Source organism: Nuphar pumila, chromosome 1 (genome assembly GCF_984573655.1).
Source record: "Nuphar pumila chromosome 1, dmNupPumi1.hap1.1, whole genome shotgun sequence".
Classification (NCBI taxonomy): domain Eukaryota; kingdom Viridiplantae; phylum Streptophyta; class Magnoliopsida; order Nymphaeales; family Nymphaeaceae; genus Nuphar; species Nuphar pumila.
Window position 1 is genome coordinate 47,707,722 of NC_143249.1, and position 144,179 is coordinate 47,851,900.

A 144,179-nucleotide genomic window follows, 5' to 3' on the forward strand; every position below is an offset into this window, starting at 1 on the left:
ATACCCAGAATCTCATATTTAGGTTATGTGTGCATATTTTTAATTTTATTTATTCTTATGTGAAAGTCATTGCACCATAGGGGATTTTCAAAACCCAAACTCATACTAAGGTTGATCTTAGTATATGCACATTACCCATCGAATGCCTCAAAGGCACCAACCACAATTTCTCATAATTCTGGTTCAACTTTGTGTCGAGTACTTAAACATTCAGCATTTTCAGTTTTGTTTATGAGCTCGAGTGTACGTTCCGTACCCCCACTGGTTATGCCGCAACATGGCATTATCCAACTTTATCATGTGTGTTCTATGTATTGGACATAATCCTAAAGTCCATATGTGAATCACATATTTAGTTTACCATCGAAACTATTTCCTTCATAAATATTTCAATTGCATTTCACCTAAAAAGTCTTTAGAAAACTTTTCTAAAAGAACCCTTCATGAAAATCATTTTAGAAAACTCTTTACTCAATTTTTCATGTTTATTAGTCGACAAATAGGCTCACCGGTCGACCAACCTTTTGCTTCAAATCTTTTAAGCAAAACGTTATATTTTTTTTATAAAATTAGTCCACCGAAAGTTTTATCAGTCGACCGGACAAAATGTCTGTTTTTTGGAAAATTTAGCAGCAGTCGACTGAAGGTTTTATCAGTCGACTGAACAGAATATCAATTTTCTGGAAAATTGTGCAGCAATCGACTGAAGGTTTTATCAGTCGACTGATCAGAATGTCTGTTTTCTGGAAAAAATTTAGCACCAGTTGACTGAAGGTTTTATCAGTCAACTGATCAGAATATCTGTTTTCTGGAAAAAAATTAGCATCAGTCGACTGAAGGTTTTATCAGTCGACTGATCAGAATGTCTGTTTTCTGGAAAAAATTTAGCATCAGTCGACTAAAGGTTTTATCAGTCGACTGATCAGAAAGTCTGTTTTCTGGAAAAAATTTAGCATCAGTCGACTAAAGGTTTTATCAGTCGACTGAATAGAATGTCTGTTTCCTGGAAATTTTTGCAGCAGTCGACTGAAGGTTTTATCAGTCGACTGAACATATTATCAGTCGACTAACTATTGTCCCAGTCGACTAATTTTGTCGTTTTTCTGTAACTTTTAAAAGGGTGTATCTTTTTATTTTTCAAACATTTTGATCATTCTAAATAGACTGTTTTGCCACCCCTTTCATCCTCAATGTATGGAATCTTTCAACTATAAATATGAGTGCATTCCACACTTAAAAACATCGAATCCAATCGAATTACCCAATATGAATGATATATCTTTATTTTACCATGATGTGACATAGCAATCACGTATACATAACTTCAGACTTAATTAAAATCATTCAATCTACAAAGTATGAAAGGTGTATTGAACAAGAAAATACAACCAAACAATAATTTCATGAATAATAATCCAAGATACTTAAGGTTCCACGCCATTTGCCTACTTTATTTTTGTTTCGATCTTGAATCCGTCATGGCTAACACCCACACCAAAAATATATGCATTTTCCTACATAGATTCGAACTGTAGGTTTTGATATGAGTACTACATATCACCAGGCATACACATAGGAACAAAATGCCCTTACAAAGAACACCACAATGCCCCAACGTTGGCCAAGGGTGAGAACCATTGGCTGAACCACTACATATTGACCTATTGACGAGTAGGTGTTTCAGCTCATGCCACCTGGGTCTCGAGGCCCTAAACATACCTACATATAGGTGGTGCTTGTCGCATAACTCCATGATATTGCAACATAGATGTGCAACAAGGCATCGACCACTTACATACAAATAGCAATGCTCCTTACCTCTTTGAAGTCTCACGACGGCAAGGCTGCAACCTCCTCTCTTCGTTAGAGTGGCACCTCACGTCGATAACAGATGTTCACGCATTCAGCAAGGGAGGTCCACACCGTCCACCAATGGAGGTCGACCACCACCGAGAGAGAGAGAGAGAGAGAGATACGTCTAATGTAACTCCTTACCAAAAATCTCTCATTTAACTCCTCTATCTAGGGGAAAGTTACTAAATTTTTAAAGCATTAAATCTTCACCCAAATCTCACGTTTTTTGTGGGTGATGTCTATTTCCAACAATGCCCCCCCCCCTCTCTATGGCATGATTTCCTCTAACTTCCCTCACTATTTGCTTTATGGGTATCGCTCTTCCATGTCACCTGGGATCCTCAATCCTTGGTAGAGCTAGATGGAAAAGCCAAAAATTTAGGCTTAACATAATCCCACGTTTTTACCCTTTTCACCAAGGTAGAAAACATCACTTTCTTGTGACAAAAAAAATAATTTGTGCACAGGGGGTTTTGAATTGAGGTTGCAACTCTACAACCCTATGTGTCCTACCATAACTCCACTTCACCACTTGTTGTTTACTTTTGCGAAAATATTCTTTTTATGTCATATTTGGACATTTTTCCTTGTCGATGGTTTTCTTCCATTTTCAAGTAGATTTTTCACCCGTTGGTTTTAAACTTGCACTCGCTTACTTTAAATGTGCTTTGAATCTCATGCTATCATCCCGAAACCATCGGGTTTCCTTACTTGGACTCATGAACCGAGTCGGATCATCGGATCTCGCCAAGATCCGGATCCAAAACCACTTGTGAGAGTTTGTTATCGGTTTCATTCTAGAAACCACAAGTCATAAAAATTGTACTGCCTAACTTAAAATCTTACTATTTCACATAACGGATCCCATTTATTCATTTAGAATTTCATAAATTTCACGGGTTTTACAGAAGCACCGTGATGTCTAGTATTTACAATTATTAGGATACAAATTAGGCCATTCGGCGTTAATGACCGTTCATCTGTGCATTTTGATGCTCGCTGCGAGCATCTTTTAGCATAAAGAGTAAGCCACGGCGTTTACCTGGTTAACAAAAAAAGAAAGAAAGAAATTGTGGCTGCATCATGCCAGGGGCGGGGCCGTCGACTCCCCGGACGGTACCGGCGAGCCCGGGCTGGGCTTGGATGAGGGCGCGGTCGGGATGCCGCAGCCGACGGCACGGCCGATGCCGGGGTCGGCGTTATCGTCGTGAGTTTCATCCTTGCCGGAAGAGACACCACTTCGTCGGACCTCACCTGGTTCTTCTGGCTGCTCTCTCGCCTGCCAGACGTCGAGCACAAGATCCTCGAAGAACTCGCTGGAATCCGCCGGAATCAACGACTCTCCAGTGAAGAAGAATATGAAATCTTTGGTTTCCAGGAGCTTTGGGAGATGCACTACCTGCATCCGGTGGAAGACGGCCAGGGCGTAGTCCAGCGAGGAGGAGCGAGCAGGCGACGACCATCGGGCCGGCCAGTCATTCAGTGGCACCTGTCTAGTGACAATGTTTGTAGATATCTTAAAGTCTTGTAATTTACAAAATAATTTCATTACATTATTTTAGCATCTTTTTTTTTCGATTTTCAATCTTTCAGTCATCCCAACATATAAAGATGTCTGTGACCTTCCTTGGATGATGGTCACAGATCTTTCAACTAATCACACCTCACTTATGGTAATTGTGAATGCTGAATTGAAGGCTCGTTAGAAGATTCGTTCTCTCATGAATCGCTTTACCAAAACCAATGGACCAGTCGACTTTGTACAGAATTAAGACTTTCAATGACAGAAAAAGCAGCAGTTTGTGGCATCAAACAATACCGATTTGATTGAAGAAATGCTGATCAATCTTCATCATCAAATGATGTCGGATGGGTCATCTTCCTGGTGGCGGTTTGGAAGATTGTTTAGAGTGGAGCATTACTCTCTTGTATATGTTCATACAAAATATATTAAGCATATCCCAGCATGTGAATTTATTAGCAGCGTATTCGTATCATGATCTGTCTGTCTTGTACTTATGAAGCATGCCCCTTGAGTTGTACTCTGTATTTTTTAAGTTAGTTTTTCACCTCTTCTGTTTGTGTATGAAGCATGACCATTAAGCTTTGTAATTAAGTATCTTCATTTTGTGTCGCTGCTCTCTCTCTCTCTCTCTCTTAGCTGATACTACTTTCCGTGTTTTAGTACTGATTCCAGTTCTTTTTCTGTATAGCTTTTTAGATGATTATGTACAATCAGTTTGCAAGCGAGGCATACAAGAACTTGCGGCATAGGTTTATGTTTCTCTACGTTTCCTTTCTGAATACCATAGATCGCTGGGAGAGATCCGTGGTCACGTGGTGATCCGGCCTCCATCGAAGAGGGATCTTAGATCCTCTGTTCTGAGATCCCCCCCCATCCGTGGAGGTCGGACTAGAAATCCCCAGACCTGAGATCCTTGGATTTCAGCCAGAAATCCTAAGGAACTTAGATCTGGGTGCATCAAACGCAGCCTTATATTCCTCAGTAGAATGGTGAACATCCGCCCTTATTGCTTGACTGCGAGACAATAAATTTGTACAGCATCCACATATTATTCCCTTGCGGCAGTTGCATCTTGTGGCAGCAAGTGCCCCTCAGATCAACATAGCAGCGGTTCTCTAAACTGACCGTCAAATATCTGTAACCTGAATTTCATGATTCACAAAATCTAGCAAGGCCTTGAAACCCCTATTGCTACTGCTACAAATAGAGGCGCATAATATGTTATTTCTTTATGGTTATATGTCTCAGTACCAGATTGGATATCAAGTATGAAATGATCCTAGGAACATGAGAAACAGAAAAATAATAAAACCAATCATGCAAGTAACATGGTTTTCCGAAAAAAATCATCCGAGAGTCTATTTTTGGCAAGTGCAAGCTCCCATTCCTAGTGTTATTCGTGTCCAGGTCGAAAAACTAATACAATAACCAGTGCCACCAAAAATATTACATACGAAACAAGAGAGAGAGACCAATCCCCAAAAGGCTAGTGCTTCTTGAGGAAACCTTGAGCCAACTTCATGTAGTCCCCATAACCCGATCCCTCCTCTGCTTGACCTTCGTGTCCAGCTGCCCACAACAAACATCACACATCAGAAAACACATCTCAGAGAGAGAGAGAGAGAGAGCTTCCAAAGGGACTAACGTTTTTTGAGGAGACCCTGAGCCAATTTCATGTAGTCCCCGAATCCCGACCCTCCTTCCTCCTGATGAGTGCTCGTCGGATGCCCTCCCGACGGATGGTGAGAGCCACCGCCGGAGGCAGCAGGATTCTCGGCGGAGCCACCGCTGGGGGCATGGGCGACACCACCGCCGGCGCCGGTGCGGGAAGAGTGGTACTCGTGGAGGTAGTTCTCGGCCTTCTGGACGTACTTGCCGAAGCTCTTCTCCTCCAACTTGGCGTAGTGCCTGGCCGCGACGAGCACGTCCTCGGCTGCGCTCGCCACCTTCGCCTTGTCCACCTTGTCCGTATTGCGCCCGGCCGCCGCCTTCGTAGCCTCGGCGATCACCTTGGCGCTTGAGAGAAGGTCCTTCGGCGACGGCCGCGGGTGGTTGCCTTGGTGGTCAGGTTTCCGGTCGGAATGCTCGCCGTCCATAGCCGAATTCGCCGGATTCCGGTCGCTACTCCTCGTTCCTCTTTCTTGGCTTTGCAGATCTAGACGTGTTTCTTTTGCAAATACTCGGTACACCGTGGGATGTCTCCTTTAAAGATCATGTGTAGGGGTTCTTGGTAAAGATGATGAGACTTCAAAAGTCAATTCCCTTTCACGTGGGAGTGGGACCTTTTTGTTGTCTGGATGTGTGGTTCGGTTGGCAACTCCGTGTGTGTGCACGATCTTTTTCCTTTTGTGCCCTCTTCCAAAGCGCGTTTGCGTCTCGCGCAGACAGCCAAGGGTTTTTCCAAGGAAGCAACCAAACACGGTGAAGCTTTCGTAGGCCCCCACCACGCGAAGCATCGGGTAGGGCTGTCAATGAGTCTGGTTTGTATCGACTACCCAACTCGACTCGAACCCAAATACCCAGTATGGGCATAAAAGAAACTGATCTGAGAATTATTTGGCTTGATCCAAACCCGACCAGACTGGATCCCAATTCCCAAGCTACCACCAACCCGTCCAACTTGGTTTTAGGAGAAAATATCCCCACAATGATTTCCGCACATGGTGTTCTTCCATGGGACACACAAACGCCCGTGTCTCCTGCTGGCTTCCACTCTGCCCCCCCCCCCAACCACCACACACACACACACACAAAAAAAAAAAAAAAAAGGGGGGCTAAACAATCAAACGCCCCAAATGGAATGATCAAAGCGGCCCTTGTAAGATTTTTCTATTACATGATTTATGTGATACCACTTTTCTGTTTTAAATGGCTCTTTTCCCCCTTTGGCTATTCCCAGTTTCATGTGTAGGAAGTTTGAGAGTTGACACTTTTCACTCTATTTCAGAAAACCCAGCATGGGCCAAAGAACAGAAGAAGAGGTGCAAAAAATAAGATCATAACCTGGAATAGGAAAAATCATCAATAGATAACTAAAACAATCCGTTTTCTTCTTTCAGGGAAGATTGGCTCAACTTTTTAAACTTAACCCCTATCCAGATGCAGTAAAATTCTCTTCATCCCAATCATTCTCTACAAATCTTATAAAGGTATGCTGATGATGGTCGCCATCATCCTAAAAGCACATAATGTTTTAAGCAAACAAACTCTTCAACACCTTTGCTGTTTTCCGGCCCTTCTACTGTATTCAAAACTGCTTCTGTCACCAATAATTTCTACAAGAACAGACGCCCCCACCGAAATCGTGAAACCTGTTTCTGTCCCTAACAGTTATGTCCCTCTTGTATGTCTGACTGAAAAGCTTTATACTAGATTGACAATCATTGCACACCCTCAGATTCTTTACCATCCTAATAACTGTTCCAGGTGGGGTTCTCAAAAGCCCAAAAGCAATAGCAACCTTCTCGCTGTGGTAAATCAATGAGCTTTCCTTCCCTTCTTCAATATCATAAGACACCATTTCTGTGTCTTCAACATGCCCAGCCAAGCTCAATTCTCTGATCATTTCACCCAATACGGAGTAGATTTTCTCCAACTCAACCCCATCAAGTTTGTCTCCGACAGCAAACTCATATACCACATCATCAATCTTGATCAAACTATAACCCGGAACCTTTTTAATCCTTCATTCTGCCATCATCTTCCTCACCTCTGCAACTTTATCCCACCTGCGAGAATGCACATATAGATTGGCGAGGAGAATTTAAATATCACCCTTGTTGGGTTCTAATTCAAGAAGATTACCAATCACCAAATCACTCAATTCCATGTTCCCATGTACTCTACAAGCAGCAAGCAATGGCCGCCAGATAGCCGCATCGGGCTTAATGGGCATGGTCTTGATCACTTGCATGGCTTCATCTAAAGCACTTGCCCTTCCAAGAAGATAAATCTTAATAAATAATGTTCAATGTATTCCGGATCATCATGTTTTCACCTTTTGTTTCTTTTGTATATACCTCTTCGATCCGATATGACATTTTGGCTTAAGAACCCCATGTAGCGGGCTCCTCTCTTCCCCTCTTTATGTAATCATATTACAAGTTATAAAAAAAGTTTTATGCATCTTTGCCTCATTGCTCTCTTTGTGTTTGTCCATGCGTGTACTCATGCTTTCGCTCTTGCGCATGTGGTGTGAGTTGCTTGTGTGCTTAAAAGGCTTGCTTTCGGTGTTTGTAATTGCCCGAATCTACATCGTGGGAGCCTTCGCTTCTAAGCACATGACAAGTTGGTACAAGAGCCTTGTCGACATTGTGATCGACAATGGCACCAAAGAGAAATATCATGACTCCTTCAAGCAGTATGGTTTCTCCTAAAGAAGAATTCATGGTCGATGATTGTGTGTCAGGTATTGTGCATAATGTTGTCGAGCTGATTGGGATAGTGACCAATGTGAAAAAGTTGGACAATAAGACTTGTGCTGCTTTTACGGATCTCAACAGGGAAATCAAGACGACAGTAGAGGGGGTAGAAGACTCTATGGAAAGTCTTGTCACTAGATTTGTTGATTCGGTGAATAACCTTGCTATCAAGTTAGATGATCTGTTGGGTCGGTTCAACATCATGGTTGTGGAAATGGATGTTGTTCAATGAAAAAATGATCAGTTGGAGGGACAATTGAGGATTGTTCTAACTGGTAGGGTTGTGGCGCATGTAGATAAGTCAGATTTCAAGCTACCTGAGCCCACAAAGTATAAGGGCATTCGAAACTCGAGGGACCTCAAGAACTTTATTTATGAGATGAGGCAGTTTCTTAAAGGTACTAGGATAGAAGAAGACACAAATGGGTTGCGCACTGTAATAATGTACTTCGTGGATGAAGCGACTCTTTAGTAGAGACGTTACTTAAATGATGTTCAATGTGGGCTGGTCACGATAGTCTCATAGGAAGACCTTAAAAAAGAGTTACAAGACTACTTTTTGCCTATAAATTAAAAAAAATATCCTGTAATAAGTTACTGGCATTGAAGCAGACATGGTCAGTTCATGACTATATCAAGGCATTCTCTTTGATAATGTTAGACATCGAAAACATTGATGATACAGATTAGTTTTTCTACCTCAGTAATGGATTGCAAGGGTGGGCACCCACATAACTCATTTGGCATGATCATCCAACTCTCGTTGCAGCGCTTGTTGTTATGGAGTTTACCCAGCTTGATAGGAACAATACGACATTTCAAGGTAGACAACATAAAAATAATTGTAACAATAATAATCGAAAGGACAATCAAAGAAATGACAATGCATAAAATGTTGGTTGTGAGAACCAGCAAAATTAGAGCCGACAGGATGGACAAAATAATAACTATCAAAATAGGAATAACTTTCAGAGCGACAACTATCGTCATCGTGATTGTCGTATCTGCCATGATGATTATTAGGTTGATACATATCCCAACAAAAATGGAGATAATTGCGCCCGCCCTGAGCTGTGAATGTCATCCAGGGTGAGGAAATTCATCAACCTGTAGAAGTGCCAATTGTTGGGGCAATGTAGATGATGAATGCAGTGAAGGTGACAGTTACTGCAGAATCGATCGTATGTAAAGAACTGATGTGTTTGAAACTTCTACTCAACAGAAGACTCACCAAAGCATTGGTAGACACAAGTGCCATGCATAATTTCATCTCGTGTGGAGAGGCGGAGCAGTTGGGATTGCAGTGAGAAAAGAAAGAAAGCCACATGAAAGTGGTTAACTCTGAAACAAAGGTCATCTACGGTGTTGTTTGTGATGTGCCAGTGCAGATTCATAACTGGTCAGAAAGGACCACACTTTCAGTCACATCTATGGATGATTTCAAAGTCATTCCTGAGATGCAATTTTTGAAAAGTAATAAGGCAGTGTCGATGCCTCACCTTAACAATATCAACTTTGAGGGTGAGAATCAACCCTGCATGATTATCATGATACCAGTGAAGCCTTGTGAGTGCTTGGTGTTTGTGCTCCAGTTAAAGATAGGCATAAAAAGTAGTGACGAGACTTTTCTAATCATAATTCGTGCAGCAGATGAAGCGGAAGAAGTCGTTGACATCCCAAGGGCCTTTGTGCCTGTATTGAAGGAGTTTGGTGATGTTATGCCTACTGAACTACCAAAAAAACTACCTCTTAGGCGTGAGGTAAACCACCATATTGAGTTAGTGTCAGGTGCACGGCCACCCGCAATGGCTCTCTATCGTATGACAATTTCTGAGCTGAAAAAATTATACAAGCAAATGAATAACATGCTCAAAGTAGGAATCACACAATCATCTAAAGCTTCTTTTGAAGCGCCTGTGCTATTTTAGGTAAAGCACGATGAGTCAAAGTGTCTGTGCATCGATTATAGGGCAATGAATAAAATGACTATGAAGAACAAATATCTATTTCTTTTGATTGCGGACTTGTTTGATCATCTTGGAAAGACTAAAGTCTTTTTTAAGTTGGACTTAAAATCAGGCTATTAGCAAGTCAGAGAACCTGAAGGGGATGAAAAAAAAATCACATGTGTAACGCGATATGGGGCATTCAAATTTCTTGTTATGACATTCGTCTTGACGAATGTACCTATAACCTTCTCAACTTTGATGAACAAAATTTTTTACCTACACCTTGATAAGTTTGTCGCTATGTACTTAGACAACATAGTGGTGTATAGTAGTTCTATCGAGCAGCATATTCAACACCTTTATATTATGTTTCAGACTTTGAAAGACCACGAGTTGTACGTCAAGCGAGAGAAGTGCCTATTTGGTCAAAAAGAAGTTCACTTCCTTAACCGTATTATGGGAAGAGGTATATTGAAAATAGACCACAAAAAAATTGAAGCTATTCAATCTTCAAAGATACCTGCTAAGGTTTCTGAATTAAGTTGCGCACAAAAGAGCAAGGAAAGTCACCTCATCAGGCTTGACATTCTCTGCCAACATCCTCCAGAAAAGCTGAGCAGAGGCCTCACAGTGTCCGTTTATGGCCAGCCCTGAGATCATCACATTCCACGTGTAGATATTCTTCCTTCCCATTGCTTGAAACACCTCCTGTGATCGGGATATGCTCCCTCATTTCGCATGCATGTCTATCAGAGCGGTACCCACAAACACATTCAATCTTATCCTGTTTTGCTTGATAAAAGAATGAATCCATTTCACTTGGTTCAGAGCACCAAGATGAGCACAAGCCGAGAGCGTGCAAACCACAGTTACTTCGCTCACTCCAATATTCAGAGCACACATCTTGGAGAACAGATCCAGAGCCTCCAAAAACCTTTGATTATGCGTGTAGCCCATGATCATGGCGTTCTAAGAAACAAAGTTTCGTTCAAGCATTTGAACAAATATTTGCTGTGCACAGTCGATGCATTTGCAGCTGGAGAATATGTAGACTAACGCCGGATCTGTGAACACATCAGAATCAAGCCCCAACTGAAGTATTACGCCATGGATGGACTTCCTAAGATCCAAGAGTGATAATTGAGCACAACACTTGAGTAATGATCAGGAAGTACAGACCTAGATTGCATCTGGGTATAGGCAAGAACAACTTGTTCATGCAAATTGAGATGGCCATAGACAGGGGTGTAGCTAGGATTCATGTGAGGGGGGGGGGGGGGGGGGGGGACAAACAGGGGTGTAGCAAAAAAAAATTATTTGTGCGATAGTCGGGGGTTCGGGGGCAGCGGCCCCAAAATTTTTTTTTTGAGATAAAATAAAAAATGGCTATAATTATTAATAAAAATCTATTTCATATGGACAAATCAAACTATTTGCTGCAGTCAGAGCTGGGCTAGGACTGGACTGGGCTACAAAAATGGATAAAAATATATTTCATATGGAATCAGGGCTAGGAGTGGACTGGGCTACAAAAATGGATAAAAATCTATTTCATATGGAATCAGGGCTGGGCTAGGACTGGGCTTTTAAAAAAAAAACAAAAAAAATTAACTGTTTCGGGAGGCAGAACTAGGCCCCTAGCTACGCCCTTGCCTGAATGCATCACGCCTTCTCTCTTTTTTTTCAGATTGCTTGTAAGTTGTGGTGGTGGGGGAAGAACGAATCAGGCCGTCTGCGTGGGTGATTTGGAATCTCATTGCCCATCCTGGTGATGAACGGCCACCAATCTGAACCGCTGCCGATGAAGACATTCTGCACACCCTTACGGTGGGCCCCACTGCTCAAGCACTGCTGCTAACGGGTTTGGATCGGCTACTCGGCCCAAACCCGAATTCCCGAATATGGCCGAGCAATATGCCGGCTTTGGTTTATAATTTTTGTCGGATACCTGACCCGCTCCGAGTGTTTTATATATATTTTAAGTAAAAGTAATCTTTTAAAACTATACGAATCTGAGTTTGAGATTTCATTTTGGTGACCGAACCTAAGCCCGAAACTGGAGTCTTTGTTATTTGGGCGAGTTCGAGTACACCTGATGGGTCGGGTACCTGACCCGTTGATAGCTTTTACACTATACGAAGGTGATGGAAGTAAGTGGAAACATGGCGATGACACTGGTAAGCGAGCCAAAAGATGCAAAGAGGGTGTTCAAGCTCAGCTTGTTTTCACGGCGAGCCAAGCAGAGCTCCAATTCATGAAGAGCCTAAGTTAAATGAGCCGAGTTTGAGTTTGGCTCCATTATAAAAAATAAACTTTTTGAAATTAAAATTAATACAATTTGGACTGTTAACCTTGGACTAGGCTCAAACTAGCTCATTTATAACGTAAGTGCTCCAACACTTCAACCATTTGCACTATGATTCGTTCCGAACAGAATAAAGTGATTATAAAATCCGTGAAATCTCAAGAACAGCCGAACATGAGATTTCAGTCAGGCGCCTATGAGATTTCGATTCTCACGGTTTGCCTTGTAATTTCGAATCATTCTAACTGGAAATTACACCCGTGAAACACGGGTCTGCAACTGAGTCTACAACAGCTAGTAGATGAACTTCATGTTGGAACATTTACAATTACATTGGATCATTTATCCAATATTGGACTTATATGTATAATAATTATGTGTTATAAACTGTCTATTTGTAAGCTTTCTTAAAAGTGATTAATTTCTGTTTAAGTTATTTAAGCTTTAATGTATCCATAGGGTGTGGTGCTCTAATGTGTAGAGACTAAGATGTAATTACACTTTAATGATGGGCTAAAGTGTAATTACCCAAATGGTGATTATCATCTTTGATAAAGGGGTCATGGTCCCTGGATCATATACTTGAACATTCCTCTATATCCCATTAAGAGAGAGAAGAAGCTACAGGAAACAAGAGCACAAAACATCAAGTATATTGATCTAGAAGATCATACCTTCAGAGATTGTTGCTATGGATTCAGGTACGCTTCCGTTTATAGAATTCTATCAAAGTTTCTATATGATTCAACATGTTGATCTAAAGGGATTGAATATTTGTTCTAACAAGTGGTATCAGAGCCATACATGAACGGATCATTTAGAAACATTAAAATGTTATACATTTTGAGATTAAGCATATTTTTTTTTTGGATTCTGCAACTTCATACAGAATATTTTTTTTTTTTGGAAACTGCAATAGTAGAAGGATTCAGATTGAAATCAACAAAGAACAGCAACATTGTATAAATTTTTTGATTTGGGCATTCTTTTTTTTGTTTTCTATGCCCTTTCTGTCGACAAAGAACAGCAACATTTTTTTTTTTTGGATTCAGTCGATGACAGACGGAATTTTTTTTTGATTTTCTGAAACCCTTTCTATTGAAATCCTATTCATTCGATTACAGATGACGAAAGATTCAATGATTAAAAAAAAAAAAAATTTAATCTTACCTTTCATCGACCAGAATTTTTTTTTTATCGTCGGCAAGATGGAGAAAGGGATTCCGGCGACGGACTGCGAGGGGTTCTATTATTACCCGGTGGCCTCCTCAGGGATGGCGGAGCCCTTCTTGGACTTGCAGAGGGCGGCGGCGGGGGAGGTGATGGCCTTCGACACCTCCAAGGCCGACATGCTCCACGACCTCGCCAGGAACTCCATGGGCTCCGTCGGTTCTCCGGTGGCTCATAGACCGTCGACCTTGAGCTCTTCTGCGAGTAGTGACCGGCGACCGGCGGCGGCGCCTCACAGACGAGCTGTGTCCTGCCGTTTCCGCCTCACGGTGACCGGTGATCGGCGACCGGTGACCGGATTTCTCTTTTTCAGTTTCCTGCTGATTTTCCGCTGGAAAGGAGTCGTGCACAGCAAAAATCGGGAATCGGTTTAACCCCCTTTCCGCATTCTTGTGGAATTACATTTTACAAAATTGCCCCATATATATTTTTTTTTATTTCCAGAACAGGGGTTATTTTTTGGGAACAATTATAAACAGAATATATATATTGATTTTTTAAGTCAATTTTATTGCAATCTTAAGGCTAATTTTTTTTTGGGATCTGTTAAATTTTATTATGCCAAATAATTTTGAATTCAAATATTGGAAAAGTTATATGTATTTTGAGATTAATTGATTGAAACATCATGTCACCAAAGTGACCTCTCTTGTGGAAATCGATTAATTTCAAAATATAAAAGGATTTTATGCAAGTGTAATAATGTAAATAATGATCGGCCCAAAGGAAGATCAATATTTAACAGAATTACACGAGCACCTGTGGTAATAAACATGTGATAGTTATTCAGATTACATGTAAGCAATAGATCAGCCCAAAGGAAGGTCATTGTTCGACATGTTCTTACTGTTAATGTTTGATTACTACACCAAGATGTCAATTACAAGTTAATATCCTATCCAAAGATGGGATATTAATGGAGTGTCGATATCTTGAAATGCCATTTACCATTATTTGAATTCATTATTATTACTATGTTAATTATGTGAGCATGACTAGTTTATTTTATTTTGAATCCAGCTATTTCCGCTCCTGCTAATATTACTGCCAGTATAAATTCTATTCCCATGCTTAATGGCACAAACTTCAAGTCATGGCAAGAGAATCTCTTGATAGTTCTCGGAGTCATGGATCTAGACCTTGCAATAAGGACCGATTCTCCCTCACCTATTACAGACAATAGTACCTCTGATGAAAAGAGGAAAATGGACAGGTGGGATAGATCAAATCGCATGTGTATGATGATCATGAAGAAGGCCATTCCAGAATCATTCAGGGGCACTACGTCTGAAAATATTACTACAGCCAAAGATTTCCTTACTGACATTGAGAAAAGATTTGCCAAGAACGAAAAGTCTGAAATTGGTACGCTCTTGACAACTCTAATCTCAATGAGGTATAAGAGTAGAGGCAATATCAGGGAGTACATTATGGAGATGTCTCATTTCGCTTCAAAATTAAGGGCACTTAAGCTTGAACTCTCCGAGGAATTGCTAGTGCATTTGGTTCTTATTTCTCTTCCAACACAATTCAGTCAGTTTAAGGTGAGCTACAATTGCCAGAAAGAGACTTGGTCTCTGAATGAGCTCATCTCCCATTGTGTTCAGGAAGAGGAAAGACTGAAGCAAGATAAGACTGAAAGTGCTCACTTTGCCTCTACATCTAAGTACTCAAAGGGCAAAGGCAAGGGAATTAAAAGGAAAAAGGAAGCTGCAGATACAACACCCAACAAGAAACAAGAAAAGAAACCGGGTAACCCGGGAGGTACTGGATGTTTCTTTTGTGGTGCTGAAGGACATGTAAAGAAGCAGTGTACCAACTATCATTCTTGGCGTGCTAAGAAAGGTACATTACTTAATTTGGTTTGTTCTGAGGTTAATTTAACTTCGATGTCTAGACACACTTGGTGGATAGACTCTGGTGCAACCACTCATATCAGTGTGTCTATGCAGGGTTGCCTCCATTGCCGAAAGCCAAGTGATGCTGAAAGATACATCTATTTGGGCGATGGCAAGAAAGTTGAAGTTGAAGCAATAGGAAAATTTAGATTATTGTTGAAAACTGGATTTTATTTGAATCTTGATGAAACATTTATTGTTCTGTTTTTTAGACGTAACTTATTTCTATTTCTGCTTTGGACAAATTAGGCTTTACTTGTTCATTTGGAAATAGAAAATTCAGTTTGTTTCATGATTCAAAATCAGTTGGATCTGGTTTTTTGTCTTTGCATGATAATCTTTATTCTATTGATATTATTGCTTCATTTAATGAATCCCTGCATTTAAATCATAACATCAAAAGAAGATTAGCCAATGAGAATTCAGCTGCATCATGGCACAAGAGATTAGGACATATTTCAAAACGAAGAATTGAAAGACTTGTGTCTAATGAAATTCTAGATCCCTTAGATTTTACAGATTATGATATTTGTGTTCATTGCATTAAGGGAAAACAAACCAATAAAAGAAAATTTGTAGCCAATAGAACATTAGGCGTCCTTGAACTTATTCATACAGACATTTGTGGGCCATTCCCTACGGCTGCTTGGAATGGTCAACAATACTTTATAACGTTCATTGACGATTATTCTAGATATGGCTACATTTTTCTTATTAATGAAAAGTCACAATCCTTGGATGTGTTCAAATCCTTTAAGGCAGAAGTTGAGAATCAACTCAACAAAAGGATTAAAAGCGTCAGATCTGATCATGGTGGTGAATACTACGGTAGATATGACGGTTCAGGTGAACAACGTCTAGGACCTTTTGCTAGATACCTAGAGAAATGTGGTATCGTCCCATAGTACACCATGCCAGGTTCACCCACGATGAATGGTGTTGCTGAAAGACGAAATAGAACGCTTAAGGATATGGTAAGAAGTATGATTAGTCATTCTATCTTACCAGATTCACTCTGGGGAGATGCACTTAAGACTGCAGCATATATCCTCAACAGAGTTTCAACTAAAGCAACTACTAAAACCCCTTATGAACTTTGGACAGGCAGGAAGCCTAGTCTAAAGCATTTGCACATTTGGGGATGTCCAGCTGAGGCAAGGCCATATAAGCCTAATGAAAAGAAACTGGACACAAGAACAATTAGTTGCTATTTTATTGGATACTCTGAAAGATCTAGAGGATACAAGTTTTATGATCCCACAACCAAGGCAATTTTTGAATCTGGAAATGCCCGATTCTTTGAGGATGTCGAGTTTGCAGGGGGTGATAAAGTAAAGGACTTTGTCTTTGAAGAAGAATATGTTGATATTCCATTAGGTGTTGTTGGTATTGATCAGAATTACTCTGACCCTGTCCAAAACACAACTCAAGACAATGTTGGAGAATCTCTCATTCCAGAAACTATTCCAGATGAACAAACTCTACAACCTCAAGAACCTATACCATTAAGAAGATCCACTAGAGAAAGAAGAAGTGAAATACCAGATGATTATATTGTATTTCTCCAAGAAAATGATGTTGACATTGGAATAGTGGAAGATGATCCTATCAGCTTCCATCAGGCCATGGAAAGTTCCAATTCTCAAAAGTGGATAGATGCCATGAATGAGGAGATTAAGTCCATGAGTGACAATGATGTATGGGAACTTGTCTCATTGCCTGAAGGTGTGAAACCTGTTGGTTGCAAATGGATTTTTAAGACTAAGAGGGATTCAAAAGGCAATGTGGAGAAGTATAAGGCTCGTCTTGTTGCAAAGGGCTTTACACAGAAAGAAGGCATCGACTATAAAGAGACTTTCGCTCCAGTTTCTTCGAAAGACTCTTTCAAGATTATAATGGCATTAGTGGCACATTTTGATCTTGAGTTACATCAGATGGATGTAAAGACAACATTTCTCAATGGTGACATTGATGAAACAATTTATATGGTGCAGCCAGAAAACTTTGTGTCAGATGACTCAAAGAATATGGTCTGCAAACTTAAGAAATCCATCTATGGACTCAAACAAGCATCTAGACAATGGTATTTCAAGTTTCATCAAGTGATCATCTCGTTCGGTTTTGAGGTGAACTTGGTTGATGACTGTGTATACCATAAATTCTGTGGGAGTACACATATATTTCTGGTTTTATATGTTGATGATATTTTGCTTGCCAGTAACGATATAAGTTTATTGCATGACACCAAGAAATTTCTAGCTAAGCATTTTGAGATGAAAGATCTTGGTGATGCATCTTTTGTGTTAGGAATACAAATACATCGAGATCGCTCTCGAGGTACTCTAGGACTATCACAAAAGCGATATATCGAAAGGATTCTGAAAAGATTTGGCATGCAAAATTGTAAACCAGGAGATACCCCTGTAGCTAAAGGAGACAAGTTCTGTCTCAATTAGTGCCCGAAAAATGATTATGAGCAAAAGGAAATCCAGAACATCCCTTATGCTTCGGCAGTAGGGAGTCTCATGTATGCTCAAGTATGTACGCGTCCAGATATCGCGTTCATTGTGGGAATGTTGGGCAGATATTTATGTAATCCAGGAATGGACCATTGGAGAGCAGTCAAACGAGTATTACGATACTTACAGAGGACGAAGGATTACATGCTCACATATCAGAGAACGGATCAGCTAGAGATCATTGGGTATACCGATTCTGATTTTGCTGGATGCCAAGATAGCAAGAAGTCTACGTCGGGCTACATTTTTTTTCTTGCAGGAGGTGCCATTTCATGGAGGAGTGCTAAACAGACTCTTATAGCATCCTCTACCATGGCAGCTGAGTTTGTAGCATGTTTTGAAGCATCCAACCAAGGAATCTGGCTGCGTAATTTTGTCATGGGACTGCGTATAGTGGATAATATTACAAAACCACTAAAGTTATTTTGTGACAATAAATCAGCAGTTATGTATTCCAATAACAACAGAAGTTCAATGAAGTCAAAGCATATAGACATCAAATTTCTGGTTGTTAAAGAAAGAATTCAAAGTGGACAAGTATCTATTGAACATATTGGGACAAACTCCATGATTGCGGATCCGCTTACTAAGGGATTGCCACCCAAACTGTTTATTGAGCATGTTGCTCGTATGGGTGTCAAGTCTCTTGAAGATATTCAGGTTTAGTGGGAGTTTGCATTTGAAATATTTTTATAGACACAATTTTGTTATGTTGTAAAGATGTTTTAAGGTTAATTTTCTGCAGAAATTAAAGTCATACAGTTTATTCACACTTTGAATATGGTATATGATTGATCTCAATAAGGTTCAAGGTGGACCAGTTGGAAATAGACATGTTGTAATCACATTGCATGAAATTTCCATGCTACACATCCACATCATGATCTTTGTCATTCGATTGTGTTGGCACAAGTGACCATTGAAGGTCGAGTTACGACAAATGTAACAAAGGCCGCCTTGATTCTGTGTTAATATAATTGATGGGCATGATTGATTTTTGGATACATTCAGGTATGACAGTAAAGTTGAGCTCATATGGTATTTTAATAATGCATAATTATAAGGTTACACATATAGTCCAAGTGGGAGATTGTTGGAACATTTACAATTACATTGGATCATTTATCCAATATTGGACTTATATGTATAATAATTATGTGTTATAAACTGTCTATTTGTAAGTTTTCTTAAAAGTGATTAATTTTTGTTTAAGTTATTTAAGCTTTAATGTATCCATAGGGTGTGGTGCTCTAATGTGTAGAGACTAAGATGTAATTACACTTTAATGATGGGCTAAAGTGTAATTACCCAAATGGTGATTATCATTTTTGATAAAGGGGTCATGGTCCCTGGATCATATACTTGAACATTCCTCTACATCCCATTAAGAGAGAGAAGAAGCTACAGGAAACAAGAGCACAAAACATCAAGTATATTGATCTAGAAGATCATACCTTCAGAGATTGTTGCTATGGATTCAGGTACGCTTCCGTTTACAGAATTCTATCAAAGTTTCTATATGATTCAACATGTTGATCTAAAGGGATTGAATATTTGTTCTAACACTTCATGGGTCTGTAACGGCTTTACAGAGGAAGACGATGTTTCCTCCTCTCTCCTATATGAAGACCAGTAGAGAAAGACGATGTAGGAAGTAGGGATGGCAGTAGACCCGAGGACAATGGGGCCCCACCCTGCCTCGCCCCCATTTGGACCAGGGATGAAGGGTACCAAACGGGGATGGAGGCGGGAATGAAGGTTAAATTCTATCCCCGTGCGGGGATGGACTTACGCTTTCCCCCACCCCACCTAGGGGTGGCAATCGGGTCGGGTTGGCGGGTTAGCATACCTCAACACGAACCCGACCCGTTTATTAAACGGGTCGGCTGTGGCAAACACGAACCCGACCCATTTATTAAACCGGTAGTCCGACATGACACGGTTAACCTGTTTAATAAACGGGTCGGGTCGGGTAAACGGGTTGGTGGGTTGGCAGGCAGGTCGGGTTCGGGTAAATGTGTTGACGGGCAGGTCGCTACATCGGTCGGAGAAAACCCTAAGTTTGAACAAGCTATGTCTCTAAAAGCAACCTATGAAAGCAATGCAGGTAATTCGTGACGGAAAAAAAGAAAGAAACAGAGTTTTTTTTGAACAAGACTCACAGGAGGCGGGGTCGTCGGCATTCTCTCCACAGCCCTCAGCTCCAGAAACCACCGACCGAAATCCCCCGCCTCCGATTGGAAAGCTCCTACCTCGGGCCAAAACTGATCGATCACCGACCTCAACTCCGACAACGACTGTGGAGCGAGCGAGAAGCAGTTCTCCGCCCTAATTTCTGGGACCGAAGAAGCCATCGCATCGAGCATCCGGCTCTCCCGCCGGAGCACAAGCTCCCGCTCGAACGTGATCTCTCTGCGGACCTCCTCCTCGATCTGGTGCCTTCTCTCGACGTCTGCCGCAATCAACTCCCCGTGGATCTTCTGTTTCTCGATCTCCCACCACAGAGCATCCCTCGAACTTAGGGTTTTCTCGAGCAGATGTCCGGGTTTAATAAACGGGTTGGCGGGCGGGTTAGAGGGTCAGGTTCGGGTAAACGGGTTGACCCGCCCGCTTAACCTGTTTATTAAACGGGTCAGACGGGTTGGCATACCCCTAACACGAACCCGGCCCATTTAATAAACAGGTTAGGCGGGTCAACCTGTTTACATCACGAACCCTTTTAAGTCAAACCCGAACCCGGCTAAGAAGTGGGTTGGCGGGTCGTGTCAGATTTTGCCACCCCTAACCCCACCCCATCCCCGTCACAATCCCCGCCTTGCCCTGCCCCGCCTCGTCACCGATGGAAAATGGGGCCCCGCCCGCCTCACCCCCCGTTTGGACCGGGGATGGAGGACTTCAAACGGGAATGGAGGCGGGGGTGGAGGTTAAAATCCATCCCCGTGCGGGGATGGAGGTTAGAATTTTGAGATGGGGCGGGGGGTGGAGACCTTGTCCCTCGCCCCCGCCCCGGTCTACTGCCATTCCTAGCAGGAAGGAGCCACCAATCCGCTGCACGTTGCCGGAGGAAGGAAGTCGTCGGAGGTCTCGTTCCTGCTCGACCGGAAAAACAGGTAATGTTTTTTTTTAAGTGGCTGAGATAGCAGGGGGAGGGGGTGGAGAGGGAGGAGCTCGCCCGAAAGGATTCTGGCGAGCTCCACTACGAACAATGCAGCTGAAGGGGCGGAGAGGGAGGCGGTGGATGAGCTCGCCGGCGAGCAACCACCACTAGCCTGGATCCCTTTATTAGGGAGTGACCAAAGTTTTGGACAACTTTGATCGATTGCCCTTTATTAGGGAGCACTAGAGCTATCAATGGTCTGGTTTGATCGATTATTCCATCAGACCCAAACCCAAATTTCAAAGTATGAGCATGAAAAATACTCATAAAGAGGTGCCTCCAGCCTTTGGAAGACTCCCTACAGTGATGATTCTAGTCAATCTGCCCTGTTCCTAGTCAATTCCAAAGCCCAGATTGTCGATTAAAATCACCAACACCACTGCCACTAAACTAACCGAATGCAGGCGCAGTTTGTCAATTGCAACTTGGCCATATTCAATACACCTCAAATCTATTGATTGCTCTAGAGTTTTGCAGTAAGAACTCAGGAATTTCTCTGCAATTTACAGCGAATGTTTTGTTAATTTGGGTCTGTTTCAATTTGATTCATGTTACAAGTTTAGAAGGAGGTTCTTTGACAGTAACAACTAACAGTGGACAAAACTGTTGTTTTAAAACATGAGAAAATGAATCTCATTTGTATGAGATTCTTTTCCTCAAGTCAACCAAACATGCGAATCACTTTCTCATGAGACTCCAAATCAAAATGATTTAGAATCTCATGAGATTCTAAATCACATGTAATAAGAACAGCCGAACATACCCAATATATATATATATATATATATATATATATATATATATATATATATATATATATATATATATATATATATATATATATATATATATATATATATATATACTAATTATCGACCCTACATGACTCGGGCTGAACACTTGCAGTTCAAGTTCATATGTTGCTTGCCGAGCCTATTTCATGAGGCTTTTTCCCATTACAAAGCTCGGAGAATTAGCACCCCTCCTTTTCATAAACAGGCTTTAGCCAACACAGATAGACCAGAGGCCTATTCACACTACAAAGAAGTTGTTCAACCACTCATATAACTTGCAATGTCCTATCACATGGTGACTTTGCACAAACTGGATCCAGCCAGATGGTCGGAGCTGCATTTGATGACGAGTTTTATCGTTGGCTATGTTCATTTTAGCCGATGATCAATTGTCGTCGCTATAACAAAAATAGCCGACGAATTTTATGGTCAGTTATATCCATTTTTTTTTTAAACTAACATATCTGACATTTTTTATCATCAGCTATGTTAGTTTCAAAATAAAAAATTGGATGTAGTCGATGATAAAATTCATCGGCTATATTTCTTATACCGATGATAATGAATTGTCAGCTTGCTAGTTTCAAAAAAAAAATGAATATAGTCGACGATAAAAATCGTCGGCTATATTCCTTATATCGACAATCAATTATCGTCAGATGAAAATCATATCACCGATGATATTTATTGTCGGTTTTAAACTAACATAGTCGTTCATAGATTACAAATAATCAGCATATTGACAGCGATAATTATCATCGTCAATAAATTACAAATAATCAACATTATTTTATTTCATTGAGTAAGTAAGAGTTATTTTAAATGAAAAATGATCGTACGACAAATATCACTAAAAATAAAATATGCATGATGTTTTTGTGAAAATCACAAAATTCGCACGATATCTGATGAGAAACTCTCAACAATCCTTGTAAAAATTCCTCACAACTTTCGCAAATATAGTAATAAAATCTCAACAATTCTTATGAAAATCCATTACATGCAAATTTTATCAAGAGTTTTGTGTTGGTAGTTGCAAAAGTGTACTTTCAATGCAGAAATCATGAAAAGTTTACAGAATTGACAAACTTTCGCATGCAATTCACTTTAAGAGATGTGAGAATCCATTTTAGCGTGCGAATTTACCTGTATATATATATATATATATATATATATATATATATATGGTTTGTGTTTATTTTTTTTGTTTTTTCAATTGTATGTGGGAAAAACTACAAGGATTTTACCGGTTGGGAACCACAAGATGAAGTGTAGACAGTTATCGATCAAGTGCCGCCGAAAGTAACCGTTGCCAAAAATAGTCACTAAAAGTTTTGCTAAGGAGGAAGAAGTTAAGAGACCACCATTTGGGGACCACAAGAAGCCCTAAGTTTTGCAAAAAGAGGGTTTGGGGACCACCAGTTTGTGCAGTTTGCTTTTATATATATATATATATATATATATATATATATATATATATATATATATATATATATATATATATATATATATATATATATATATATATATATATACTAAAACAAAATTTTGCATACTATGACGGAATTGCGCATCTCTATAAGTCGACAACATCAAAAAATCTTATCAAATTTCGCAAAAAATGTTTTAAGAAAGGAAACAATGCACTTAATGCTTGTGAAATTCTCACAAAGAAAATGAATTTCTCATCAACTCATATGACATTTAGCGACTTCCATAAACGTTCATTGTTAATAAGGTGGTTATTTTTAATCTATCGACAACGATAATTATTGTGGTCAATATTTTGATTATCTATAATCTATTAACGATGATAATTATCATTGTCAATATGTTAATTATTTTTTAGCCATTGATTTTCAAGCCTTAAACGATCTTTCTTATACATCATAATAAGATGATCCAAAGAGTCTATTTCTATAAAACCATGCATCTAGATCTCATCTGTATGGTAAAATTTTAGAACAAAAACATTTGATTGGTTTACATATTTTAGTTACCCTGGATCAAAGAAAACTAGAATATGTAAACTAGTATGAACCGAGATTTTTATAGTTTTTTTTTTTTGCAAATTTAACCCTGCAGATGCATTCAGCATGGTCCATTTTTTTGAAATCAAATATTGGATCATCATAATAGGATCAAGAAATGTAATTTTTTATGCTTGCATATTTACGAAAATTTTGAGTCATTGATTTTCAACCCTTAAAAGATCCTCCTTATACATTGTAATTGGATGATACAAGAGTTTGTTTCTATAAAACTGTACATCTAGATAGCATCCGTATGGTGTAATTTTAGAAAAAATAAAAAAACCTAACAAAAATCTCGGTGTGTGCCAGTTTACAGATTTTAGTTACCTTGGATCAAGGCAAATTTGAATATGTAAACTGGTATGAACCAAGATTTTTATAGGATTTTTGCAAATCTATGGTCCATTTGCTTGGAATCAAATAGTTGATCATTGTAATCGGATCAAGAAATGTGATTTTTTATGCTTGCATATTTATGAAATTTCTAAGTCATTGATTTGCAAGCCTTAAAATATTCTTCTTATACATCATAATTGGATGATTCAAGAATCTGTTTCTATAAAATCATGCATCTAGATCTCATCTATATGGTGAAATTTTAGAAAAAAAAAACTATGAAAATCTCGGTGCATGTCAGTTTACATATGTGTTACCCTGGATCAAGGGAAACTGAAATATGTAAACTAATACAATATGTAAACTGGCATGAACCAGGATTTTCATAGTTTTTTTTGCAAATCTAACCCAGCAGATGCATTCAGTGTGGTCCACTTGCTTGGAATTGACTATTGGCTCACCATAATCGGATCAAGAAATGTGACTTTTTATGCTTGCATAATGATAAAAATTCTAATCCATTGATTTTCAAGCCTTAAAAGATCATCTTATACGTCATAATCGGATGATTCTGTTCCTATAAAACCATGCATCTAGATCGTATCTGTATGATGAAATTTTAGAAAAAACTAAAAAAAAAACTATGAAAATGCATGATAAATATAAATTTAAAACTGACAATAATTATCAACATGAATATGAATTTACAACCGACGATAATTATCATTGTCATTATGTAGATATATTAGTAATCTATCCATATTACGATGATAATTATCATCATCAATATGTTGAATATGTTGATTATTTGTAATCTATTGACGACACTAATTATCGTCAACAATAAGTTGATTAAATTCGTACAATTAAAAGGAATTTTGCATCCACTCATGCAACATTTTGTGATTTTTGCAAACATTAAGAGCCTTTCACATACATTTTAAGAATTTTGCAAGAATTATCATGATTTTCATATTATAGATGCAAAAATCGGGAGTATTGTCTGAAAGTGTCGAGAGTTTCTCATTGGATGTCATGCAAAATTCATGATTTATGCTCAAAATCATGTGAATGTAGTTTTTAGTGATATTTGGCGAGATTTGGAGAGCATCGCGATGTAACACACGAAACTCTAAAAATTTGCTTGCTTAAAGGGTAAAAAGGTCTTAAAAAATAAGGTAACGCACAATAATTATTGTCGTTAATAAGCTAGACGACGATAATTATTGTTGTCAATATACAATATATAACCGACGATAAATATCTTCGTTGATGTTAAAATTTTATATTTTGGTGAGAGCCCTCCCTCCCTTTTTCTTTTTGTTCCCTTCTGAAAATGTCACATCCCTCTTTTCGCTGCCCTCTCTCTCCTAACCTCCCTTCGTCCACCATTGTTGCCCATGCCAGTGACCTCTCTCTAGCCACCAGCATCGAAGGCCCCTAATCTATCTCTTAACTGAGCTATCTCTCTTAGCGGAGTCCACCGTAGTTGCTCTAGAGGACCTCTTCTCCACCCTCAATCACCACTTTCATAACTTGGAGTTTGAGCAACCCCGCTCTGCCAAAACCCACAAAGGTATTTTCCTTCTCTTCCTTTTTTTTCTTATTTGAGGGTTTTATGATATTATTTTTCTGTAATTCAACAAAACTTCAATTTTTTTGAAGATTTCTAGGGATTTTATTATCTTGTGCTTGCAGAAAACCTAAGGATGTGATTTTTTATTTTACTGTTTGGGGCTCTTGATGGTATATATCTTAAAAGAAGCATGTCTAAAGATTAATTTAGTGTGATCACTTGCATACATTGTGTTGAGCTTGCAGAAAACAACATGAGAGATACTTCAATAAAACCCCTAATTTTACTTAACATTTTTTTTTTGCTATAGTTTTTTCACACTTCAAACCAATTTGTAATTTTTTAAAGCTATTTTGGGTGTTTATTATTGAGGCTTCTAGAAAAACTAGGCATTTTATTGTTTGTAGAAACCAGTTGCAGTTTCATCTAGTTCGTCCATGTGTTTGGGTATTTCACTTCTAATATGAGTGCCTCATTATGTAGATGTTCTCATTTTGGGGTCACTTCTATGCAATTGAAAACAACTTGATGATGAACATGTTTAATCTTAGAGAAGGTATAATCATTTGATTACATAGGTGTATGATATAAATTTGTTCATGTTAGATAGATCGGTTCATTTATATGGCAATAAATCATAACCTAATTTTGCTCTCTCATGTTTAGAGCAATGTTTTAGGAGAAGAAATTAGGTTGATTGAGATGTATAGATCAACCCTGACAAATTCTAATGGCGACTTTATGAGAAATATTGCATCTAACAGTTATGTAAGTAATTGAATCACTTCATGGTCTTGTATATGTAAATATATATTTTGACTATAACTAATTCAAATATGTGTTTGTGTTATAGCATGAGATGGTACAGTTGGCATCGTAGGACTCAAAAAAGTTTTGAGATACTTTAAGAGGTCCTTGGTACATGACCTAGCTATGTTAGAGGCATGGAGAGTTGTGTTATACCTACCCAAGCATCATCTTCTATCAATACATCAAACAACACCCTTAAGCATGCGCTTAATTCAACTTAGGAAGAATTAGTGACCACCAAAGAAGAGTTGGAAACTACCAAAGAAGAGTTGTGTTCCACCAATGAAAAGTTTGGCACTTGAAGGGTACGATGGTTAATATGGAAGCTAGGCTAACGTAGTTTGCAGGAATGGAAGCTAGGCTGGCACATTTTGAGGGAATGGTTGCAATGATTTTAGAGTAATTATGAAGTTCAAACTAAAAGTTGGAAACTACCAAAGAAGAGTTGGGCTCCACCAAAGAAAAGTTTGGCACTTGAAGGGTACGATGGTTAATATGAAAGCTAGGCTAACGTAGTTTGCGGGAATGGAAGCTAGGCTGACACATTTTGAGGGAATGGTTGCAATGATTTTAGAGTAATTATGAAGTTCAAACTAAAAGGTATTATTAAAAAATTCCAGTTTTGAATAATAACATGCTAGTGTTTTACTGTTTTTTTATATTAGCTAAAAGATATTGTAATGCCAATTTAATAACTTTTTCTTCATGCATGTATCTTTACGAAGTTAGCTGCTCAGATTTGTTCACTAAATATATATTATGTTTTCTATGTTCTATGATTGTTCACATTGCACTAAGATCAATGAAAAGAAAGTGAACAAAAAAAGTTCATGATGTATTTTAGTGTTTGATTGATGAGTTGAGGTTTATAACAATTGAAGTTTATTTTCTATTTATGCTATTTAGGTTAAGAAAACATAAAATGTTTTGTTGAGCAAACATAAGATGTTTGTGTTTGAGGATATAGTGCACATTCTTACATTTTACTATTTATCGATGAAACTTTTTATTGTGCATTATTAACATTTCTATAAAAGTTGTTGTTATAGACTTTTTTAATTGTATATGCATGATTATTTGAATTAAACAGTAGTTTCTATAATAATAGGGAAATCTAAAATTTGAATTGAAGTTTTAAGTGTTCTGTAATAGAAGAGTTTGAAGTGTTGTATTTTTCTATAATAATTGAAGTGTTATGTAATAATTGAAGTGTTTTGTAATAATTGAAGAGCAGTTTTTGTAAGCATAGGGAAATTTGCACGATTCCATGCAAATTTATCAAGAATTATGCAAATTTTCTTCAAACTATGCTAAAGTTCTATGAAAATTCACATGATTCCATGCACATTTCCTTCTAATTAGACAAATTTTTATCAAACTATGCGGAAGTTATATGCAAATTTGCATGAATCTATGTGATTTTTCTTCTAATTATGTGAATTTCTATCAAACTATGCAGAAGTTCTATGCATATTTGCATGATTCATGCAATTTTTCTTCTAATTGAGTGAATTTCCATTAATCTGTGGAAGTTCTATACAAATTTGCATGATTCCAAGCAAAAACTATGCCAGTAAAAATATAATTAAAAAAAAGACTTATGCTGATGATATTCATCATCGACTATATCAAAATTACTAGTGACGATATTTATCATCGATTTTCTTAATCTAACCCACAATATTTATCGTCGTCTATTTGAATATATATGACTTTTCAATATATATACAATGATAATTATCGTCGAGTTTAATCTATATTCGGCGATATTTATTATCAGATATTTTTAACATATATATATATATATATATATATTTAATATAAATATGACAATAATTACCACCACCTTTAAGAGAGAACCAATGATAAATATCGTCAGTGTTATTAAATTTACTCATTGATATTTATCATCATTTTTAATTACTATAATTGACGATATTTATCGTCGGCTATTTGAACATATATGATTTTTCAATATCTCTACGATGATAATTATAGTTGACTTTTAAGATATAACTGACGATATTTATCGTTGGCTTTCAATAATATAAGTGATGATATTCATCATCGGTTTTAATTAATATAGCCAACAATAAATAGTGTCGCCTTTAATTCTTATTACTGACAACATTCTAGAGCCGACCATTTTATACCAATTATATCATATCATCAAATTTATTTTTAGATACACGACAATATATAAATATCATCGAAAAGAGTAATATAAATGACCATAAAGGGCCGATGACCCGAGCAATGATATTTATCATCATTAATGTTATTGGCTACTATAAATCATATATTGTCGATGATAAATGTTGTTAGTAATGACTTGTTTTCTTATAGTGTTCGCTTCTCAGGTCGCTTCTGAGACGATTCCTGATTCGCTTGTACGGTGCTTCCGGCTTCTTACTCTTTAAAATTTTAAAGTGTCTTGCTTCTTGCTTCCTCAATTGGTAACTATGGTATTAATCCATTACTTGGCTTTGCAAGCACAAATGCACAAAAAAGTCAACAAGTCAACTTGGGTTACTAGTTTATCACACATTACAACCAACAAATATGGTTTGTTGAAACTCCAAATCTCTCTTCAAAGAACTGAGATGAAGTACTTATTTCTTCACTAATGTGATTACATGTTACCTTGTTCACACAGAGACCTAAAAGATGTCTCTTTATTAAGATAAGAAATCGAGTGCGGAAACATCACAAAGAGGCTTATGAACGAGACAAAGATGTTCCAACTAAAGCGGCCAGTGGTCATTGATGCACATCAGGGGAGCTTGCTTTGACAAAAAGAAAAAAAAAAGCAAGGAGAAAAGGATGCATCAAGTACTTTACTATCCAAATTGCTCACTTTTGTGTAAAGTACTGGGGGATCACTGGACAAGTTAGAAGCATGATAACATGCCAAATAGAGTTGTAAATAGCACAAATTAAACTCGAGCCAAGCCAAAGGGGGTTGGCGTAGTTGGGTGGGGCCTTGGCTGCTAGATAGGCAGGTAAGGTTCCATTCTCATGGGTGTCGCCCCTCTACACAAGTCAATGCGTAGCATAGGCCCCGGAGACAGGGGTCCTAGCCTCAAAGCTTTTTGCTGAGGGCACAAGCACCGTAGTAATGGTAGGTTGAGCCATCACGATCAGATCTTCGTGTCAGATTCAAAAAAAAAAAAAACTCCGGCCAGACTGAAATACAAGAGCAGATCAGAACTAAGGAGTCTTGGACAGAAACCGTCTAAGACACCTAAATGCCCTTAATCATGAAAATGAACGGCATCCAAAACCCATCTGAATGGACAGTCTCTACTCAAATGGGCCCTACACAAATTTGTGATGCCATTCACTTTAGGGATGAACGGCATCAGGGACCGGAAAATCGATGGGCTAAAAATCATCCAAAAGACCATTTGGTAAGTCTTGGGCGTCGTTCATTCATTCTTATGATGAATGGCGTCCATGTGCCTTAGACAAGTTTTTCTGTCCAATCCTTTGGACCTGATCCTCTCTCCTGAAATACGCAACAAGGAGAGATGTTACAGCCTTGTCACCTCCATCCTAAACTTGGATCCACCCTCTTTCCTTTTTTGTTTTTGACACTCTCTCTCTCTCTCTCTCTCTCTGGCGACTGAGAGAAAACAGTTAACCCACTTGTGAGCTCATTGGTATAAAAACTTTCCTGACAAAAAAAAAAAAGTGGGCCTGATAAAAATGATTGGCCAAAATAAAGTATTCAGTCCAATAATAGCATCGTCAGCCCATACAAAATAATGTTCTTGCCTGCTCAGATTACTCTCTTCTTCCAAACCCCCAAATGAAGGATATGGAACACTTGTTTTCTTTGTTCCTGCCACTGTTGCTACCATGCTGCTCCTAACCCTAATCACCAAAGAAGCCTTCATCTCCACATTGGTTCTGCTGTGTCTGTCGTCGCTAATGCCCACTTCATCACCCAATACTTCTCGTCCTCGCCTCTCCCAACCACACCGCCCTCATCCCCCCTTCCCTTCGGCTCCAAGCTCATTGTCACCGGCAACCCCTCCAACGTGGAGCACATCCTCAAGACCCATTTCCATGCCTACCCAAGGGCTCCATCAATTACTTTATGCTCAAGTGTTGGATATAGGAAAGATGGAGAAAACTTGTATACACCCAAACAAGCGAAGATAAGAAAACCTCACTTGATAATATTAAAGAGCAAGCAAAACACTACAGGTAAGAAGGAATACAACCAAAACACAAAAAAGGAAAAACACACACTAACACTAGACTCACGTCTGACGCCTCTTTATATAGGCAACATAAATAGCAGTTACTCAAAAAGAGTCACTCACGTATAGGGGTGGCAATTTCTGACACGACCCGCCAACCCGCCTCTTAGGTGGGTTCGGGTTGGGCTTAAGCCAACCCGTTTAATAAACGGGTCGACCCGTGTAACCCGTTTATTAAACAGGTCGGGTTCGGGTTGGGGGTATGCCAACCCGGCTGACCCGTTTAATAAACGGGTTAGGCGGGTGGGTCAACCCGCCAACCCGACCCGTCAACCCGCGAACCTGAAAACCCGTTTACCCGACCCAACCCATTTATTAAATGGGTTGGCGGGTCGTGTCGGGTTACCCGTTTATTAAACGGGTCGGGTTCGTGTTTGCCACAGCCGACCCGTTTGATAAACGGGTCGGGTTCGGGTTGAGGTATGCTGACACGCCAACCCGACCCGATTGCCACCCCTACTCACGTATACCCCACTAACACCATTAATAGTTTACTGCATAGGTTACAAATTTTAACCCACTAACACATGACTTTTCAACTCACCACTATTCACATTTAACACCCCCATTTAACTATTTCAAAGTTTCAACTTTCAACTATCCATGTATTTGCATCACATTTTATCACTGCGTCCTCCTTCCGGCGACAGCGAGACCTGGAAGACCCAGTGCAAGATTGCAAGCCATGAGTTCAACACAGGCTCCCTCCGTAAGTTCGTCGACACCGCGATTAAGTCGGAGATCTCCAGTTGCCTGATTCTTCTGCTTGACTCCGTGGCAACCAAAAAGGCGGTCTTGGATCTCCAGGATGTGCTGCAACGGTTTGGGTTCGATAACATCTACAAGATTGCCTTCGGGTCAGACCCCGGCTGCCACAACCTCGCATTGCCACCATCCGACTTTGTCATTGCCTTCGACGATGCCAACGGTTTGTCACTGCCCCTCCAATTGTATGGAAGCTCAAACACGCACTTGGGGTCGGGTCTGAGAAGCGGCTCAGAAATGCCCTCAGAGTTGTCAATGACTTGGCCCAAGACTTATTCGTGAACGGAAACAGCAGCAACAGCAGCCAAAAGCCTTGATGGATAATTCTGATCTTCTTGGGAGGTTTATTGGTCCTGGCAATGCCGATTGCCGACTAGGGGTTTGCCAAGGACATGGTGATTAGCTTCATACTCGCCGGCAGGGACACAACCTGGTCGGCACTCACCTGGTTCTTCTGGCTGGTTTATCACCATAAACAAGTAGGAGATGAGATCCTCAAGGAGATACGTGGTATCCAAGGAGAAGTATTTGGCTTTGAGGAGGTGAAAGAGATGAACTATTTGCATGTGGCATCTCATGTTCGGGGGTCCCAAAGAGCACCACGAATGTAAGCATGTGCGTCTCATATCCCCATGTTTGTCAGCATTAATTAGCGTTGGAGTTTGATGCGATTGCAAAGACTTAAGTACCCTCTTCTCCATTGGTGCAAAAAAAAATGACGATTCTTGAAAAGGAGTGGTTGTAAAGACTTAAGTGCCCCGAAGATGATTATTTAAGACTCACTCTCTGCACTGCAGGATTATCTGAGAAATAAATCTCCTCTGGAAGAGGCCATGAACATCAACCCTCTCACTCTCTCTCTCCTTTCTATTTCTGCTTCTATGCACATCCAACAGAAGATCTTACATTGCTCCATCAAGCACCGGCTGACCTACACATTGACTGTTGTGGAGCCTGATTCAGAGTTTTTACCCTTACAGGAGGAGGGTTTGGGGGCTCATCCCAGCGTGGGTAGCATCATTCAACTAAATGAGTTGTAGATCCTGATTCAGAGTTTTTACCCTTACAGGAGAAGGGTCTGGGGGCTCCTCCCAACGTGGGTAGCATCATTTAACTTGAAGAGTTGTGGAGTCTGATTCAAAGTTTTTACCCTTATAGAAAAGGGGGGTCTGAGGGCTCCTCCCAGCGTGGGTAACATCATTCAACTTGAAGAGTTGTGGAGTCTGATTCAGAGTTTTTACCCTTACAAAAGGGGGGTCTGAGGGCTCCTCCCAGCTTGGGTAGCATCATTCAACTTGATGAGTTATGGAGTCTGATTCAGAGTTTTTGCCCTTATAGGAGGAGGGTTTGGGGGCTCCTCCCAATGTGGATAGCATCGTTCAATTTGATTCGTTGTAAAACCTGATTCAGAGTTTTTGCCCTTACATGAGAAGGGTTTGGGGGCTCCTCCCAGCGTGGGTAGCATCGTTCAACTTGATTCGTTGTGGAGCCTGATTTAGAGTTTTTGCCCTTACAAGAGGGGGTCCGGGGGCTCTCCCCCCAACACGAGTCCCGGGTGTCGTGGTCAAAAAATGCACAGGGTGTCGTGGTGAGAAAGACATATGTTTGTTCCAAGCTAGGTTGGAAGAAATCAATGGAAAATCCAACAGGGAGCATGCCAAAATCAAGATGTGGATGTCAAGCGAGAATGGTGTTGTGCAACTCAAATAACACAAAATAATAAGGGTCTGGTTTTTAGTTAAAATGAAGAATAAAATGACAATAGAAATTGCTTAAAATTTACAGGAATAAACTAGACTCAATAACAAAGACACCATTTTTTACGGATTTGGAATATGACCTCCGGTTAAGGAGATATGACCCTGACAAGTTGGTCCTAATTCGGGTAACGATTTACAACGATTTGCTTACTGAATAACACTATAAATCACTATAGCGAATTGTGGAAGACACTACAAATCGCTATAGTGAGATTCAAAAATAGTATAAATCGCTATAGCGATTTGCGGAAGACACTACAAATCGCTATAGTGAGATTCAAAAACACTATAAATCGCTATAGCGATTTGCGGAAGACACTACAAATCGCTATAGTGAGATTCAAGAACACTATAAATCGCTATAGCGATTTGCGGAAGACACTACAAATCGCTATAGTGAGATCCAAAAACACTATAAATCGCTATAGTGATTTGCGGAAGACACTACAAATCGCAGTTGAAAAGACAGATAACACTATAAATCGTTGTGGGGCTCGTTGGAGACCCGAAAATACTACAAATCGTTGTAGGAAAGCCCGATAACACTACAAATCATTGTTGGAAGGCCCAAAAAAAAATTGGTCCAGAAAGCGCTACCCCCCCCCCCCCCCCCCGAGCCCCCCGCCAGGGGCGGCTCCCCCTTGACCCCCGACCGCTGACCGCGCAGCGGGATCCGCGCCGGGGGGGGATCCCCCGGACCCCCCTCCTGTAAGGGCAAAAACTCTAAATCAGGCTCCACAACGAATCAAGTTGAACGATGCTACCCACGCTAGAAGGAGCCCCCAAATCCTTCTCCTGTAAGGGCAAAAACTCTGAATCAGACTCCACAACTCTTCAAGTTGAACGATGCTACAGTCAGTGTGCAGGTCAGTCGGTGTTTGATGAAGCAATGTAGGATCGTCTGTTGGATGTGCACAGAAGTAGAGAGAGAATGGAGAGAGAGTGAGAGGGTTGATGATCATGGCCTTCTCTAGAGAGAACTCTTTGTCTCCCTTGATTTCTTCTCTAGAGAGAGAGAGAGAGAGGGTTTTACAGTGTTTTACGAAGAAAGAAGAAGAAGACTTTGAAGAGTCAACATCATCCTCGACTTTCTGGATGGAGGACATGTTTGTCCTTTTTTTGAACGGAGAAAGAAGAAGAAGACTTTGAAGAGTCAACATCATCCTCGACTTTCTGGATGGAGGACATGTTTGTCCTTTTTTTGAACTGTTTGTTTTTTCTTTTTTGAATGAAGGGCATTTTTGTCATTTTCTCAAACCATCACTTTATGAGAAGAATAGCAAGAAAGGGTACTTAAGTCTTTGCAACAACACCAGAGTTCGATGCAAAGTTATGTCAACATACACAGGAATACGAGCCCCATGTGCTTGTATATGTGGTGCTCATTCAAAGCCCCGAACACAGACGTGGGATTTAGTGAATCATCTGGGGGGAACATACACCACCCTCTCATGTATTTGCATCACATTTTATCACTGCGTCCTCCTTCCGGCGACAGCAAGACCTGGAAGACCCAGTGCAAGATTTCAAGCCATGAGTTCAACACAGGCTCCCTCCGTAAGTTCGTCGACACCGCGATTAAGTCGGAGATCTCCAGTTGCCTGATTCTGCTGCTTGACTCCGTGGCAACCAAAAAGGCGGTCTTGGATCTCCAGGATGTGCTGCAACGGTTTGGGTTCGATAACATCTACAAGATTGCCTTTGGGTCAGACCCCGGCTGCCACAACCTCGGATTGCCACCATCCGACTTTGTCATTGCATTCGACGATGCCAACGGTTTGTCACTACCCCTCCAATTGTATGGAAGCTCAAACACGCACTTGGGGTCGGGTCTGAGAAGCGGCTCAGAAATGCCCTCAGAGTTGTCAATGACTTGGCCCAAGACTTATTCGTGAACGGAAACAGCAGCCAAAAGCCTTGATGGATAATTCTGATCTTCTTGGGAGGTTTATTGGTCCTGGCAATGTCGATTGCCGACTAGGGGTTTGCCAAGGACATGGTGATTAGCTTCATACTCGCCGGCAGGGACACAACCTGGGCGGCACTCACCTGGTTCTTCTGGATGGTTATCACCATAAACAAGTAGGAGATGAGATCCTCAAGGAGATATGTGGTATCCAAGGAGAAGTATTTGGCTTTGAGGAGGTGAAAGAGATGAACTATTTGCATGTGGCCATCTCACAGACCCGCCAGTGCTGGATGATATCTGGTCGGACAGCACCGTGGTGCCAAAGGGAGCAATAGTTTGTTACCATCCATATTCAATGGGGAGGATGGAATCATTGTGGGGAAAATATTGGGAGTTCTGGACGGAGAGGTGGCTACAGAAGGATGATGCAGATGGGAGGTGGAGGTTCATAGCAGAGGAGCCCTACAAGTATCTGGTGTTCCAGGCAGGGCCAAGGGCGTATTTGTGGGGAAGGAGATGGCATTCGTTCTTGGGCGGTTCAAGGTGGCACCGACAGGGATGGATTTTGTGTCGGATCGATTTTAGGATCACACAGTTTCACAATCATCATCATGGTATAAAACATGATATAAATCATAACCCGTTATCATTTCTCATAACCCAAACTTTTAGCAAAAAATACTTTAGTTTTAATTTGATATGGCCCTAAAGGGCCAATTACCCGAGCCCGGCTCAGCACAGCACACGACGGGCGGGCGTGCTTGTGTGTGGTAGACATCCCAACCTCTTGTTCTCAGGAACAAATGTAAGAGTTTATATGGGGGTTATAAAGCCCACAACAAACTCAAACACAATCAATATGGGATTATTCCACGTCATCAAAACCACTTTTTCCAAAAAGAAGGAAAACAACCCACGTTTCATATTTGAATCCCTTCCTTCTTACACCTATAACATTTTGAACCAGATTACCATGTAGACATGACGTCCAAGATGAAGGGTGGTTTCCCAGTGAGGGTCAAAGAGAGGAATGCATATCATTAAATGTATCTCAGTGAAGTAATTGGTCAGGTTACAGAACTATGGTGAAGACATTTAAGTTCATGAACTTTATCACATTTAGGTTGTAAAGCCTTAGCTGTACGCAGGGGATGCTATTACAAGAAACAGAAAGAGAATTGCAGGAGGTGTTTGGCACGGAAAGGTGGAGTTGAGATCTTGAAGACTTGTTATTAAGATGAAATTAGAACCTAAGATTGTGTGATGGCCGTAACGGTGTGTTTACTACCTTCATACCCTTGAATGACCAGCCGAGGATTGTTTCTTCAGTGTGAATGGCCGGGTGGAGAATTCACAGGAAAAAAAATTCACCGGTAAAAAAACCTATCCTGCTTTTACCTAGTGCATGTAAATTTGCCACATCTTGCTCCTTCCAAACCTATTCAACATGTACCACCATACCCTCTTTACTGATCGTTAATTATCCCATTAACTTCTTGATGTTTTCTTTTGCTCATCCACCATTACTTCTGTTCACTGCGTATTCTTTTAATTCCGTGAGCAACCTTGTTTTACGGGTTCTTGTTTCTAGGCTGCTTTAGAATACTGCTTTTGCATGTGCCCTGTTAAATTACAGAACCAGTCATTATCATTCTGATCACTTTTCCATTTTTGCTGTAACTAGTACTTGTAATCACGATTTTTACCACTATACTCTATCCATTTCACTTCCACCAGCAAATCCCTTTTTACCTCATTAGGAATAATAGCATTTTCCATAGAGTGATTCCGACAAAAGCATGACTTTTTCATCCATGGAACTTTGAACGATCCAAAACATGCTTTTGACTAAACAAACCATATAGATCATATCTGTCAGTGGATGCAGATAATGAGAAAATACTCCTAAGGTGGAAGATAGGAAATAGTCTCATCAATTGCAAACATATTTATTCTTGATTAAAAAAGGATACAAGATTGAACTATTTTCCGTAGTCACAAGAGATTAATAAAAAAACTGCACATCTATTTATACACTAGATCGAGAATCAAAGTCAACCTCATACTATTTCACACACTCATTTTGGCACTCCAACAATGTAGGTACAAAAGTTGCATACTGAACCTTTAACATGATCATCATTATCAAGCTAAGCTTCTATTGTTGGTAGGCGAAGAAGATACTGGTAATCCAGGAGACCGGTGATATATATATTTGCTTCTTGGATCCACAATAAGGCCTTTTCCTCCATTCACCTCAAGATCATGCCTGCACAGACCAAAAAGATCGATAAAGAGGGAGACAGACTAGAATCAAAAGAACAGATATAGACAGTCATTTGCACCATGATAAAAGAACTCACTGGAAGACAAAATCTGGGATGGTCAACTGCTCACGTGGGACGTATCTGAATAGCTGCAGTAGTCTATCAACATATACGACCTTTCTCCACACCTGTAGACGAGAGAAAAATGAATTTCCAAAAGTTATTCAACCTGCCTAGGAATGGTTACATTGCCATGCACGTGAAACCATATAAAAATCTTGATAATACAAGTTCAGCATGATTGCATGGGCATGACTAGGCCTTAGAAGGAAACCGTTATGCATGATGAAGCCTACCCAAGATCCTCTCTGAGCCCTGAGAAGTTGACTGCAATTTTAACATCCCTTGGCAAATAGAATGCATTGCGTGCATCTATTACAACAATTATATCAAGTGGACAAGGGCATGACAACATAAGCATAGGTCCTACTTTAAACGTTTCAATACACAAATGCAATGGTATGGGTTGGCAGGCGTGGGAGGAAATAACAAACAGCTACGTACTTCTCCATCAACAAACAATTGCAAGGCCAAGACTGCAGCCTTCAATCCAAATGTTGGATGCAGCATATATACTGCCTGCAATAATGTCATAATGTCAAAAATGGGTTCCAAAATCCGTGCAAATTTCCTCAAAAAAAAAAAAGAAAATCCATGCAAATTTTAGGATAAAGTTCTCACTAAATCACTTACATGCAAATTACGCTGGTGTTTTCGACCAAGTATTTGCTGTAACCGCTTCATCCATCCTAAATCTGGTTGCCTGATCATTTTCATAGTAACCAAATATGTTAATAAAGAAAGGTACTGATAGAGAAGGGCAAACATTAAGTTACATAACATTTTTCTTAAATTTTTACTTCATCTCCAAAGTTCCAGAAGGTTTACATTTGCAACAATGTGGTACTTGATATCGTCCACTAGTTCACTGATAAAACCATTCAGAAGGGGTATTGACGTGAAGTAATGTTTTAGGTCTCGTTTGAATGATACCCAAAACCTGGAACCTTGTTAAAAACCAGGTTTTGGGCATTGGTTTTCACCTCCAAAACCAAGTTTTGGAATGTTCGAATGACACTTCCAAAACTTGGTTTTGGAGCAAACCCACCCCAGAATCAAGCTTTGAAAAAACTTCGGTAGGGTGGTGTTTTTTACCCGCGGACCAAGTTTATCGGGGTGGAGAGCTTCTTATAACACCCACAATGCTACCCTCCACACCTCTTCCCATTTACACCACCATAATCATAATCCCGGATCACATTCTGGTTATTTTCAATCAGTGGATGGCCAGAATGATTTAAATTTTATTTTTTATTTTTCAGTCAATTTAGCCATTTTCTAGCTGCTCGCCAGCCGAAAAATGGAGAGTCTAGCACTGTTTGACATGGATTATGTCAACCCAGTCATTTCCTTTTTTTTGTTTTGAGTAAAATTTTGAACATTGGGCCATTTTCCGAGCATTCACCAACCAAGAAAGATGGAAAATGGCTGGGTTGATACCACCCAGTGGAGGTGGTGCCATCGTTGCCATTTTCCAGGCAGTGGTTGGCAGGAATGGTTGGAATTTTTTTCCCTTTTTTTCTAAAATTTGTTTTTTTCAACCATTTTTCTGGCGACCCACCAGCCAGAAAAATGGTCGAGATGACACTGTCCAGCATGGGTGGTGCCATCCCGACCATTTCTACTTGGCACTTGGTCAGAAAATAGCTAGCTTTTTATTTCTTCTTTTATTTTCGATGCCAACCAAAAACCTGGAAAACCAAGTATTTTGGTCATCCAAACACCCTAAAACCAGATTTTACCCCTTCTCATCCAAATGGAGCCTTAGTGTTCAGTTATCATGTCAGCTATCATCATAGAACTCTAGCAAACTCACATCACAGCTAAAAAGCCTTTTCATTCATTTATCAAGGCTGAAAATCCAAAATCTCTGATACAAAATTGACCTTTAATTAAGCTGGAAAAAAATATAATACTGAAATGAAATGGGGATCTTCGAAACACGAGCTTTGATTAACAAGAGCAAGTGTCAAGAATGACACTAAAGCATAACCCTTAAAAAGGGTATAACTGGAAACAAAATAAAAATAAAAATGTATTCTTTATTGATATGAAAAACCAATTGCTTAAGAAGCATTGGAGTGAAATACAAGAGGGGCTGCACCCCTTTATATACACAGCTGAAAGAGGACTCAATAGAGCTGTTGGGCACAGTCCAACAGTTCTATTTAGAGCTGTTGGAATGTGTCAGTCCAACAGCTCTATTAAGAGCTGTTGGACTGTGTCAGTCCAACAGCTCTATTGCTAGTCAAGTCTGGACAGGACTTGACTAGCAACAGTCATTCTAGTTCAAACTGAACTAGATGACATAAAGACAAAAAATAAAAATAAAGGAAAAAAAATACAGAAAAGAAAGAAATTAAAAATGTATTTATATATATATATATATATAATAATATAATATTATTATATATACATATATGTACAATTTTACATTTTAACACTCCCCCTCAAACTTACGGTACAATGCGCGAAATTTTGTCTAAGAGAAAGTGAAATCGGGGAGCAGCGAGAGGCTTTGTAAAGAGGTCTGCTAACTGATATTCTGAAGTGACATATGGCAGATCAATTATCCCGTGTAGATATTCCTCTCTGACGTAGTGACAATCCATTTCGATGTGTTTGGTGCGTTCGTGGAATGTTCTGTTACTGGCAATGTAGATCGCACTTTTGTTGTCACAACACATTTGTGAAGCCTTTGTTGCTTCAACTCCCATGTCAGCAAGCAGTCGTCGGAGCCAAACTACTTCCATGGTCGTGGTTGCCATGGCTCTGTATTCAGCTTCGGTGGATGAGAGAGATACCTTCTGCTGCTTTTTACACCTCCACGAGATTAATGATTCCCCTAAAAAGACACAAAAGCCAGTGGTTGAGTGTCTGTTATTGGGATCACCTCCCCAATCAGCATCAGTATATGCAATTAAATCAAGAGAAGAGGAGGAAGATAAGAAAAGTCCTCGTGAAAGAGAGGACTTGATGTATCTGATAATACGCATGACTGCTCCCATATGAACAGAAGTAGGAGCATGTTGAAATTGACTTGCTGTATGAACAGCATGTGCTATATCTGGTCTGGTAATGGATAGATAGGAAAGTGCCCCGACAAGCTGTCTGTAAGGAGTAGGGTCTGCAAGAAGTTCTCCATCATCAATCTTCATTTTAACATTAACAACTTCTGGAGTGTCAACTTTCTTATCATCAGTAATACCAGACCTGAAAACAATATCAAAAGCAAATTTAGTCTGAGATAATAAATATCCTCTAGGAGAATAAGCAACTTCAATGCCTAAAAAATATCTCAACAAGCCCAAATCAGTCATTTCAAAATGAGATTTAAGAAGTGTTTTGATTGTTTCAACTTCCTGTTTATCGCTTCCGGTGATGATCATATCATCCACATAGAGAAGAAGCACAATGATCCCTGCATCAGAATTCTTAATAAACAAAGCAGTGTCAGTTAAACAGAATTGAAAACCAATATCAATCATAACACGACTAAACCTATCATACCAAGCTTTTGGTGCTTGTTTAAGTCCATAAAGAGCTTTTTCTAAGCGAAGGACTTTACCCTTAGGAATACTTAGACCAGGAGGGGGTTCCATATATACTTCTTCAACTAGCTTTCCATTTAAAAAAGCATTTTTGACATCCATTTGAAAAATAGACCATTTTTTGATAGAAGCTAAGGCAATTAAGGTTCGGACAGTAGTCATACGAGCCACCGGAGCAAAGGTTTCTTCATAATCAATCCCATATTCTTGGGCATAACCTTTGGCTACTAAACGGGCTTTATATCTTTCAAGAGTACCATCACTCTTGGTTTTAATTTTATAAACCCATCGACATCCTATAGTTTTCTTCCCTGGAGGAAGATCTTGAATATTCCATGTAGAAGCCTTTTCAAGTGCATCTAATTCAACTTTCATGGCTTCTATCCATTTGATATCATTTTTTGCTTGAAAATATGTGGATGGTTCTTCATATGAGTGAATTAATGCAATAACTGCCCTATATGTGGGTGAGAAAGACTCGTATGATACAAACTTTTCTGGAGGCCTCGAGATCCGGGATGATTGTCTAGTTGGAATGTTAGAATATTTCTCAAGTGCACATGGAGTATTAGACTCTTGTCGCCTGGAATATTGAATACTAGTATCTCTATGAACTTCTTCATTTTCAACATTAAGATCAATAATTCTTGGATCATCATCAAAGTTACAATCAAGGTCATATTCATCAGATGTTGATGTTAGATCTAGCAAAAAGGAGTACTCAGTGACGTCTTTTAATTTTCTAAAATCAAAGAAGCTCTCCTTTTCAAGAAAGGAAACATTTCTAGACACATATAGTTTATTATTTTTGAAGTCAAAACATCTATAACCTTTCTGGTTTTCAGCATATCCTAAAAAGGCACAGGGAATCGCACGAGGGGAAAGTTTATCATTTTTGTCAGTAAATATGAAACATTTGCACCCAAATATTCTTAATCTAGAGTAGTCTGGAGAAATGTTCATAAGTTTTTCAATGGGAGTGATATTTTGTAACGAAGAAGATGGCATCCTATTAATGAGATAGGTGGCAGTTAAGGCAGCTTCTGCCCAAAAGTCTTTAGGGACTTGATTTGCTATTAATAAAGTTCTAGTGGTTTCTATAATATGGCGATGTTTTCGTTCTGCCAGTCCATTTTGTTGAGGTGTATAAGGACAAGATCTTTGATGTGTGATGCCATGCAATTTAAGATAATTTTGAAAATCTGTGGATAAAAACTCTCCCCCTGAATCTGTGCGAAAAATAGTAATATCATTTTGAAATTTGTTTTTAACCATATTATGAAAAGTTTGAAAGTATGAAAATACTTCAGACTTATGTTTGAGAAAGTACATCCACGTATGTCGGGAGAAATCATCGACAAAAATAACATAGTAAACAAATCCTCCTTTAGAAATTACTGGTGCAGGACCCCAAACATCCGAGTGTATTAATTCAAGTGGTCTTGAAGAGAAAAAGGTTCTGTTCTGAAATGGTAATCTTTTCATTTTACCGAGAATACAATCTTTACAATCAAATGATTCAGAGTTACAAAATTTCCCTAGATTTGGAAAATGTTGGATTTTGGCTATATGTGGGTGACCAAGTCTCTTATGCCACAGTTCCAACTCTATTTTTTGAATATTATAACAAAAAGTTTTCTTCGGCATTTCCAAAAAATCCATGTAATAGAGTCCTCCTTCTCTATGGCCTTCCCCAATCAGCTTGCCTGACTGGCGATCCTGTACCCAACAACCATGAGAAGAAAAAGAAATATTACACCCATAATCAGAAATTTGAGATACAAATAAAAGATTTAAATTTAATTTGGGAACATGTCTAATTTCTGGAATAAAAAAATTTTTTGTTTTATAATTTTTTTCAAAATCTCCTATTCCTTCTATTTCAAGAGAAGTCCCATCAGCAGTAAAGACCTTTGACACACTTGTTTTATTTTTAACACATTTGGATAGACTTTGATTATTTGGGGTCATATGAAAAGATGCACCAGAGTCAAGAAGCCAAGAAATTTTACCTAAATCAGAAAAAGATGAGGCTGCTGCGCCGGTTGAAGCTTCAGATGAGGAAGAGGCACCTTTGATGAGAGGCTGAAGGATCTCCATTAGTTGGGCCAGGGAAACTGGTGCATCCTGATCTTTAGGCTCCGATCCAGCAATTGCAGCTCTTTTTTCTCTCAGCTCCTTAAGTTTGGGACATTGTGGCCTGTAGTGTCCCGGTTCATGACAGTGATGACAAATAACTTTCTTCTTATCATAGTCACCATTTTGTCGGTTAAAGTGAGGAGGCCTATATGATCGAACATGATTCCCTGGTCTAGACACGGCTAAAACGGAATCATCTTCAATTTTTAAAGAACCTTTCCGGAGACGATTTTCTTCCATTGTTAACTCTTCAATAGTTTCAACAATAGAAGGAATTTTTCCCCGGTGAAGTAGGGCCGATTTAGTGGTTTCAAATTCCGGCCTTAATCTAGTGATAAACTGGTAAAAATGTTCAACATCGAGTTGTTTCTGACGAAGCTCGATGTCTTCGGCACAATGCCACTTTGGTTCTAAAAGGGAAAGTTCTTCCCAAAGTTCGGACAACCCATTGTAATATTCACGAATAGTTTTGTCTCCTTGTGTCATCATTCGAACTTTTTCTTGGAGGTTGCACACGTGTGCAATATCTTTAAGGAATACATATTCTTAAGGTATTCCCATGCCTTATCGGCATGATCAAATTTGGCAAGACTTGAGCATTTTTTAATGTCAACGCTATTGATAAGCCATGACATTATCTTCGCATGAGATATTCTCCATTCTTTCCATTTCTTCTCGTATGAGGCAATAGCCTTGATTTTCTCTTCTTCCGATAGAGGGACGTCTTTATCTCCCTCCTTTTTAGTAAGAGATAGCTTAGGTTCTGAATCGGAACCATCCACAATCCCCCATAAGCCTTTTCCCCATATATGGTGCTTCATGATTGAAGCCCATGTTACATAGTTCTTATCGCTTAGTTTCATAGGCATGATGGTGACTTTATCATTGTCATCCATCGATTACAAGGAGAGAAAGAATAGGGATAGAAGAGAAACAAGAAGGAAAATGAGAAAGAAAGAAAAAAAAAACAATACAACAAGATGTGAAATCTTCTCCAATGAAGTGATAAAACACTTCTCTTCAAGTGGCGAACACTTTTGCAAACGGGCACGGAAACCGAGGCAGCTTTTCCTCAAGATTTAGTACTTCCGCGGCTCTGATACCATGAAATTAAATGGGGATCTTCGAAACACGAGCTTTGATTAACAAGAGCAAGTGTCAAGAATGACACTAAAGCATAACCCTTAAAAAGGGTATAACTGGAAACAAAATAAAAATAAAAATGTATTCTTTATTGATATGAAAAACCAATTGCTTAAGAAGCATTGGAGTGAAATACAAGAGGGGCTGCACCCCTTTATATACACAGCTGAAAGAGGACTCAATAGAGCTGTTGGGCACAGTCCAACAGCTCTATTTAGAGCTGTTGGAATGTGTCAGTCCAACAGCTCTATTGCTAGTCAAGTCTGGACAGGACTTGACTAGCAACAGTCATTCTAGTTCAAACTGAACTAGATGACATAAAGACAAAAAATAAAAATAAAGGAAAAAAAATACAGAAAAGAAAGAAATTAAAAATGTATTTATATATATATATATAATAATATAATATTATTATATATACATATATGTACAATTTTACATTTTAACACTCCCCCTCAAACTTACGGTACAATGCGCGAAATTTTGTCTAAGAGAAAGTGAAATCGGGGAGCAGCGAGAGGCTTTGTAAAGAGGTCTGCTAACTGATATTCTGAAGTGACATATGGCAGATCAATTATCCCGTGTAGATATTCCTCTCTGACGTAGTGACAATCCATTTCGATGTGTTTGGTGCGTTCGTGGAATGTTCTGTTACTGGCAATGTAGATCGCACTTTTGTTGTCACAACACATTTGTGAAGCCTTTGTTGCTTCAACTCCCATGTCAGCAAGCAGTCGTCGGAGCCAAACTACTTCCATGGTCGTGGTTGCCATGGCTCTGTATTCAGCTTCGGTGGATGAGAGAGATACCTTCTGCTGCTTTTTACACCTCCACGAGATTAATGATTCCCCTAAAAAGACACAAAAGCCAGTGGTTGAGTGTCTGTTATTGGGATCACCTCCCCAATCAGCATCAGTATATGCAATTAAATCAAGAGAAGAGGAGGAAGATAAGAAAAGTCCTCGTGAAAGAGAGGACTTGATGTATCTGATAATACGCATGACTGCTCCCATATGAACAGAAGTAGGAGCATGTTGAAATTGACTTGCTGTATGAACAGCATGTGCTATATCTGGTCTGGTAATGGATAGATAGGAAAGTGCCCCGACAAGCTGTCTGTAAGGAGTAGGGTCTGCAAGAAGTTCTCCATCATCAATCTTCATTTTAACATTAACAACTTCTGGAGTGTCAACTTTCTTATCATCAGTAATACCAGACCTGAAAACAATATCAAAAGCAAATTTAGTCTGAGATAATAAATATCCTCTAGGAGAATAAGCAACTTCAATGCCTAAAAAATATCTCAACAAGCCCAAATCAGTCATTTCAAAATGAGATTTAAGAAGTGTTTTGATTGTTTCAACTTCCTGTTTATCGCTTCCGGTGATGATCATATCATCCACATAGAGAAGAAGCACAATGATCCCTGCATCAGAATTCTTAATAAACAAAGCAGTGTCAGTTAAACAGAATTGAAAACCAATATCAATCATAACACGACTAAACCTATCATACCAAGCTTTTGGTGCTTGTTTAAGTCCATAAAGAGCTTTTTCTAAGCGAAGGACTTTACCCTTAGGAATACTTAGACCAGGAGGGGGTTCCATATATACTTCTTCAACTAGCTTTCCATTTAAAAAAGCATTTTTGACATCCATTTGAAAAATAGACCATTTTTTGATAGAAGCTAAGGCAATTAAGGTTCGGACAGTAGTCATACGAGCCACCGGAGCAAAGGTTTCTTCATAATCAATCCCATATTCTTGGGCATAACCTTTGGCTACTAAACGGGCTTTATATCTTTCAAGAGTACCATCACTCTTGGTTTTAATTTTATAAACCCATCGACATCCTATAGTTTTCTTCCCTGGAGGAAGATCTTGAATATTCCATGTAGAAGCCTTTTCAAGTGCATCTAATTCAACTTTCATGGCTTCTATCCATTTGATATCATTTTTTGCTTGAAAATATGTGGATGGTTCTTCATATGAGTGAATTAATGCAATAACTGCCCTATATGTGGGTGAGAAAGACTCGTATGATACAAACTTTTCTGGAGGCCTCGAGATCCGGGATGATTGTCTAGTTGGAATGTTAGAATATTTCTCAAGTGCACATGGAGTATTAGACTCTTGTCGCCTGGAATATTGAATACTAGTATCTCTATGAACTTCTTCATTTTCAACATTAAGATCAATAATTCTTGGATCATCATCAAAGTTACAATCAAGGTCATATTCATCAGATGTTGATGTTAGATCTAGCAAAAAGGAGTACTCAGTGACGTCTTTTAATTTTCTAAAATCAAAGAAGCTCTCCTTTTCAAGAAAGGAAACATTTCTAGACACATATAGTTTATTATTTTTGAAGTCAAAACATCTATAACCTTTCTGGTTTTCAGCATATCCTAAAAAGGCACAGGGAATCGCACGAGGGGAAAGTTTATCATTTTTGTCAGTAAATATGAAACATTTGCACCCAAATATTCTTAATCTAGAGTAGTCTGGAGAAATGTTCATAAGTTTTTCAATGGGAGTGATATTTTGTAACGAAGAAGATGGCATCCTATTAATGAGATAGGTGGCAGTTAAGGCAGCTTCTGCCCAAAAGTCTTTAGGGACTTGATTTGCTATTAATAAAGTTCTAGTGGTTTCTATAATATGGCGATGTTTTCGTTCTGCCAGTCCATTTTGTTGAGGTGTATAAGGACAAGATCTTTGATGTGTGATGCCATGCAATTTAAGATAATTTTGAAAATCTGTGGATAAAAACTCTCCCCCTGAATCTGTGCGAAAAATAGTAATATCATTTTGAAATTTGTTTTTAACCATATTATGAAAAGTTTGAAAGTATGAAAATACTTCAGACTTATGTTTGAGAAAGTACATCCACGTATGTCGGGAGAAATCATCGACAAAAATAACATAGTAAACAAATCCTCCTTTAGAAATTACTGGTGCAGGACCCCAAACATCCGAGTGTATTAATTCAAGTGGTCTTGAAGAGAAAAAGGTTCTGTTCTGAAATGGTAATCTTTTCATTTTACCGAGAATACAATCTTTACAATCAAATGATTCAGAGTTACAAAATTTCCCTAGATTTGGAAAATGTTGGATTTTGGCTATATGTGGGTGACCAAGTCTCTTATGCCACAGTTCCAACTCTATTTTTTGAATATTATAACAAAAAGTTTTCTTCGGCATTTCCAAAAAATCCATGTAATAGAGTCCTCCTTCTCTATGGCCTTCCCCAATCAGCTTGCCTGACTGGCGATCCTGTACCCAACAACCATGAGAAGAAAAAGAAATATTACACCCATAATCAGAAATTTGAGATACAAATAAAAGATTTAAATTTAATTTGGGAACATGTCTAATTTCTGGAATAAAAAAATTTTTTGTTTTATAATTTTTTTCAAAATCTCCTATTCCTTCTATTTCAAGAGAAGTCCCATCAGCAGTAAAGACCTTTGACACACTTGTTTTATTTTTAACACATTTGGATAGACTTTGATTATTTGGGGTCATATGAAAAGATGCACCAGAGTCAAGAAGCCAAGAAATTTTACCTAAATCAGAAAAAGATGAGGCTGCTGCGCCGGTTGAAGCTTCAGATGAGGAAGAGGCACCTTTGATGAGAGGCTGAAGGATCTCCATTAGTTGGGCCAGGGAAACTGGTGCATCCTGATCTTTAGGCTCCGATCCAGCAATTGCAGCTCTTTTTTCTCTCAGCTCCTTAAGTTTGGGACATTGTGGCCTGTAGTGTCCCGGTTCATGACAGTGATGACAAATAACTTTCTTCTTATCATAGTCACCATTTTGTCGGTTAAAGTGAGGAGGCCTATATGATCGAACATGATTCCCTGGTCTAGACACGGCTAAAACGGAATCATCTTCAATTTTTAAAGAACCTTTCCGGAGACGATTTTCTTCCATTGTTAACTCTTCAATAGTTTCAACAATAGAAGGAATTTTTCCCCGGTGAAGTAGGGCCGATTTAGTGGTTTCAAATTCCGGCCTTAATCTAGTGATAAACTGGTAAAAATGTTCAACATCGAGTTGTTTCTGACGAAGCTCGATGTCTTCGGCACAATGCCACTTTGGTTCTAAAAGGGAAAGTTCTTCCCAAAGTTCGGACAACCCATTGTAATATTCACGAATAGTTTTGTCTCCTTGTGTCATCATTCGAACTTTTTCTTGGAGGTTGCACACGTGTGCAATATCTTTAAGGAATACATATTCTTAAGGTATTCCCATGCCTTATCGGCATGATCAAATTTGGCAAGACTTGAGCATTTTTTAATGTCAACGCTATTGATAAGCCATGACATTATCTTCGCATGAGATATTCTCCATTCTTTCCATTTCTTCTCGTATGAGGCAATAGCCTTGATTTTCTCTTCTTCCGATAGAGGGACGTCTTTATCTCCCTCCTTTTTAGTAAGAGATAGCTTAGGTTCTGAATCGGAACCATCCACAATCCCCCATAAGCCTTTTCCCCATATATGGTGCTTCATGATTGAAGCCCATGTTACATAGTTCTTATCGCTTAGTTTCATAGGCATGATGGTGACTTTATCATTGTCATCCATCGATTACAAGGAGAGAAAGAATAGGGATAGAAGAGAAACAAGAAGGAAAATGAGAAAGAAAGAAAAAAAAAACAATACAACAAGATGTGAAATCTTCTCCAATGAAGTGATAAAACACTTCTCTTCAAGTGGCGAACACTTTTGCAAACGGGCACGGAAACCGAGGCAGCTTTTCCTCAAGATTTAGTACTTCCGCGGCTCTGATACCATGAAATTAAATGGGGATCTTCGAAACACGAGCTTTGATTAACAAGAGCAAGTGTCAAGAATGACACTAAAGCATAACCCTTAAAAAGGGTATAACTGGAAACAAAATAAAAATAAAAATGTATTCTTTATTGATATGAAAAACCAATTGCTTAAGAAGCATTGGAGTGAAATACAAGAGGGGCTGCACCCCTTTATATACACAGCTGAAAGAGGACTCAATAGAGCTGTTGGGCACAGTCCAACAGCTCTATTTAGAGCTGTTGGAATGTGTCAGTCCAACAGCTCTATTGCTAGTCAAGTCTGGACAGGACTTGACTAGCAACAGTCATTCTAGTTCAAACTGAACTAGATGACATAAAGACAAAAAATAAAAATAAAGGAAAAAAAATACAGAAAAGAAAGAAATTAAAAATGTATTTATATATATATAATAATATAATATTATTATATATACATATATGTACAGTTTTACATTTTAACAAATACCAGTTATTGTAATAACAATAAAATTATAGCTGTTCCCATTGTTTCAGCCTTTTGCCTTTTCTCACTGAACCTCGTTCTGAGGAATTCAATACCAACAACCCAGACCAACTTTTCATATATTAAATTTATATTAGGACAATTACTCTTGAAGAAATTATATATATATATATATATATATATTAGTAATAGTAATGATAGGGTGCTCCGGAGCACCTACTCCCACCTAATAGAAGCTTCAGATTTTCAAATTTCATGAACTTTTTTTTGTTGATCAGAGCCTATACATATGATCTATAAGCATTATTTAGTAGAAAACAAGTTTTGGATCATGTGATTATAGCATACATGTAAGTTTTTTAAGACCTTTAAAAATTAATGGCTCACAATGTATCCAAATTTCATGACTTAAAAATTCTTATTTTTATGTCCAAAAAACATTAGCTAAAGCATGATTCTTATCAAATAAACTATGTTGAGTACATCCATAAGGTCTGATTGAGAAGATACAACTTACAACTATGATTTCTAGTAGGTGGGAGTAGGTGCTCCTGGAGTACTGTAGCATTACTCTCTCTCTCTCTCTCTCTCTCTCTCTCTCTCTCTCTCTCTCTCTCTATATATATATATATATATATATATATATATATATATATATATAATCACTAGAATATGAAAACCAGAAATAGGGGTATTTCCAATGCTTTTTTTGCAAATCCAACCATGCAGATGTGTTTGATATAGTAAATTTTCTAGGAATCAACAGTTGGATCATATATTTTCGAAGAAAAAATTGTGATTTTTGAGTGCTTGAATATTTATGAAGATTATGTGCTGTCGATTTTAAAGCCATAAAAAATATCGTTTATGCATCAAAATCGGATGATTCAAGAGCTGGTCCTTACAAAACCAAACATATACATCGCATCCTTACAGTTAGATTCAAGAGAAAAGAACAAAACATCCATGAAAATCGTAGTTCACATGGTAGTTCTCATATTCTAGTGACTATATATATATATATATATATACGACCCACAATGTGCCAAAATTTCATAACTCAAAAGATCACATTTTTACATCAGAAAAGCAGGATCCAATGCTTGATCCTTACCAAACAAACCATGCAGAACACATTCATGTGGTTAGATTGAGTAGATACAACTTGCACTTATGATTTCTAGTTCATTAGTTCCTTACCTTCATTAGTAGCAAATATTTTCCCTATATATATATATATATATATATATATATATATCACAAGAATCCAATCATTATTAAGGAAACTTTTTGAGACAAATCATTGTGAAGAAAACAATTAAAATGACAGTTTTGATCAAAATGCAAGTTCTTGTCTTGGTTAACCAACAAGTCTGATAAAAAGCATATAAGACAATCAATCATTTTTTTGCCCTATTAGTCATCTCTATCATATCATGGTTAAAGCTTACCAGATCTGTACTGCATAAAATCAATTTGCCTTCACTCATTTTTGTATTAAGAAGCAGTGGCAAATATTTAGTATGTACACATTATTAAGTCTAATCATCCAGCTGCAGTTCCTTGATCATATTTCAAATTCTTGCTTCCACTTAACTGGGTTAAGAAAAGACTTATCAACTGCCAAAGATTATGAAAAGATATTTGAAGTCCCAACTGGTTATAAAAAGTCTCCCTTCTGTTGGAGGTTTGATTAAGTTTGTTTTTTTACTAGTAATATCAAACATTAAAAATGAATGTATATTTATTTTTCTCAATAACGAATAAAAAGTTTAAAACCAAAATCATGTCTTAAATTGTACTGGATCAACAGTCCATAGTGCAGTGGTGCTAATGGGCCTGGCCATGAAATGCTCAAGCTGTAGGCCAAGCGCAAAGACACCCTTCCAAACTCTGGCTGTTCACATACCTACACACATTACATGACTTGGCAAATTTCTCATATCCTTCTCTTTGAATAAAGGTAAACAAAATAGTAGTGGAGAGAAAGATTGGAAACTAGTAACCTACAGGGGCAGGTCACCAACCTTTCAAGTTGGCACTCATTACTAAGTGGAAGGTTAAAAAAAAAATTGAAAATGTATATGGTGAGTCACAAATAAATCTGGACCATGGGTGCAACTACAATTTTTTCCGGAAAATAATAATATGGCAAAGCCTACAAAAAAGAACAATGTAATTGATGCAGTTGTCCTTAAATATAAGCATACTTACAGCTGTAAAGATGCAGCAGAATGGAGGTAGACAATTGCATAAGGCTTCTGTATCAAAGGTTCAAACTCCTGAAAAGAAAAACACAAGCATAAAGTTTGTATGTCTTTCATGCCAATTACAGTAGTACTATTTTTTTGCTTCTCCGTCGTTTTCCCAAAACAAAAGCCTTGTTAGCCCAGGATGAATATGTTAGCAAGATGTACTGTGAATAAAGCCATCCCAAAAGAACTACAAGGCACAATCATATGAGTACAACTATATGTTTTAATAGAGCAAGCCAATAGAAAAAAACAAAAAGATGACTGACATGAGCAGACGGTAGTCCCAATGGTTTCAAATTGCTTTCTTTTTCGAATAAAGAATGCTGAGGTATACAGCCCCCTCCTATTGTATTCATCTATGTAGTCAAAAGCAGTAGGCAGTGTCTAGTTGGTAGACCTCTAAAAACACTAGTTGAGGCCTAGCCGGGACTAGTTGGACTAGTCGGTACCCCAATTAAAATATAAAAAGTATACAAGATATACATAAAAATATATTTAATTCTTTTACTAATAAGATGTTTTCATTACATAAGTACAAAATTACACATGCTTTAACAAAATATATTAATATACACAACCAGAATATACATATATATAATTGTACACACACACAAATACATACATACATATATATATACATATATATATATATACATATATATATATATATATATTTCAATTATTCATAATATATTCAGTATAATCAACAAAATATGCTTTCAACCTTTCACAGAAGCACAATAACACATACATAGAAAAATAACATATTACATAATTCATAATACTAAACATGCTTTCAGGATTTCATAGAAAAAATCATCAAAACACACACACATATATAGAAAACATAATCAATTCAAATTAACTGTGCATGCTTTCTATGTTTCACAGAAAAAATCTCAAAAGCAAAGTAGCACACACACACACACACACATATATATATATATAATAACTACGTATGTTTTCATGATTTCACATAACAAATCACAAAAGCATATACAATTATATATATAAAAAAAACAACAATATATATAAGAATAATAAATAGCTTAACTGCCCTCGTGCCTAGGCGGAGGCAGCTTAGTCACCGACTAGGTGCCTTAGTCGGTGCCTAGTCGACAAAATTGGTACCTTTTAAGGTACCCACCTAGGAATTGCAAAGCCTTAGGCGTTCTACCTACGTCTGACCAACTAGGCGGACTAGTCAGTGCCTCGTCGGGGCTTTTGATTACATAGGTGAATATTTAGGGCAGTTTGCTTTGGCCACAGGTGAAAATGTGGCAATTACAGTTGAGAATCCAAAAGCTGTGATTGTTGGTCACAAGGTCAGTCATGTAACCAACTTTCACCGGATTCAAAGGAGAAACATTCTCAAGTGAGGATCACAATCACAAATTGCTCTTTCTCATGATTCACTAAACTTGAGAAAGTGCTGCGATTGTGATTTGCAATCACAAGAAACTGAGAAAATCGAAGAATCACACGACGATGAAAACATGCCATTAAGTATAAATTTCGTATTGAGTTCATGATGAAAAGCCACATGAAGGTAGTCCCTGTTAATATATATATATATATATATATATATATATATATATATATATATATATATATAATTTTGTTGTAATAAGTAATGCCCATCAGGGGCATTTTAGTCTTTTGTACTTTTTGTATCTAGGTCTGTCCTATAGGGACACTTTTGTAATTATTTTTGTTTTTCATATATTTGTAATTGCCTTGTTTGTGAGGGGCTCAATGGTCTTTAACCATAGATTCGTTGGGAGTGCTCCCAATGACTCTATGGGAGCTCTCAAGGCTTCTTGTCTTTGTTCCCCTTGTGTATAAATAGGGACTGCTTGTCCCCATTGTTGTTAATGCTTTTCCTAAGCATTTTACTCAATAAAGATTATATTTTTTATGTTATTGTGTTATTATTTTGACTCTTTGAAGTCTTGTATATACAGTTTGTGCTTGTGTAGTGCCTTAGTGCTTTTGTATTGTTCTTTATTGGACTTGTAATAGTGTTTGTGCAATTTGTTTTAGCTTTATGCTCATTTCATTACACGGTATAAGAGCTAAGAATTTTTTTTGGTATTTTGCCTTTTGGGATCTTCTTATTCTTTGGTTTGAGTTCATGCTTCATGAAGGAAACATGATCAATGTATGACTTTGGTTCAAGGGAGATCTTAACCCGGTATGTATCTTAAATCTTTATTTTTACTTGAGTTAGTTGTCTATCTCATGCATTATGCATGAGAAAACACTCATTTTTCTTATCTTTGAAAAATTATTTGTTATTTTTTTAAAGCCAAACTTTTAAATGCTTTTCAAATTTATTGTTGGATTTTTTTTAAATCTTTACTAAATGTTTTATAAGGTTTATAATATTTATTTGGTTTTGTAAAATGATATTTATATATGTGTATGCTTTTATGAGATCTAGTTTGAATCTTCGAATTTTTTAACTCTCTTTATTTAATATATATGCATATGATGTAGTATTCTTGAGCATGTGTTTTTGGTACTTAGATGCTTTATTTGAGCACTTCATGGTTATAAATGTCAAAACATGTCCTTATGTATGACTTCAAATTTATTGTGTTTTTATTCCTTGTATTGGACTTTGTTGATCTTATATTAGTGTTGTTTTTAATATTGTTAAATATTTTAAAATGATTTGAAATAGTTATTTTAATAATGGTTTTGTGTTTTATTAACAAGTATGATCTTATGAGATTTTGCTTAACTTGAGTTTGAATTTCTTGCTTTTCTCTTTGATGTACTCTTATGTGAAAGCTAGAATACTTTATCTAGTATTAAGATTATATTTGATTGGGTCTTAGTGCATTTTTAAAATTATTGAAAATGTTTATGTTATTGTGTGCTCTCTTTTTGGTCTTTTTTTAGTGGCCCTTGTGATTGTGCCCATTTGGAAGGTATTTCTATTGCACTTGAATGATTTGTGCCTTGTGATTGTGATATTTATTAGACTCATGGCCCCTTAGTGAACGTTATCTTGCATGTTTTTACATCGTGCTACCTCACATGGGTTTTAGGTATTATGTTTTTTTGCATACTTGGTATTAATAAAATTTATGATTTTTGAGAGCCTTCCTTGTGTTTACCCTTTGTGGGTTTTGTAAGTGTACCCTTTGTGGTTCACTTTTGTCCTTGTCCATTTTGTATCTATTGGTGGACATTCATGTTAAAGACTCTCATTCATTGACTTTTTTTCTTGTCATATGATTGCATTTTTTGCATGTTTTTAATAAACTTATTTGAAGATTTCACTTGATTTGAAATTTTTTCTTGTGTCTTGGAATGTGTCTTTCAAGGATTTCATATTTGCCTCTTTATATGGGTTAGTCCATTACTCTTCTTTCGATACATCCATTATTATTTGTTTGGTCTTATCAAGGTGAGTTGTATGCAATTTTATGTTGTGGAGACAGAATTAGTTGTTGGGGTGAGTTATGTGTGCATCGCTATCTTCTTGTCAGTATAGATTTTCAAGTTTATAGATGTTGTATTGGCACTTGCTTTGGCTCTGATTGACATCTAGTTCTATGAGTAAGTTGTATCACTCAATTGTTTATTTGGCCTTTATTGCTTATTGGATGCTTGTATCAATATTTGTTATTGATGGCTCAATTGTTATTTGCTTGTGATCATATTGGTCCTTATGGATTAAATCTCATATTGTTGCAAAATATTGTTTTCATATTTTCTTACTTTTGGACATCAGTCTGTCTATCTTGGTTTCTCCACTCTTCCCTTTTATTTGAGTGGCTTTTTTGTTAGATAAGAGATTATTGTTTATCAGTTTTACAACCATGGTTGTGGTGAGTTATGTGGACCCGTTGTAGCTAATGTTATTGTTTGTAGTTTTACAATCATTTGTGAGGTGAGGGATGTACACTTCTTGTGATTATAGTTGGTTTGTAGTGTCATTTTAGATAGCCAGTATTTCTTGTGCATGGTCACTGGTATCGTTATTGCTGACATTTGCGATTGATCTCTTGTCTTGCGCACTGATACACTTGAATTTTGAGGATTTTGAGTTGGAGATGAAAGAGGTGGTTGCTTGTGGTGTGCAAATTGGTGTTGAGATTTGCAAATATCATTCTTTTTGTTATATAGGATTTTTAAAATCTCTCCATGAAATTTTTAATCTTTTTCATTGTTTGTTTGCCCTTGTATGGAAAAAGGTTATTCATTGAAAAAATTTCATGGATTATTATATGCATTGAATATGCTTTAATTGCATGTTGAATATATATGTTGAGGATATTTAGATTTATTCCATGTTGGTTGTCTTGCATGTTTCATATCGTAAACTCCTTTGAGTTCTTAGATTTGATATACATGTTATTATGTTTTGCTTAATATAATTAATGAGTGCCATCTTATTTGAAATGTTTACCCAAGCTTTTGAGACATTATTGCAAAATTATATATATCTTATTGATATTTTATGTCTAATATGTGACTTTCTAAGCTTTTTTGTTAATGAGAACATTTTATATTTTTTGCTTGTAACTCTTAGTGACTTGTGTATCTTTATTGTGGGAGTGTTCTTAGTCCATAAGTGATCATTTTGTATTGTATCTCATTGTTGCCTTTAAGATACTCTCTTGTGTTTCTAATATATGCTTGTTTTTTTATTTTTAGTAATCAAAATTCTACTATGTTTAGAATTTGTGAAAAATATGTTGTTTAAACAAGAAATTCTTAAAAATTAATTTTGAAGCATATTCCTTAATGGCTATTGTACCTTGCTTGAATTGTCACTAATGTTTCTAATACATTAAAAATGATTGCTTAAGGTGCATATTTGATTCACTTTTAAAATTGTTTAAGTTTATAGTACCTCTATGTTTTGTTGGGGAACGTAACCACCCTCGCTTCATATATATATATATATATATATATATATATATATATATATATATATATATATATATATATATATATATATATATATTATTTAGTGTTATTCTTGTTCGAAATATATATATATTTGTTTTGAAACTAAATACATGTATTTTATATCTATTTTTGAAACTACTGGATTGTTTAATAACTAGTTGATTAGGATATCTTCCTTTGTGTAGTTGAAATCTTTGTTTTGTTCTCCCTGTAGGTTCTTAAAGATGCTATGAGTTGAGAAAAAAATTATATCTTTGATGCATCATGAAGATGGAGATAGCCGATGCAAACATTTGGTGAAGATTATCATTGAAGACTTGGATCTTTATCTTTGTTTCTTTTTGTATTTTCAAACTTTTGGTGTTTACACCATAACTTTGAGGGAGGTGTTAAAATATGTATATATATATATATATAATTTTGTTGTAATAAGTAATGCCCATCTGATGCATTTTAGTCTTTTTTACTTTTTGTAGCTAGGTCTGTCCTATAGGGACAGTTTTATAATTATTTTTGTTTTTCATATTTTTGTAATTGCCTTGTTTTTTAGGGGCTATACCGTCTTTAACCATAGAATCGTTGGGAGCTTCTAACGACTCTATGGGAGTTTCCAAGGCTTCTTGCCTTTGTTCCCCTTGTGTATAAATAGGGATTACTTGCCCCCATTGTTGTTAATGTTTTTTCTAAGTATTCTAGTCAATAAAGATTATATTTTTTATGTTCTTGTGTTATTATTTTGACTCTTTGAAGTCTTGTATATGCACTTTGTGCTTGTGTAGTGCTTTAGTGCTTTTGTATTGTTCCTTATTGGACTTGTAATAGTGCTTGTGCACTTTGTTTTTGCTTTCCGCTTATTTCATTACAGTCCCAATGGTTTCAAAATGCTTAATATTAATATCATGCAATGTATTACAAATTTAGCCAATATAATGAATTAAGAGGCCATCACATGGCAACAATCTGTTGATGATCAATGATCGTCCTTTTAACACTAAAATCATGCATATCTCAAATAGCACAAAAGAATGGCAAATTTTACATTGTGGTGGACATCATGGCTCAACATATTTTAGTTTTCTTGATGATAAGAAAGGAAGATTTTTCAAGGACAACCAGTGGAATAAAGGAATATATTGGCTTCCTTTAAGCTCTATCACACTGTCAGTAAAGGACATAAAATGATATAGCAAAAGGTTAAGTATTTCATAAAGCAAGGAGTAAAAACAAAAGAAAATAAATTTAGGATTTCCAAAAATACCAGCCATTGTTAACAAGTACCTTTACAACATACAGGACAAAGCGCTCCAGTTCAAGACAGCGAAGTAGAAAATGAGCTCCCACCACAACCATTACAGGACGCCCCTCACTATCCACACCTCCACGGTATCTGAAATGCAACAGGAAACGTCACATAGAATTTCAAGAGTAAGGAAGATCAACACAAAGATGCATTGGAAGATTTGTGAGCAAATTCCTAATTATAAAATAAAAGTGGATGTGTCCAAAATCTAAGTACAGAAAAGGATACCATGGATCCCTAGATCAGTGGATGAGATCCATGGATATGCTGATTAAGGGCAGATCTGGCACAGGGCCCATGCTAGATCCAACCTTCTCCAAACAGAGAATCTCAAAAAGACCTAAGATCCTCAGATTTCTGGGGTTGGTTAGACCAGAAATCCCTGGGTCTGAGATCCGAGGCTCTCAAATGCCCCTTGACTTTAGAAAATTTAAATTCATTAAGTGAAGATATTTTGTTGAAGAAACAATGCTTACACAATCTTCATTTCAGCAATTTCTGAAAGATTAAGTGAATTTGCTTTTTCGAGATATCTCGCATGAAGCGAATATTCCTCTGCTGGAGATAATGAAGGGCCACCAAGGTCACCAAATCCAAGAAATCTAGCACAATTCCACCCAGCTTGAGATTGAGCAGCCTTTTCCCATTGTTCCTGGCGCTTCTGATCTGGATCCTTTGTCAATGACATGAATGCAGGATCCAGGTATGAATCCAAGAATGATATGTTTCTGTTAAAATAAAATTGTTTTTGTAAAGCCAGATAATTAATGAGATCAGTTAAGCAAAGCTACAATAACAGAACACTGCCGATTAATATCAGCTCAGTTAGATCAACAAAGAAAGCAAAGATGATAAAGGAAGGAGATGCACTTGAAGGTAATGCAGGTCCAAGGAAATTTAGAAGTAGATAGCAATAGGCAACTATAACACTGTGATATATCATCTGCAGTACCTTCGTTAAGATAAAAGCAAAGAACCTGCTAGAAGACAATCAAAGATAGTTTCGCCTGATTGTTTGAGAAGGCAAGTAAAAAAAATGTTCTGCTCTAGAACAGGGCAGATTAAATAAAACATCATATTTTATAAAAGGACAAGGAAAAAGGAATATTTACAGCGCATCCCACATAGATCTGCAGGTTCAGATAAAAAAAGACACTTGAAACTATAATTTTTGAAGGGTCTTAACCAGTGACAACTTTTGGGGGAATAGGATGACTACAGCTTGGTCACACACACACACACACACACACACACACACACACACACACACACAAATATATATATATATATATATATATATATATATATATATTTATTTATTTATTTATTTGTGACCAAACTGCTGATGGATGGCATCAAGAATCAGGATGTGCTTAAAGTAACAATAGGACATAGAAGAACGTGGCAGATTTTTCCATGATGTTATTCACCAAAAAGAGGCTAACAAATATATTTAGACAAAAATCTATAGAGACAAGCTTGTCCAAGGTCAACAAATAAAATGTCGAAGCCCAGGAAACATCTATTTTGTGAGGCTTTGGATATCCATGAATTTGGTCTTCCTGAACATGGATATCCCTGTCTATGATATTTCCACACACACACAATATCTCCTACGTAGCCTGGACATTGATGACCTAGGACTTAGGATATGAATGTTTGGCCATCCAACAATATGCTTATGGGATTGATAAGCATGGCAGATGGATGGGGTTAATTCTGCAAGCACAATTAAGGTTTTCAGTAAAAGTACATACATTTAAGGAAACTAGATCTAACTGATATAATACTTAGACAACACAAACCTTCTTTGTATACAACCACTGCCAGGAAGATCGACAACAGGTGATGGTGGTCTAGGTACAGTTGCTGACACAGCAGGTAAAGGCTTAATTCTGATTTTACGTTCATCTATAATTGTTTCACCATTTTCATCCCCTACATCTGCTGGAAGCTTAGATACCGCCACCTCTTCTTCATGTTTATCCCTGGGGAAGTAAAGTGGAAGCAACCTGCATGGAACAAGTCAAATGACAGCAAACAAAGTTTTTATTGTACAGTGTACACTCACAAACATCAATCCATATCAATAAGGACAACTGTGATTACACAATAACAAGCCTGTCACAACATGTAAGGCTGAAATTAACCAAAATTTTGAAGCAGACCACAAGGGCTCTGCCTTCCTGGCTAGGGGCAACCGTGGTTTGTCACATGACATGAGAAGACATGGTTTGAAACCCAAGGGGGGCATCCCCTGCCACAAGGTTAAAACTAGTAGTACTCCCCAGTGAGCAAGGGGGACCTCAAGGGTTTGACCAACCAGAGGCCTGCCAATGTGCGGTCAATGATGGGGGGCTTTCCTTTGGTCAAGCCCAAGAAAAAAAAAGACCTCACACATTAAAAAAAAAGTAATACCCCAAAAGGCATAAAACCAAAGACTGATAGGGTGCAATACTCCAAAACATTTTATCCTGTAGTTCTTCAGAGTGTTGCACACTTATAGGAGTTTCCAAGTTGCTGTACAAGCACCTTTTATATATCTCCGTATCAGAAGATGTAGTTGTACAAAAGACAACACCTTTAACTTTATCTTTTTGTTTCTCTAGAAACCGTCGAACAGTCCCTGGCCAAGGAAATAATTTAGGTAAAGGAACATTCTACAAAAAATTCAAGTCAATGAATAAATAGAAACTGTGAAGATGTAAATGGTTCTCACTAATTGCTACATGGGCAGCCGGCTCTCTTGGGTAATTTTTAGCTTCTGTATATATACAAACCATGGCGATGCTGCATTACCAAAAGAAGGGCAAAAAAGGGGAAATGCCATAAGCTTGGGCATCCACCATAAAACAAGTTTGTAACATAATAACTGCATGTTCCAGGAACAAGAAATAAGGGCTACCACCAAACAACCTCTGAAGTCCATTCTCAATTAGAAGTTCAAGACATGAGCGGTAGCAATGACTAAGTGAATTCTCTGCAGCTGTATGATATTTCACGGCATATTTTGGACCCACAGTGTGAATAACCCTCCTGAGACATCCAAGCAAATATTAATAACGCAAATAAACTAGATAACCAAAGAGATGAGACCATGTTCTAATTTAGGTTGTAAGTATCGTATCGTTACCCATATTGGCCGGGTTCAAAATAAGATACGTCTTGTATCATATCATATCGTAAAAAATTATTATTTTTTAACAAAAAAAATTCAAAGATTCCAAAAAAACATGAAAAATCAGAAAAAATTATAAAAAAAAATCATAACACATGAAACAATGATGAATTGCATAAAATCATATATGAAGCATTTATGTATCTATGAGCTGCATAACATAACCAAGTTTTTTAAAAATAACACATGAAACAATAACCAAGTTTTTTAAAATTATACCATTAATCATCATCATCATTATTTTCTTCTTCTTCTTCTTCTTCTTCAACCGAGAGATACCACCCGAAAAAACAGTATGGCAATAGTTACACTCGATTTTCAATCGGTTTCCACTCATTACTCGAGTGCCCCATTGCATGCCGGATCATTTGATGTCATCTTTCCCAAAAAAGTTCAATAAGAAGCAAAGAATAGATTTTTTTGCCTTAACCTACTTTCTTGAGTGAAAAAATGGTGGAAATGCACTCTTGAACAAACCGCAAAAACCCTCTATCCCTTGCGCACGGATCAGCCCCAAATCGCTCTCATGAGTCCTACAATGCATGGGTACCTCTATAATGGCTTCTACACAAATGAGGGAGTTGACCCTCAAGAAGTCTTTAAAACTGGAAAAGGCAAAAAGACGATTCAGCCCTTTTTAAAGTGTGTTGACACTGTATCATACGATACACGTCGTATCATACGATGTTGTACTGTATCGTATGACACATATGATACGAGTGAGTATCGTATCAATATTCCTAATAGTAATGATACGTATTGTACAATACGATACTATACATACAACATTGGTTTTAATTATAAAGATGGAAGATCAATGAAATAAGCATGTAAAAAGTTTACAACTAAGACAATAATCTACTCTCTTGGTAGGAATAATCAACAGCAGCTTGAAACAAGTATCACAAATGATGCAGCTGCACAATGCCAAAATATAAACAAATGTTTCAAATAAAATGAAGAATTCTCAAAACTTTGGATATTGACTTCAAGATTCTGATCTAGATTGGTTTTGTCAATAACAATGGTCTTGGTGACATTTCTGTCATTTATAAAACATTTTGAAGGATGTCATTTTTTAAAGTTTAAATGGTATATTTGGAATGACAAGCAAGTTTTAAAGGATGTCAGCAAAGGGTTCCTTTTTCATGGCCCAACTAAAACAGAAAGAAAAAAGATGGATGGAAGAAGATGAAAGAAGAAAGAGGGAAGGAAGAAGAAGAAAGAAGAGAGAGGGAAGGACAAAAGAGGAAGAAAGAATAAAGAAGGAAGCAAAAATAAGAAAGACAAACAGAAAAGGAAGGAAGAGGAAGAAAGAAAAACTAAGAGAAAAAGATGAAAGGAGAGAGCTAGAAAGGAAGAGTACAAGAGAAATAAGAAAAGAGGGAGGAGAAAAGGAGTGGAAAGGGTGCTTTTGTTCGTATTTTTATTTCTCCAACTTTTATAATTTTACCAATTTTTTTTCCTTGCTAAAGCTACCAAGATTTTCCCTGTAAAAATCACATCTTTGTTAATTATTAAAAAAAAAGCCTTGTACATATTCTTGTGACACCAATATTGGTGATTGTGCAAGTCAACTATGACTGCCACCGAGATTTATCATCATGTTCATTAAAACAATTGCTCCTGCTCTAGCATAGACGTCTTCAACACTCCTAATATACTTAAGAGAACTTTTTATACTGTAGTCAGTGAAAGCTGCTCAGGCATTAAAATTTTCCACTGAAGGAACTAAAGAATTATAGAAAAGCAAAACTCAAACAAGATAACAAGAAGAAAATATGATTTGAGAACCCACCTAGCAGGAAGATCATATGCATTGGTAACTTTTGCCATACCAGTTCGACATCCACCCTGAAAGAAAGTGCATACATATACTTAAAAATTGACCAGGATAGTTTATATCCAACGCAACAAGTACCCAAAGTAATGTGAGATATGATGAACCATACAATTAAACCAACCTTACCAGCATGGCACATTCTTCTGCAAGACCAGGTCCGGCAGCAGCATGCAGACCAGGACTGCTGTGGGGTTCATCCAAGCTCTGTAAATTAATGCAAATCGGAACTAGTTATATCTATCCAACAAACATATTAGTTCACCGTGTTACATGAATGGTCAGTATGGATGCCAAGCCAGTATTAAGGAAACCCAGGTGGAACACATACAACAGAGCAAGAATAACTGAAAGACATGAACTAGCCAGATTATTATTCTGGTGATGCATTCAATCATTCATTTTCCTTCCTGCATACTTATTTCTATAGAAAATAAAGTACATAGAAAACAAGAACATTAACCAAACATGGCAGGATTAGAAAATTAATTATTCAGATATCTGAGATTTTCAATTCCCAGCTTGTAATCATATTCTTATCATTATTCATGAAAGCTATGGTTAATCAAATGATTACTATCAAATTAAAACATCTCCATGAAAAAAATTTAAGTTAATAAACTCTTCATGTTTTGTTAACATTGCAGTTAAATAATAAATTCAATCTTGCAAAAATTAATAAATATGAACAGAACTTCAACGAATTCTTCTAGGCTCTGATTGGGAGCCGATGTTGAAGAGAACAAGAGAAGGGTGATGGGAGTGGAGAAGAAAATGGGAGATGAGGCTGGAGTTGTGAACTACATCCTTGTGTGGATGTAGTTGAACGGCTCATCTCCACCCCCTTCTCCACTGTCAACACCATTCTCATCTCCCAAAACAGGGTTCCCAAACACCTGTGGGGGTAGGTGGTATTAATTAAACCCTCATTAAATACCATATCCCTTTCCACCTCGGCTCCCAAATAGATATATGCCTAAATCTCCTATACAATGAGCCAAGATCTACAAAAGCTATCAGGACTAATAGCAAGACTCATAAATTATTGTAGGAACTTCAATATCAACAAGGGTTCCACTGCTTCAGCATTTCAAATCAGCTTAGAAATCAGTGTTGAATGTTTCAGCTCCTATTACAGTTATACCTTTTAATTGTTAGTTTCAGCATCCTTTCAATGTTTGTGCAACATGACAATGAGAAGACATCAAATTGCAGGAGGATATGCAATTTGTAATGCAACCAAATCCTACAACATTGTAGTCCTGATGATGGATTTCCCCTTTCTCACAGTGTTAGGGCTTCGCTTTTGCTTGACAAAAGAATGCATAATTGTGTACTAACTACTTACATATATTGAACATGCTGCACATCTAAAAGAGTGGAACACAATGTAATTTGTGGTAAGAGATCTGTGAATTCATTATCGAAATTTGCAGCTACAAATCCAAAACCCTGAATTAATACAAGACATATCAGCTTCATAGCAATCTTCAAGCATTGTTCCTGATATATTTCAAATTCAACGTAGCATTATGACCCTAGATGAATCCTTCATAAGTGCTTATCACGTTTAACCCAAGATGTAAAGGTAGCTCACCAAACAGAAAGGAACACAAATTCTTCAATAGCAACAAGAACTCATCAAGATGATGGCAAAGCCCATTTCTACAACAAGATGATTAAATAGGCAAAGTCGTGCAAAGAACAAATGAAAAAAGAAAAAGAAGGCTTAGATTATTCAAAAACCAAAAGGTTTATGACACTTCATAAGTTCTCTAAAAAAATGACAATAAGATGATTCGTGAAATTCTTTAAGCCTACAAAACCAGAGATTTAGAGCTCGCATTTGGTGTATTCTCTTGTAATTGTCTACTTAAAGCATCTTTAGAGTAATCCAGGAGGCCATATCCAATTCAAAACAGAGTGACAAGTTATGACCTGTATTCGTGTTTGCAAACATATACCTGCTACTAGTTAAAAAAAAAAAAGGGATAGCTCTGAAACACCAACTAGGCCGTATTTTCTCATACAACACACAAATTATTACCAACTGAAAACACTACCAAGAAAGAATTTGAGGATTAGTATACCATGAAGCCATAAAACAAACTCTGAAATACATTTCTAGATATGTATTCAATTTAATAATCATGCCATGACAATTGCCGAGCGTATTCAATTGAAAAAAGAAAAAGAAAAGAAGAAAAGAGAAAGAGCAGTCAGTTGGAAACTAAATTAGCAGGAAATTTTCTCTCGCAAGAACAAGATAGATGACGTACCTCGTTGGTGGAATTAACCACTGCATCGACCTCAAGGTTCCACGGTTGGCCACGCCACAAATAGATCTTTGAATTGATGTCGTGATCAACCGGAAACCTCGACAGCGTCCCAACAGAGCCAGTATCCGGCCCTGAAGGGGCTATAAGCGGGTCTGAAAAGAACTGGTCTGAGAAGGAATGGTCATCACTGTCGTGGACAGAGAAAGAACGTTGTTCCGCATCACTCCAACGCGGAACCTGATCGAGTGTCACCACATTGTCCCCGCTATCAGTGGGCACCCCGCCTCGAGACGTAGTCATAGATGCGGACCGATACATTTCCCCCGCCCCGAACACCGAAATCTTTACCTTCCCACCTTAAGAGCTAACAAATTACACTCGCCAAAAGAGTTTCCTGGTCGAAGATAGAATTTTCTAAAACACAAATCCTAAATCACGCAAACTACCATCAAGTATACCCCAACCCTACAGCGACTCCATTGAAATAGTGGCACGATTCGCGTCCTTTAAACGACCGAATCCCAATTCCTGCGCCGTCTGTGACCAACCAATCACCAACAAATTTGAGTTCCACAGAGACCCAGACGCTGTTTTTCACTTACCATGCAAAATTTTCACGATCTAAACCAAACATTCCATCTCAATTGTCGTCATTTTTCAATCCCAAAACACTTAACCATGACCAGCGATCCAAAAGTTGGAACTTTTACCGGGAAGGACCGTAGAAAACACGGAAAAAAAGGGGATTTGAGGACCTCTAGCACGAATTCATGATGCTTTGCCCTGATTCCGAAACCCTAACTGCGATGACGAGAGAGGAAAGAGAAGGGGAGGACAAGCGAGTGAAGGGAAACCGCAAGTGAGCAATTCCACCGTCAGTTTGGGGATCGAATTCTGGAATTCCCATTTCCTCCTCTCATTTCTTTCTCGATCATCCAAAACGCTCTGCTCTGTAATTGAAGAGAGAGAGAGAGAGAGGGAGGGCTAATTATAGAGCGTCTGCGATTTGGTGTCCTTTTTAAAATGCAGCCTTCAATCATTTGCTTTCTCATCGCCACCCTCGGAATGACCTGTGATTCCCATTTTTCACATTGCCAATTATGGACAGCCCCCAAAAAGTAAAGCAATAAACGGGTCTGGTTTGGTCGGATCCAACTCCACTTCTTCTTTTTTATAACCTAGGGGAAAAACCCCTCCAATCACCAACAGCACATTGTCTGGCATGCTGTTGGTAAAACCCTTGAGGTCCCTCGTGCACATCAGGGAGTACACCCAGCTTCAACCTTGCAGCAAGGGATGCCGCTGATGGGTTTCGAACTATAAGCCTCTCGACACTCTTGGTAGAGGCACCATTGTCCATGAGCTCAACCCCAAGCCCCATTTAGGTCCCACAACCCCTAAGTTTGAGTTTTGTTAAGTGTTCGGTCTTTGTACTAAGTGTGCATTTCGAGTTGTAACCATGCCAATTGTGGTTAGGAGAGATCATAGGGTCAGTAATTGAGGAAATTGTGAGTGTTTAGTGCTTAAGGGCACTAAGGTGAACTGAAATCAAAGGAAGAATCGTGTGCAGAAGCTTGGGCTAGAGGGCACCTCCCTATTGGCTAAGGGTGACTTAGACTCTACATTGACTTCAAAGTTTGAGGATCCTAGTAGGTTCATAGAAGTTAGTATTAGTGCGTCTTTGGAGCCTCAAATTGAGTCTATTTCATAAGATATAGCTAGCACAAGTAATGTACCAGCACCCTATGAGCAAGCTACAAGGTCCATGGTTGAAGGTTTGCAAGTGCAACTTGGATTCAATTGACAAGCTATCTAACTCCATGACTCAAGCATGAGGTGTCAATGGCGAGCCACAAGTTGGATTCAATTGATGGATCTCCCTCTATTTGATGGTGTGAATGCATGTGAAAGGCCTTATAAAACCAACCATTACTTCCTAGTGCATGAGGTGTCAATGGCGAGCGGCATCAAGGTGGTGGTTTGCCCACATTAAGAAGTTAAGCAAAAGGGTACATTGGAGGAATATCAAGTTAGAATATGAGGAACTATTTGTTTTGGTTCCTAATGTGAATCATGAGACCCTGTTTGAGTCCTATGTGGAAGGCCTCAAAGATGAGTTACATATTGAGGTCTTGGCTGTCAATATGAGTACTTGCAAGGAAACCTACAAAGTGGACAAATTGGTTGAGAAAAAGAAAAAGCAAAGCAATCGGGTTTTCCAAAGAAGCCAAATTTTGTCAAACCAATTACACATTTTGAGAAGGAGAAAGAGTCTAAACCAAGGGTATTGACTCACAAGGGCTCAAATGGATGATACGAGGGCCAAGGGCCTATGTTACTAATGTGATGAGAAATGACATCCGAGTCACAAATGCAAAAGGTTGAAGATGTTCATTGTAGTGGACAAGAAGCAAACTGAGTCTCAAGACTCAAGAGGATTTTGACTAAACCCACGGGTCAGCTATTAAGGTCATATATCATGTTTTGTGATGGGTCAAAAGACCTTATTCTAAGGATAGAGGGGCAGCTAAGGATTCAAAAAACCATTAAGTGTTGATAGACACTGATTTTACCCACAATTTCATTAGGGAAGAGGTTGTGCACAAAACGGGTTGTAGAGTCAAGCACCACCCAGCCTTTGAAGTAGTAGTGGTTGATGGGAGCAGCCTAAGGTGTAGGGATGTATGACAAGATGCCCCACTTGATCTCCAAGGGTCATCCTCTGAGGTAGACCTGTACATGTTGCCTATGAAGGGAATTGACATTGTTCTTGAAATGTCATGGCTCAACAATATCGGGAAAGTTGAACAGAAGTTCAAGGCCATGAAAATATATTTTTGACCAGGGGTCCAAAATGGTTAGATTAAGGGCCCAATGCCCTAAGAACAATAGAAAAGTTAAGGCTAAGAAAGCCATCAAGATCTTCCAAGCCATTAGATGAGACATCCCAGTCATAACTTAAACGAGTGAATCGAAAGATGAGAATGTGACTTAACAACTGAGTGAGACCATCCATTTGGACATGGCATAGGTGCTGGCCGTCTTCGAGGACATTTTTTATGCCCTAAGGGACTCCCACCAGCACAGGCACAAGGTCACACTCATGCCCAGAACCAGCTTGGTGAGTGTAAGGCCCTATAGATATGGCTACTCAAAAGCTTGAGATGGAAAAGATAGTGAGGTGCTCGAATCCAGAATAATTCAGCCTAGCTCGAGTCCTTATTCCTCACTGATGCTATTAGTGAATAAAAAAGGTGATCCATAGAGCACTCAACACGATCACGATAAAAGATAAATATCCAATATTGATTATCGATGACCTATATTTAGCTTGCTACTTTTCCAAATTGAATCTAAAGACATGCTATCATCAAATTTGGATGGCTCCTCGAGACATTGATAAGACAACCTTTAGGACTCGTCATTGGGCAATATGAGCTCTTAGTTATGCCATTCCTGTTGACAAATGCATCAGTAATATTCAAATGCACCATGAATGATATTTTTTGACCACTCATTCAAGTACCTGCTTGTATTCTTTAACATCTTAGTGTACAACAAAGGATGGGAAAAACACTTGGAACATGTTAAATTAGTTCTTGGGGTGTTAAGAAAGCATACATTATATCTCAAGCAAAACAAGTATAGCTTTGGGCACAAGGAAATCACGTACCTCGGCCATATAGTGACCAGACAAGGGGTGTGAGCGGACCCGAACAAGGTCCAATGCATGATTGAGTGACCTAGACCCCAAAATTTGAGAGGACTTCAGAGATTTCTTGGCCTAACCGAGTATTATAAACAGTTTATCAAAGACTATAGGCTTATTGTCGCCCCCTCACTTTATTACTTAAGAAGGATGGCTTCAAATGGACATCGAAGGCACAAGAGGCTTTTGAAAAGCTAAATAAAGCCATGAGCTCAGCCTCACTATTGGCATTACCGAACGTCACTCAACCCTTCATAATTGAACATGTGATACAAGTGTAGGTGTGGTATTGATGCAAAGTGGGGATCCTGTTGCCACCATCCTAACCGGACCAAAGGTCTCTCCACCTTGTTGGGATAAGCCACACATAGTGGCAGCTTTACCCTTATAGTGTCCCTTCCGATAAACATAAGGAAATTCAGAGAGGGGACAGTTACGCTAACCGAACCCCTGCTACAGGCTATATAAATGAGTGACAATGAGAAACCCGTATGCAGAAAAAAATCACAGAGAAAGGTTAAAGAAACATACATTTTTTTAGCTTTTTTGACTAAGGAGGGAAGAGGGATCCTGCTCACCGACTGCTGAAGGAGCCTGCGCTCATTGAAGAGCTGCAATCTGACTGAGGAGCGAAGCTCACCTTATTACAGCCACCAGCGCCAACCATCACCGTTGCCGGTTCTCAATGGCTTCTTCAGGTACACAGCCTTCGCTCCCTTTTGTTGTGCAAAAGTCCCTAGCTGGACCCAACATTGGGTTATGGGCCCACACCGCATCCACTGCGGGCTCGATAGTGTTTTCTAGCAAAGTGGAGTCACCTTGGGGCGACATGGTGTCACTGGTAGACGGCGACTGTCGTCGTGGGGCGACAGAGTAATAAAAAAAATACAACTGATTGGGTTCTTACCTATGGCCGTTGGGCTGCAGAAGTTTCAGTTGACGTCGGGGGTTGCCACGGATCGTCGCCGAAAATGGGGGGTTTTGTTTTTGCCAGATCGCCGACATTTGTCCGGTGACATGCAACATAGGGTTTTAAAACCCCTTTTTCCCTGTTTTCCAGTGGAGCTTTTCTCACCGTCGTCTGCAGAATATCGATGGGTGCGTCGTCAAAAAGAGGCAGCCTTCATCGATCGCTTCACCTCCATTGTGGTCTGTCTGACGTCACACGGCATTCAGAGCGATGAAATCTCCTTCACGGCATCCCCTCTACCGTCAGGCGAGGTGAGTGAATACGTCGCAGGAGGCCGTCGGGGCCGGTGCCATTTCTTCGTCGTGAGTCGACCGACGACGTGGGTCGTCGACAGGCGACATCGGTCGCCGACAAGCCAAGAGGGTAAACCCTCTTTTTCATTTTTACAGAAAGCAGAAACCCTCGAGTTTTCTGTTTTTTCTGATTTTAACGCAGGAACCGGATCAATTCTGGGTATGGGTATGATCCGGTTAAACCGGGCCAGACCCAGATTCAGTTAATATCGGGTCTGACCCGGATCCAAAAAAATTTTGGGTCGGACCCAGATCCGGTATTTTTTGAGTTGGACCCAGATCTGATTAATATCTGGTCTGACCCGGATCCGGTTAATACCAGGTCAGACCCGGATCCAATTAATATTGGGTTTGACCCAGATCTGATTAGTACCGGGTCAGACCCAAATCTGTTTCATTTCGGATCAGAACCGGATCCAGTATTTAACTGGATCAGACCTGGATCTAGTAAGGATCAAGGCACTATTTGGCCTGAACCGAATCAGGGATTAATTTGGCCCCTTTCGGGATCGGTTCAAAGTTTTTTTTTATTAGCTTCTTCCAGTTTTTCACCAGTTCTGAGATGCTAAGACCCTATTTTCATACATATTAGAAGTTACAGGGATTTTGGCATACAGTTATAGGGTTTTTATGAACTTTTGTTCATATTTGACACCAGTTCATAAGGTTCAGAATCGGTTCGAACCCTTGGATAACCGGTTTGAGGTTGTTTAAGACCAGTTCAAAGTGCTTTTAGACCGGTTTCTGCTTAACGACTGAGGGTTTTACCCATTTAATCTTGACTTTTATTATTATTCATGCATTTATTTGTAATTATGCATGCATAAATGAATGTATAACATTGGCATCAAGGATAGCTAGATGACTTAGTGAATTCATGTCACCAAAGTGACTGAATACACGTATGTTGTCAAAAATTTGTATTATCATATGGATTTAGCCAATATTACTTTTGTACTTAAATTCATGAAACGATAAATGACCCAAAGGTAGTTTTATCATGTTTGGAATTTAGGTAGGGTAAAATGAGGTAAATGTGTTGAGATACATTACACATGTGTATCCAAAGGTACCATGTATTGATGGTCTAGCTTTACATGAGCCTCACTTTTACCAACTATGGTCGGTAGGCGTAGTGATTACGCGTGTCGGAGCTCTTACCAAAGTAGGACTCTGATGACCCCCTACACTCGCCTGGAAATAAGCATATTCAGGGCCTTTTATTTATTGCTTTTTCCACCTGGTTTTGTCTTGTATATGCTTTCTTTTGATACATATCTTTTGTCATGCAGTTTCTAGTTCTGTGATTTTAGATGGCTCAAGTTTTATACCTTTTTTTGATGGATCTAACTTTAATGATTGAAAAGAAACTGTTCTTTTTACATTAGGGTATATAGATTTGGATTTGGCCCTAATGATAGATGAACCCACTGCTCTGACTGATCAAAGTACTGTTGATCAAAATATTCTTTTGAAAAGTAGGAGCACTCAAATAGGCTTAGCCTGTTGTTTTTGCAATCTAAAGTGGCTAAGAATATTCGCAGTGCTATCTCATAATGCAGGATAGTGAGGGAATTTTTGAGTGCTATTGAAGCACAATTTGTGAGTTCAAATAAGGCCAGAGCCAGTACCCTAATGTCAAAGCTTATAACTATGAAATATTCTGGAGGGTGTAATATTTGCCAACACATTTTGGAAATGAGGAACATAGTGTCTCAGCTGAATGACATAAAGCTGACCATTTCGGATTCTTTTCTAGTGCATTTGATTCTGACATCCTTACCTTTGGAGTATGGACCTTTCAAAATCTCTTACAACGCACATAATGATGAATGGATATTCAATGAACTTATGTCCAAGTGTGTTGAAGAGGAAGAGAGATTGAAAGGAGAGAAGGTGCAAAGTGCACATATGGCTTTTCATGACTCCAAGGTAGGACCAAAGAAGAATAAATTCAAGAAAAATGCTAGGAAGAAGCCAACATGGGATAAGACATCTCAAGGCAAGCAATCTGACTCTACTCCCATAAAGTACTTCTTTTGCAAGAAGAAGGGACACAGAAAGGTAGATTGCATAAAGTACAAGAAGTGGTTGAAAAAGAAAGGTAATTTGTCATTTGTTTCTCATGAATGTAATTTATTACAAACTCTTAAAAATAGCTAGTGAATTGACTCTGGTGCTACTGTTCATATTTTCAACTGACTACAGTCGTTCCTGAACAGAAGAGAATCAACAATGCATGAGAAGAGCATCTATTCGAAGAACAAGATGCGTTCGCATGTGAAGGGTGTTGAGACCTGCAAGATCACTTTAGATACAGGCGTAGATTTGGATCTTCATGATGTCTTTTATGTTCCATCATATAGTAGAAACTTGATTTCAATTTCAAGATTGGATAAATTTGGATATTGCTTTAAATTTGAAAATTCCAAGTTATTCATATACAGAAGTTCTATTGAAATTGGTTCTGCAACAGTTTATAATGGTTTGTATAAATTTAACGTGAAGATCCAAACCTAGGAGTCTTTGACTTCTGAAGACGCATTGGTTAGAAATCAATGTAGTATGATTAATGATAAATCCTATATGCTTTGGCATCGAAGGTTGGGTCATATCTCTAAAAAGAGAATAAAGAGACTCATAAATGAATAGATCTTGAAATCTCTAGATTTTACTGATAATGACACGTGTGTTAATTGCATAAACGTTAAGCATACAAACACATATAAAGAGGGTGCCAAACATAGTAGTGTGATATTGAAGATAGTTCATACGGATGTATGTAGACCGTTTACATAAGTGAAAAATATTTTGTTACCTTTATTGATGACTATTCACGGTATATGTATCACTACTTGATTTTTAAAAAATCTGATATTTTTTAAATGTTTAAGTAATTTAAGAAAGAAGTAGAGAAACAAACTGATAAAGTTATTAAGATAGTCAAGTCTGATAGAAGTGGCGAATATTATGGTAGGTTTACTAAGATAGGGCAAAGGGAAGGACCATTAGCGCAATTTCTCAAAAATAAAGGCATTGTGCCTCAATATACCATACCTGGTAGTGCCTACCAGAATGGTGTAGCTGAAAGGAGAAATTGTATACTTAAAGAAATGGTCAGAGCCATGTTGAATTATTCAACACTTCTCATGAAGTTGTGGGGTGAAGCCTTAAGGACTGCTGAGCATATTTTGAATAAGGTTCCTACAAAATCTGTGCCTAAAACTCCCTATGAGTTGTGGACAGGTAGAAAACCATCATTGTCTTATATGCATATATGGGGATGTTCTGTAGAGGCTAAGTTGTATAACCTCCACATTAAAGTCTTTGATCCAAAAACAACCAGTGGATATTTCATTGGTTATCCAGAGAGATAAAAAAGATACAGGTTTTATTGCACATCTCATTCACCAGAGATTGTTGAAATGGATAAGGCAAAATTCCTTGAAGATGGTTCAATAGGATTAAGTGCACTTCAAAATCTTGGTTTTGAGGAAATACATGATCCGATTTCATTACTTGTTAAGGAAAACACCGAGAGATACCACATTATTATCCCTAATAATGATGTAGTTGATCACCCGGTTGTTGATGCATAAATCAAAAGTGAACCTATTGTGGACAATGCAGAAGAGCACGAATATGATGAACAAGTTCAATTTGAGCCTAAAGAACAACCTGTTTGGATATCCACAAGAGTTAGAAAATCTGACATACATCCTGATTATGTGGTGTACCTTCAGGAGCCTGATGATTTTGTAGATATAGATGATGACTCATTGACTTTTATGGAAGTTGTTGAAAGCAAACAATCTTCGCACTGGATAAAAGCCATAAAAGAATATTGGACTCTATGGCTAAGAATCAAGTATGGAATCTTGTTAAGTTACCTAAGAGAGTAAAACTCGTAGGGTGTAAATGGGTCTTAAAAATCAAAAAGGACTTCAAAGGTAACATAGAGAGACATAAGGCAAGATTGGTTGCTAAAGGATTCACCTAGATAAAGGGCATTGATTATAATGAGACATTTTCTCCAGTCTCAACTAAAGAGTTAATGAGGATAATTTTGGCCCTCGTAGCTCATTATGACTTAGAGCTACATCAGATAGATGTGAAAACAACATTCCTCAACAGGGATCTAAATGAAGAGGTATACATGAAAAAACCTCTTGGTTTCTCTGAAGATGACTGTTTGGTTTGCAAGCTTAACAAAACAATATATGAACTTAAACATGCCTCCCGACAGTAATATATTAAATTTTTCCAAGTCATTGTGACTTTCGGGTTTACAGAAAACATTATTGATCAATGTATATACCTTAAGGAAAGTGGGAGTAAGTTCATTATATTGATGTTATATGTGGATGACATTTTGCTAGCGACCAACGATATAAAGTTACTTACAGAGACAAAACAGTTTTTTGCATCATATTTTGATATGAAAGATATGGGTGAGGCTGCTTATGTACCTGACATAAAGATCCGCTGAGACAGAGCAAAAGGCTTTCGAGGCCTCTCTCAAAGATCCTACACAAATAAGGTATTAAAGCGATATGGAATAGAGAATTGTTCTCCTGGTACAACACCCATATCAAAAGGTGACAAATTGAGCCGAAAAGATTGTCCACAGAACTAAATTGTCAAAGCACAGATGAGTGTTTATCCATATGCATCAGTTGTTGGCAGCTTGCAATACGCGCAGACTTGTTCACGTCCAAATATTTCCTTCGCATTAGGGATGTTTAGTAGATTCCAGTCTAATCCAGGCATATCCCATTGGAAGGATGCTAAGAAAGTCTTACAGTATTTGCAAGGGACAAAAGACTATATGTTGACGTATCATAAAGTTGATCACCTCAAGGTCACTGACTACTCAGATGCGGACTTAGGAGGGTGCCTTGATAGTAGAAAGTCTACTACTGGGTACGTCTTCTTACTTGCTGGGGGCGTGATCTCTTGGAGGAGTGGGAAGCAGACGACCACTGCTGCTCACACCATGAAGGCAGAATTCATAGCATTGTACGAGACTACCTCGCATACCATATGGTTGAAGAACTTCATATCACAGTTAAAGGTGGTTGATTCCATTGAGAAGCCACTGAAGGTCTACTGTGATAATGAAGTTGTGGTGTCATTTTCGAATAACAATAAAAGTACTACGTCATGTAAGCATATGAAATTAAAGTACTTTGTTGTTAAAGAAAGGACAGAGAATCATCTAGTGTATATTGTTAATATTGGTACCAAAGAGAAGATTGTTGATCCTCTTACTAAAGGGCTAGCACCGGGATTATATTTCGAACATGTATTGAGGATGAGCTTGTTAAACTCTTTTTTGACATATGCATATGAATAAAGTGATCACATACAGTTTATTGATTTTCATTATGGTTGTTGTTAATCTCATAAGGATTAGAGATTTAACTAAGGTTCTATAAAATAGATTTATAAAGGCCAATCTATTCATCAAGTCATTCCCATAAAGTTTACTGGTTTATCATTGGAATAAGTGAGAGAATGTTAGGATAAGCCACACATAGTGGCAGTTACCCACATATGGTAACTTTCCGCTTATAGTGTCCCTTCCGATAAACATACAGAAATTTAGAGAGGAGACGGTTACACTAACTGACCCCCCTGCTACAGGATATATAAACGGGTGTCAATGAGAAACCCATATGCAGAGAAAAATCACAGAGAAGGGTTAAGGAAACATACCTTTTCTGAGCTTTTTCGACTAAGGAGGGAAGAGGGATCCTGCTCACCAACTGCTGAAGGAGCCTGCGCTCATTGGAGGGTTGCAGTCCGGCTGAGGAGCGAAGCTCACCCTATTCCAGCCACCAGCGCCAACCATAACCGCTGTCAGTTCTCAATGGCTTCTTCAGGTACACAACCTTCACTCCCTTTTGTTGTGCACAGGTCCCTGGTTTCCCCAACACACCTATGATAAGGAGATGTTGGCTATAGTGTTTGGCCATATAAAAATGGAGACCATACATCCTTGGGTGGCATTTTTTGGTTCGCACCAACCACAAGAGTTTGAAGTTTCTTATGGGGCAAAGAATATCTAGTAACAACCAACAAAAGTAAATCTCAAAGTTGCAAAGGTATGACTTCTCATTTGAGTACAAGAAAAGGGTGATCAATAGAATGGTCGATGACTTATAGAGAAGGAATGAAGAAGGCCAAGAACCACCTCCTAATTCAGTTGATCAGTACTTACATAAGGATTGTGGGCAAGCCATGAGAAGTGTGCTGGTTGATACACTATTCCGACACATGACTAGGGTGTGCTTGGTTTGCCTAAACCTTGAGCCCCTAGCTAGTTTGACTTTCTATGCTCGTTTGAATTTGAATTTCATGTTTTTCATTAGAATGAGGGTATAATGGGTTGTTTTGGTCTTAGGATAATGCATGAAATGGATCTCAGTCCAAGATCCAACTCATAGGTTGAAAAACCCCATGGGCGCCAAATTTGGCTCATGCTTGAAATGAAATGAATTGAATTTTCTTACTTGGTCGCTCTTCTCTACTTCTTCTTAATTGTTCTATCTTCTTCCTCTCTTCATCCACTTTTCATCTAGAGATCTGAAACTTATGTCTAAGATAGAGTTGGAGTTGAGATCAAGTGTGCTCCTCACTCATTTAAGTCGAGCTCTAAAGTGTGCTCCTCATTATCGTTGATCGATGTTCCTAATTGGCAAGTTCTATATAGAGAATTTCAATGATCAGACCCCAATTCATGGTAAATATAGCTCCGACAACACCTATGAAGCCTAATTCAGACATATGGGGTTTCATTCATGCGAGATCTAAGCACAACAAGGTTGATTCTTGAAGATCGAGCAAAGTAGAGAGAGATCCTTGCTATCGCTGGATAGATCAAAGTAGATCCAGTGATTTTGATCTCATTCTACGTATTTTCCTATAGAATTCACTATAGATTTATGTTTACTTTATAGATCTAAATCTAGTTTATGATAAATGAATTATTTTCTTGGTAATTCACCTAGATCCAAAGCTAGATCGAGTGATTCATGTCCATTCTCTAGTTTGGCTAGTCGTTTAGGTTGAGATCTGAATATTTTGGCCAGTATCCGATGAATTTTGATGATCCACCACTTGGATCATGTGCATTATGGTCTCTACACCCTATCTAGATCTTCTCATAGTTAACCTTGAGGTAAGTAGCTCAGAATTGTCTATTGTTTGGTCTTCTAGGTGGATCTTTGCAATTCTACAATAATATGTAGCATAAAATTTTTGGCAACATATCCAAATGGAGTTTAGACGAGAGCCCCTGGTGAAGATTGATTGAAGTGTATAGATTGAGTGTGCATAGGTGTTGGAGCCCGATTTGTCTAGAATCTAGCAAAAACAGTGGATTTTTCAGTGATATGTCCAACACTCTATTTTGTATCTATGCTCAGTTGACAACATCGGCTCCATTCCACGTGCGCAGGGGCTGATTTTTTGGTCCATATAGGCTTAAGAGGGTATAGAAGGATTTGGCTCAAGGAGCATCAGTGGAAGTTATAGAGGTTGGGCACAATTGGATGATTTTCTAGCAAGTCGTAGGTGGTGACAAGGTTTCTGCAGTCTGTATAGTCTTGTTTTCATGCGAATTTGTGTGTACATATATCTATATTTGTTTTTTATGCTCTATTTTGTGTGTGATTGTTTATTGTTATACAGTGAGTCTCTGCGCCAATTTACGTCAGGAAACTGTTTGTATTTTGGGAGATATGTTATTGTAAAGTTGTGTGCATAAACAATGTATGTTGTGTATTCTGATTGCATTTTGAGTTTTGCAAGTGTTAGATCTTTGTACTAAATGTGCATTTGGAGTTGTAACCCTGCCAATTATGGCTAAGGGAGATTAGAGGGTCTATAATTGGGGCAATTATAAGTGTTTGGTGCCTAAGAGCACTAGGGTCAACCAGAATCGAAGGAAGAATCATGTGCAAAAGCTTGAGCTAGAGGTTACCTATCTATTGGCTAAGGGGGACTTTGACTCTACATTGGCTTCAAAGTTTGAGGATGCTATTATTTACTCATGCATTTTTCCCATATTTTTTGTATTTGTTTACTATTATGCAGTGAAAATCTGTACCAAATTGTGTTAGGAACTTGTTTGTATTTTGGGAGACAGGACATTGTGAAGTTGTGCAGAAGCAGTGGGTGTTTCGGGTATTTTGTTTGCATTTGGAGTTTTGTAAATGTTCAATCATTGTACTATGCATTTCGAGTTGTAACCCTACCAATTGTGGCTAAGGAAGATCACAGGGTCTGTAATTGGCGTATTTGTGAGTGTTTGGTTATTAAGAGCACCAAGGTGAACTGGAATTAAAGGAATAGTTGTGTGTGAGAGCATGGGCTAGAGGTCACCTACCTATTGGCTAAGGGGGACTTGGACTATACATATCTTTGACTCTATGTTGGTAGAAAATAAGTTGAGTGGTTTGTAGTACAGTACATGTTCCCCTTCCATCAATTGATGTCTAACCAAGAAGCAATGAGTGGTATTGCTAGGATTATTGGCTTTTGGGATGAGGGGCAACTGAAGGTGAAGTTGATCCAAAGGCACTACTATTGGCTAGTGAAAAAGAATTCCAAAATTGAGAAGGAAAAAAAGAAGAAAAGTTATTTTTCACTATCTCATGATAATATTCCATACATTCTTATACAAGCATGAAACAACAACATTATAACCTTGATAAACTTTGCACAAAATGTGGTTACCACAAGTGATAACACAATTTAGTGCCATATGTGGCTCATTTGATATTATCCACCACGAAATGTGGTAATTGTATGCCACGGTTACCACTGATAATGTTATCCAGCGATATGTGTGGTAACCGTGGCAAACGGTTACCACATTTGCCATATTTGATAGCTATTATCTGGAATAGCTAGTGTCTCTTATCTTATCATAACCGTTTGGATATGATAAGATAAAAGCAATTTCTAACACTCCCCCTAAGGTAGGGCGTGTGGGTTCAACAACCCCAACTTGCTTTTGAGTTGATGAAAATGATCACGTGGCAATGGTTTGGTGAAGATATCTATACACTATGAAACAGACAAAACAAACTAGGTACATAATTCACCAGACTAGATTTTGTCACGAATGATGTGGCAGTCAATCTCATTGTGTTTTGTTTGCTCATGAAACACGAGATTGGCATCAATATGTAAGGCAACTTTATTATGACAATATAGTATCATAGGATGTGAATGATGAATGACGAGATCAGTGAGAAGCAATTTTAGCCAGGTTAATTCACAACATGCCAAAACCATGGCTCGATACTTTGCTTTAGGCGAGGATCGAACAACTGTGGTTTGCTTCTTTGTTTTTCATGAGATGAGACTGTTGCCAAGAACAATGAAATATCCTAAGGTGGAGGGCAGAGTCATCAAGCAAGATGCCCAATCTGAAACACAGTAACCAGTCAACTGTATCTTTGAAGCAGAAGAAAGAAGAATACCATGTCGAGGTGTCCCTTTAAGGTATTTTAGCACTCAAAGAGCAACTTTCATATGAAGAACTCTGGGTTGATGCATGAACTGACCGAGAATATGTACAGAATAAACAATGTTGGGCCTGGTGATGGTGAGATAAATGAGTCACCCAACAAGTTGCTGATATGTAGTGGCTTCATGCAAAATGACATCATGCTCATTGTCAAGTTTAGTATAGGGGTCCATTGGTGTGGCTAGTGGTTTTGCTCTAAGGTAACCACTATCAGAGAGGATATCCAAAAGATATTTTTGTTGAAAAAGAAAAATACCTTGTTTGGATTGTGCCACCTCAAGTCCCAGAAAGAATTTTACTCTCTCAATATCTTTAATGCAAAATAAATTGTTCAAGGTCGCTTTGAGGTTATCAATATATGCAACATCATCCCCTGTAATAATAATGTCATCGACATAAACAAGAATGAACATGCATCCAACTGAGGTATTTTTGAAAAACAATGAATAATCCTCCTTAGAATGTGTGAAACCAATATTTTTAAGGGATGATAAAAACTTTGCAAACCAATTGCGTGAAGATTGCTTCAGTTCGTAAATGGACTTCTTCAAGAGACAAACTTGCAGCTCCCCATGACTTGAAAATCCCGAAGGAAGACTTATGTATACTTCTTTATCTAAGTCATAATGCAGGAAAGCATTGTTAACGTTAAATTGGTAAATAGCTATTGGAAGATGGCAGCTAGGGCAAAAAAGCATCATATAGTGACAAGTTTAGCAACTGGCACAAATGTCTCATTATAATTGAGGCCTTTAACCTGAGTATAACCTTTTACGACTAAGCGGGCTTTATATCGCTCAATGGATCTATCTAAATGCTACTTGACTTTATAAACCCATTTACAATCGATGGGCATTTTATCAACAGGCAAGGGAACAAGCGTCCAAGTTTGATCAGCTTCTAATGCTTGAATTTCAACTACCATTGCCTCTTTCCATTTAGGATCCTGAACCGCTTAAAGGAAAGAGTAATAGCTGCTAAGAAGGGTTTGTGAGAATCCAAAAAACTACCATAAGACAAGAAATGAGAGAGAGGATACTGAGTTCCTTAAGACGTGTTTGTCCTGGACGAAGGAGCTTGTACGACAGTGTGGCATCTATAATCTTTGAGGTACCCAGATTGAGACCTTGGCTTGGTTGAGCATCTTAGGTTCAGATCTGAATCAATATGTGGCTCTTGGATTGGATCAGAGACTTGGTCGGATAGCACGACATTGTTGGGGTCTGGAGTTGGATTGTGGTGAGACATGGTTATGTCAGTTGAAGAGATTTGATCACTATTTGGTACTTGAGATATATTAGAAATTGGTATGGGTAGAATCACACTCCCATCATCGTCTGGTGCATCAACTATTTTTTGAAAGAAAAAAATATTTTCATGAAAAATCACATCCCTACTGGTGAAAATGGTCTGATCATCAAGATCATATACCCGATAAGCATTTTGGCTATGAGGATATCCAATGAACATGCATCGTTTTGCACAAGTGTCAAACTTATGCGAATGATGAATGTTATAGGCATAACATAAACATCCAAAAACACGTAGGTGTTTGTAACTAGGATTTTTTTCAAAAAGAACGTCATATGGAGTTTTACCAAGTAGGGCTTTGGTAGGAACTCGGTTAAGTAAATAGGCAGCCATGAGAATGCATTCTCCCCAGAATTTTATGGAAAGATTACCTTGGAATCGAAGGGCACGTGCCATATTCAAGATATCATGATGCTTGCATTCTACTACACCATTTTGTTGGGGTGTGTAGATGCAACTATGTTGATGTACTACTCCTTGATTACGAAGGAAAGACTGCATGTTATTTGAAAAAAAATCGGTTTCATTGTCACATCGAAGACGTTGAATTTGAGTACCAATTTGAGTTTTGATCATTGAAAAAAAATATTACATAAACTGTAAGGCTTTAGACTTATATCTCATTAGATAGACCCAAGTACTTCTAAAAAAATCATCAATAATGGTTAAAAAATAATAAACGCCCGAAGTAAATTGAGTTTGGTATCCTCCCCACAAATCACAATGTATCAATTGAAAAGGAGCACTAGTTGAAATGGAGCTTATGGAAAATGATTAGTGGGACTATTTGGTAAAGTGACAAATGTCACAATGATCATCAAATGAACAAGCATCTATTTTATTGGAATTAACAAGAGTTTACAATCGTTTATTAGAAATGTGACCTAGTCTGAAATGCCAAATGTGGGCAGGCGTTAGGGCAGCCAAGGCTATCTCACTACAAAAACAACAACTACTACTACGCCTTCATCCCAAAACAATTGGGGTCGGCGATATAAACCAAAAAAGAAAATCATTCTGGGTCTTCCCACTGGTGTGCTAAAAAATGTAAAGACCATTCCACCTCCTACCCGCTCCAATCATCAATTTCAAGACATGGTCTTGCAATAGACGACGGTCATTGTCAAAAATCGTTATACAATCTAATTTTTGGGTTAATCTACTTATAGAAATTAGGTTGAACTTAAATTCAGAAATATGCATGACATTTGAAAGACTTATTTTAGAAGATATGATGACATTTCTAATATGAAAGACTTGGGTTAGGATCCCATTTGGAAGGTTAACAAGAGGACAAGATGCTGGTATTGGTGAGGTAAGATATGAAAAAATCTAGTCATATGATCGATGGCTCCAATGTCAAGGATCCATTGTTGAGAAAGAGGAATGACAACAGTAAAATTCAAAACATTATCTGCCAAATGTACTTGTGGACTTGCTCGATTACCTTGATTGATAAAAGTAAAAATTTGTTTAACCTGATCCTTGGTGAATGACATATTTGGTGTGGATTCATTGACTATACTTGTATGGGCAAAAGATTTATTTATTGCATTGAGCATCCCATCACTTGTTTTAAATTGACACATGATCTTTTCATTTTGTTGATTAGGAAATTCGTGCATTTAGCCTTAATATGACCAACTTTTTTGTAGTGATTGCAGTGCGTTCCAGATCGGCCTTGACGTGATTTTCCTTGTGTCTCGACTATCACAACAAGAGGGGTTTCAATCATGTCATTAGGAGTGATGTGCATTCCATGTTATCTTTCTTTCTGCATGACAAGGGAGTAAGTCTTCGACATGGTTGGCAGTGGTTGCATAAGAAAAACTTGACTGACTCATGCCTTAGTTTTCATTCAGTCCCATTAGGAATTGGATGAGATGATCCAATTATTGACGGTCGTGCATAGTCTTTATGGCCCCGCAAGTGCATTCAGGGAGGGGGACGTGTGAGTCAAGTTTGTCCCATAGTCCTTTTAATTTGTATTTGCTTCATGTTGGATCTGATAGATCCTTGGAGCATCTGATTGAGAGAATCGATTCTCCAAGTCCTTCCATACTTGAGTAGCGCTTTGAGCATATATAACACTTTTCAATAAATCTTTATGAATGGCATTAAGAATTCAAGAGAAGACCATATTGTTACATGGTGACAATTTTGAAAACAATAGTTTTTAAATCAAGAACTGCGTACCAAATAATAAATTAAAAACCAGTTCATGCACTCATTACAGAGTAGCAAGTCAGATCGTCTTCACAGGAAACAAAACTTGGGCAAAAATAACTCATTGAACTTAACTTTATTAATAATTGAGAAAAGAAAATTACACTATCCCTTAATTATAAGTCATTATAATTAAAAATGAAAAATAATAATAATAAATTTTTTAATTATGCTCGGGCCCTCAGATGAAATTCAGGGAGCTTTATAATCCTCTTCTTTGTATATCCACCTTAGCCCGCCCACTACAAGAAAATACGTTGTTAGCGACGGATGTTAGCGACGGAAAGATTCTGTCGCTAGTTAGCGACGGATTAGCGAGCGACAAATATTCGTCGCTATAATTAATGAATCTTATGAAATAGCGACGGAAGATAGTCTGTCGCTAATTAGCGACGGACTAGGCAACAGACTGTTTTGTCGTTACGATCGCACCATTTACCGACGACGTTAGCGACAGAATCTAGTTTGTCGCTATTTAGCGACAGATGTGGCGACAGAATATAATCTGCCGCTATTTTCGTAAATTTGATTTTACGTTGGCTTAGCGACGGAATTAATCCGTCGCTAACTTTCAAATAACCCTAATCCCAGGCATCTTTTCCTTTTCTTCTTTCGCTGCTCCTGCCGTTCGCCGGTTCCGCCGTTCGCCGGTCCCACCGTCCGCCGGTCCCAACGTTCGCCGCCTGGAGAAAGGTAAAGGACGCCCAACGCCCCCATGCCGTTTCCGGCAGGGGGTTAACGCCCTCCCGGTTCTGGCAGGGGGTTAACCCCCTGCCGGAAAACGCAGAGGGTTAACCCCCTGCCGTTTCCGACAAGGGGTTAACCCCCTTCCGGTTCACACAGGGGGTTAACCCCCTGCCGTTTCCGGCAGGGGGTGAACCCCCGTTTTCACATAGGGGGTTAACCCCCTGCCGTTTTCGACAGGGGGTTAACCCCCTCCCGGTTCACGTAGGGGGTTAACCCCCTGCCGGAAAACGCAAGGGATTAACCCCCTGCGTCCCCTGCCGTTTCCGACAGGGGGTTAACCCCCGTTTTCACGCAGGGGGTTAACCCCCTCCCGGTTCACACAGAGGGTTAACCCCCTGCTGTTTCTGGCAGAGGGTTAACCCCCATTTTCACGTAGGGGGTTAACCCCCTGCCGTTTCCGGCAGGGGGTTAACTCCCTCCCGATTCACGCAGGGGGTTAACCCCCTGCCGGAAAACGCAAGGGATTAACCCCCTGCGTCCTCTGCCGTTTTCGGCAGGGGGTTAACCCCCCTCCCGTTTTCGGCAGGGGGTTAACCCCCTTCCGGAAAACGGAGGGGGTTAACCCCCGCATTTTTCGACAGGGGGTTAACCCCCGCATTTTCCGGTAGGGGGTTAACCCCCTGCGTTTCTTACAGAGGGCTAACCCCCTGCGTTTTTCGGCAGGGGACCCTTGCCCCCTGCCTTTCTGGCAGGGGGTCGACCCGGGCAGGGGGTCGACCCGGGCAGGGGGTCGACCCCGGCAGGGGGTTAACCACCTGTCGTAACAGGCTGGGGGTCGACCCGCTGCCCGAACAGGGGGTCAGTTAACTCCCTATGTTCCGTAAGGGGGTTAACCCCCTATGTTCCGTAAGGGAGTCGACCCCTTGCCAGAACAGTTTTTTTTTCATGGTGACTTCATTTTAAAATAGTGTTTTTTTGTGCAGATTTTTCAACGGAACTCGCTTGTGCCCCGCCACCCGTGGTAAGTGACAAAAACAATGCAAATCGGGTAAATACCCGTGGTGAGTAAGTGATGCAAGCGTATCACATGTTATTTAATTTATTAGATGTAACACTTTATTGTTCACACACTCACTTAGTTGTTGATATTTAGGGTTGCTTTGTTGGAGTTCGGAGATCATGCTGAGCATGATTTTAATGTATGAATATGGAAGTGTTCTTATTTTTGGAGTGCGGAGTCCATGCTAAGCATGGTAGTAGTTAGTGAGATATTGAAGTGTGTTTGCTGTAGGTACATGTTTGTCATTTGTTTGATATGAATTATTACGATGTATTGCAATGTTTGATGTAATTGTATTCATGCTTGCATGTAGTTACTTTCAATTTGATTTTGATTTCCATGTGAAATTTTATAATAAAAGCATGCTTCAAATAATTGTATCGTGTCATTAATAGTTTGCATATGAAAATATTAAGTTATCAATGCATGCATCAAAATTCTTGTTATTGTTTGACATAGTATATTGCATGATAAATTTGATATTTTCTTCATTGTAGCATTCTGATTGTTTTCTTTTAATTCGTTAGGATACTATTCGTAACATCATACGACAGAATGACTGCAAACCATGAATGAATGTACCATAGGATAGTGGACAATGAGTTATTGCATGAATATATGGATGGTGTTGACAGTTTTATTGAATTTGCAACGGCAAGTGTCAGTACAGTGGATCCTATAGGTAAGATTAGGTGTCCCTGCAAGATTTGTAAGAATAATCGATTTGTAGAACCTCATAGCGTTAGACATCACCTATACAGGAAGGGTTTTGTGAGTGATTATCAGAACTGGATGTTTTATGGAAAAGAATTTAGAAACGATTTTGATGCACAGGTGAATGTGGTGCACGATAATCCATATACAGATTTGATATTTGATGCCGCAGGAACAGAACTGGGTTCTGCTATGAGTTCTAGTGATGTAAGAACTGCCGTAGATGAAGAATCACCAAACGATGCAGCTAGTAGATTTTATGATTTACTTAGAGATGCTGATGAGCCACTTTGGAACGGTTGTGAGAGTCACACTATCTTGTCTGTAGTTCTTCAACTAATGAATTTGAAGTCCGAGTATAATTTGAGTCAATCATGTTTTGACCGTTTGTGCATGATTGTGAAGAGTATGTTGCCCAAAGATGAGAAATTGCCACAAAATTTCTATCGTGCGAAAGTTATGGTCAACGCTCTAGGTATGGGTTACAAAAAGATTGATGCTTGTCCAAATCACTGCATGTTGTATTTCAAGGATCAAGAAAACAACATATCATGCCCGTCATGTGGGCATCCTCAGTTCAAGCCAAAGACAAGAGGCAATGGTAGCACGAGATCAAAGGAAGTTTCATACAAGTCGCTCCGCTACTTTCCTATCACTCCTAGATTGCAGCGATTGTATATGTCTTCAAGGACAGCTAAACACATGAGATGGCATGCAAATAAAGTTCGACACGATGAAAACAAGATCACGCATCCTGTTGACAATGAAGCTTGGAAGCACTTTGATCGTACTCATCAGAACTTCGCAATGGAAGTGCGAAATGTTAGACTCGGTCTATGTACAGATGGATTTAATCCATTTGGGGGTAGATCAACTCCATACTCATGCTGGCCAGTATTTGTAACTCCATACAACCTTCCACCAAGCTTGTGTATGAAGCGTCCAAATCTTTTCTTGTCTCTGTTGATCCCTGGTCCGACCTCACCTGGCCAAAATCTTGATGTATATCTAAGGCCATTGATTGATGAATTAAAAGTACTGTGGGATGACGGTGTTACCACGTATGATGCCCACAAAAAACAAAATTTCAACATGAAGGTCGTTGTTCTATGGACAATCAGTGACTTCCCTGCATATGGTATGTTATCTGGTTGGAGCACACATGGGAGGTTGGCTTATCCGTACTGCATGGAGGATTTCAAAGCTTTTAGATTGAGGCATGGAAGGAAGCCTTGCTGGTTTGAGTGCCATCGTCGATTTTTACCCAGCTATCATTCGTTCCGACGTCAAAAGAATGCATTTAAAGCAGGCACAACTGAAACGGAAGGTCCATCCTCAAGATTGTCCGGCATAGAAATTCTAAGAAGATTGCGATACTTTCCAGATGTATTAACAGATGCCCGCAGTCCTACACCCTTCCGTGGATTTGGGAAGGATCACAATTGGACGAAAAAATCTATTTTTTGGGAACTACCGTATTGGTCAACCCTATTGATACGACATAATATGGATGTGATGCATGTAGAGAAAAATGTGTTTGATAATGTGTTCAATACAATAATGAATATTAAAGGGAAAACGAAGGATAATCCGAAGGCCCGTATGGATTTAAAATTAATATGTAAAAGACCAGAATTGGAACTCAAAGAGTATAATGGCAAAGTACTGAAACCAAAGGCGAAGTACGTGCTCGGACCTGATCAAATAAAACATGTATGTCAATGGTTGAGACAACTAAGATTTCCTGATGGATATGTCTCTAACATTGCTCGGGCTGTGAAGATTGACGATGGACAGTTATATGGGTTGAAGAACCATGATTGTCATATCTTTATGCAACGATTGATACCCCTAGCATTCCATGATATGTTAGACAAACCTATATGGGGGGTATTGTCTGAGTTGAGCGGATTTTTCAGAACATTGTGCGCATCAGAGGTCGTTGTATCAAATGTAAAGAATCTCGAGGACTCTGTCATCACCACTGTTTGTCTGCTAGAAAAGATATTTCCGCCAGCATTTTTCGATGTTATGGAACATTTGATCATACATCTGCCATATGAACTAAGGGTTGGTGGCCCTGTGCAATATCGATGGATGTACCCATTTGAAAGGTATATGTTTTTTTATATTTGTCTCTTTAATGACAGATATTTAAAATTTGAAATATATATTATTGTCAGATGCATGTTCGACCTAAAAAAAAAGGTTTGTAATAAAGCCAAAGTAGAAGGCTCTATTTGTGAGGCGTACACTTTAGAAGAGATTTCAAATTTCTCATCTATGTACTTCGAACCTCATATTCCAACACGTTACACATGCCCGCCCCGTAACGATGATGGAGAACAAGTAACTGTAGCTGACAAGCTGGCGATATTTCAACCACTTGGGCATGCATTTGGTAGTTGCCGATCAAGGCTATTGACAGATCGAGAGCAAGATGCAACACACATCTATATTCTTTTTAATTGCTCAGCGATCGACCCATACATCGAGTAAGTATATGTATATGCAACTCAATTATAAATCCTTTTATGTTCTATATGTGGATACATGACTCGGTAATATAAGTATTTGTGGTTTGCAGACGATTTGATCTGGAGTTGCAAAGTGAAGTTTCACATCTCACTGATGCAGAAGTACAAAAAGAATGTGAAACTAAGTTTGTGGAGTGGTTGAAACAGTTGGTAAAGAAGCTAACATAAATTTTGTACTTATAAACAACACTAAGTTACTTAATTGATCGTGATCACAATCATTGTTTATGTTTGTGCGTAGGTTCGCCATGGTGATGTTAAAGATCAAGGAATATGTGATTTAGAAAATGGTCCGACCAAAGTTGTGCAATGCTACAACGGGTATATCGTAAATGGTTATCGATTCCATACAAAAGACTACGGTATAAACAAATCAATGATAAATAGTGGTGTGTGTGTCAAGGGTAGCAGCTACGGTGAAAATGAACATGATTACTACGGTGTTATAGAGGAAATAATGAAGTTGACTTACTTAGGCATGAATAACAGGGTTACGATATTCAAGTGTCATTGGTTTGATCCAACTGCAACAAGACTCGACAAAGCTTCAGGCATTGTGGAGGTGAATCATAAATCCAGGTTTGGAACATATGAACCATTCATATTAGCCTCGCAAGCTCAACAAGTTTATTATACTCCATATTCGAGTATAAAAAAGTCAGATAGAAATGAATGGTGGGCAGTTTGCAAGGTGAAATCCAAACTATACCCCGAGTATGATCAGTTACAAGAAGATGAGTTAGCTGAAGACAGCGATTACTATCAATCAGATGATGTCTATGACTTCGCTTATGGTCACGATGTTGCGCATGATATGCATGTCATATCTCCATTGGCCGATGAAACATTCATAGAGGAATGTGATCCAAATGATGTACCAAGTGGATGGGCAAACAATGAAGAAGAAGAAGAAGAAGAAGAAAGTCAAACTAGTGACGAGGAAGAATTCTCAAGCTAGTGAGCAAAATCTTATACTACAAACCTCTATTTAAATGCATTGCAGTACTTGATGTGAGTTGTATTGCAATACTTGGTGTGAATGATTAAAAATTTTATTTGAATGTATTGTAATACTTGATACGAATGATTCGAATGCATTGTAATACTTGATGTGAATTATTTCAATTATTTAAATGTATTATAATTTATGCAATGAATGATTTGAATTAGTGCAATACTTTATGTGAATGATTTGAATTATTTGAATGCATTGCAATGCTTGATGTGAATGACTTGAATGCATTGTAATACTTGATGTGAATTATTTGAATGTATTGTATGACATATGTTATTTGTTAGAATATGGTTCGTGGAGGTTATAGTGGTCGCTCATCCAGTAGTAGCCAGGCTCAGCCTTCATCTTCACGGGCTCCTGTGATAGGTATATCATATAACTAATTGGATGCTTGATTAGTTCAAATGCGCATTCTGAGAATTTCTAATGTATTTTTTTACAGATGATGTTGCGCCTGTACACGACCCACCTACACCAGTTGATCACATAAGTCAATAGCCAACACAGGAAACAGGGTCTTCTCAGGCTGGCACAAGAAGACTCATTCGAATAGTGTATATCGATAATCGATCGTAAGTATTTTGTTTTCAATTATTGTATATCTTTTAAATATTTTATATTGATATTTACTGTGTAACAATTCATGTACAGCACGAGGTTTGAGCCACAAGAAGTAGTACGGGAGATTAGGAATTCACTTCTTCAACATCTACCAGGACCAGTTGCTCAATGGAAAGAGTACCCAAAGGAGGTGTTAGACAGATTGTGGTCCTCATTCATGGTATACAGTTGTTCCTCATAGTTAATGTGTTTCATATTTAATTTATTTAAGCAATGTCTACTAACTTTCTGAAAATATTTGTAGGCTTCGAATCGCTTCGCAACTACGGTGGAAGAAAATGATGCAAGGAAGGTGTGGCAGAAGGTGGCTGCCAATCGATTTGCAGACATGCTGCACACTATGAAGACTGCAGCAAAAAAAGCATCTGGCGGAGTAGATGATCCATTACTGTGGAAGGGCCATGGTACTATTACTATCAGGAGAGATTACTGGGATGAAATGTGCGATAAGTGGGCGGGAGATGCATTTAGAAATCGCTCTGCGAAGGCTGCACAAAATCGATCGAAGATGTCCGAAGCCCATCTACACACAGGTGGATCTAGGACATTTGGGAGCCACCTGAAGAAAATGGTAACTCATTAATATATAATATTAATTTTATAAGTATTATTGCAAACTTGTGTACTAAATCTTTTGTTATTTAACTTCGCAGGAAGCAGAAAAAGGAGGCAGTGTACCATATAAGGATGTGTTTATAGAAACACATAAACGGAAGACCACGAGAGTCTTCGTATCAGAGAAGGCGAGAACGACAACGGTATGTATTAATTCTATTAATAATCATTGCAATATATATGCAAGTTATCATAATGTTATCATTAATTATTAATGAATACTTTAAACATTATTTTGTAGGAGGCATATGAGCAACAGATGGTAGAGCGATATGGCGATGACGCTACTCAGCATCCATCATTTGATCCTACAGCATGGGTGACTGCAGCAGGTGAACCCAAAAAAGATCGCGTGTTCGGGTTTGGGAGTAATACGAACACTTCACCAGTTATTGGTTCTTTCAGTTACGACTCACCGACTTCTTGCGCCGACATAAGCTCCAAGCAGCCGACTATTCTTTCCGGTGATGATGTACGCCAGATCGTTAATGAATCACTGAATAACTACTTCCAATACACTGTCGCCCCCTTTCTCTGAAATGAGATCAAGGTCGTTGTTCTGGATAGGGGATCTTCGATTCCAGGTCCCTCTCTGGTATAATCACATATTCAGTTTTTGTCTGCCTTAGAACACATATGAGCATAATCGAATCACATATATAACTTTTTGTCTGCCTAAGAACACATATGAGCATGTTATAATCACATATTCAGTTTTTTGACTGCCTTAGAGCACATATGAGCATGCTATAATAACATATAGAGTTTTTTTATTGCCTTAGAGCACAAATGAGCATGCTATAATCACATATAAAGTTTTTTTGCCTGCCTTAGAACACATATGAGCATAATCGAATCACATATATAACTTTTTGCCTGCCTTAGAGCACATATGAGCATGATAGAATCACATATAGAGTTTTTTGCCTGCCTTAGAGCACATATGAGCATGCTATAATAACATATAGAGTTTTTTTATTGCCTTAGACCACATATGAGCATGCTATAATCACATATAAATTTTTTTGCCTGCCTTAGAGCACATATGAGCATGTTATAATCACATATTCAGTTTTTTGACTGCCTAAGAACACATATGAGCATGATAGAATCACATATAAAGTTTTTTTGACTGCATTAGAATACATATGAGCATGCTATAATCACATATTCAGTTTTTTGACTGCCTAAGAACACATATGAGCATGTTATAATCACATATTCAGTTTTTTGACTGCCTTAGCACACATATGAGCATGCACAAATCACATATAGAGTTTTTTTACTGCCTTAGAACACATATGAACATGCTATATATCATTTATGATAGAATCACATATAAATTTTTTTGCTTTGCCTGCCTTAGAGCACATATGAGCATGCTATAATCACATATAGAGTTTTTTTATTGCCTTAAAGCACATATGAGCATGCTATAATAATATATAAAGTTTTTTTGCCTGCCTAAGAAGACATATGAGCATGATAGAATCACATATAAAGTTTTTTTGACTGCATTAGAACACATATGAGCATGCTATAATCACATATTCAGTTTTTTGATTGCCTAAGAACACATATGAGCATATTATAATCACATATTCAGTTTTTTGACTGCCTTAACACACATATGAGCATTCTATAATAACATATAGAGTTTTTTATTGCCTTAGAGCACATATGAGCATGCTATAATAACATATAGAGTTTTTTTATTGCGTTATAGTACATATGAGCATGTTATAATCACATATAAAGTTTTTTTATTGCCTTATAGCACATATGAGCATGCTATAATCACATATAAAGTTTTTTTGCCTGCCTTAGAACACATATAAGCATAATCGAATCACATATATAACTTTTTGCCTGCCTTAGAGCACATATGTGCATGATAGAATCACATATAAAGTTTTTTGCCTGACTTAGAGCACATATGAGCATGCTATAATAACATATAGAGTTTTTTTATTGCCTTAGAGCAAATATGAGCATGCTATAATCACATATAAAGTTTTTTTGCCTGCCTTAGAACACATATGAGCATAATCAAATCACATATATAACTTTTTGCCTGCCTTAGAGCACATATGAGCATGATAGAATCACATATAGAGTTTTTTGCCTGCCTTAGAGCACATATGAGCATGCTATAATAACATATAGAGTTTTTTTATTGCCTTAGACCACATATGAGCATGCTATAATCACATATAAATTGTTTTGCCTGCCTTAGAGCACATATGAGCATGTTATAATCACATATTCAGTTTTTTGACTGCCTAAGAACACATATGAGCATGATAGAATCACATATAAAGTTTTTTTTACTGCATTAGAACACATATGAGCATGCTATAATCACATATTCAGTTTTTTGACTGCCTAAGAACACATATGAGCATGTTATAATCATATATTCAGTTTTTTGACTGCCTTAGCACACATATGAGCATGCACAAATCACATATAGAGTTTTTTTACTGCCTTAGAACACATATGAACATGCTATATATCATTTATGATAGAATCACATATAATTTTTTTTGCTTTGCCTGCCTTAGAGCACATATGAGCATGCTATAATCACATATTCAATTTTTTGACTGCCTTAGCACACATACGAGCATGATCGAATCACATATATAGTTTTTTGTCTGCCTTAAAGCACATCTGAGCATGGTAGAATCACATATAGAGTTTTTCTAGATGCCTTAGAACACATATGAACATGCTATAATCACATATTCAATTTTTTGACTGCCTTAGCACACATATGAGCATGATAGAATCACATATATATATATATATATATATATATATATATATATATAACATATGAGCATGATAGAATCTCATATAGAGTTTTTTTATTGCCTTAGATCACACATGAGCACATGATAGAATCACATATAGTGTGTAATTTATTTCATTATATTTTATTTATCAATACTGATTGTTCTTTTCTTGTGTAGGCTGCTAGTGATAATCAGCGTAGTGGAGCTGAAGTGACAGATAAAGACAATGAACAAGAAGACGCACAAAATCTTTGTGATGATTAGAGAACTGTGTTGAAGAAGTTCTATTTTTTTATGTTTCCTAATTGTAATTGTTGAATTGTAAATAATTAAACTTGTTAATTTTAAGGTGGAACGATTAATTGTTGTAGATTCTTGTTATATGAAATTTTTTGTGTGGTTTGTTTTTTATTTACAGGAAATATAAATTGTACAGGAAATATAAATTGTACAGTTCTCGGTATTTAATTTTCAAATAATTTTTTTTTTATTTTTTTTCGTGTTTGCGATGGATTAGCGACGGAACCATCCGTTGCTATTCATATAAATCTAGCGACGGCATAGCGACGGAAGTAAATCCGTCGCCAAGCCGTGGTCGCCGTTTAGTACCGGCGGATTGGCGACGGAATATAGCGCTCATTAGTCCGTCACAATTAGCGACGGACCTGGCGACGGAATAATTCTGTCGCCAGTTAGCGTCGAAATATTCGCGACGTAAGCATATCGTTGCCTTATTGTCGCTAATCCGTCGCTAACATGTGTAGCGACGGATTAGCGACGGAATGTGGTCGTGCTAATCTACTGCTTTGTTGTAGTGGCCCTCCTCTTTATGCTGGCACATTAAGGACCTGTAATATAAAAAAAAGACGTACCCTAAAGGTTTATAAAATTAAGGAAACTATCAAGATTACGAAATAAATGAGCTCTATTAAAAGGCTTATGAAATAAAAAAGGGTTCTATGTTAAGGGGACAAAATTAAAGGTTTACAAAATTTTTGGAAAACTAAATTACGAAGGCTCAATAAGAATGAAATTCACAATTAACTAAACTACCCTATTAAAATTAACTAAATTAAATTCAATCAACTAACTAAAAACGTGAATTCAAAGAATGAATCTAACTAACAACTAAAAGACAAAAATTAACTAACTTGAATTACACTAACTAACTAACAAATCAAGAAAGAAATCATGCTAATGTATGACAATAATTAAAATTAACTAAAGCTACTCACTAAATGACAAAAATAAATAACAAACTAACTAACTAAGCTAACAACTAATATGTTGTATGGCTAACAAACTAATAACAAAATAACAAAATAAAAACTAACTACTTAATCTAATGAATTATTTAACTAATCAAGAAGCTAACCAAACAAGCAAAAGAATTAATTCTATCAACTAAATAACTAAGCAAGAAAAGAATAATCAAAGCAATGAATAACAAGATTGAAAGATTTAAAATAATAAATTAACATTAAAGCTAATCTAATGAGAAATGAGTAAACAAAATAAAAGAAAAGGATCGGCTATGATGTATTTTAATTGACTAAACAAAACAAAACAAAAAATCAGAACTATTCAATCAAATAATGTGAATTAGTTTTAAACTAAACTAACTAAATGAATACAAAAAATAACTTTAAGCTACAACAATTCATAATTGAAAAATAATGTAAACTATGATAAAAATAATAATTGTGAAAAAAGAAGGAAATCAGCTAGACTAATTAATCTAAATTAATTTATGTTAAATAAACAAATTAATTTAATTACTTCTAATGCAATGTAAACTAATTAAAACTGATCTAATTAAACTAAAAACAAAAATTGACTTGAAATAAAAGTTGCTATATTAAAAATTAATTGCAACTATTTGATCGGCTAACAATTAATTCTATCTAAAAATGATAATTAAAACATCTAATTCTAATCTAATTAATGAATTGAATTTTTTTGGAACTAAAAGAGTAATTAGCTACTGATAAATACAAAAAAATTAAATATCCTATTTAATGCAAATAAAAATTAATTATAATATCTAATTATTCTATCAATTAATCTAATTTAATCTAATAATTAAATAAACTAATTTATACAATTAACAAAAATCAAGAACATGAATTAAGCACTAACTAAACTATTCTAATACTGAAAATAAATAAAATATATTCAGATCTAATTACAAAAATTAAAAATAAATAAAAAAGATTTACGAAAACCCTAAATTGGCTATTAAAGAAATCTAATTAATTAATCTAAATAATACCGAATAACCAAAAACATAATTTAAATTAAATCTAAACCTAAACTAAATTAAAATCATGTGAATCACAAAAATAATATAATCTAAACCTAACGATTTCAAGAAAAACCTAAAACTATGCCTGAAAATTCAAGAAATTCAATAAAAACTAATTTTGCCTAATTTATTTTTAGAAAAACCTAAATCTAAAAAGCAAGAATCTGAGATCTGATCTCAATCTACTCTAAACTTAATCAAATCAACATAAATATAAAAATAAATTACGTTATGAATTTATACATACAGATTTTACAAACCAAAACTTTTCTGACAGTCCTTTTCGGTTAAGTTCTTTGACCCAGACGACTCAAGACTCAAACAAAACACCACCAAGAAAACAATCAGACCACTTAAACGTATTCTAGACACCAAATAACACCTAATACCTAAAATTCAAAGTAAAACAAATTAAAAAAGAGGCCAAGATTGGGTTCTTTATACAAAATAAGGGTTTAAAGACCGAAAAGTAAAGAGGGGGAGAAAGGCGCACCTCAAGGGCTGCCCGACAAATGTGGGGGTAGAGGAGAGAAGACTTACACCTTGGATATCATGCCACAAACATACTTTTTGTTGCTGAAATTCGTTTTTGACTACAGCACATTGGAGACCGAGTTAACGAAAAGGGAGATTGATGGTGGAGAAAAGAGGGAAGACCGATTGAAGAGAGAACACGACTAGTCTTCAATGATGGTAGACGATGAACCGAATCCAAAGCAAAGCCTTCGGCCATGTGTTTCTACTACAAAAATGAAACCAAAACGAGGAGAAAAAGCGATACAAAAGCAAAATGAAAGAAAGGGTTTGGAAGAGAGGGTGGCATGAAACCCTAGGGGAAGACCATGAACAATGGCGGGATGTTTACCTTTTATAAAAATAATTTTAAAAAATTACAAAATAGGTCCTTATTTTAACTATTTCCAAAATAATACCCTAAACCTTCTAAAATTGCTAAAAAGTGCCTATGCCATTTTTAAAAAAGTTTTTCTAAAAGTATTCACGTGTAGATCTTGGATTTGGGTTTAAGAGGATGTGTGGACCAGATCCCAATGCTATGTGCACAATTTTGGATTGCAACTGGATCTGATTCGCATCAGTCCGAACCCGATTTCTCACAAAATGCTCTAATTTTTTTTGTTTTAACTCCGATTCTGATGAAATTTGAATTGTAGCCCCTTCACACCTAAAAAAATATAAAAAAGGGTGTTTAAGCTATAAAAGTTTATATGAATGCATAATTTTATGATAATATGATATGCATTTTATGAATTATCAAATGCCCCCATGCTTTTTTGTTTGCTAGTCCCCGAGCAAACTAAATCTAGACTACTCTGCTAAGAAACTAAAAATAAATAATGCATGAATTTAAAAGAAAATAATAAATAAATACTAACTCACTTTCGTAGGAATCACGATTGCATTTGGCATATGCAACAAGCTCTTTAAACCCCTAGGTTATCTCAGTGGACGAGTAAGGTCTCGTGAGGGTTTGCAGTGATGATACCCACAAACATCTCTGTCATGCATGAGTATAAATTTTTCAAAAAGTATCAGGCAATTAAGAAATTAGTTTAAACAAATATTTCATGCAATTACATTCTCACAACATATTTAGAGTTTACATGCTGCCACAATAGAAAAAAATTTTCTTTCACTTTTCTAAAAATTACAATTATATATGATTCTTCCTCAAAAAATCATGTATAATCATGCTATTGCCCATTTATCATCACTTGTATGTTTTTCGCATGGTTTTTCACAAATATTTTTAAGCAATGAATTTTTCATTAAGCTCTCATTTTTTTTTTTTTTTCTATATTTTTTTTCTTTTTTCAATTGAGCACTATTTTAATTTTCAGGTTTTCGTGACCCATGTAACAAGCTTTGGGTCAGTGACTCCTAGGCCAGACGACCTGAGGGCACCAAATATAGAGTATCCCTCAGACTAAATTACTCGAGTCACTAGACCTTAGATTTTTATAGTTACTTATAGTCCTCTTCCTGTCATGTGTAATATCTATATCTATTAGGCTTTCTATAAAGTTTATGTAATGAGCTTTCGGGTCAGTGGCTCCTAAATCAGATGGTTTTAGGGTAGTAGGTGTAAAACACCCCTTAGGCTCTACTTGCTTGAACCAAATAGGCCACATATGTCAACTAGACATGGAAGTGATCTCCTTCATTCTCCTTTTCAACATGGGAAGCAAACACTTTAGCTTGTGTCTCAACCCAACTACTTTGGAGCAACCAAGATATCAAACAGACTAAACATATACTCTTTTTCTTTGAAGCTCTTATATTTATATATTTATATATTTGTTTAGTCTTTCAAAAATATACTATGCTTATTTATATTTGTGATTCAAAATAAACTCTAACATTCATATACAATCTCTTCTTTAAAATCTATATAAGTAACCATTCTTTCTAGATTAGTTTCAGACAAAATTTTTATATGGAACTTAAATTTTTCTAAAATGTTAGATTATGTAAAAATATTTATATATGCTTAAAACTTGTTTCTTAAAAGCCAAATTTTATGAGTTTTTATCAGATACATGGACAAAAAAATTTAGGTGTGCATCTCATACCCTCCCCCATGCTTGAATGACAATGTCCCTAGTGGCATACAAGAAATGCAAACATGCAATGCAGATGCACACCGAAGAATATGAAATAAATAAATATGGAAGAAAGGAGAGATACAACCTGATTATGCAGATAGCCTTTTGAGTTGATTGTCACCATGTCCTCGCACCACCACCATGCATATATGAATGCATGATTTTATGTTGGTCTGGCAAATGATATGCTTCTGTAAAAGTACCCTATGTCCTGTAACCTGTAACTCATAACACTAAAGCACAAAAGATTAAAGCATATATGCATGACAAATCAAATTAGAAAATAAAAATGAAAAGAAATGAAACAATCAAATCAAAAGCAAAGCAAAGCAAAGATGAAAATAAAAGAATAATCTAATCATACTTTTACTATATATATATATATATATATATATATATATATATATATATATATATGTGGTACACAATCCTATCCTATTCTTCTCTTGGGCACAATATGCCTGAGCACAATCAACACTCCTAGATTATAAAAATGATGTATATAAAAGGGATTGAAATCTATTGCATCTTCATGCCTATGTGATTGATTGCTAGAAGCCATGAACGACGAACCTCAAATTCGTGATCACTGTTGCACACGATGCAATGAAGGAATTCTAAGAAAACATCTGATTTGGTGACAATGTTTGACACTGTTAGAAGAGGGGGATATGGCTATTGCTTTGATACCATGAAAGAGAATTTCAAAATAGAGAAGGAAAAAAAAGAAAAGTTATTTTTTCACTATCTCATGATAATATTCGATACATTCTTGTACAAGCATGAAACAACAACATTATAACCTGGATAAACTTTGCATAAAATGTGGTAACTGTGGCGTGATAACACAATTTAGCGTCATATGTGGTGCATTTGATATTATCCACCACGAAATGTGGTAACTGTATGCCACAATTACCACTGATAACGTTATCCAGCGATATATGTCGTAACCGTGACAAACAGTTACCACATTTGCCATATTTGATAGCTATTATGTGGAATAGCCAATGCCTCTTATCTTATTATGATAAAATAGGAGCAATTTCTAACAGCTAGCTATTGCTATTACTGTAGAGGATCAGAGGTATAAAGAGGAACTGCTTGTGATGGGTGGTATACTTAGACCCCAATTCATATTTGCGAAGATTTTCCTTTTGGGAGTTGAGCATATATCTTTAGGAGGAGCACCGACCCAATGTGATAATTGGGGATTTCAACACCATGTTGAGCCCCTTGGATAAAACTAGTCGGTCACAAACACTCCTGAATTGCCTTGACGTTCATGAACTCCTAAATAACAATGACCTATGAGCTGTCCATGATCTGACAGCAAGGTACTTGTGGTCTAACAACAAATCTATAGGGAGTAGGGTGCATTGTTTGCTTGATTGGTGTCTGGTGAATTTCTTATGGGAAGCTACGTTTAGAAGGCAGTTATCCTTGCGCATTCTCACCCGCTCCTTTTCAGACCATAGTGCATTGGTTTTGACTACAGATGGTGGTGGCAATGCACTGATTAGGAGAAAGCCATTCAGATTTTTGATGGTCTGGTCCTTCAGAGTTGATCGTAGTCGCATAGTGCATACCCGTTGGAGTATCCCGACTAATTGATGTCGGATGATCAAGGTCCTTCAGAAATTTGAGGAACTTCAACACAACCTATGCCAATGGAATCGAGTATGGTTCAGGAATGTGAGCAGTAGAGTATCCTGCCTTATTGAGCAACTGAAGAAGATTCAATAGGAGTTGGAGGCTGGTAGCATTAAATCAGATCTTAAAGAACAGGAAATCAGATCAGACATCCAATGTCCTTCAAGAAGAGATCCTCTAGCAATAGAAGGCCATAACTACTCGGATTTGTGAGGGGGATTCCAATACCAAATTCTTCCATAGATCGAAGCAAATGCGCAAGGCGCGCAATGACATTTGGTGTATTGAGTATGTCTCTAGAACCCTTGAGGATCTGACTCATTCATGAGGCAAGTGACGACTATTTCTGTAAGCTCCTCTTTCAAGATCAAGCTTCCAAAGAACTTGAGGGTGAGTTGGCATAGGGACCACTAGTCTTGAGTGAGGAGAATGAGAGCCTCTTGAGACCGATCACAACTCAGGAAGTTGAATCTGCGGTATTCAATTCAAGCCCCAAGCCGGATAGTTTCCCTGCGAAGTTCTACTAGGACCATTGAGCGATTGACAGTAGAGATGTCGCAAGATCTATTATCGAGAATTTCAAAAAGAGGAAGTTGGTAAAAAACGGAATCCCCAAGGAAGCTATGAAGTTGGAAGATTACAGGCCCATTTCTTTATGTAACTCTCCGTATAAATTCTTCAACAAGTTTTTGGTCTCTAGAATGTAGACGATCCTCACCAAAGTAATATCTCATAATCAAGAGGTGTTCTTGAGAGGTAGAACGATTCAAGACAATATCATTACCAAAATTCTGAACTCTTGTAGAGAAAGTAAAGCTGCCTCGATGTGTCTGAAGTTAGACTTATCTAAAGCCTACGATAGGGTGAGTTGGAAATTTCTGAAAAATGCCCTTCAGTACTTAGGGTTTCATCTTGACTAGATCAAACTTATTATGCTTGGGGTAACTTCACCCCTATTCAGAATTCTCATTAATGGAAGTCCAGGGGAGGCCTTTTCCATCTCCAGAGGGTTGAGACAGGGGGGGGGGATCCACTTTCCCCTTATTTATTTGTGGTTGTCATAGAGGTCCTAACTCGGAGATTCTTGGCGGCTGCAAGTAGGAGGATGGTTCTGACCCCTAAGATTCCCCGCTTCTGGGAAGCGGTTCATCTACTACTGTGCGAACTATGTTAGAATCTTTTCCAAAGCTGATTTGAGATCATTACAGAGCATTAAAGGGATCCTGTCTTGGTTCGAGGAGGTAGATGGTCTTCATCTTAACCTAGGTAAGTCCACTTTAATTCCAATCAAGGTGTCGGAGGAGCGGGCTAAGCAGTTGTGCATGATCATGTGTTGGTCCATCGACTCCCTTTTGAAGAAGTATCTGGGGCTTCCCCTATTTAAGGGCAGGCTCAAATCTGAAGTTTGTCAAGAGATTTTACTGAGGATCAATAAACGTCTTACAGAATAGAAAGTCAAACTTCTGTCATTTTCTAAGCGACTTTGCTTAATTAAGCATGTCTTGCAGAGCATCACTATCTACTGGTTGCTAGTGTTCAAGCTTCCGCAGGGGATCATAAAATGTCTGGAGAAGACATTTCAATCTTTCTTATTTTCTTATGGGCTTAGGGAGAGAGGGGCCCAACAGGTAAGCTGGGAGGCCGTTACTCTCCTAGTGACAGAAGGGGGTGTAGGTCTTTGACTGCTGAGTGATGTAACAAGGCTAATGTAGCCTATTGGGGATGGATGGTGATTGGTTATCATTCCCTTTGGGCGAAACCAAAACTTGGGACTCTTGGTTTTGGAAATGAGTGGTTTGGGGTTGGCACACGATTCAAGATCAGGTAACCTGGGCAGTGGAAGATGGTAATTGTTGTAGATTTTGGCTTGAGCCATGGTGTGGGCAACCAACCATTTCTACAACCAATGGGGAAATGTTGGAGATGATCCAACTTATAAGGAAGCTCACAGTGGTGTAAGCGGTGAACCTGTTTCAGGCGAATGCAGAGGAAGTTAAGACGACATGAAAATTGATTCCAACTCATTTGGAGGGGGGGTGTTAGAATCTGTAAAACCCCCTCCGGCATAGTCGCCGGAGGGGATAAACATTAAGTTAAAAAAAAAAAAAACTGCGGTTTCCCCCGCGTAACGAGTGGGGTGAGGATAAACCTCACCCCCCATAATCCGCGGAAAGGGGGGGCGAGGTTATCCTCAGCCCCCACCCTGCGTGAGGGTTATAAAAACCCTCACGCAGGCTCCCCTTCTGCACCCTGCACAGAGAAAAAGAGAGCGAGAGAAAGTGAGGTTCTTACTTGAGACGGCGGCGGCGGCGACGACAGCAAGGTAAGCCCCCTCCGTCTTCTTCTTCGTTCTTCTTTATTATTGGGAACTCAGAGGGCCGGCAGCCATGGCTGCCGGCGAGTTACAGTTAAAAAAAAAAAAAACACAGACAGAGAAAGAGGGAGGGGTCGGCCGGCCCTATGGCGACCGACTCCGACGGCCGGCCCAGACATGTGGGTGGAGAGAGAGGGTCGGCAGGGGCCGACCCTCTGCACCAGTGATCGGAAGGGGTTGTGCCCCTTCCGCTCTTTTTATTTGGGGGGACCGGTTCGGACCGAACCGGGTCGGTCTGGGTGCGACCCAGACCGAGCCCTCCGGTCTGGGTCGCGCCCAGACTAAGTACTTAAAAAAAAAGGGTTTAGTTCGGCCTGGGTGCGACCCAGACCGAACCGGCTCGGTCCAGGTCGCACCCAGACCGAACCGGGTCGGTCCAGGTCGCACCCAGACCGAACCGGGTTAAGTGAATGGGGGTGAACCGGTTCGGGTCGAACCCGTTCAAGCCGAACCGGTTCAAGCCGAACCGGTTCGGGTCGAACCGGTTCCAGCTGAACCGGATCGAGCCGAACCAGTTCAGGATGAACTGGTTCAAGCCGAACCGGTTCGGGTTGAACCGGTTCAGGCCAAACCGGGTTCGGTTATTTCGGATTCCGATCGAACCGGTTCAGACCGAATCGGGTCTGAACCGACCCGGTTGAACCAAGGTCCAAACCAAACCTTTCGGATCTGGATCTGGGTTTTTCAGTTTGGACCCAGTTCAATCTGGACCTGTCCCAGATCCAGATCAACCAGGTCCAGATCTGACTGGATTAGTCTCGGATCTGGACCCAGTCTGATGATCCTGGATCCAGTCAGGCAGGTATGGATCCAATTAGACTGTCCAGGATCCAGTTCAGCAAGCCCTGATCCAACCTATCTATCCTGGATCCAGTCAGGCTATTCTGGATCCAGTGAGAAAAGAACGGATCCAGTTGAGACCCGATGAGACTTTCTGGATCCAGTCAAGCAGTTTTTGGATCCAGTTATGAAATGGATCTGAATCCAAACAGATAGGGTTTGGATCCAGATAAGAGTTGGATCATAAGATAGTCTCGGATTGGCCCGAAATCCGAAATGTACCAAGAGATCCATTTGGATCTGTGAGATCCAATTCAGTAAAACAGGCATATCTTCGCACTCCGAACTCGGAATCGAGTGAGGTTTGGTGCGTTGGATTCGTATTGAGGAGGGGAATTCAATAGTCTATGAGATTCAGTCAAAATTGAAATACAGAAACTGTGGTTTCTTTAATAAGATTCAGGAGGGGTATTTTGGTAATTTTAGTAAGAAGTTTGTGAACGGATTAAAGTATATTACCTTAATTACCAGATCCTAGTATTAGAGCTTCGTGAGGCTCGATTTCGGAGAGACCACAGAGTCAGCACTTGAGGTAAGGGATATTATAAGTAATCTTAGATGTAAATAAATATGTTTACGTTGGTTGTGATTATATGTTGTTATTGATTAGCATGATAGTTTTGAGAGACCATGACATGCATAAATTCCATGCTTGACATTTAGAGTTGAGTTATATACATGTTGATGTGATATGCAAGTTAATTTTGATATGTCATGCATGATGAAAAGAAATTTGAATTGTGATTGCATGTTTATATGATTGCCAAATATCATGCATTGTGATGAGACCATGTTTAGTTTAGAGTCCCATGTAATCTATTCACGTGTGAATAGATACTTTGAGATCAGCATGCATGACCCCTTAAATCCCAGAAGTGGCGACCTGTGGCAAGGGCTACCTGGTTCGCGGCCAAAGTGCAGCCACCATGGAGAGTGGGCCGCCGGTGATTTAACGATGTAGAGACACTACATCATTGCATGCTAAGTGAGAGAGGTGTGAGTCCTAATGTCACCATGAGATAAAGAATGAGATTGTTGTGATTAGTCATGACACCACTCGTGAGAGAACGAGTGAACTTTGAGTGTGAGAATATGGTTCAATGTGTGAACTTAGTTATGACTTAGGATTTCACTCACACTGGTTTGAGACTCTAGAGGATCATGGATGGTTGATAACCATCATGTTTAGGATGTAGCATGAACCATGCCGAGATTGAGAGCTTGACCTCCCGGTAGGGTCCCCGTGGTGGTACACTGCAGTGCCTAGTGGTCTGGGGACTACTGAGAGTGTATGGTTCATTGTCTGGCCAACATGTAGAATTGGGGTGTTCTACAGGGTTGCTACGCCCATAGATGGCTATTACCGGTATAGCCAGCCTAGTGATAGTGGTGTGAAAGAGAGTATTTGAGAATGATAATGGGGGAAATTAAAATATACAAACTTGTGTGGTGTATCGAGAATTAAAATAAGACTAGGGGCTTAGAGCCCACTACAGTTGTAAATTGTTGCTTATTTACTTATAATTATTCTTTACTGGGTTGTAGACTCACCCCCATTCTTGTTTTAATTACAACTGTAGGTTCCAGGCACTAGATCAGCCGCTTGTGAGCAGTTCTTTTTCAGTCTTCAGCAGAGCAGTGGTATATTTTACTTTCCTTGTCATTGAAAATGATGTAATTGTTTTTCTTCTGTTATGAATGATGAACAATGTAAGAAAAATTTTTATTATGCAATAAAATGAAAAGTTTTTTTTAGCCACGTTTTTACTGTGTAAGCTTTGCACTCTTCCCTCTGGGAAGTAATACCAACCGAACTCGAACTCTTGAGGTTCCAGATCGGGGTGTTACAGAATCACTGGCCCGAACAGACTCTGCTAGAGAGGTATCCCCTATAGTAACCTCTCCATGCAGCAAGTTTGGGAGGTGGTGAGACACCTTGGAACAGTGGAGGGCCAATATCTGAAATTCGAGAAGTGTATCTAGAGCGACATGGGTATATTATCTTGGTTGTTAAGGGAGGTTGCTCACATATGATAGGTTACAACAGTTTGTAGTGGAAAGGAGGAAGAGGATGACCACCATATCCTAATCGGATGCTAGAAAATGAGTAATATTTGGAGTAAGGTATGTAGCCTCTTTGGTGTCTGCAAGTCTCCTAATGGTGAGGTGTTGGTTGAATTTTGTAGGTGGCATCAGTAGAAGATGGTAGTTGCAGGGTTGGTTAGGTGTTGGGAATTGATGTTTGGAGGATACATAACAAAATAACTAAGACTCTCTAGTTTAATTTGTCCTTTAGACAAAAACCTTAAGGATGTTTTGAAAGTCAAAAATATATTTGAACAAAAACTTACCACACTCGAAACACCTTGTTTTTTAAAAGCCACTGGGACATAAGACAAGATAGCTTATTTTTGTGTTGATTCTATGTATAGTTTGACTAATGAAAATATATAATTTTATGAGTTTTTAAATTTACAAAAATCCTTAGCTATTGATTTGTAAAATCTTATAAAAACCTACTCATATTATAATTAGATATCCAAAATCCAATTTCTACTAAGCTGTAGATCACATCTATCAGGTAAGATTCCAAAAATTCACCCCGTTTAGACCAGGGATGAAAATATATAGAGAGAGAGTTGGGCGTATCGTTAGGCGTTATTTGTGTATGACAATATCCGACTCATACTGGCTGTAGGGATGGCATACTGGCTGTAGGGATGGCAGTGGGCTTGGGGAAAGTGGGGCGCCCAACTCACCCCGTTTAGACCAGGGATGAAGGGTATGAAACGGGGATGGAGGTGGAGACGAAGGTTAAAATCCATCCCTGCTTGGGGATGGAGGCGGGGATGGACTTACATTTTTCCTCGCCTAGCCCAACCCCGCCCGCCCCGCCCTTCTAAAGGATAGCAATAGATTACGAGAAACGGGGCCTCGCCCTGCCTCATCCCCGTTTGAACCGGGGATCCCCGTTTGAACCGGGGATGGAGGACATGAAACGGGGATGAAGGCGGGGGTGGAGGTTAAAATCCATCCCCGTGCGGTGATGGAGGTTCTAATCTTGAGACGGGGCGGGGGTGGAGACCCTGTCCCCCGCTCCGGTCCATTGCCATCCGTAGCTGGCTGTTAAAACCCTAAACCCTACCGAACCCCCACCCTTCCTATCTGCCTCCCACTCCCTCTCTTCTCCAGACTTAGGGCACAATAGCGGAACCTATTCGATGGAGCCCCCACCACACCATCATCGTCGTCGATGCTTGTCGCCCTCCCTCTCCCTCTACCATCACCGCATTATCATCATCATCGAAGCCCACATTTTCGTCGAGCTTTTGCTAGGTAGCATCATCATCTCTCTCTCTCTCTCGGTTCTGAAGGATTTAGGGTGCTGACAGATAGACCATACATTCCCTCTTTCTCTATCTTACCCCTTTTGCTGGGGTGAGGAATTGGTTATTTATCCGTCAAATATCTGGAAAGTGTCGTGGTTTCGTGCCTCTCTGTAAGAGGAGTTTGGTTGCACCCTCTTATCCGAAAAACTGGGATATGTCAATGGCTTTATTGCATTAGGAAACCTAATGCATAATGCAACACATTCATGTTTTCTGGACAAGTGGGTGCAGTCAAAGATAGGACTTTGGAGCTTTAGGGGCCATCTTTTTCCTGATTATGGATGTGTTCAGTATTGATTTCTTGTTGGTTTTGTGGCTTTCTCTGGCTCGACTTGTTTCTGGAGCTTTGAACATAAGAATTCCAAGCTTCTCTTTCTTTCCCATGTTGTAGAATTCTCAAAACCATTTATATTTAGCCGATTTTAGCTTCTTCTAATTGTAACATTCAATCCCTCCCAGTGGGCTTTTCTTTGTAAGCTAATTTAGGTAGATTTCTCCTATTTTCTGTTTCAGAATGCTTCTGAAATGTTTAGAATTAATTTTAAACAAACTTACTCTGCGATGGTGACAAGGAAATAGAAACATTTTTGGAAGATAAATTCTATCAAATGAACTATGCAAAATTTTTGATATCCGTTCTTCTTCTTCTCGGTCTTGGTGGTTTTTTAAACAATTTTATGGTGAGGAAAAGGTCCTGTAATTCTTTATGCAATTACTTATGTATGTTCCAGATGGACTGAAAGCTTCATTCTTGTTTATTTTTGGCATTGGGTCAAGATTATGTGAGGGTTACCATAAGTATCGTTGTTGACATAGCATTTGGGAGATGTGTATTTGGTTCCTATTCAAAGCATTTAGCAGATGCATTAAGTTGTTTTTATGATCGACATCTTCAAGAAATACGCACATTTTCTTCTTGAAATATCTTGTTCAACAACATTGATTCCATTATTGACATCATGTATGGGGATATCATTATCTGCAAGAAGTGTGCAGTAGTAACTTCTGTAGAGTGACAAGCCCATTGAACTGTCTTGATGTTTCACGAATGTATAGAATGAAGCTTGAAAATATTGTCCCATAAATTTTTGTTGTCTTGCCGATTAGGACCTGAGCCTTCGTGAGCTAAAGCATATGCATTGACTCATAAAAGCTCAGTTGAAGTAATTGTAAGGCTTATTTCTTCAATTTTTATGTGCAACATATTATTTCCTATGGCATGTTCAAACTATGTCTAATATTTAGTTGATCTGGTGTGCTTCTGAATAATCTTAAAATTTTCTTGAAGCTATTTTTTAATGCAAATCGACATACTATTAAAATTGCCAGGCCCCTATTACAGACTTCATTCTTTTCTTGTTTGGATCAATCAGATTCATTTAATTGGGTTTTGGACTTGTTGCTTTAGTTTGGGTTGTTTGCGATCAAATCCATCTTGGACCGATCTGTTTTTGCTTTCGTATTTGCATTGGTTTATACCGGATCAAATCGATACTGGACTCGATCCACCCTAGAATATTTAGGGGGGACTTAGCCCCAAAATGAAGGTATTTTGAACATTTTTGGGAACTCCCCTCACGTTTCTTCCTTCTCCTTTCATGTTTTTTGAGGGTACAATCATTGGGATTGAGGATCTTCCTTTGATTGAACCCACTGCCTCTCATTGTCATGAACATGTTTCTTCCTTCGATCATGGCATCCGCGTTTTCTCCGAATTCATGAGCGCATCAATAAGGTCCCAAGCCCTTATGGTCTCTAAGAAAACTGTTAGGTTACCGATTGCAAGATCGATGTCCTAACATTGGTATTAGAGTTGGTCGTTCCATCCATCGACAATGACTTTCTATTGACCGACATTATCATTGATTTCACCTTCTTCAAGCTGCGTCTTCTGCATGACATCCCTACCACAACATAGGAGAGCCAACATCGTCGGTGATATCTCTCTAACAGGGCAGCCTTTGTTGCCACTGTCCAACTCATGATCACTGCCCCCTTTGCATGCCTGAGCGACCCATTGCCCATCGAGCCCTCATCGCGATGTGCCCCTCTCTCATCGCTTTGTACTCTCTCTCTCTCTCTTTATTTCGGTAGAATAGGCAGTCCTACTACCACCAGCCGCTCTCTCTCTTTCCGCACCACTCTCTCCCTATTGACTGCCTGCCATTAGGGAGAGGGCTTGCACCTTCGGACAGACACACACCACATGAGGCGATGCATCACATCTCCTATGGTCTGTGCCACAACACACAGACATGTGCACCTGTTGTGCATGCTGTAAGAAAGTGAAAATACACCACAAAAGATATCTCTCAAACAAGTTCTCACAAATACACCACAAGAACCTCTATGGTTCACAAAGAGAACTCACAAACAAATACAACCCAAAAAGGGTATAAAAACATAAAATAAATAAGTTTAATGGAGTGGGATAAAATCCCATACAATAAGAATGCTATACAAGGGGAAATAGGAGGGATATATATGGGGGAAGAGAAGAGGAGCCTCAAGGGAGTCATTGCATTTTAATATGCCATCCTTTTATTGATGCAAGCGCTATTAAAATTCTAACAGTGGTCATTCTAGCTACTGGAGCAAAAGTCTCTTTATAGTCTATTCCATATTCTTGGGAGTATCTTTTTGCCACCAATCTGACCTTGAATCTTTTAAAAGTGCCATCATTCTTAGTTTTTATCTTGTACACCCAGCGACACCCAATAGGTTTCTTGTTGTTTGGAGGATGGTCTTGAATTGACCAAGTAATTGCCTTTTCTAAGGCTTTTAATTCAACTTCCATAGCCTCGACTCATTCTGGTTTATTCTTGGCTATCTCATAACTAGGAGTTTTTTTCATAAGAATGAATTAAGGCAATAAAGGCTTGCACTACAAGAAAAATGCGTAATGGCGACGGATGATATCCGTCTCTAATCCATCACTGTACATGCTTGCGATGGATATCATCTATTGCATAACCCTAGTCGCTAAATTGCAACGAAATTTATCTGCCGCCAATTCGTTGCTATGTTGCGACGGATCATGTACATTGTGAATTCATCGTTAAACAATGACCGATTTGGTTAAGCGATGAAATTTAATCCGTCGCTATTTCCGTCACTACCATTCATCGATGGATGAATATCCGTCGCTAATTGGCGATGGACATTAGCAACAACTTAAATTCTGCCGCAAATCAACAACTACCTCAAATTGGCGACGAATAATATTCGTTGCTACTTTGTAATAAAAATTTAATTTTTTTTTGAAATATTTTGAAAATCGAGAAAAATTTCTCGTACAATTCATATATCATGCTTATAAAAAAAACAATACAAATTAAACAGAAATGCTAAGTTAAGCAAACTTTAACTACCAAGTACAGTCTTTGCAAAGTTATAATTAGTTACAAGTTTGTCAAATGAATTAAACAAAAAAATCTAATTCTTGTCAAGATTTTGGGCATCATCCCTTTCATTTTCTCGATCTGCCCCTTCCTCCATGCCTCCATCAGTTTCTCTACGCCGATCATCTTCATCATCCTATAAAAGAGAACTAAAATGTTAGTATTTATAAACAAAACATAATGAAATAAATTATATGCAATCCATCTAATCTAATGCAACAAAGTAAATGACTGAATGACAAATAGACTAGTAATAAACTGAAGGACATTAACAAAATTATAAGGAAAAATTTATAGCAATTTAATCATGCATACCTGACGAGTATCTGAGCTCATGTTGAATGCAGATGAAGTTCTCCAAAAAAGTTGCACAACTCACTATAGACAAGGTTGGGAATGACTTTATTTAAAAAATATTGCATTTTATCCTCAAGACGCTGATAAATATCATTCCAAGACATAGCAGGGTCAATAGGATGTTGGAAGTTGATGCTGGTGGGAGAACTCTGTGAGCTCGGGTTGCACGATGCAACGACTGATGTGGTGTTCATGTTACTCTCAAACCCAAACACACGACCTTTTTTGGGTTCACCTGTAGCAGTCACTTATTCTACATGATCAAAAGACGGATGCTGAGTGGAGTCATCGCCATATCGTTGTATCATTTGCTGTTCGTACGACTCCTACAAAGTAATAATTAGAATATGAATTAATAATTAAGAATTATAATGTTTATGATAACATAATTCAAAGTAAATTGTATATTATAATGTTTATTAATACAATAAATATATACCATTGTCGCTCTCGCCTTCTCTGATATAAAATTTCCCGTGCTCTTACGTTTATGTGTTTAACAAACACATCTTTATAAGGCACATTGCTTTCTTTTTCTGCTTCCTACAATGTGCCGTGATATAAAAAATTGATTAATAAGTATGCAGAAATACTCACAAATTTAATATATATATATATATATATATATATATTGATGACTTACCATTTTCTTCTGGTGGCTCAAAAGTCCTAGATTCACCTATGTGTAGATGCGTATCGGGCATTGCTGCTTGGTTTTGTGCAACCTTTGCTGAGTTGTTTCGAAAATCATTGCTCGCCCATTTGTCGCACATGTTCTCCCAATAATCTCTCCTAACAGTAGCCTGCCCATGACCCTTCCACTGCAGTGGATCATCTATCCCATCAGTTGTCTTTTTTGCTGCAGTCTTCATATTGTGCACCATATCGGCAAATCGATTGACAACCATCTTCTGCCACACTACCCTCGCGTCTTCCTTATTTGCACTCGCGAAGCGATAAGAGACCTACAAATACTTTCAGAACGTTAGCACACATTTTAATAAAATACTGCTTGTTATGATAAATGATTGCATACCATGAATGAGGAAATTAAGCTGTCCTACACCTCCTTCGGGTTCTCTTTTCATTGCGCTATCGGTCCTGAAAGATGATGCAGTAATGATTTTGTAATTTCTCGTATTATTTTTTGTTGCTCAAACCTTGCATTGTATATGAAAAGATACATATTAACAATCGATCGTCAATATACATTTTTTATAAGTTAAATATTGAACAAGTGACAATGAAATACTTACGGTCGACCATCGATATACATTATTTGAATTGATTGTCGTGGGTCACACGAAGAAGACCTTGCATCCGGCGTATGTGGGTCACGTGTAGGCGAAACATCACCTACAAAACAATAAGTTAAAAATTTATATAATGTAAATTTCAACTAATTAAATATATAATTATTTAAATGATATACCTATCGAAGGAGCCCGCGAAGATGAAGGCTCAGACTGGCTACCACTGGGTGCTCGACGACTGTGTCCTCCACGAACTATATTATAACAAATTAAAATGTACTGGCAATACATTCAAACATTGCAACACATTTCAATATATTCAAATCATTTTAATCATTCAGATCAAATTGAAAAAACCTTCATGCAATACATTCAAACATTGCAACACATTTCAATATATTCAAATCAATACAATACATTTTGATACATTCAAATGATTCAGATCAAATTGAAAAAAACTTCATGCAAGATATTCAAACATTGCAACACATTTCAATATATTCAAATCAATATAATACATTTTGATACATTCTAATCATTCAGATCAAATTGAAAAAAACTTCATGTAAGATATTCAAACATTGCAACACATTTCAATATATTTAAATCAATACAATACATTTCAATACATTCAAATCATTCTAATCATTCAGATCATTCATATCAAATTGAAAAAAACTTCATGCAAAACATTCAAACATTGCAACACATTTCAATATATTCAAATTAATACAATATATTTCAATACATTCAAATCATTCTAATCATTCAGATCAAATTGAAAAAACCTTCATACAAGACATTCAAACATTGCAATACATTTCAATATATTCAAATCGTTCTAATCATTCATATTAAATTGAAAAAAAATTCATGCAAGACATTCAAATATTGCAACACATTTCAATATATTTATATCAACATAATACATTTTAATACATTCTAATCATTTAAATCATTCAGATCAAATTGAAAAAAACTTCATGCAAGACATTCAAATATTGCAACACATTTCAATACATTCAAATCATTCTAATCATTCATATCAAATTAAAAAAAACTTTATGCAAGACATTCAAACATTGTAACACATTTCAATATATTCAAATCAATACATTCAAATCATTCTAATCATTTATATTATTCAGATCAAATTGTATTATAAGTTATATTTCACTAGCTCGCGAATAACTCATCATCATTTGTCTGACTTTCATAGTCTTCTTCCTCTTCATCATCATTTTCTTCTTTTTCATTTAGCGCTCATTCACTTTATATATCATTTGGACCACATTCTTTCATGTATGTGTCATGAACCAATAGAGATATGACATGCATACCATGTGCGACATCGTGACCATAAGAGAAGTCATACATATCATCTGATTGATAGTATTCATCCTCTTCAGTAATCTTATTTTCCTATAATTGATCATATTTAGGGTATAGTTTAGACTTCACCTTATAAACTGCTCATCATTCATTTCTATCTGACTTCCTTATAATCGGATATGAAGTATAGTACACTTGTTGAGCTTGTTAGACTAATATGAATGGTTCATGTGTTCCAAACCTTGATTTACCATTCACCTCCACAATGCCTGAGACTTTATTGACTCTAGTTGTGGGATCAAACCATTGACACTAGAATAAAGTTAAGCTATTATTTGTGCTTAAGTAAGTCAACTTCATTATTTCTTCTATAACACCATAGCAGTCATGTTCATTTTCATCATAGTTGTTACCCTTGATGCACACGCCACTATTCATCGTTGACTTGTTAACACCGTAGTCTTTTGTATGAAAACGATAACCATTTACGATGTACCTGTTGTAATACTACACAATTTTAGACAGACCATTTTATAAATCACATATTTATTGATCTTTAACATCACCATGGTGGACCTACAAGCACAAACAAGGACTATGATCACGACAAATTAAGTATCTTATTATTGTATAAAGGAAAAAAAATGTATACAATCGTCCTTACTAACTCTTTCAACCATGCTACAAATTTATTTTCACGTTCTTTCTATACTTCTGCATCAGTGAGTTGTAGAAGTTTTCTTTGCAACTCCAGATCAAATCGTTTATACTTAACATAAACTTATTTTTCCGAACCATGTACACATGTATAGAACTTAATGTTATGTATTAACCATACTTACTCAATGTATGGGTTGATTGTTGAGCAATTGAAAATGATATATATTTGTGCTGCATCATGCTCTCGATCTTATAAGAGTCTTGACCAACAACTGTCAAATGCATGTCTAAGTGGTTGAAATATAGACAATTTGTCAGTTATAGTTAATTGTTCTTCATCATCATTACGAGGTGGGCATGCGTAACTTATTGGAATGTAGATAAGAAATTTTAAATCTCTTTCAAGGTGTACGCCTCATAAATAGAGCCCTCTACTCTTGCTTTATTCAGAACCTTTTTTTTGAGGTCAAACATGAATCTGTCAACAATATATATCTCGAATTACAATAAATTTCTTAATAATATTGAAAAGAAAAATTTAAATAAACATATACCTTTTAAATGGGTACATCCACCGATATTGCATAGGTCCATCAACCCTAAGTTCATATGAAAAATGTATGATCACATGTTTCATAACATCAAAAAATGCTGGTGAAAATATTTTCTCGAGCTGACAAATAGTAGTTACGACAGATTCCTCGAGATTCTTTATCTCAGATACTACAACTTCAGTTACGCACAATGTTCAAAAAAATCCACTCAACTCGGACAATACCTCTCATATAGGTTTGTCTAACATATCATAGAATGCTAGGGGTATCAATCATTGCATAATGACATGACAATCATGGCTCTTCAACTCATATAACTGTCCCTCATCTATCTTCACAGCTCGAACAATGTTAGAAACGTAGCCGTCTTGAAATCTCAACTGTCTCAACCATTGACATACCAGCTTTACTTGATCTAGACCAAGCACATACCTTGTATTTGGTTTCAATACTTTGCCATTGTACTCTTTGAGTTTCAATTCTGATCTTTTACATGCCACTTTTAAATCCATACGTGCCTTCGGATTATCCTTCGCTTTCCTTTTCACATTCATTACTGTATTAAATATATTATTGAACACATTTTTCTCCACATGCATAACATCCAAATTATGTCGTATCAATAAGGTTGACCATTATGGTAGTTCTCAAAATATAGATTTTTTTGTCCAATTGTGATCCTTCTCAAATCCAATAAAGGGCGTTGCCCTACGAGCATCTGTTAGTCCACATGAAAAGTATCACAATCTTCTTAAAATCTCTATGTCAGACAACCTTGTTGGTGGACCTTTCATTTCGCCTGCTCGAAATACATTATTTTGTCGTCGGAACGAATGATCGCTGGGTAAAAATCGACGGTGACAATCAAACTAACACGACTTCCTTTCATGCGTCAATCTAAATGATTTTGTATCATCCATGCAGTACGAACATGCTAACCTCTTATGTGCTCAAACCAGATAACATACCATATGTAGAGAAGTCACTAATTGTCCATAGAACAACCTTCATATTAAAGTTTTGTTTTTTGTGGGTATCGTACGTAAGAACACCGTCATCCCACAGTATTTTCAGTTCATCAATCAACGACCTCAAATATACATCAAGATTTTGATCGGGAGATGTCATACCAAGGATCAATAGAGACAAGAAAAGATTGACGCTTCGTACACAAGCTTGGAGGAAGGTTGTATGGGGTGACAAATACCGGTCAACACGAGTATGGAGTTGATCTGCCTCCAAATGGATTAAATCCATCTGTACATAAACCTAGCATAACATTTCTCACTTCCAAAGCGAAGTTCTGATGAGTACGATCAAAGTGCCTCCAAGCTTCTGCGTCAGTAGGATGTGTGATCTTATCTTCATCATGTTGAACTTTATTTACATGTCATATCATTTGTTTAACTGTCCTCAAAGACATAAAGACGTTGCAATCTAGGGGTGAGAGGGAAGTAGCAGAGTGACTTATACGACACTTCTTTTGACCTTATGCTATCATTTTCTTTTGTCTTTGGCTTGAACCGAGGATGTCCACATGATGGACATGATCTGCTTTTTTCTTGATCTTTAAAATACAACATGCAGTGATTGAGACAAACATCTATCTTTGATACCCCATACCTAGAACATTGACCATAACCTTCGCACAATAGAGATTTTGTGACAATTTCTTATCTTTGAGCAACATACTCTTCACAATAGAGCACAAACAGTCAAAACATGATTGACTCAAATTAAACTCGCACTTCAAATTCAGTAGTTGAAGATCTGCAGACAAGATAGTGTGACTCACAACCATTCCACAATGGTTCATCAGCATCTCTAAGTAAGTCATAGAATGTACTAGCTGCATCGTTTGTTGCTTCTTTCTCTACCCCAGTTGGTGCATCACTACGTCCCAAAGTAGAACCCATTTCCGATCCTGCGACATCAGATATCAGGTCTACATATGGATTATCGTACACCACATCCACCCTTGCATCATAATGATTCCAAAATTCTTCACCATGAAGCATTCAATTTTGATAATCACTAACAAAACCCTTCTTGTATAGATGATGTTTAATGTTATGAGGTTTTACAAATCGATTGTTCTTATACATCGTGCAGGGGCATCTGATCCGACCGGTAGAATCCACTATATTGACACTTGCTGTTGCGAATTCAACAAAATTGTCAACACCATCCATATATTCATGCGACACCTCATTATCAACTATCCTACGATACATCTATTCACAGTTTGCCGCCATTTTGTCCTAAAATATTATAAATATTTTCATCACTAGTTAAAAGAAAATCTTAATAATGCTATGATGACACAAATATATTCATTTGAACAAAAAATTCATGATATAATTTCACATAAAAGGCATAATCAAATGGAAAATAACTCCATGCAAGCATGGATACTGAAACATCAAACATTGTAATACATTCAAATCATTCATATCAAAACAATATCAAACATGTACCTGCAGTAAAGACACTCAAATATCCTGCTAACTAGACTACCATGCCTAACATGAAATTCGTACTCCAAAAATAAGAACACTTCTATTCTCATACGTTAAAGTCATGCTCAGCATGATCTCCAAACTCCATTAAAATAGTCCTAAATATCGATAACTAAGTGTGTGAATAGAAAAGTGTTGTATCTAAAAAATTAAATAACATGTGATGCGCTTGTATCACTTACTCACCACGGGTATTTACTCGATTTGAATTGCTTTTGTCTTTGCATTTTTTTATTTCTTTTTGCATTGCATTTTTAGTCACATGCGATGCTTAGCACTACACATCGCACAATTAACTCAGCTACGTACCTGCAACACACAAATATACAAAATAATACAATACAAAAAATTTACTCCCTTACATCTCGTAAGACAAGGAGACAGGGAAGAAACTTGGCCCCTCCCTAGAAAAAAAAACAAGGATGGGGATGAGCTTGCTAAGCTCCCTGACTGACAATAATCGTGGAGGCAGGGGGCGGAGCCCCCTTGCCGGTCGGAAAGACACAGAGGCAGGGGATTTGCCCCCTGTCCTCCAAGAAAAATAATCAGAGCCAGGGGGCTCCCCCCTGCCTGACAACAAGAAGAAGGGGCGACAGGGGCTTGGCCTCCTACCTCTTGTCGGCCTTCTGACAACCACAAAAGAGAGAGGGGAGGGCACAACAGGGGTTGCCGGCCCTCTGGGAATCCGAAAGAGAGAGAGAGAGGGGGGTGAGAGACGTGGCAGGGGCTACCGGCCTTCCGACAACAACACAGAGGGAGAGAGGAGGGCACGATAGGGGTTGTCGGCCCTCCGACAACCTGAAAGAGAGAGGGGGAGGGCACGACAGGGGTTGCCGGCCCTTCGGCAATCCGAAAGAGAGTGAGGAGGGCGAGAGACGCGGTAGGGGGCCACCGGCCTCCTGGCAACAACAGAGAGAGGGGAGGGCACAACAGGGGTTGTCGACCCTCCGCCAACCCGAAAGAGAGAGAGAGAGGGGAGGGCACGATAGGGGTTGCCGACCCTCCGACAACCCGAAAGAGAGTGAGGGAGGTGGGTCCAAGAAAAAGATGAAGAAGAGGGGTGGGGGGTCACCTTCAGTTGTCGGATGAGAGGTCGGTGGGCGGGCGACGAGAGCTCGATGACCGACATCAGAAAAAAGAAAGGGAAAAGGGGCTCGAATTAAGGATTTACGGGAAATTTAGCGACGAATTAGCGATGGCCAAATTTCGTCGCCTACATCGTCGCAAATGTGCGACGGAGTAGCGACAAACATTTTTTGTTGTTATTCTGTTGCTAATTTGCGATGGAGTTTGAAACAGAATTTGTACGTCGCTAAGCCGTCGCTAGTTAGCGACGGATGCACGACAAAATAATTTTTGTCGCTAATTTCATAAATAATTCGAATGTTAGCGATAGATATTTTTCTCTTGCTATTCCGTCTCTAATGAGCGGTGAAAAAAATCCATCGCAAATATCCGTCGCTAATTAGAGCTTTTCTTGTAGTATTGATGTTTTGGTGAAAAAGATTCATATGACACAAACTTTTCAGGAACCTTCTTGATCCTAGTGGATTTTCTAGATAAAGTCACAGGTTCTTGTTCCCTTATGTATTTATCCAGAGCGCACTGTCTTTCTAAGTTTTCTCGTCTAGAGTATTGAATGCAATCCTAATTGTTGCTAACAGGATCAAAATTAGTCACATTCGTCTGATCATCTAAATAAATTTCTCTTTCACTATCCCTTGAAACTAGATCCAACAAGAAGGAATATTTATCTATTTCAGTAGAGAGTTTTTGTTTTCAAAAAAACTTTCATTTTCTAGAAAGGATACATTCCTTGAGACATATAACTTGTTATTTTTAGGATCAAAACACCTGTATCCTTTTTGATAACTTGCATATCTTAAAAATGCACAAGAGACAACTCAGAGAGAGAATTTATCATTCCTATCTATAAAAACAAAGCATTTGCACCCAAATACCCTAAATCTAGAATAATCAGGAGTTTGTTTGAAAAGCTTTTCAGTGGGAGAAATATTGTTTATCGAGGATGAGGGCATTCTATTAATAAGATAAACAACAATCAAAATTGTTTCGGCCCAAAAAACCTTAAGAACTTGATGTGTAATAAGTAACGTTCTAGTTGTTTCTATAATACGTCTTCAGCTAACCCATTTTGTTGAGGGGTACAGGGGAAAGATTTTTGGTGTGAAATTCCATGTAAGTTCAAATATTCTTTAAATTCAGTAGACAAAAAATTTCTCCCTGAATCAGTGCGAAATATTGAAATATCATTTTTAAATTGATTTTTGACCATATTATGAAATATTTGAAAAAATGAGAACACTTCATATTTGTGTTTGAGGAAGTAAATCTAGGTATATCGAGTAAAATCATCTACAAAAATAACATAATATAGAAAACTACTTTTTGAAATAATCGATGCAGGATCCCAAACATCAGAATGTATTAATTTGAGTGGTCGAGTAGAAACAAAAGTTCTTTCTTGAAATGATAGTCTTTTCATTTTTTAAAGAATACATTTTTCACAAGTGAAAGCTTTAAAATTACAATTTTTTTTATGTTTGGAAAATACTGAAGCTTGGATATACAAGGATGACCAAATCTTTGGTGTAAAAGATCCAAGCCCAATTTTTGAACATTGCCTCATAATGTTTTCTTGGGTAATTCTAAAAAGTCCATGTACTACAATCCTCCTCTATGGCCTTCTCCAATCAACTTCTCTTACTGGTGATTCTATACTTGACAATCATGAGAAGAAAAGAAAACATTACACCCATGATCAGTTAATTGTGAGACAAATAAGAGGTTTAGATTAGGCTTAGGGATATATCTAATTTTTGGAACACAAAAGCTTTTTGAGTTTTGAGAGCTATTTTCAAAATTCTCTATTTCTTTTATCTCAATGGCTGATCCATCCGCAGTCAAAACATTCGATCCACTTGAGTTATAATAGTGTGACTGCAATTTTAAATTTGGTGTCATGTGAAAGGAATAACCAGAGTAAAGAAGCCATAGGGGTTTACTTGGATCAGAGATGCCAACAGAAGAAACAACAGCTTCAGCAAAGGAAACAGTTCCTTTAAGGATAGGTTATAGAGCCTCCACCAGTTGAGTTAGAGACATTTTCAATCGATGTCTCATTGGATTGTCTCGTTGATTCCACAGTAGCTATCTTCTTCTCATAAGGTTTTTTCAACTTTGGACAGTAAGTTTTAACATGCCCTGGTTTATGACAGTAATAACAAATAACTTTTCTTCTTTCAAAATCGTCTCCTTGCCTTTCATTATTTGTCCTCTCAATATGTGGTGGTTTGTATGTGCGAATGTGATTGCTGGGTCTTGATACAACTAGAATTGTATCATCATCACTCTTGGTGACTCGTTTCTTGAGTTTATTTTTTCCCATACTTAGCTCTTCAATTCTATCTTCAATAGAGGGAACCTTTCCCCTATGTAGAAGAGCGGACTTGGTTGTTTCAAATTCGAGTCTCAACCCATTAATAAATTGAAAGAAATGCTCCACATTTACTTGATTTTGGTGAAGCTCAATATTTTGTGGACAATGCCACTTTGGTTCAAGAAGAACCAACTCTTTCCATAACTCGGATAAGCTATTATAGTATTCTCTAATACTCTTCTCCCCTTGAACCATATTCCGAATTTTTTCTTGCAAATTATAAATGTGAGCAATATCTTTAAGAGAATACATTCTCTTAAGGTACTCCCATGCATCATTGGCGTGTTCAAATTTTGCGAGGCTTGAACACTTCTTTATATCCACACTAGAGATTAGCCAAGACATGATCTTGGCGTGACCCATTCTTCATTCTTTCTAATTTTTTTCATACGTGGAGATAGCCTTATTTTTTTCTACCTTTGAAAGATATACTTCTTTACCTCTTTCTTTAGTTAGAGTTAGTTGAGGTTCCTCGTCGGTTCCATCAACTAAGCCCCATAAACCTTCTCTCCAAATGAGATGCTTCATAATAGAAGCCCATGTTACATAATTTGAATCGTTGAGTTTTATGGGCTTAATGGTGACATTATCATTGTCATCCATTTTACAATCTTGAGAAAGAGAGGGGAAAAAGAAAAACAAGTAAGAAAGGTAATACTTTTACCACAAGGAACAAGAATAGGTAGCCTTTCAAGTTTTTCACGGCCACCCACAATCAATTCTTCAAAGCGCCTTCACTTTCTTGAAAAAAGCTTAAATGACATGCTTCTCAATGCACGCCTACCAATGGCTCTGATACCATGTAGGAAAGTGAAAATACACCACAAAAGATATCGCTTAACAAGTTCTCACAAATACACTACAAGAACCTCTATGGTTCACAGAGAGAACTCACAAACAAATACAACCCAAAAAGGGTATAAAAACATAAAATAAATAAGTTTAATGGAGTGGGATAAAATCCCACACAAGAAGAATGCTATACAAGGGGAAATAGGAGGGATATATATAGGGAAGAGAAGAGGAGCCTCAAGGGAGTCATTGGACTCCCAACGGCTTGGGAGTCCAACGGCTCCCATGGGGCTGCACCTTTTTGACTAGTACTTTTTGACTAGGGAGGCTCTAAATGTCCTAAAAGGAGACTGATTTAGTTCTTTCTAGTTATATTTCAACTAGAAAGAACTAAACTAAATACTAACTAAAAGAAAAGAAAAATACATGAGGCCATGTGCCTATGAGATTATATATGAGATTACACATATATGAGATTACATATTTTAACACATGCCCACACATGCACATGCGCCATAGTTTGAGCATAGGCATGCACCTGCACCTTGTGTGCAACATGTCTACACTTGTCAAACTCTTTTGTTGCGTCGTCGAGACTAGGTGCATCTTGTCTTGGACTTTCTTGTTTTGGATTTCCTTGAATTTCCTTGGATTTTTCTGCTATTTTGGAAACATAGCCCTTATTGGCACTCTATATGAGGAGTTGGAGATTGTGGGGATATCAGAGTGCAATTGGAGAATGAAATTCACACAAACTTCTGCGAAGTTATTTGTGTGCAGGGGCTGTCAGTGGTGGTAGATATTATTGGCCTTGTAGTTTGGGGGATTGACCTTGGTATTTTCAAGTGTATGGGGTCAGGCAGTGTTAGCATAGTAGAGTAGACTAGCCAAGTATGACCCATGACTAGAGCGACTGTGTATAGAGATGACCGTGACACAAGAACAGGAAATAGTCAGAGCTCAAGACCGACATGGAAGAGTGACCCATATCAAGCAAACTCAAATTGACTTTACACATTTGATAGCATAGACAAACCACAAGATGGCAGGTCTCGATGCATGACTGGCAATAGCTGATGAGTGAGCAAGGGGTTGAATGTTAAGATTGATGAGAGGCATCAACAGTTCTTGCGAGAGATGGACCAGTTGCAGAGGATGTCACACTAGAATCATGGCCCCTACCAGACTTGTCACCTAAGGTTAGAGTTCTCGAAATTCTCAAGGAACGATCCAACGAGCTAGTTGTTTCACGCAGAGCAATATTTCTGTGTGGACCAAACCCTAGAGGAGGACAAAGTACAGGTGGCCTCTACTCAGATGAAAGAAGAGGTGATACATTGGTACCACTGGTTTGAGAGGACGAACGGGACACCAAACTGGAGGATGTTCTCTAGGGCCTTGATGGTGCACTTTGGACTATCTGCCTTCGTAAACCATGATGTGACCCTCTTGAAGCTAAGACTGATAGGGACACTCGTATAATATCAGGCAGAGTTTGAGAGGTGCAATTCGTTGGTAATGGGCTGGCCAAAAACTACGTTGATAGGTACTTTTGTAGCTGGCCTAAAGTGAGAGATCCAGACCGAGGTGCAGGCAGGATGATTGATTAGCCTCCAACAAGTATTCAAGTTGTCTTGGGTGGCAGAGAACAAGCTGCAGAGGACAATGAGAAGATGGTCACGATCAACTATGGCGACAGGAGGTAGTCATACAGAGGGCATGCCACATTGGACATATAGACCAGACATGCTTGTAAGGTCGATAGCCAAGTCGGGGAAGGTTCTTGCGAGGCCCAAATAAAAGAAACGATGGGAGACTTTCACACTCTCTCGTGAGCAGATGGCAGAAGGATTGAAGAAGGGCCTCTGCTATAATAATGATGAGGTGTGACGATCAAGACACAAGTGCAAGCTACTTTACTTATACGTGTGTGACTCAAATTGTGGGGACAATGAGGAAGAGGGTGCTCAGGCTGAGTTAGAGATAGAGGATCAGGTTGATGAGACTGTAAGGATCTCCTATCATGCCCTTGCAGGGATAGAGGTCCCTCAAATTATGCAAGTACCAGATATGATGAGAAAGTTGACTATATCAGTACTGATAGACACGGGGTTGACACACAACTTTATTTGTGCAAAGACACCCCACAAATCGAAGTGTGTTACGGTTCCATAGACACCTTTTGATGTAATTGTGGGAGATGGGAGCAAGTTGAGGTGCGATGTTTGCTACCCGAAGGCCCTGTACAGATGCATGTCCACCACTTCATAATCAACTTGTTTGTGTTGCCCATGAAGGGGGCAAATATGATATTAGGGATGCAATGGCTCTAGTTGTTAGGCAACATAGAGTGAAATTTCAAAGACATAAGGATGTTTTAACATGCAGGGAGGATGATTGCTATAACTGCAACACTCTGAGCATCCTCTGCCGAGATTAGGTCACATCAGATGACACGAGCCCTCAGGCAGGGAAATGCACAATTATTTTTGATAGTGGCTGGCAGTACGATAATAGAGGAACAGGGAGAGATGCACCCACAATTGGAGTAGGTCCTAACTGAATACATATCAGTGTTTACTGAGCCGCATGGACCGCCACCCATGTGGAGCCATGTCCACACGATACCAATAGAGGCGGGAGCCAAACCAACTAACATGAGATCGTATCAGTACACACAGGTGCAAAAAGGAGAGATAGAACTGTTGGTGCGGGAGATGTTGCACGCCAGAGTGATTCACCTTAGCAGGAGCTTGTATTTATAACTGTAAAGGACAAATACCCTATCCCAGTGATAGACGAGTTGCTGGATGAGTTCAGAGGGCATGTTACTTCTCTAAGCTCGACTTGAGAGCTGGATACCATCATATACATATGGCCCTCGAGGATGTACGCAAGACTACTTTTTGTACCCACGACAAGCACAACGAGTTCCTAGTCATGCCCTTTGGTTTCACTAATACCCCAACCACTTTTCACGATATCTTTCGAGCTTACCTCTTGGTACCAATTGTACGCCAAGAGGTCGAAGTACAGTTTTAGGCAGAGCAGAGTTCAATACTTGGGGCACGTTATGTCATCTAGTGGGGTGGAGGTGGATGGTGAGAAGACATCTGCGTAGTAGTGGCCGATTCTGAAGTCCCTGAAGGGCCTACACGTGTTTCTGGGGTTGAAAGGTTACCCTCACAAGTTTATGCAGGGGTATGCACAACTTGCACATCCATTGATACAACTCCTTAAAAAGGGCCATTTAAGTAGACAGAGGAGGCTACACAAGCATTTGAGAGCTTGAAGCGGGTGATGTGCACCCCCCCATGCTAGCTCTTCCTGACTTTTCTTGTCAGTTTGAGGTAGAGACAGATGCATCAGGTTTAGGGGTGGGGGCTGTTTTGAGTAAGGGAGAACACCCTATCACCTATTAGAGTAAAGTGACAACAGAGGGAAAGAAGGGACTCTGGATGTATGAGAAGGAGTTCATGGCTATCATCCTCTCCATGAACAAATGATGACCTTACCTATTGGGATGTTGTTTTATGGTTTTCACCGACCATAAGAGCCTGCAATACATGTTAGATTAGAGGATCACTACTCTATTGCAATAGAAGTGAATCTCCAAGTTGATGGGTTACGACTTTCATTGAACTCATTGAACGAGCCGAATGACTCGAAATGGGAGTGGAGAATGGGGTCTATGAAAGCCTGTTTTCGTCGCAAATTTTTTTCGTCTTCCCTTCTCTTGCGGGAGAGAAAGAGGAGAATGCTTTCGCGATTCAAACTTGACCAGAGTTTTGGAAAATGTTTTGAAATACTCACATCCGTTTTGAAAATTGCGGGAAAATCCATGGGATGGGGCTCGACCTGTCGGTACGAGGTTCGACTGTTCCTGCCGCCTTTAACAGGGGTAATCAAACCAAGGACCAAAATATGCTTGACTTAGTGAAATTATCGAAATTGTGTTCTATCCTAAATGCATAGAGAATTCAGACATGTGCCATGAGATTTTATAAAATGTAAGTTGGAAAAAGATGATGTATGCTTAAAAAATATTTGGAGTTGAAAAGCATTTCTTAGAAAATCAATCTCTCAGGAAACTCAGATGAAAGGATTTGGAAATCACCAGAAAGTTTATGAAGTTTTGGGAAAATCATGAATGGATGAAAATTCTGGGAAAATGGAGAAGGTTCTTGAGAAAAGATGAATATTTGAAAAAGGAAATATTTATCAGGAAAACTCTGACTTTGAAAATTTTCTTAGGAAAATGATGAAAAATTTATAGGAAAGCTCTTTGGAGATGAAAAATCAAAACTTAGGAAACTGAAATCCTAAGGATCTTATCCCTGAAATACTGGAAAATCGATTTTAATCTTGAGAAAGATGCGAAATTCCTTTTTTTGAAAATCTTAAGAAAATAATATTTTCCAGGGAAAATCACGGGAAAACTTAACTTGGACAATCCAATTTTGAAAATTTCTCAGAGTTTCTTGAGAAATCAATTTTTTTGAGAATGAAATTTTCTTGAGAAAATCATGGGAAAAGCAGATGGTGCCATGATGCAGATGGTTTGAATGGATGAATGCACTTTGAAAATAACATTTGAAAAGATTTTCTCAGAAATTTGTTGGAAAATGTGTATTAAGTCAAAGTAAATCCTTCACATATTCTGACTGTGGCCATGAACATGTTCAGAGTTTAATTGATTTAATTCACAATATTTTTCAAAATTGGAAATATGAGGTGCATTTTTGAAGATAGCCTAAGAGTGTAGGCTCAATGTGACTGGTAGAAAGATGATAAATCTGGGTCTCGTCCATATTTCGACTAGGGCCGTAAATATGGACTCCACTGAGTTCGTCAACTCTCTAAGAGTTGGTGCACGTGCCATTCATGTACATCCATAGTGCTATTAAAATAAAAGGCATGAATCACATAATTAGGATATTACATGAATTCAAACTATATGATATGCATCTTAATCTAAGCAGAAAATTAAATCTCTTATTCCAAAATTTACATTATTACATCACTAAATAAATGAAATAAAAGGAAATTGCAGACTTCAACTCCTTCCTTTGAATGTCTCTGCGAAACTTGAAATGGGGTTAGCTCAAATATGTGGGTTTTTCCAAGATTTCCAATAATATTCTAAAATTATTAGACTTAATTGGATATAAACCTTATTATCGTGCTTTCTTGATATTTGAAATGCAAGAAATTCAGTAAGAAATAGTTTGAAATTCGAAATTATGGTTAAAATGATCAAAATACCCCTGATATTGAAGTTACACCTTTAAAATCAGGGTTTTTTAAGGTAATTTTGGTAAAATTGAGATTTTGAAATTCGAATTGAATCAAATGATGATGAAATGCAATATGAGGCATGATGACATGCTGATAAACACATTAAAACTATAAAATCAGAATTTTGACATGCTACTATTCATCAAAAATAACAAATTTCGCTTGTTTTCGCTTGGATCAGGGTCTCGCGGGGCCCTATTTTGATGATATGGCTAAACCGAGCCTCAAATGAATTCCAAATCACACCAAATTCGGTATGAAACATCTCTTTATCCTGATAAACAACCTAGAATGCTAAAACTCACGAAATGACATGGTTGGGATGCGAAAATTTAAAAAAATGCTAAAAAAGGGCGGATTTCACCTATGGACCCGAACCAAATGTAATACTTAATGCGATAATACAAAAATTTCATCATGAAAACATCTGAGATTTTGCAAACTGCTAAAGGACCCGAAATTGAACACTTTTGGCTTTTACAGCCTCGAGATTTGAACTACGGTGAGTTCGGCAACAGGAATTTGGCTCTGATGGAGGTAAAATCGACCTGATCTAATATAAAATGCAAAAAAAATAACAATCGACCACAAAAATTTCTGATATTTAAATGAGAAACTACTGATAGATGCAGGAACAACTTTCATTTTTATACAAATATGACAAAACAGGAGACTGACAAGAAAAATTTGAAACTGCTATTAAGACTGTTCCATAAATCATAAAATTTCAGATGCAAACAGAGGACACCTCGGACATGACATTCACTTTTTACAGATTTGGATTTGGAGCAACACCCAAAGAGAACCCATCGACTTAAGTCGATCAAAAGTCTCAGAGGCCCAAATCAGGCTCTGACACGTGTCTCGAGCTCTTAGATTTTTGTCAGACATCAAAAAAATTTAAAAAAATATGAGAAGACCATATTAAAAACTAGACATCATCCCGAGTTCAGAACATCTTTTGGATCGAAAATCGGACCTCATATGAGAGAGATCTCGATTTTACAAATTGGAGATAAAATTTTAAAACGTATCCCGGGTGACAAAACTTGACCTATCATTTTGAACTTTTACCGCAGTAAACAAATTTCAATCATTTCGAAATTTTGGCAGATTGTTGGGAACACCTAAGGGCATATACTAGGATTTTTTCAACATTTTTAACGAAAAATAAATGCATGAAATGACGTGTGGACTGACTGACAAAAATAGAGAGTTACCTAAATGAAGCTGAATATATAAAATATTAAATAAATTCATGAAACATGTTATTTTAATGAAATAAAACGTAAATCTAACTTATTTTAATGCATGAACATTATGAAATGCGAAAATTTAATCAAGAAAGCATGAAAGACATTCTTTAATATGTGTCATTTTATGAGAATAACTCGATCCATCACTCGGATGAGCTTTTTCTTCAAAACGACGATTCAAATCGAGTAGGGATATTAATATAATGAAATCAATAGGGATAGAAGTGTACCTTGTGTTTTCCTGCAGCTTTGGAACTCCCGAAATAAATGGCTACCAATGACTTCTTTCGTCCTTCGATCCGGGCTTCCGAGGGTTCACGAAAATCGATCCACGCCTAGATCGAATTGGGATTGATGCGAGTGCTTCAATGCACCCTCTCCACTGAGCCCAAGGGGGGCGTGAATTCAGAACCTCAAAATCGTGTAGTAAAGGAAGTCTAAGTTGAAATGCCAAATCCAAAAGGAGCTCCCCCTAAGCTGGGCGTGGGACCTTGTATTTGTAGCAATTCTGGAGAATTTTGAATTTCAAGCACGCTTAATCTGAGCCCTCCATGTGGTGCCATCTCAGGGCATGCCACTTGGATTTTTGAAATAAATAAAATAAGAATTTTGTAGGTGAGACACCTCAGCAGAGGAGTTTGAAATTTGAAATTTGCTTTTTTTGGGCTTCTTATATGGCGCCACCTCATGGTGGGTTTATTTTGAATAAAAAATTAAAATAATAAAGTGAAGCCAAGTGGGAGATCTGGAATGGCGCCACCTCAAAAAGGAGTTTGAGATTTGAATCTAGAAGCAGTAGGAGCATGCCATGTGGCACCACATCAGAGTGGCTCTTCCACTGACACGTGTCAGAAGAACAGGGCAGTGGGCTTAGAAGGTGCCACCTCAGAGGAGTTTGAATATTCAAATTTCTATTTTTTCTGGAGGGAGCAGAGGCTGACATGTGGCGCCACCTCAGGGTGGCTCCACACTGCCATGTGGCGCCACCTCAGGGTGGCTCCACACTGCCATGTGGCAGGAGGACAGGAGCAGAGGAAGCAGCATGCGCCACCTCAGAGGGGAGTTGTTCCTACTTTTTCTGATATAGGGGGATTTGGACACATGGCGGTTCAGAATGGCTCTACTTCTGACAAGTGTCAGCTAGCTAGAGGAGTATTCTCAAATGGCGCCACCTCAGGGTATATTTGAAATTCAAATGGGGTTGGTTCTGGAGGAATGGAGGGTGGACATGTGGCAGCACTTCTAGGAGCTCTTGCAGTGACACGTGGCGGAAGGGAAGAAAAGGAGAAGAACCATGTGGCGCCACCTAGGCCTTGTTTGAATTTTTTTTGAATGGTTGTTTTTTCTGAGAAGAGCAGAGAATGACATGTATCGTTTGCTTTTTCTGAGAAGAGCAGAGAATGACACGTGTTCTCTACTTTTTCTGAAGGAAGCTAAGAGTGACATGTCTCACTTACTTTTCTGAGAAAAGTAAGGAGAGACATGTGTCAGTCTGCTTTTTCTGAAGAAGGGAGAGAGTGACAAGTGTCTCTTGCAGGTGACATACTTCAAATGGCGCCACCTCAGGGGAGACAAGCTCTACTTTTTCTGAACAGGGCAGCACATGACACCTGGCATCTCATGGTGACCTGAGAATGACACATGGCACAGGGTGAAGATGGTGGACATGTGGAGCCATCTTAAAGAGGCCCACACTGACACTTGACAAAGGAGTGAAAAGAGAGAGAAAATGACATGTGGCGCCACCTCTAGGTGGCTCCCATGCTGACACATGGCAGGGAAATGGGAGGAGAGAGAAAAGACAAGTGGCGCCAATCCAAGGGCAATGCTCTTATATTTTTGGGTTTTTCAAAATTCAGGTTTTTCAAAAGGAAAGCCTATATGATACCACCTCAATGTGGGTCCCACATTGCTTCTTTATTGAAATAAAGACAAGACAACAAAACCACTTTTTGGAATTTTCATAAAAACCTGGACTAATTGGCAAAACAGAAATTTTGAAAAGATTTGGCCTCTGTGGGGTGATTTTGCAAAAGAATGATATTGGAAATTGATGACAAGAGGAGAAGATCTGAGATAAAGTGGCTGAAATCAAAATCCTTATTGAAAATATCCATATTATTTTCTTGAGAAACTATTTTGAAATTTAGAGTCCTGGGGGTAAAATGGGAAGAATTGATAATTTTGAAGACTCAGGGTTTTGAAATCAATTTTGAAAAGAAATGAAAGTCGCATCTGGATTGAAAATTTTGAAATCGAGAGTTCTGGATCTCGAAATGACATGTTGTGCAGTGCAGTGATATGAAATGCTTATGCAATGCTATGCAATGACATGTCTTATGAAATGTGATCTTGAATCAGGATTTGGAGATTCCCGTCTCCTGTCAGGGATAGGATTTTGAACATCTGAGCTAAAATAGAGAAATTTTGGGTGTTGCAGATGAAATTTGGGCTTTTGCAAGTTTCAGACTCATAAAATGACCATTTTGCCCTCTAGTGATCTCAGAGGATGAATGATGATGCTTGGTGGAAATGTCGGGGAGGTGAGTGAAAATTTGGGGTGTTTACAGATGCCCTTCTTTGCTACTAAGCCGACTTATGACCGAGCTTAGTGGCAAAGAAAAACACTCCAAATTTGGGCTATAAAAAAATGCCTCAGTTAGAAGGATCTGACTGGGTGTGAGGAAATTAGCCTGAGGAAGATGATAGATATGAAATAGAGAATGAAGAGGAAAGATTCACTCTGCGAGAGTGAAGTTCAGGTTTTTGCCCTTAATCTAGATGGGACAAAAATACCTCGTATGGAACGAAGCTCAGGTTCGAACCCTTGACCTGATTGGGGAATGAAATATCTCATCGAAATGAGACTCAGGTTTGTACCCTTAACCTGATCGGGCGAAAGATGAAACACCTCTTTGATTGAGGCTCAGGTTTGTACCCTTATCCTGATTGGGCAGAAAATGAAATACCTCTTAGATTGAAGCTCAGGTTTGTACCCTTATCCTGATTGGGCAGAAGGTGAAATACCTCTTTGAATGAGGCTTAGGTTTGTACCCTTATCCTGATTGGGTGGAAAATGAAATACCTCTTTCAATGAGACTCAGGTTTATACCCTTATCCTGATCAGGCAGAAAATGAATGAAATCCTCGAAGGAAGAGACCATGATGGAACCTTCGGATTTTGCACAATAAATCCGACAGGGGCTCTGCAAAAGGAAGGAAAATGGGGTCCCTAAAGCTTGAAAATGGGTTGATCTTGGGCGTCTCATTGCTGAGACTAAAATCAGTTTTTGAATTGGCCTTTCGCGGGAAAATGATTGGTGGTTCGACCTCGAACCGAAATGGGACTGTCTATGGTTGGACAATGGGGACACAGGGAAGTGTGCGAATCTGAGAGCTCATGCTCTCAAAGAAGGAAATGAATCAAGTCTTTAAGAGGGATTTAAAATTGGTGTCAGGATATATCGAAAGCGGACATCAAGCTCTCACTTCACGTCAGAATAGCTAGAAAATATTGGCAATAATATTGAGAATTTTGTTGTTGATGCAAAGTATTTGAAAATGATGCATATTGTTGCAAAAATATTTCTTCTTTTATACCTGAAGTATTAACTCCAAACGAGATTCACTTCGTAGAATCGAGATTGAGAATCCAAATTACTTGTGATTGACCTTCTTCAAGGAAGTTATAAATTTCCTTGATATGAATAAGAAAGAGAATTTGATATTATGAAAGCAATTGATGGTAGGATATTGATAATAGAATTTCACAAGTTTAAAGAAGATTCTTGATAGATTTGGCAGTTTGATATCCTGGGAGCTTCTTTCATGATAATCTTTTTGCACTCTTTTGGCTCTCTTAGGTTTTGGCTACATTCTCCTTCATTTTGGAAATGTTCTGACCTTTTCTCTCTTTCTTTTTCCTCTCTTGCTCTCTCTTGGGAAGGGTACGTCACAAACTCCTTCAACTTGGAGATGTTTCGATCCTTCTTGGATGATGTTGACTCATGGGTTTAGAGATCTTTGGATGATAGCTGAAATTAAATATCTTTTAGGGATTGTCGGGAGGTTCATCGCATCTGCCTTCATCTCGACAGTGCTTTGGACTTTCCTTGGAAGGATCTGTCACAAACTCCGTCATCTTGGAGATGTTTCAAATCTTCTTTGGCCTCGGGGGTCTACTCGCTTAATTCACCTTCATTTTGGCGACAATTGAGAGATCTCTTTGGCGGATATTTAATTGCAGCTTAGGTGATTTTAAGGAGACAGGGTTTCGATGAATGCTCTTTTTTTCTAGCGCTCAGGATATTTCCACTGCCTCATTTTTGCAAGAATAGTCTTTAAAGATGTGCCATTGACTGCGATCAATATCAATCATTTATGGCTTTGCAATAACATTGAATTTTCCTTTGCTGGCCATGTCGAGGATTTTTTCTTCATCCTTTTAGTTGGCCGATAGAAAGAATTTGAATTTTGAATGTCTTTTCGTAAAAGCTTCATTCTTTTGGAAGTAATGCTGAAGGTAAACTGAGGTAAATATTCATGTAATAAAGATTCTGAAATCAACAAATAATTTGATTGACAAATTGACAAAGTTTTCTTGAAATCCTGGGTGAAAGAAAGTATTTGAGGTCCGACTTAACACATCCGTGACGAAAATTCTCCTCTCTTTTTCCTCAAAAAGAGAGACGATTATCAATTCACTGGGATCAATATCAGTTCGATTAATGACGACCATCGGTTCTTTGTGAACAAAATCAGTTCAATTAAGAACGACCATCGGTTTGCTGGGAACGACTATCAGTTCAATTAAGAATGACTATCAGTTCACTCAGTTAATTATCAGTTCAGTTAAGAACGACTATCAGTCCACTTGAAACATTATCAGTTCAATGAAAAATGACTATCAGTTCACTCAAAACACTATCAGTTCAATGAAGAACGACTATCAGTTCGCTGGGAACACTATTAGTTCAATGAAGAACGACTATCAGTTCTCTAGGAACAATATTTGAACGATTAAGAATGACCAGCGGTTCACTGAGAATAATTTCAATTCAATTAAGAATGACTATCAGTTCCTTGGGAACACTATCAGTTCAATGAAGAACGACTATCAGTTCGCTGGGAATACTATTAGTTCAATGAAGAACGACTATCAGTTATCTGGGAACAATATTAGTTCAATGAAGAACGACTATCAGTTCGCTGGGAACAATATCGGTTCGATGAAGAACGACTATCAGTTCACTTAGAACATTATCAGTTCAATGAAGAACGACTATCAGTTCACTAGGAACACTATCAGTTCAATGAAGAACGACTATCAGTTCTCTAGGAACACTATCAGTTCAATGAAGAACGACTATCAGTTCACTAGGAACACTATCAGTTCAATGAAGAACGACTATCAGTTCACTTGGAACACTATCAGTTCAATGAAGAACGACTATCAGTTCACTTGGAACACTATCAGTTCAATGAAGAACATGAACCATTATAGAGAGTTGGATCACTTCTATGAATGGTTTCAGGATTATTCTATTATCCTGAACGGAGAGTAAAAATTGGATGACCTGGCGATCGAAATTGAGAATTTTGGTAATTTGAAAATTGGAAATTGGGTGACTCGGAGGTCGAAATTGAAGAATTGAATGACCCGAGGGTCGAAATTGAAGAAAATGATTCAGGTTTATCCCTTAACCTGAAGGAGAAATTTGATGTAAATTTAATGCAAATGAATATGATTGAATGCAAATGAATGCAAAATTAATGCAAATGAGTGCATATATATGCAAAATGAGAGATTGGTTTATCTTGCCTGCATAGAGGATGTAAAGATAAATTTTCAAAAAAGGAAAAAATGCCCCAGTGTGACTAGGGAGGAAAATTTTGAATAACAGAAGGATAATTGATGAATAAGGCGACAAGCTTCTTGACTGATAGACGTTCTCAAGATCATTTCTCATAAGAGAGACATTGTGAAAAGGAAGTAGAAGCAAATAAGATGGCGCCAAGCTATTGAAAAATTTGATGACTTTATTGATGTTTTAAAATCAAGGAAAGAGAATGAGATTACATTATTCTTTTGAAAAAGCAAGATGAGAAATGAGAAAGTGTCGGTATTGTCATCTTCTGGAATGATTATGAAAAAAATCTTTGTCAGGATGACTAGTCCTCATTTTCATCTTCAACGAGAAGCTTTTTGTCAATGCAGTCTTGAACAATGTTCTTAAGGACGAAGCAGTTTTCTGTATCGTGCCCTACTGCTCGATGAAACTTGCAAAACTGTTCTTTGAATCTGCCCATAATTGCTAGAGGATCAGCGACTTTAGGCAACCGGGCAATGTCTTTCACAAGCATATACTCGAGGATACTCTCGAGTGTATGATCCAAAGGGGTGAATTCTCGATCAGTTCTCCAGTCCTTGCGCTTTGATTTTTCATGATCTTTCTTTTGATGCTGAGGGCTGGATTGGAGAGGTTTATCATTGTTGATGTCCTTCCCTTTTTGCCTTTTGATTCTCTTCAAACTGTTGTCATGATAATTCTTGTTGCCTTTGCTATTATTAAAAGATTTGGCCGCAAAAGTAAATTGAACCTTCTTCTTTTGTTCACCTTGAGGATTATTCTTGGAAAATGTGAAGCCTTCATAGACTCCATTCTCCACGCTCAGCTCGAGCCATTCTGCTCGCTCAATGAGTTCAACGAAATATTTGGAGGGTGAGGTATAGATTAATCCTCTTAGAGGTTGCAAAAAATTATTAAGGATCAACGATAAAGCATGCCTTTCTGATATAGGATCCCTCATTTTGTTGCAGGTCTCTCTCCATTTGTGAATGAAGTCCTTGGCTTTTTCACTATCTCCCTGCTCCAGATTACAGAGGTGATTTAACGTTGGTAGTGCTTCAATATTGAACATGAATCGTTCAACGAACAAATTCACAACTTTGTCGAACTCTTTCAGTTCTATAAGATTAATATGTTTCGCGTACCATTTGGCCGCGACTCCTTCCAAACTGCGGGGAAAGCATAGAAATAATGCTCTATTGTCCCTTTTGAACCTTGAGCACTCAACAAAGAACGTGGCGAGATGGGCTTTTGGGTCGCCAGAACCATCAAACTTGATGAATTTACGAGGGAGGTTTTCGAGAACATCATCCCCTTCAAGATCATCATAGAAGTCCTCGCTGGTGAAGACTTTCTTGCCCTTGTCGCGGGCTTGCAGATCTTTAACCACTTTGGCCATTTCCCTGAACTGTGTCTGCAAGAGCTCTTTTGCAACTTGACCTTTTGATTTGCGACTCCTCCTTTGTTCTTGGCTATGTTTCTGAAATGTCGGAGGTACCTCATATTCTTCCTCGGTGTCTTCCGCTGATTCTGATTCATCTGAAATTTCCTTTGGCTGAGCTTGCTTCTTGGAAGTCTTCTTATCTTTGTGCCCGTGGAACTTCTCTATGAATGTATTCTTTTCTGAACTGGTTCCGGGCTGCTCGTTCATCATTTTGGTCATCATCTTCCGGAACATAGCATACATTTGTGGATCTATACCATCATCTTCTTGCTGCTGATCTTGACTTTCGGGGGGATCCATTTCTCCTTTTGAGGCTGAGGAGTGCTGGGGTGATGTGGTTCTTCTTCCTGATCTTGTTCGAACCATAAAATGTTATGGATGCTCTCTGCAGGATAATGTCTTGATTAGACTCTGAGAAAATTTTGGGTTGGGAGGAAAATGATTATTGACGATATAGTAAACAATTGAAAGAATATCCCTTACTAGGGATGTAGTCATCGCTGAAATCATGACAATTGTGTTGTCATTCTTTGTAAGAGAAATAACAACGAAAAATATGTCTTGTTACCTAGACGAGGTCGTCAACCACGAGAAAAACACCATTTTTGAAGGAAAGAGATATCTCTTGGAAAAAACAATCCGCAAACGGATTTAGAATAAGGAGAAGGCAAGTGGGTAAACAATTTCCACCACAATAGTCAAGGTATGCACGAGGAAAATAAGATGAATAATTTTGCAAATAGACAAAAGAATTGAAAATCCAATGAGAGAAACCATATGATTTTTGAAAATTGCAGGCAAGATAAAAATGCAGCTGGAAATTCGAGATCCAGTACAACGGGAGAATGGAAAATCACCTGGAGTTTTGAAAGAAATTAGATATTTGGGAAAATCTTTCAGGATTTGAGAAAATAAAGGGAAAGGATGAGAATATGGGTATTTGAAAATATTTTGGGAAAAATGTAAGAAAATAGAGGTAACATACAAACAATCACATCCTATATAAACATTTATGCACATACAACACTCCCTAAAAGACTGACTTTAGATGCATCATTTTGAAAACAGCTGTAGGACCTTAATCCTAACTCTAGGTTCAGATCATCTTTATCCAATTCAGTTATGCCGATATACTCGAATCGAAATCCGAGGTACGTGGCATATAATTTCAACTCCAGTTCTAAGGTAAGGTTTTCCAACATCCTTGAGCGCCTACCGATATACTTCAGACTGTGGCCCGCGGTACGTGGTAGGGGGTGTTAACCCAAATAAGTGACCCAGTTGTGAGGCTTTGTCCCGAACTAGGGTTCTGGAAGAGAGCCCAGCAACGTGAAGACCGGGTAATGATAGGTAAAAGGTTTTGGAAAAATGATCACATGCAAGAAATAGAGGGCTCTAAATCCTAGAGAGATAGATTTTGAAAAATATTTAAAGAAGCATACATTGTTTGCATTCAGATTCTAAATTGAGGAGAGTCGTGTTTAGACCTAAGTCTATGTGAGCATGAAAATATCTCCTCAATCTTGTCCTACCAAACCATGCCTAAGCTATATGCAGTCAATGTCAGCTAGGTCAGAATCTAGGCTCCTAGGTTCGCATGATAGCAAAAGTAAAGAGCTGACATTTTGTGAACATAATTTCGACAATTGAACTAAGTCAAGCATAATTTTGATCAAACAAGGACAGGTCCCATTTCAGTCGCCAAACCTGTTTTTGTCGCGAAATTTTTCCCGTCTTCCCTTCCCTTGCGGGAGAGAGAGGAAAATGCTTTCGTGATTCAAACTTGACCGGATTTTGGAAATTTGTTTTGAAATACTCGCTTCCGTTTTGAAAATTGCGGGAAAATCCATGGGATGGGGCTCGACCTGTCGGTACGAGGTTCGACCGTTCCTGCCGCCTTTAACAGGGGTAATCGAACCAAGAACCAAAATGTGCTTGACTTAGTGAAATTATCGAAATTGTGTTCTATCCTAAATGCATAGAGAATTCAGGCATGTGCCATGAGATTTTGTAAAATGTAAGTTGGAAAAAGATGATGTATGCTTAGAAAACATTTGGAGTTGAAAAGCATTTCTCAGAAAATCAATCTCTCAGGAAACTCAGATGAAAGGATTTGGAAATCACCAGAAAGTTTATGAAGTTTTGGGAAAATCATGAACGGATGAAAATTCTGGGAAAATGGAGAAGGTTCTTGAGAAAAGATGAATATTTGAAAAAGGAAATATTTATCAGGAAAACTCTGACTTTGAAAATTTTCTTAGGAAAATGATGGAAAATTTATAGGAAAGCTCTTTGGAGATGGAAAATCAAAACATCTTTCATATCGAAAATCGGACATAAAAAAATTCATAAAAATCTTAGAAAATAATAGTTAAAACTAGATATCATCTCGAGTTCATAGCATCTTTCGGATAAAAAATCGGACCTCATATGAGAGAGATCTCGATTTTACAAGTTGGAGATTAATTTTCAAAACATAACCCGGGTAACAAAACCCGACCTATCATTTTGAACTTTTACCGCAGTAAACAAATTAAAATCTTTCCAAAATTTTGGCAGATTGTTGGGAACACCTAAGGGCGCATACTAGGATTTTCTCAGTATTTTTAACGAAAAGTAAATGCATAAAATGACGTGTGGACTGACTGACAAAAACAAAGAGTTACCTAAATGAAGCTGAATGTATCAAATATTAAGTAAATTCATGGAACATGCTATTTTAATGAAATAAAACATAAATCTAACTTATTTTAATGCATGAACATTATGAAATGCGTAAATTTAATCAAGAAAGCATAAAAGACATTCTTTGATATGTGTCATTTTATGAGAATAGCTTGATCCATCACTCGGATGAGCTCTTTCTTCAAAATGACGATTCGAATCGAGTAGGGATATTAATATAATAAAATCAATCGGGAGAGAAGTGTACCTTGCATTTTCCTGCAGCTTTGAAACTTCTGAAATAAACGGCTACCAACGACTTCTTTCGTCATTCGATCCGGGCTTTCCAGGGTTCACGAAAATTGATCCACGCCTAGATCGAATTGGGATTGATGCGAGCAAGGTTGGTGCTTCAATGCACCCTCTCCACTGAGCCCAAGGGAGGCGTGAATTCAGAACCTCAAAATCGTGTAGTAGACGAAGTCTAAGTTGAAATGCCAAATCCAAAAAGAGCTCCCCCTAAGCTGGGTGTGGGACCTTGTATTTGTAGCAATTCTGGAGAATTTTGAATTTCAAGCAGGCTTAATCTGAGCCCTCCATGTGGCGCCATCTCAGGGCATGCCACTTGGATTTTTGAAATAAATAAAATAAGAATTTTGTAGGTGAGACACCTCAGCAGGGGAGTTTGAAATTTAAAATTTGCTTTTTCTGGGCTTCTCATATGGCGCCACCTCATGGTGGGTTTATTTTGAATAAAAAATTAAAATAATAAAGTGAAGTCAAGTGGGAGCTCTGGAATGGCGCCACCTCAAAAAGGAGTTTGAGATTTGAATCTAGAAGCAGTAGGGGCATGACATGTGGCGCCACATCAGAGTGGCTCTCCACTGACACGTGTCAGAAGAACAGGGTAGTGGGCTCAGAAGGTGCCACCTCAGAGGAGTTTGAATATTCAAATTTCTGCTTTTTCTGGAGGGAACAGAGGCTGACATGTGGCGCCACCTCAGGGTGGCTCCACACTACCATGTGGCAGGAGGACAAGAGCAGAGGAAGCAGCATGCGCCACCTCAGAGGGGAGTTGTTCCTACTTTTTCTGATGTAGGGGGATTTGGACACGTGGTGGTTCAGGATGGCTCTGCTTCTGACAAGTGTCAGCTAGCTGGAGGAGTCTTCTCAAATGGTGCTACCTCAGAGTAGATTTGAAATTCAAATGGGGTTGGTTTTAGAGGAATGGAGGGTGGAAATGTGGCAGCACTTATGGGAGCTCCTGCAGTGACACGTGGCGGAAGGAAAGAAAAGGAGAAGAACCATGTGACGCCACCTAAGCCTTGTTTGAATTTTTTTTTGAATGGTTGCTTTTTCCGAGAAGAGCAAAGAATGACATGTGTCATTTGCTTTTTCTGAGAAGAGCAGAGAATGACATGTATCGTTTGCTTTTTCTGAGAAGAGCAGAGAATGACACGTGTTCTCTACTTTTTCTGAAGGAAGCTAAGAGTGACATGTCTCACTTACTTTTCTGAGAAAAGTAAGGAGAGACATGTGTCAGTCTGCTTTTTCTGAAGAAGGGAGAGAGTGACAAGTGTCTCTTGCAGGTGACATACTTCAAATGGCGCCACCTCAGGGGAGACAAGCTCTACTTTTTCTGAACAGGGCAGCACATGACACCTGGCATCTCATGGTGACCTGAGAATGACACATGGCACAGGGTGAAGATGGTGGACATGTGAAGCCATCTTAAAGAGGCCCACACTGACACTTGACAAAGGAGTGAAAAGAGAGAGAAAATGACATGTGGCGCCACCTCTAGGTGGCTCCCACGCTGACACATGGCAGGGAAATGGGAGGAGAGAGAAAAGACAAGTGGCGCCAATCCAAGGGCAAGGCTCCTATATTTTTGGGTTTTTCAAAATTCAGTTTTTTCAAAAGGAAAGCCTATATGATACCACCTCAATGTGGGTCCCACATTGCTTCTTTATTGAAATAAAGACAAGACAACAAAACCACTTTTTCGAATTTTCATAAAAACCTGGACTAATTGGCAAAACAGAAATTTTGAAAAGATTTGGCCCCTGTGGGGTGATTTTGCAAAAGAATGATATTGGAAATTGATGACAAGAGGAGAAGATATGAGATAAAGTGGCTGAAATCAAAATCCTTATTGAAAATATCCAGATTGTTTTCTTGAGAAACTATTTTGAAATTTATAGTCCTGGGGGTAAAATGAGAAGAATTGATAAATTTGAAGACTCAGGGTTTTGAAATCAATTTTGAAAAGAGTTGAAATTCGCATCTGGATTGAAAATTTTGAAATCGAGAGTTCTGGATCTCGAAATGACATGTTGTGCAGTGCAGTGATATGAAATGCTTATGCAATGCTATGCAATGACATGTCTTATGAAATGTGATCTTGAATCCAGATTTGGAGATTCCCGTCTCCTGTCAGGGATAGGATTTTGAACATCTGAGCTAAAATAGAGAAATTTTGGGTGTTGCAGATGAAATTTGGGCTTTTGCAAGTTTCAGGCTCAGAAACTGACCATTTTGCCCTCTAGTGATCTCAGAGGATGAATGATGATGCTTGGTGGAAATGTCGGGGAGGTGAGTGAAAATTTGGGGTGTTTACAATGCACTATTTAGGAAAGGGCAAAAAGAGGTGCTCGTACTACTCAGCTTTGTTATGGTGGCCTTCCCCTTCTTAGAAGACCTGGCTCAGGCATGCATGAGATAATGCAATAAGTGGGCCACAATGAGTTGACTGGGTATCTAGGGTAGGGTACATTGTTGATTGGAGAGGGGCAGATTGTAGTACCGACAGACTCTCCACTGATTCAAACCCTCATAGAGAACTTTAATTACACTCCCACAGTAGGACATGAGGGGCATCAATGAACCTACTTTAGGATGCAGTGAGAGTTTGAGTGGGTTTGTATGAAGCATCAGGTCGGTGAGTTCGTGGCTCGTTGTGATGTCTGTCAAAGGGTGATATGAGGTAGCAACTCCTTTTGATCTTTTGTAATTATTGCCGGTGCTAGAGCGGGTTTGGGAGGATATATCGATGACCTCCTAGGGTGCAGGAAAAAACGTCAATTTTTGTGGCAGTGAACAAACTATCCAAATACGGGCACTTCGTAGTGCTCGAACACCCATACAAATCCAGGATAGTGGCAGAGGTGTTTGTGAGAGAGATCTTGCGAGTTTACGGTATATCCCGCACCATTGTCAACGACATAGAAACCATGTTTATGAGCACATTCTAGACAAAGTTCTTTGTTTTGCAATGTACTAGATTGATGATGAGCATTGCCTATCACCCAGACTGAGGTCCTCAACCACTATTTGGAGGACTAGTTGCAGGCTTTTGTTGGGGATCACCCTCGCTCATGGGTACGATTATTACCTGTTATCGTTGCAAAATTTTTCCGTCTTCCCTTCCCTTGCGGGAGAGAGAGAGGAAAATGCTTTCGCGATTCAAACTTGACCAGAGTTTTGAAAATTGTTTTGAAATACTCGCCTCCGTTTTGAAAATAGCGGGAAAATCCATGGGATGGTGCTCGACCTGTCGGTACGAGGTTCGACCGTTCCTGCCGCCTTTAACAGGAGTAATCGAACCAAGGACCAAAAATGTGCTTAACTTAGTTAAATCATCGAAATCGTCTTCTATCCTAAAATGCACAGAGAATTCAGGCATGTGCTATGAAATTTTGTAAAATGCAAGTTGGAAAACATGATGTATGCTTAGAAAACATTTGGAGTTGGAAAAGTATTTCTCAGGAAAAAGATGGAAATTAGTCTCTCAGGAAACTCAGATGAAAAAGATTTGAAATCTCTAGAAAATTTATGAAGCTTTGGGAAAATCATGAATAGTTGAAAATCCTGAGAAGATAGAAGTAATTCTTAGGAAAAGGATAAACATTTGAAGGGAAAAATGCTTGTCAGGGAAAATTCCAACTTTGAAAACTTTCTTTAGAAAATGATTGAAATACATTGGAAAACTCTTTGGGGAAAGAAAATCAAAACTCGGGAAACTGAAATCCTGAGAATCTTATCCTTGAAACACTTGAAAATCGATTTTGATTCTTGAGAAAGATGAGAAATTTCTTTTGAAAATGAATTTTAAGAAAGAATTATTTTCCAGGGAAAAGCATGGGAAACTTGATTTGGAAAATCTAACTTTGAAAATTTTCAGAATTTCTAGAGAAATCGATTTCCATGGAATGAAATTTTCTTGAGAAAATCATGAGAAAAACCAGTGATTTCATGATGCAAATGACATGAATGAATGTCATTTTGTAAAAGTCTCTTTTCAGAAAACATGCTATTTTAGGAATAAACTAAGTAGAATTGTCACATATTCCGACTAGAGCCGTGAATATGTTTATAATTTACTAAGTCAATTCTAAAATATTTTTGGAAAATATGCGGTGAAATTTTGGAAGATAGCCTAAGAGTGTAGGCTTAGTATGACTGGTAGAAAGATGATGAATCTGGGTCTCGTCCATATTCCGACTAGGACCGTAAATATGGACTCCACCGAGTTCATCAACTCTCTAAGAGTTGGTGCGCGTGCCATTCGTGTACATCCATAGTGCTTTTGAAATAAAATGCATGAATCACAAAATCAAGATTTTGCACGAATTCAAACTATATGATATGCATCCTAGTCTAAGCAGAAAATTAAATCTCTTATTTCAAAATTTACATTATTACATCACTAATTAAATGAAATAAAAGAAATTGCAGACTTCAACTCCCTCTTTTTGAATGTCCCTGCCAAACTTGAAGTGGGGTTAGCTTAAATATGTGAGTTTTTTAAATATTTTTTAATAATATCTTGAGATTATTGGATTTAATTGGATATAAACCCTATTTTCATGCTTTCTTGATATTTGAAATGATGTAAATGCGAGAAATTCAGTAAGAAATAGTTTGAAATTTGAAATTGTGGTCAAAATAACCAAAATACTCCTAGTATTGAAATTATACCTTTAAAATCAAGGTTTTTTAAAGGAAATTTTGGTAAAATTGAAAATTTGAAATTTGAATTGGACCAAATGATGGTGAAATGCAGTATGAGGCATGATGACATGCTCCTAAACACATTAGGACTGTAAAATCGGAATTTTGACATGCTACCATTCATCAAAATTAATGAATTTCGCTTGGATCAGGGTCCCACGGGGCCCTGTTTTGATGATACGGCTAAACCGAGCATCAAACGAACTCCAAAATACACCAAATTCGGTATGAAACATCCCTTTGCCCTTATAACAGCCTAGAATGCTAAAACTCACGAAATGACATGATTTGGATGCAAAAAATTACAGAAAATCCTAAAATGGGCGAATTTCGCCTACGGACCTAAACCAAATGTAACACTTACTGTGATAATACAAAAATTCCACCATAGAAACCTCTGATATTTTGCAGACTGATAAATGACATGAAAATGAACAATTTTGGCTTTTACAGTCTTGGGATTTGAACTACGGTGAGTTCAAAAATAGGGATTTGGTTCTGACAGAGGTAAAATCAACCTGTTTTGATGTAAAATTGAATAAAAAAATAGCAGGCGACCATAGAAATTTTTGATATTTAAATGAGGAACTAATGACGTCTACAGGAACAACTTTCATTTTTATGATTTTGGCCTTTGATCAACAGGAACATAGATAAAAAATACGACATTACTTGCCTACATCAACAAAACAGATAAGCATAACAAAACAGAGGACTCACAAGAAAAATTTGAAACTGATACTAAGACTGTCCTAAAAATCATAAAATTTCAGTGGCAAATAGAGGACATCTCGAACATGACATTCATTTTTTACAGATTTGGATTTGGAGCAATACCCAAAGAGAACCCATCGGCTTAAGTCGATCCAGAGTCTGAGAGACTCAAATCAATCTCTGACACGTGTCCCGAAATCTCAGATTTTTGTCAGACATCAAAAAAATTCAGAAAAAAATTGGGAAAATCAGAGTATAAACTAGACATCATCCCAAGTTCAGGACATTTTTTGGATTGAAAATCGGATCTCATATGAGAGAGATCTCGATTTTACAAGTCGGAGACAAATTTTCAAAACGTATCCTAGGTAACAAAACCCGACCTACCATTTTGAACTTTTAACGCAGTAAACAAATTCAAATCATTCTGAATTTTTTGCAAATTGTTAGGGACATCTAAAGGCGCATACTATGATTTTTTTAACATTTTTAACGAAAAATAAATACATGAAATGACGTGTGGACTGACTGACAAAAATAGTGAATTACATAAATGATGGTGAATGCATGAAATATCAAATAAATTCATGGAACATGCCATTTTAATGAAATAAAACATAAATCTAACTCATTTTAATGCTTGAACATGATGGAATGCGAAAATCTAATCAAGAAAGCATAAGAAACATCTTTTGATATGTGTCATTTTATGAGAATAGCTCGATCCATCCATCAGATGAGCTCTTTCTTCAAAACGACAATACGAATCGGGCAATGATATTACTATAATGAAATTAATGGGAATAGAAGTGCACCTTGCGTTTTTCTGCAGCTTTGGAACTCCCGATGTGAGTGGCTATGAATGGCTTCTCTCGTCCTTCAATTCGAGTTTCGTAAGGTTCACTAAAATTGATCCACACGCCTAGGTTGAGTTGGA

The 144,179-nt window shown here is 38.2% G+C and overlaps 4 protein-coding genes across 5 annotated transcripts; 2 read left to right on the forward strand and 2 right to left on the reverse strand.

The window, feature by feature from the left end:
* Positions 1–4,711: 4,711 nt before the first annotated feature.
* LOC149848882 (nodulin-related protein 1-like) lies at positions 4,712–5,569 on the reverse strand. Its single transcript, XM_089997854.1, has 2 exons — positions 5,025–5,569; positions 4,712–4,948 (listed from the first exon to the last, which is right to left on the reverse strand). Exons 1-2 carry the CDS (start codon positions 5,473–5,475, stop codon positions 4,866–4,868), a joined length of 534 nt encoding a protein of 177 aa, XP_089853980.1. The 5' UTR covers positions 5,476–5,569; the 3' UTR covers positions 4,712–4,865.
* A 7,693-nt stretch (positions 5,570–13,262) lies between these two features.
* LOC149848883 (uncharacterized) lies at positions 13,263–15,484 on the forward strand. The gene is made up of 3 exons (XM_090005594.1): positions 13,263–13,560; positions 14,305–15,129; positions 15,237–15,484. The coding sequence occupies exons 1-3, from the start codon at positions 13,263–13,265 to the stop codon at positions 15,263–15,265; spliced, it is 1,152 nt and encodes a 383-aa protein (XP_089861720.1). The 3' UTR covers positions 15,266–15,484.
* A 15,794-nt stretch (positions 15,485–31,278) lies between these two features.
* LOC149848884 (cytochrome P450 94A2-like) lies at positions 31,279–35,444 on the forward strand. Its single transcript, XM_090005618.1, has 3 exons — positions 31,279–31,603; positions 34,749–34,976; positions 35,287–35,444. Exons 1-3 carry the CDS (start codon positions 31,279–31,281, stop codon positions 35,442–35,444), a joined length of 711 nt encoding a protein of 236 aa, XP_089861744.1.
* A 1,602-nt stretch (positions 35,445–37,046) lies between these two features.
* LOC149848885 (uncharacterized) lies at positions 37,047–66,484 on the reverse strand. 2 transcript variants are annotated; one of them, XM_090012788.1, is made up of 14 exons: positions 65,395–66,484; positions 63,245–63,322; positions 63,074–63,129; positions 61,014–61,133; positions 60,817–60,887; positions 60,630–60,723; positions 59,903–60,109; positions 58,574–58,825; positions 58,076–58,184; positions 51,828–51,895; positions 38,130–38,199; positions 37,941–38,015; positions 37,473–37,564; positions 37,047–37,378 (listed from the first exon to the last, which is right to left on the reverse strand). In XM_090012788.1, exons 1-14 carry the CDS (start codon positions 65,710–65,712, stop codon positions 37,255–37,257), a joined length of 1,734 nt encoding a protein of 577 aa, XP_089868914.1. In that variant the 5' UTR covers positions 65,713–66,484; the 3' UTR covers positions 37,047–37,254. The 2 variants fall into 2 exon arrangements, with proteins under 2 accessions (XP_089868914.1, XP_089868905.1); XM_090012779.1 differs by having other exon boundaries at positions 37,941–38,011; positions 38,126–38,199.
* Between the last annotated feature and the right edge of the window lie 77,695 nt (positions 66,485–144,179).

What these genes read in the sequence shown, in the direction of transcription:
- LOC149848884 (XM_090005618.1), top strand. Translation starts at nt 31,279, where the DNA reads ATGTATTTGCATCACATTTTATCACTGCGTCCTCCTTCCGGCGACAGC. An exon ending in TGCCTTCGACGATGCCAACG is followed by an intron (nt 31,604 to 34,748) that starts GTTTGTCACTGC and finishes AGTTCAACACAG; the next exon opens with GCTCCCTCCGTAAGTTCGTC. An exon ending in TGCATTCGACGATGCCAACG is followed by an intron (nt 34,977 to 35,286) that starts GTTTGTCACTAC and finishes ATAAACAAGTAG; the next exon opens with GAGATGAGATCCTCAAGGAG.
- LOC149848883 (XM_090005594.1), top strand. Translation starts at nt 13,263, where the DNA reads ATGGAGAAAGGGATTCCGGCGACGGACTGCGAGGGGTTCTATTATTAC. An exon ending in TTTCCGCCTCACGGTGACCG is followed by an intron (nt 13,561 to 14,304) that starts GTGATCGGCGAC and finishes TTTTGAATCCAG; the next exon opens with CTATTTCCGCTCCTGCTAAT. An exon ending in TTCTTGGCGTGCTAAGAAAG is followed by an intron (nt 15,130 to 15,236) that starts GTACATTACTTA and finishes GTGTCTATGCAG; the next exon opens with GGTTGCCTCCATTGCCGAAA.
- LOC149848882 (XM_089997854.1), bottom strand. Translation starts at nt 5,475, where the DNA reads ATGGACGGCGAGCATTCCGACCGGAAACCTGACCACCAAGGCAACCAC. An exon ending in TCAGGGTCTCCTCAAAAAAC is followed by an intron (nt 4,949 to 5,024) that starts GTTAGTCCCTTT and finishes TGTTGTGGGCAG; the next exon opens with CTGGACACGAAGGTCAAGCA.
- LOC149848885 (XM_090012788.1), bottom strand. Translation starts at nt 65,712, where the DNA reads ATGTATCGGTCCGCATCTATGACTACGTCTCGAGGCGGGGTGCCCACT. An exon ending in TGGTTAATTCCACCAACGAG is followed by an intron (nt 63,323 to 65,394) that starts GTACGTCATCTA and finishes ATTAATTTACAG; the next exon opens with AGCTTGGATGAACCCCACAG. An exon ending in ATTGCTGAAATGAAGATTGT is followed by an intron (nt 58,185 to 58,573) that starts GTAAGCATTGTT and finishes GTTGCATTTCAG; the next exon opens with ATACCGTGGAGGTGTGGATA.